This window comes from Leopardus geoffroyi, chromosome B2 (assembly GCF_018350155.1).
Source record: "Leopardus geoffroyi isolate Oge1 chromosome B2, O.geoffroyi_Oge1_pat1.0, whole genome shotgun sequence".
Classification (NCBI taxonomy): domain Eukaryota; kingdom Metazoa; phylum Chordata; class Mammalia; order Carnivora; family Felidae; genus Leopardus; species Leopardus geoffroyi.
In genome coordinates this window covers 28,671,815-28,815,993 of record NC_059332.1, presented here as the reverse complement: position 1 = coordinate 28,815,993, position 144,179 = coordinate 28,671,815, and the positions used below count along the sequence as shown (strand labels likewise).

Here is a 144,179-nt window from a genome sequence, read left to right as displayed (position 1 = left end):
GGGGCAGGCTTAGCTCACTTCTTCATAGGGGATCCACTTCAGGATGGGCCCTGTGGCAGCGGGAGTCAGACCCGCTGCCGGAGGGGTGGCTCCGCAGAAGCACCATGTTGGGTGTTTGCATGGAGCAAGCAAGTTCCCTGGCAGGGGCTGGTTCCCTTTGGGATTTTGGCTGGGGAATGGGTGAGGGAGATGGCGCTGGCGAGCACCTTTGTTCCCCGCCAAACTGAGCTCTGTCATCCCCAGGGCTCAGCAACTCTCCTTCCCTTTGTCCCCCAGGCTTCCCGCTTTCTGAGCAGAGCTGTTAACTTATTACCTCCCAGATGCTAAGCAAGTCCCACTTGCTGTTGGAACACACTTCGTCTGGCCCCTCCGCTTTTGCGAGCCAGTCTGGGGGTCTCTGCTTGGCCGGCGGGCCGCCCCTCTGCCCCAGCTCCCTCCAGCCAGTCCGTGGAGTGCACACCGCCTCTCCGCCCTTCCTACCCTCTTCCCTGGGCTTCTCATCTGCGCTTGACTCCAGAGACTCCGTTCTGCTAGTTTCTGGTGGTTTTCTGGGTTAGTTAGGCAGGTGTAGGTGGAATCTAAATGATCAGCAGGATGCACGATGAGTCCAGCGTCCTCCTAAGCCCCCATCTTCCCACCTAGTCTCTGAATGTTTCTTTTTTTAAACATGGAAGGATGTTGGATTTTGCCAAATGCCTTTTCTACATCAATCTAACTGATCATATGGGTTCTTTCACCCTAATTCCTTCTTTAAAGTAATCAATCTATTACATTGATCCATTTTCTTATTTTGAACCATCTTTGCAATTCCAGGCATAAATGCCACATGGTCATGGTATATTATATTTTTAATATGTCATAGGATTTTGTTTGCTATATCTTGTTAAGGATTTTTTCATCTATATTTATAAAGAGATGTTGGTTTGTAATTTTCTTTTCTTGTGATGTCTTCTGACTTTGATATCAGGGTAATGCTGGCTCTATAAGAATGAGTTAGGAAGTTTTCTCTCCTGGTTTTTTTTTTTTTTTTTTTTGGAAGAGTTTATGAAAGATTGTTGTTCACTTGTTGTTGTTTGGGAGAACTCAACAGTGAAGCCATCTGGTCCTGGACATTTCTTTGTTAGAAGGGTTTTTGATTACTGATTCAATCTCTTTACTTGTTACAGATCATTTTAGATTTTATATTTCTTTTTCTTTTAGTTTAATAATGTTTAATGTTTTCTTAGGAATTTGTCCACATCATTAGGTTATATAATTTGATGGTTATAATTATTCATAGTATTATCTTATAATCTTTTTATTTTTGTGAAATCTGCACCTTCTTTTTTCTTTGTCAGTATAGCTAAAATTTTGTGAATTTTGTTATCTTTTCAAAAAACTAACTTTTGGCTTTATTGATTTTCTATTTTTCTTTTTGATTTCACTCATCTCCATTCTAACTTTTATTATTTTCTTCCTTTAATTTTGCCTAAGGAAGTTTAGTTTTCTCTTTTTATAGATCATTCTGATGTAAAGTTAGGTTATTAAATTTGAATTCTTCCTTTTAAATGTAGCTATTTAAAGCTACATGTTTCCCTTTGAGCATTGTTCTTGCTACATCCCATGAGTTTTGGTATGTTGTTTTTTCTTTTATTCACCTCTAAATATTTTCTAATTTTCTTTGTGATTCTTCTTTGACCCATTGCTTAAGAGTATTTTAATTTCCACATATCTGATTTTTCTAGTTTTTCTTTCTTTCTTTCTTGTTTTTTCACTTGTTTCTAGTTTATTCCTTTGAGATTGGAGATGATACTCTGCATTATTTCAATTTTTAAAAATTTACTAAGACTTATTTTGTGGCCTAATATATAGTCCATCCTGGGAAATGTTCCATGTGCACTTGAGAAGAATGGAAATTCTAATGTTGGGTGGGGTGTTCTATATATGCGTATTAGATCTAGTTGGTTATAATGTTGTTTGAACTATCTATTTGTATTCATATTAATATTCTTTCTCTATGTTCTATCCATTATTTAAAATGGTATGTTGAAATATTCAACTATTATTATGGAACTACTTCTCCCTTCAATTCTGTCAATGTTTGCTCCAGTGCTGTTCCATTGCCTGATTTAATTATCGGACTCCATACATATTCTACACCTCCTTCTGTATTTTCCTTTCTCTCTCTCTGGATTAGCCATATAGTTTCTCTCTGGTCAATTTAATTTCCCCTTCTTTTTCCCTACCTCCTTCTTTACTTTCCTTATTCTCTCTCTGGATTAAGTTTTATAGTTTCTGTGTCTGGTCAATTTTACTTTCTTTTCTGTCTCCCCACCTACTTTGTTTTCTTTTCTCTCTTTCTGGATTAAGCCTTATAGTTGCTCTGTCTGGTCAATTTTTATTTTTTTATTTTTCCCCACCCCTGTCATTTCTCTCTTTGTATGTGCTCTTTCATCAGCACTACCTCCACCCTGGTGTTTACTTGTAGCTGGTGTTTATGTTTTTTTGTTTTTGCTTTTTGTTTTTGTTTGTTTGTGTGTTGCTTGTTTTCCTTTCCAGGGCTACTTCAACATACAAATCAATGCACACCTGGTAGAGGGTCTAAAACATTACTATGAGTAAGGAGATAAAGTAACCAAAGTCACAATAACAGAGAGCAAGTAACACTCCCCAAACCACCTCCTGAAGGGCCAGGCCCTGGACAATGTATGACCCTTCTTTAATACAGTAGTGCTCACAGGTACAGGCTACATAACAAGCTTTGAAAACACACAAGGGACAGAAAACTAGTCAAAATGATGAAACAGAAGAATTCTCAAAAGAAATTCCAGGAAGAAATAACAGCTAAATAATTGATTAAACAGATATAAACAATATAACTGAACAAGAATTTACAATCATAGTCATAAGATTAATCACTGGGCTTGAAAAAAGTATAGAAGACAGCAGAGAATCTATTGTTGCAGAGATCAAGGAACTAAAAAATAGTCATGATGAACTAAAAAAAATGCTATAATGAGGTGCAAAATAAACTAGAGGCAGTGACAGTGAGAATTGAGGCAGAGGGGAGAATAGGCGAAATACAAGATAAATTTATGGAAAAAGATGAAGCTGAGAAAAATAGAGATAAAAACATTCTGGATCATGAGGGAAGAATTAGAGAACTAAGTGATTCAATGAAAGGGAACAATATCCATATCATAGGAGTTCCAAAAGAAGAAGAAAGAGAAAGGGGCTGAAGATGTGTTTGAACAAATCATAGCTGATAACTTCCCTAATCTGGGGAAGGAAACAGACATTGAAATCCAAAAGGCAAAGAGAACTCCCTTCAGACATAACTTGAATAGGTCTTCTGCATGACATTTCAAACTGGCAAAATACAAAGATAAAGAGAGAATTCTGAAAGCAGCCAGGGGTAAACGGGCCTTAAACTACAAGGTAGACACATAATGATAGTAGCAGATCTATCTACTGAAACTTGGCAGGCCAGAAAAGAGTGGCAGGAAATTTTCAATGTGCTGGATAGGAAAAATATTCAGCCAATAATCCTTTATCCAGCAAGCCTGTAAGTCAGAATAGAAGGAGAGAGAAAGTTTTACCCAAACAAAAACTGAAAGAATTCATCACCACTAAACCAGCCCTACAAGAGATCCTAAGGGGAACTCTGTGAGTGGAATGTTGCAAAGTCCCCAAATGAATGGAGACATCACTACAAGCAGGAAACCTACAGATAACACAATGACTCTAAACCCATATCTTTCAATAATAATACTGAATGTAATGGACTAAATGTTCCAACCAAAAGACATAGGGTATCAGAATGGGTAAAAAACAAGACCCATCTATTTGCTGTCTACAAGACACTCATTTTGGACCTGAGGACACCTTCAGATTGAAAGTGAGGAGATGGAGAATCATCTCTCATGCTACTGGAAGTCAAAAGAAAGCTGGCATAGCCATATTCATATCAGACAAACTAGATTTTAAACTGAAGCCTGTAACAAGAAATGGAAAAGGACATTATATCATAATTATTGGGTCTATCCATCAAGAAGAGCTAATAATTATATGCATTTATGCACTGAATTCGGAAGCACCCAAATATATAAAACAATCACAAACATAAACAATCTTATTGGTAAGAATGTGATCATTCCAGGGGACTTTAATACTCCACTTACAACAATGGACAGATAATCTAGACAGAAAATAAAATAAACAGAAACATAGAAAATAAAGAAACAAGGACCCTAAATGATACACCGGACCAGGTGGACCTGACAGATATATTTAGAACTTTTCTCCCTAAAGCAGCAGAATACACATTCTTCTGAAATACATATGGGACATTCTCCAAGATAGATCACATACTGGGTCAGAAAACAGCCTGTAATAATATAAAATAATTGAGATCATACCATGAACACTTTCAGACCACAATGCTATGAAACTTGAAATCAACCACAGGAATAAGGCTGCAAAACCTCCAAAAGCATGGAGACTAAAGAACACCTACTAAGAAGCAAATGGGTCAAGCAGGTAATTAAAGAAGAAATTAAAACTTCTATGGAAATGAACAAAAATGAAAACACAAGAATTCAAACCCTTTGGGATACAACAAAGGCAATCCTAAGAGGAAAATAGATTGCAGTCCAGGCCTATCTGAAGAAACAAGAAAAATCCCAAATACAAAATCTAACAGCACACTGAAAGGAAGTAGAAGCAGAACGGCAAAGAAACCCCCAAACCCAGCAAAAGAAGAGACATAATAAAGATCAGAGCAGAAATGAACAATATAGAATCCAAAAAATCAATAGAATGGACAATTAAACTAAGAGTTGGTTTTTTGAAAAGATAAAATAAATGATAACCTCCTAGCCAGACTTCTCAAAAAGAAAAGAGAGAGGACCCAAATAGATAAAATCACAAATGAAAATGAATTTGTCACAACTAATCCTTCAGAAATACAAGCAATTATCAGAGAATACTATGAAAAATTATATGCCAAAAACTGGACAACCTGGAAGAAATGGAAAAATTCCTAGAAACATATAAACTACCAAAACTGAAACAGGAATAAATAGAAAATTTGAACGGACTGACAAGTAGTGAAGAAATTGAATCAGTTACCAAAAATCTCCCAACAAGTAAGTCATGGGACAGATGGCTTCCCAGGGGAATTCTACCAGACATTTAAAGCAGAGTTAATACCTATCCTTCTCAAGCTGTTTCAAAAAATAGAAATGGAAGGAAAACTTCCAGACTCATCCTATGAAGCCAGCATTACCTTGATTCCCAAACCAGAGACCCCACAAAAAAGAAGGATTACAGGCCAATATCCCTGATGAATATGGATGCAAAAGTTCTCAACAACATACTAGCAAACCAAATTCAACAATATATTGAAAAGATTATTTACCTGATTTGTTCGTTTTAGCTACTCTGACTGGTGTGAGGTGATGTCTGAGTGTCGTTTTGATTTGTATTTCCCTGATGAGAAGTGACATTGAGCATCTTTTCATGTGCCTGTTGGCCATCTGAATGTCTTCTTCAGAGAAGTGTCTATTCATGCTTTCTGCCAATTTCTTCACTGGATTATTTGTTTTTTGGGTGTGGAGTTTGGTGAGTTCTTTATAGATTTTGGATACTAGCCCTTTGTCTGATATGTCATTTGCAAATATCTTCTCCCATTCTGTCGGTTGCCTTTTAGTTTCACTCTTATGTGGATCCTGAGAAACTTAACAGAAGACCATGGGGGAGGGGAAGGAAAAAATTAGAGAGGGAGGGAGCCAAACCATAAGAGACTCTTAAAAACTGAGAATAAACTGAGGGTTGATGGGGGGGTGGGAGGGTGGGGAAAGTGGGTGATGAGCATTGAGGAGGGCACCTGTTGAGATGAGCAGTGAGTGTTGAAAGGAAACAAATTTGACAATAAATTTCATATTAAAAAAAAAGAAAAAAAAGAATTATTTACCATGATCAAGTAGGATTCATTCCTGGACTACAGGGCTGGTTCAATATCCACAAATCAATGTGACACATCACATTAATAACAGAAAGGATAAGAACCATATGATCTTGTCAATAGATGCAGAAAAAGCATTTGACAAAATACAGCATCCTTTCTTAATAAAAACTCTCAAAAAAGTCAGGATAGAAGGAACATACTTAAACATCATAAAAGCCATATATGAAAGGCCCATAGCTAATACCATCCTCAGTGGGGAAAAAATGAGACCTTCCCCCCTGAGATCAGGAACACAACAGGGATGTCCACCCTCACCACTGTTGTTTAACATAGTGTTGGAAGTCCTAGACTCAACAATCAGACAACAAAATGAAATAAAAGGCATCCAAATTGACAAAGAAGAAGTCAAACTTTCACTTTTTGCAGACAACCTGATACTTTACTTGGACAACCTGAAAGACTCCACCAAAAGGCTACTAGAAGTGATACATGAATTCGGGAAAATTGCAGGGTACAAAATCAGTGTACATAAATCAGTTGCATTTTTATCCATGAATAATGAAGCAACAGAAAGAGAAATCAAGAAACTGGTTCCATTTACAACTGCACCAAAACCATAAAATACCTAGGAACAAACCTAACCAAAGATGTAAAAGATCAGTATGCTGAAAAGTGTAGAAAGCTTATGAAGGAAATTGAAGAAGACACGAAGAAATGGAAAAATAGTCCATGCTTATGGATTGGAAAAATAAATACTGTTAAAATGTCAATACTACCCAAAGCAATCTACGCTTTCTATGTAGTCCCAATCAAAATTGTACTGGCATTCTTCTCAAAGCTAGAACAGATTATCGTAAAATTTGTATGGAACCACAAAACACCCAGAATAGCCAAAGTAATAATGAAGAAGAACACCAAAGCGGGAGTCATCATAATCCCAGACTTTAGACTTTATTACAAAGCTACAAATCATCAAGACAGTAAGGTATTGGCACAAAAACAGACACTCAGATCAATGGACTAGAATAGACAACCCAGAATTGAACCCGCAAATGTATGGCCAACCAATCTTTGACAAAGCAGGAAAGAATATCCAATGGAAAAAAGACAATCTCTTTAGCAAATGGTGCTAGAAGAGCTGGACAGCAACATGCAGAAGAATGAAACTAGACCACTTTCTTACACCATACACAAAAATAAACTCAAAATGGATGAAAGACATAAATGTGAGACAGGAAACCATCAAAACCCTAGAGGAGAAAGCAGGCAACAATCTCTTTGACCTCAGCTACAGCAATTTCTTTCTCAACACATCTCCAAAGGCAAGGGAATTAAAAGCAAAAATGAACTATTGGTACCTCATCAAGATAAAAAGCTCCTGCACTACAAAGGAAACAATCAACAAAACTAAAAGGCAACCGATGGAATGGGAAAAGATGTGCAAATGACATGTCTGATAAAAGGTTAGTATCCAAAATCTATGAAGAACTTCTCAAACTCAACACCCAAAAAACAAATAATCCAGTGAAGAAATGGGTGGAAGACATGAATAGACAAATTTTCAAAGAAGACATCCAGATGGCCAACAGACACATGAAAATATGCTCAATGTCACTCATCATGAGGGAAATACGAATCAAAACCACACTGAGATACCACCTCGCATCAGTCAGAGTGGCTAAAATGAACAAATCAGCTCTTGCACTGTTTGTGGGAATGCAAACTGGTGCAGCTGCTCTGCAAAACAGTGTGGAGTTTCCTCAAAAAATGGAACTACCCTACGACCCAGCAATAGAACTACTAGGAATTTGCCCAGGGGATACAGGAGTGCTAATGCATATGGGCACATGCACACCAATGTTTATAGCAGCACTTTCAACAATAGCCAAATTACGGAAAGAGCCTAAATGTCCATCAACTGATGAATGGATAAAGAAGATATATATATATATATATATATATATATATATATATATATATATGCTTATATATACAATGGAATACTACTTGGCAACCAGAAAGAATGAAATCATGCCATTTGCAGCAATGTGGATGGAACTGGAAGGTATTATGCTGAGTGAAATAAGTCAGTCAGAGGACAGATATATGTTTTCACTCATATATGCATTTTGAGAGACCTAACAGAAGACCATGGCGGAAGGGAAGGGGAAAAAATAGTTATAAACAGAGAGGGAGGGAGGCAAACCACAAAAGACTCTTAAATACAGAGAAAAAACAGGGTTGAGGGGGGGCGGGGGAGAGGGAGAGTGAAAATGGATGATGGGCATTGAGGATGGCACTTGCTGGGATGAACACTGGGTATTGTATTATAGATCAATTTGACAATAATTTATATTTAAAAAAGACTTGTATCTGGGATATATAAAGAATTCCCAAAGCCCAATAAAAAAGCAACACTTCCATTAAAATGGTCCATTTTTATAGATATTTCAACAATGAAAGTTATACTGATGACAAATAAGTGAAGAAAAATGTATTCAACATCATATGTCAGTAAGGAATGAAATCCCACTTTCCACCTACAAGAATATCTAAAATTATACAGACTGACCAGGCTTGGTGTTGGATTTGGAAAAATTGGCATTCATATACTTCTGGTGTGGACATAAGTTGAACATATTCAAAATGATCAAGCCATGTTCATACAAATACTTGTACATAAATATTTATGACAGTTTTATGTGTAATAGCCATAAAATAAAAACAACCCAAATATCCATTAACAGGTGAATAGAAAAACAAATTGCGCTATACCCACACAATTTAATACTATTCAATAATATAAAAGGAATCAATTATTGATATATGAATATTATGGATAAACCTCAAAATAACTATGCAGAGTGAAAGCAGACATACAAAAAAATGTGTACAAACTACATGACTTCATTGATGTAAAATTCTGTAAAATACAAACTAATCTTTAGTGATGGAAAGCAGGTTGACTCAGGATGGAAGAGGGGCAGAGTGGGGCAGAAGACAGAGGAATTATGAAAGGGGGAGTGAAAAAACTGAGGAATTATGGGTAAATTTATTCTTTATTAATCATTCTCCTAATTGTGGGATGGCTGTATAAGCACATACATACATATGTCAAAACAACAAATTGTACACCCAAACATGTGCAATTTATTACCCAATTACCCAATGTCAATTAACACCAATGTCAATAAAGTTGTAAAAATACATATATAAGTTGAGAATTGGTATTTGAGTCTGTATGTTATCAGGGGGACCACTGGAAGGTTTGAAGAGAAAGGTAATGTCCATGGTGCTACATATAATTATCATTCAATTCATGAAACTGATTTTTCTGAAAAAAAAAAAAATTCAAAGTCTTACCCCCTAAAATGAACTATATGGTATTAGGTTAGAGTCAGAGACATCAGAATGAGCTCCTGTTTAGCCTATTACAGATACCAGTTGATACAGAAATAATTATATATAAGTGAGAATACATGGGTTAGTATGTACATATGATATCCTAGTTCTGTCTACTAAGAGAAGCTAGAAGCAATGGTACCCCAGTAGCAACAAGCACACCTAGCACCCAGATCTTGATTTCTAATACCATTCTCCAATAAAAGGAACCAGGGCTCTTAGAGAAATGGCTGATTCTAAGGATTGTGACAAGGAAAATAGAAGGTGAGTCTGGAGCATTTAGCGGTGCCAACAAGAAAGGAAGTATCCAAGAAACATAATTATTAGAACATATTGAAGGGACATAATAGCTAATTTGAAAGAGCTTCCAATGTCCAAATTTGGAACAATTTGAGCAACAAAAACAATAACATAGTATTGGACTGTAACCCAAAGTGTAAAATAAAAATCCAGGAGTCCATACTGATACAAATAAGTGAATGAATGAATGAACTAATGAATGAATGAATAAATAAATAAATATTAACAAATGTTACATATAGAAGAATTTTAAATAATTTATGTAGAGTCTTTGCCCTCCAAGACATGTAGCTTAATTCTTCCTCCCTACCCCAGCCTCCTCCTGTGTAAGGGCTTTGCTTGATGATTTTGTTTGATGACTTTCTTCCAAAGAGAAGGGTATGGACATGGGAGGTGTAAATTTGTAGGTAGGGACACCCAGAAAACACTACTTCACTTATTTAATCAAGGCTATTATTACTATTAAGTCATGTTAATAGCATGTAGCCTTAATATGGTATGATGAGAATGGCACTTCAACTCTGTGGTCTTCCTCCCCAAAACTCATAACCACAGTCCAACCATGAGCAAACATCAGACAAGCCCAAACTGAGGAACATTTCTACAAAATACCTGACCAACACTGCTCAAAACTGTCAAGATTAACAAAAATGAAGAAATTCTGAAAAACTGCCTCAGACCAGAGGTAGATGACTAAATGTAATGGTGGTATCCTTGATGGGATTCTGGAACAGAAAAAAAAGAAAAAAGAAAAAAAAAGAAAAGACATTGGAAAAATCAGTGAAATCTAGATAAAATGCAAAGTTCAGTTAATAGTAATGTTCCAATATTGGTTTCCTAGTTTTGACAAATGTATTAGGATTATGTATGATGATAACAGTGGAGGCTAGATAGGGCAACTCTCGGTCTCGCCCCTACTCTTCCTCAACTCAATAAATATTTTGTATTAGTTTCTGTCCTAACATTACCACAAACTTAGTGACTTAAAACAACACAAATTTAATGGCTTACAGTTCTGTAGGTCAGAAGTCTGACATGGGTTTCACTGGGTTAAAATCAAGATGCCGAGAGGCTACATCCCTTTCTGTAAGTTGTAGGGAAAAATGTGTTTCCTTCTCACTTTGTTTGTTGATGGAATTTAGTTCTTTGTGGTTGTTGGACCTAGACTTGTGTTTTATTGCTGGCAGTAAGCTGAGGGCTACTCCCAGCTTCCAGGGGCCTCTGTATTTGGCTCATGGTGCCATTCCTCCATTTTTATTTATTTATTTATTTTTAAATTTTATTTTTTATTTTTTAAAATTTACATCCAAAATTAGCCATTCCTCCATTTTTAAGGAATTGGAAGGTTGAGTCTTTCTCACATTGTATCTTTCCAAAGCATTCTTCTTTTGTCATCTTCCACTTTTAAGGATTGGGCCAGAATAATCTTCCCATCTCAAGGTCCTTAACCTTAATCACATGTTCAAAGTCCCTTTTGCCATGTACGGTAATGTATTAACAGGCACTAAGGATGGGGGACACAACATTATTCTGCTTACCACACATTTATTGAATGAATGTTGAATGAAAGAATCAAAATTATAGGGTGAGAAGTTTTTTTTCTTTTTAATACACTATACACTACAGAAACTTTGTTTTGTTTTTACTTCTTTACTTTTAAAAAATTTGTTGTTACATCATTCCAGTAAGATTAATTTTGCTGTAATTGGCAGTGGCACCCTTAAAAACAAAAGAAGACAGTGTTCCACTATAGAAAATCAAATGATACAAAGCACTTACTAAGCACTAAGATGACCCAGAGACTTGGCTAAGAGTTTCAAATGCATCAATTTTATTTAATTATCACAAACCCTAGAAAATGAATATAAGTATAATGTCTTCATTTTGCAGATGAGGAAGCCAAGTTTTAAATATTTAATACATCTCTCAAGTTTGTGCAGCTAGTGACTATTGGAGGAACTAATATTAAAAAAAAATTCTGACAAAAGTCCATGGCAAAAATATCTACCCAAGGAGCAACCTTGACTGGCATTAACAATTAGCTGAGTTTAGGAACTAGTAATTCTAAGAGGTTGAATAGATGGTGTCTACAGAGGGGGGAAAAAGAGTCCTCAGTGGCCTTATTAAGAAAAAATTAGGAATAAGTGGGGCAAGGTTAAAACTGAGGGTAGATTAGAGGAGATGATCTGAGCCTGAGAAGGGATCCAGATACTGACCTCAGCCACTCTACTGACATTGTATATGGATATAAAATTTATTTTTGTCATTTTTAAACATTCCCAGCATTTTCCCCAACAGCATTATTGAATTATAATTCACATACCATGCTGATCCTTTTAAAGTGTACAATTCAATGGTTTTTAATATATTTACAGAATTATAAAATTATAGTAACAATCTAATTGCAGAATATTTTCATGACCTGAAAAGAAAGTACTCATCTGCAGCCACTCTCCATTCCCATCTCATGTCCCCTATGCTAAGGCAAACACTAATTTACTTTTGGTATGTACAGATTTGCCTATTCTGGACATTTCACATGAATTGAATCATAACAATATTTGTCCTTCTGTATGTGGCTTATTTCATTTAGTATATGGTCTTCGAGCTTCATCTATGTAGTAGTATATATAAGAATTTCATTTCATTTTAAGGTTAAATAACATTCCATTCTATGACATTTTGTTTATCATTCATCTTTTGATGACTGTTTGGATTGTTTCTACCATTTGGCTATTGTGAATAATGCTGCTATGAACAGGAGTGAACAAATATCTGTTCAAATCCCTTGACCAGTGGAATTGTTGGGCCATACAGTAATTCTGTGTTTAATTTTCTGAGGAACCACCACATTATTTTCCACAGTGTCTTTGTCATTTTATATTCCTACCAGCAATGCACAAAGTTCCAATTTCTCCACGTCCTCAACAAAACTTTTTTGTTTTGTTGTTGTTGTCATTGTTTTATAATAATAGTCATTCTAGTACTGTGACATTATACCTCATCTTTTTTTTATGTGCATTCCTCTAATACTTACTGACATTTAACTTCATGTGTTTATTGGTCACTTTATATCTTCTTTGAAGAAGTGTTTAATCACAACCTTTGCCCATTTTTCATTTGACTTGTTTCTTTTTTGGTGCTGTTGAGTTTTAGGAGTTCTTTATATGTTCTGTATATGAATCCCTTATGAGGTATGCGATTTGCAGATATTTTCTCCCATTCTATAAATTGCTTTTAACTTTGTTGATAGTTTTTGATGCAAATAGTTTTGTATGATAGAATCCAGTTTGTCTATTTTGTCCTGTGTTGTTTGTAATTTTAGTGTCATATCCAAGAAAGCTTTGCCAAATTCAATGTGATGAAACTTTACCCCTAATGTTTTCTTCTAAGTGTTTTATACTATTAGTTCTTATATCTAGGTCTTCGTACATTTTAGTTAATGTTGTATAAGGTATTAGGTAAGTCCATTGTTTTTATGTGAATATCCAGTTTTCCCAGCATCATTTGTTGAAAAGACTCTTTTTTCCCTTTGAATGTTTTAAGTACCCCTGCCAAAAATCATTTTAGTATTTATGTTATTTCTGGGCTTATTTATGGGGTCTCTGTCCTATCTATTAGTCTATATGTCTGTCTTTGTGCCAGTACCACAGTGTTTTGATTTCTGTAGCTTTGTGGTAAGATTTTAAATCAGGAAGTGTGAGCACTTCAAACATTTTCTTTTTCTTTTTCAGGATTTTTTTTTTCTTTTTTGGCTATTCAGAGTCTCTTAGGGTGGATTTTTATATTTATTAAAAAAAAACTACGGGGGCGCCTGGGTGGCGCAGTCGGTTAAGCGTCCGACTTCAGCCAGGTCACAATCTCGCGGTCCGTGAGTTCGAGCCCCGCGTCAGGCTCTGGGCTGATGGCTCAGAGCCTGGAGCCTGTTTCCGATTCTGTGTCTCCCTCTCTCTCTGCCCCTCCCCCGTTCATGCTGTGTCTCTCTCTGTCCCAAAAAAATAAATAAACGTTGAAAAAAAAATTTAAAATAAAATAAAAAAAAATTACGGAGATTTTTAAAGATAGAGAGTGGAGAAAAGGGACAGAGGGAGAGAGAGAGGGAAAAAAGGGGGGAGAGAGAATTTTAAGCAGGTTCCACACTCAGTGTGAAGCCTGACACAACACTTGATCCCACAACCCAGGAATCATGACCTGAGCCAAAATCAAGAGTCATATACTCAACCAACTGAGCCACCCAGGTGGTTGGAATTATTGGGATTTTCATAGGAATTGCATTGACTGTATAGATCCCTTTAAGTAGGACTGACATCTTTAAATATCACAATCAACGAAAACGGAACGTATTTTTATTTATCTTTAATTTCTTTCAACAATATTTCATAGTTTTCAGCAAAGTATTTTATCTCCTTGGTTAATTTATAGAGACTTTATTCCTTTCAATGCTACTATAAATGGAATTGTTTCTTATTTCCCTTTTCAGATTGTTTATTGTAAGTGTATATAAAAACAAATGATTTATGTTGATTTTGTATTCTGCAACTTTGTTGAAATTGTGTATTAGTTACAACAGCTTTGTGTGTGTGTGTGTGCGTGTGTGTGTGTAATCTATCTTTCTACATATAAAACCATGTCATCTGTGAATAAAGATAATTTTACTTCTTTCCAATGAATGCCTTTTATGCCTTTTTATTGCCTAACTGCAATACTGCTGTACTGTGGACTGATTGTCCCCCAAATTCGTATGTTAAAGTCCTAATCTTTGATGTGTTGGTATTTGGAGGTGGGGACTTTGGGAGGTAATTTGGTCATGAAAATAAAGCACTGTGAATGGGCTTAATGCCCTTTTAAGAAAAGACATAGGAGAGATGATATTTCTGTCTGCAATGTGAAGATACAGCAAGGAGGAAGTCATCTGCAGACCCGAAAGAGAACTTAATAGGAATCAAACTGTCTGAGACCTTGATCTTAGATTCCCAGCCTTCAGAACTGTGAGAAATAGACATCTGTTATTTAAGTCACCCAGTTTATGGTACTCTGTTATAGCAGGCTTACTGACCAAGACAATTTATAACTTCCAATATTCTGTTGAATAAAAATGGTAAAATTGAACATTCTGATCTTGTTTCTGCTTTTGGAGGGAAAGCTTTTTCAGTCTTTCACCTTCAAGTATTATGTTACTGTTTTTTTTTTCATATGTGGCCTTTATTTTGTTGAGTAGTTTACATTCATTCCTAGTTTTTTATTAGTGTTTTTATCCATGAAAGAGTGTTAAATTTAGTCAAATGCTTTTTCTGCCCCAATTGAGTGATTGTGTGAAAATTTCCCCTTCAGTCTATTAATTTGGTGTGTATTACATGATTGATTTTCATATGTTAAGTCATCTTTGCATTGCAGGAATAAATTCCACTTGGTCATGATGTATAATCCTTCTACTATGCTGATGAATTTTGTTTGGTAGTATTTACTGGAATATTTTTCCATCAATATTCATAAGGGATATTCATCTGTAGTTTTATTTTCTTATAAAGGTTTTGTCTGGTCTTGATATCAGGGCAATACTAGCCTCTTAAAAAGAGTTAAGAATTATTCTCTTCTCTTCAATTTTTTGTTTGATAAGGATTGGTGCTATTTTTTTTTTTAATGTTTGGTGGTATATACCAATGAAGCCAACTGCTCTGGGATTTTCTTTGTTTGGAGTTTTTTTTTCTTTTTTTTTTTTCTTAGTGATTCAGTCTCCTCACTAGTTATAAATATTTGTCAACTTTGTTGATCTCTTTGAAGAACCGACTTCTGGTTTCATTGATTTTTCTCTTATTTTTATATTCTCTATTTTACTTATCTTTGTTCTAATCTTTATTTTTTCCTTCTTTCTGCTAGCTTTGAGGTTAGTTTGTTCTCTTTCTAGTTCCTTAAAGTATAAATTAGATTGTTGATTTGAGATCTTTCTTCCTTTTAATGTAAGAAGTTGCAGTTATAAATTTTCCTCTTTACAGCATTTAGTGCATTCTATAAATTTTGGTATACTGCATTTGCATTTTCATTTACCTATAAGCATTTTCTAATTTCTTTTGTGATTTCTTCCTTGATGCATTGGTTGTTTCAGATTGTACTGTTTAACTTCCACATATTTGTGATTTGTTTTCTGTTTCCCCTGGTTATTGATTTCTAGCTGCATCTTACTGTGTTCAGAAGATACCTTGTATATCAGTCTCTTAAAATCTGTTGAGGCTAGTTTTGTGCCTAAACATATATGGTCGATCCTGGAGAATGTCCAATGTGTACTTGAGAAGAATACTTGAGAAGAATGTGTATGTTGTTTTTGCTGGGTGTTTCATATACATCTGTTAAATTTATTTGGTTTATTGTATTGTTCAAATCCTCTATTTCTTATTTATTCTCTGCTTGGTTGTTCTATCCACAACAGAATAGGGTACTAAAATTTCCTCCTATTATTGTATGACTGTCTATATCTCTTAATTCTGACAGCTTTTTCTTTATATGTACTTTGAAGGTCTGTTATTAGGGGTGTAAGTGTTTGTTATATCAACTTGCTATATTGAAATTTTATTATTATAGAATGTCCTTTTACTCTCTTATAGACTTTTCTGATTTGTCTATTTTGTATGATATTCATATACCCCTTCCCCTATTCTCTTGGTTACTTTTATATAGAGTATCTTTTTCCATTCTTTCATTCTAAATCTATTTGTATATTTGAATCTACAGTGAATCTTTTATAGACAACATATAGTTAAATCATTTTTAAAAATCCATTTTTCGGGGGAGGAGCCAAGATGGAGGAATAGCATGGAAGTTTTTTGTGTTTCAAACATCCATGAAATACAGCTAGACCAACACTAAAGCACCCTGCACATCTAGGAAACTGATCTGAGGATCAATACAACAATCTGCATAACTTGAACCACAGAATTCAGCAGGAATTCACCCCAAAAGAAAGAGCAGGAAGAAATGAGAGCCAGGGACTTAACCAACACAGATACAAGCAAGATGTCTGAATGAGAATTTAGAATCACAATAATAAGAATACTAGCTGGAGTCGAAAATAGATTAGAATCCCTTTCTGCGAGATAAAAGGAGTAAAAGCTAGTCAGGATGAAATTTAAAAATGCTATAAGTGAGCTGCAATCTCAAATTGAGACTATGGATGAGGCAGAACAGAGTCTCAAATTGAGACTATGGATGAGGCAGAACAGAGAGTCAGTGATACAGAGGACAAACTTATGGAGAATAATGAAGCAGGAAACAAGAGGGAGATTAAGGCAAAAGAGCACGATTTAAGAATTATAGAAATCAGTGACTCATTAAAAAGGTACAGCATCAGAATCATAGGGGTCACAAAAGAGGAAGAGAGAGAAATAAGGTAGAAGGGTTATGTGAGCAAATCATAGTGGAAAACTTTCCTAACCTGGGGAAAGACACAGACATCAAAATCCAGGAAGCACAAAGGATTCCCATTAGATTCAACAAAAAGTGACCATCAACGAGGCATATCATAGTCAAATTCACAAAATACTCAGGCAAGGAGAGAATCATGAAAGCACCAAGGGAAAAAAAGTCCCTAACCTACAAGGCAAAACAGATCAGGTTTGCAGCAGACCTATCCACAGAAACTTGGCAGGCCAGAAAGGAGTGGCAGGATATATTCAATGTACTGAATCACAAAAACATGCAGCCAAGAATTCTTTATTCAGCAAGGCTGTCATTCAAAATAGAAGGAGAGATAAAAAGTTTCCCAGATAAACAAAAATTAAAGGAGTTTGTGACCACTAAACCAGCCCTGCAAGAAATTTTAAGGGGAACTATCTGAGGGGAGAAAAGATGAAAAAAACAACAACAAATAAGTAAGGACCAAAAGCAACAAAGGCTAGAAAGGACCAGAGAACACCAACAGAAACTCCTACTTTACAAGCAACATAATGACAATAAATTCATATCTTTCAGTACTTACTAGAGTGATATAATATGTAATAAATGTTATAAATGTTCCATTCTAAAGACATAGGGTAACAGAATGGATAAGAAAACAGGATCCATCTATATGCTGTTTACAAGAGACTCACTTTAGGCCTAAAGACACCTTCAGATTGAAAGTAAGGGGATGGAGAACCATCTATCATGCTACTGGTCAACAAAAGAAAGCCGGAGTAGCCATACTTATATCAGAAAATCTAGACTTTAAAATAAAGACTGTATCACCATTATAACTAAATAACTTGTCTAGTCATTGTATATATTTATCTGTCATTTTTTGACAGATTGGGGCCAGCTTGATGTTTTGAATCTTTAGCCCAATATGAAACCTAAAGGCTCATTAAATTTTTTTACCATTTTATTGAAAATATTTACAATCTGTTTTTGCAGTTTTATTGGTAATCTGTACCATAAAATTTGAAGACCACCATAAATCAAGGGAAATTTTGTATTCAGTCCTTTTCTGGTGTAATGTTAAAATTGTAGATTATTAATGCATGTCCACTGAATATAACCCTGGTTTTGTGATATAACTGCTTACATTTTATTGGTGATATTAGATTATTGGTTGCATTAAATAACTAAATTCTCATCGTGATTAATTGAAATTTTGTCTTGTTGCAGAAAATTATTTGTGCATATAAACTTTGTGCTTAGAGAATGTATGTGTTTTTGTCAGTATGGGAGGATGTAAATTTTGCATCATTAGTGAATTTACTATATTTGCAATGCTTTGCAAAATATAATAGGTATTTGATAGAGCATTGAGTGTAGTGTGTGTGTGTGTGTGTGTGTGTGTGTGTGTGTGTGTGTGTTGGTGGGTTAGGTACTGTTTACCATCACTACCAATCAAGGTTTTGTAAAGTATTCTCTAAGTAACTTCTATACCCACCCTTTTAATTGAGGAACAAAAGGCTCACCAAATGTGGTAAGGGCCTTTGGATACATTCTCAATTTAAAATTTATTATGGTAAAATATGCATAACCAGATTTACAGTTTAAACCATTTTTATGGATACAAATCAATGGCATTAATTTAAGTACATTCAGTGTTGCGTACATCATCACTATCTAGTTCTAGAGCTTTCTCAGTATCCCAGAAACTCTGGACCCATTAAACAATAGCTCCCTATTCCTCTCCCCACCCTAACCCCCCAAGCCCCTGGTAACCTTTATTCTTCTTTCTTTTTTTGAATTTGACTATCCAAATCACCTTTTATAGGTGGAATCATATAATATTTGTCCTTTGTGTCTTATTTCATTTAGCATAATGTTTTCAAGGTTCATCCATGTTGTGTTGATGTATCATATTTTGTTTATCCATTTATCTGTTGACGGACACTTAGGTTGATGAACACTTTTTTGCTATTGTGAATAATGCTACTATCAACATTTTTATACAAGTATCTGAGTCCCTACTTTAAATTCTTTTGAGTGTATATCTAGAAGCAAAGTTGCTGGGACATAGAGTAATTCTATGTTTAATTTTTTGAAGAAACCCAGTTTTTCATAGGGGCTGCACCATTTTATATTCCCACCAGCAGTGTACAAGGATTCCAGTGTCTCTACATTTTTACCAACATTAGTTATTTTTGTTTTGTTTTTTGTTTGTTTTTAATACTATCCCAATGAATAAAAAGTGTTAATTTTATTGTGGTTTTGATTTACATTTCTCTAATGGCTTATGGTACTAACTAAGCATCTTTTCATATGCTTTTTGGCTGTTTGTATATCGTCTGTGGAAAAATATCTTTTCAAGTCTTGCTCATTTTTAATTGGGTTGTGTTTTCTTGTTGAATTGTAGGAGATTTTAAAATCTGTTCTGGATATTAATCTATTATCTGATATACAATTTACAAATAATTCTATCCCATTCTATGGGTTGCCTTTTTACTTTCTTCATAGTGTCCTTTGATACACAAAATTTTTTATTTTAATGAAATTTAGTTTGCCTATTTTTGTTATCATTGCCTATGCTTTTGGTGTCCTATCCAAGAAAGAATTGCCAAGTCCAGTGTTATGAAGATCCACCTGTATGTTTTGTTACTCCTAAGAGTTTTAAAGTTTTAGCTCTTAAATTTATATCTTTGATCCATTTTGAGTTTTGTGCATGGATTCAATTTTGTTTTGTGTTTGGATATCCAGTTTTCCCAGCACCATTTGTTGAAAAGACTGCTCTTTGTCCTTTGCATTGTCTTGGCAGTCTTAGTTGAAATTAATTGACCATATATATGAGGGTTTATTTCTAGTTAGCATAACTAAGGGGTCTATCCACCAAGAAGACCTAACAATTGTAAACATTTAGCACCAAATGTGATAGTACCCAAATATATAAATCAATTAATCACAAACATAAAGAAACTCATTGATAGTAATACCATAATAGTAGGAGACTTCAACACCCTACTCACAGCAATGGACAGATCATCTTATCAAAAAATCAACAAGGAAACAATGACTTTGAATGACACACTGGACCAGATGGACTTAAAATATATATTCAGAACATTTCATCCTAAAGCAGTGGAATATGAATTCTTCTCCAGCGCACATGGACTGTTCTCCAGAATAGACCACGTAGTGGGACACAAATCAGCCCTCAGCAAGTACAAAAAGATCTAGATCATACTGTGCATATTTTCAGACCACAAGGCTATGAAACTCAAAATGAACAACAAGAAAAAATTTGGAAAGGTAACAAATACTTGGAGACTGAAGAACATCCTACTAAAGAATGAATGGGCTAACCAAGAAGTTAAAGAGGAAATTAAAAAGTATATGGAAGTCAATGAAAACAATAACACCACAACCCAAAACCTCTGGGATGCAGGAAAGGTGGTCATAAGAGGAAAGTATATAGAAAACCAGGCCTTCCTAAAGAAGGAAGAAAGATCTCAGATACACAACCTAACCTTAAAGAGCTGGAAAAAGAACAGCAAATAAAACCCAAAACCAACAGGAGACAGGAAATAATAAAGATTAGAGCAGAAATTAATGCTATCAAAACCAAAAAAAAAAAAAAAAACACACAAAAAAAACCCCAAACAACAACAACAACAATAACAAAAAACAATAGAAAAGATCAATGAAACCAGAAGCTGGTTCTTTGAAAGAATTAACAAAATTGATAAACCACTAGCCACTTTGATGAAAAATGAAAAGGAAAAGACCCAAATAAATAAAATCAAGAATGAAAGAGGAGAGATCACAACCAACACAGCAGAAATAAAAACAATAATAAGAGAATATTATGAGCAATTATATGCCAATAAAATGAGCAATCTGGAAGAAATGGACAAATTCCTGGAAACATATACACTATCAAAATTGAAACAGGAAGAAATAGAAAAGTTGAACAGACCCACAACCAGTAAAGGAATTTAATTAATAATCAAAAATCTCCCAAAAAACTAGAGTCCAGGGCCAGGTGGCTCCTTGGGGGAATTCTACCAAACATTTAAGGAAGAGTTTACACCTATTCTCTTGAAGCTGTTCCAAAAAATAGAAATGGAAGGAAAACTTCCAAACTCTTTCTATGAAGCCAGCACTACCTTGATTCCAAAACCCAACAGAGACCCCACTAAAAAGGAGAACTATAGACCAATTTCCCTGATGAACATGGATGCAAAAATCATCAACAATATTTAAGCCAACCAGATCCAACAATACATTAAAAAAAGTATTCACCACGACCAAGTGGGATTTATACCTGGCATTCAGGGCTGCTTCAATATCTGCAAAACAATCAATGTGATTCATCACATCAATAAAGAAAGGACAAGAACCTCTCAATAGATGCAGAGAAAGCATTTGACAAAATACAACATCCTTTCTTGATAAAAACCCTGAATAAAGTAGGGATAGAAGGATTATACCTCAAGATTATAAAAGCCATATATGAAAGATCCAACGCTAATATCATCCTTAATGGGGAAAAACTGGGAGCTTTCCCCCTAAGGAAGGTCAGGAACAAGACAGGGATGTCCACTCTCACCACTATTATTCAACATAGTATTGGAAGTCTTAGCCTCTGTAACCAGACAACACAAAGAAATAAAAGGCATCCAAATCAGCCAAGAGGAGGTCACACTTTCACTCTTCGCAGATGACATGATACCCTATATGGAAAACCCAAAAGATTCCACCAAAAAACTGCTAGAACTGATTCATGAATTGAGCAAAGTGGCAGGATATAAAATCAATGCACAGAAATCGGTTGCATTCCTATACACCAACAATGAAGCAACAAAAAGAGAAATCAAGAAATTGATCCCATTTACAATTGCACCAAAAACCATAAAATACCTAGGAATAAATCTAACCAAAGAGGTGAAAAATGTATACACTGAAAACTATAGAAAGCTTATGAAAGAACTTGAAGAAGACACAAAAAAAAATGGAAAAATATTCTATGCTCCTGGATAGGAAGAACAAATGTTGTTAAAATGTTGATACTATCCAAAGCAATCTACATATTCAATGCAATCCCTATCAAAATAACACGAACGGTCTTCACAGAGCTAGAACAAATAATCCTAAAATTTGTGTGGAACCAGAAAGACCCTAAATAGCCAAAGTAATGTTGAAAAAGAAAACCAAAGCAGGAGGCATCACAATCCCAGACTTCAAGCTATACTACAAAGCTATAATCATTAAGACAGTATGGTACTGGCACAGAAACAGACACTCAGATCAATGGAACAGAATAGAGAACCCAGAAATGGACCTACAATCATATGGCCAACTAGTCTTTGACAAAGCAGGAAAGAATATCCATTGGAAAAAAGACAGTCTCTTCAGCAACTGGTGCTGGGGAAACTGGACAGCGACATGCAGAAGAATGAACCTGGACGACTTTCTACACCATACACAAAAATAAACTCAAAGTGGATGAAAGACCTCAATGTAAGACAGGAAGTCATCAAAATCCTTGAGGAGAAAGCAGGCAGAAACTTCTTTGATCTTGCCCGCAGCAACTTCTTACTCAACACATCTCTGGAGGCAAGGGAAACAAAAGCAAAAATGAACTACTGGGACCTCATCAAAATAAAAACTTCTGCACAGCGAAGGAAACAATCAGCAAAACTAAAAGGCAACCGACAGAATGGGAGAAGATATTTGCAAATGACATATCAGATAAAGGGATAGTATCAAAATCTATAAAGAACTTATCAAACTCAACACCCAAAAAACAAATAATCCAGTGAAGAAATGGGCAAAAGACATGAATAGACACTTCGCCAAGGAAGACGTCCAGATGGCCAACTGACATATGAAAAAATGCTCAACATCACTCATCATCAGGGAAATACAAATCAAAACCACAATAAGATATCACCTCACACCTGTCAGAATGACTAACATTAACAACTCAGGGAACAGTAGATGTTGGCGAGGATGCAGAGAAAGAGGATCTCTTTTGCATTGTTGGTGGGAATGCAAGCTGGTGCAGCCACTCTGGAAAACAGTATGGAGGTTCCTCAAAAAACTAAAAATAGAACTACCCTACAACCCAGCAATTGCAGTGATAGGCATTTTTCCATGGGATACAGGTGTGCTGTTTTGAAGGGACACATGCACCCCCATGTTTATAGCAGCACTATCAACAATAGCCAAAGTATGGAAAGAGCCCAAATGTCCACTGATGGATGAATGGATAAAGAAGATGTGAGATACACACACACACACACACACACACACACACACACACACACACGCACAATGGAGTATTACTTAGCAATCAAAAAGAATTAAATCTTGCCATTTGCAACTATGTGGATGGAACTAGAGGGTCCTATGGTAAGTGAAATTAGTCAGAGAAACACAAATATCATATAACTTCACTCACATGAGGACTTTAAGACACAGAGCAGATGAACGTAAGGGAAGGAAAGAAAAAATAATATAAAAACAGGGAGAGGGACAAAACATAAAAGACTCTTAAATATGGAGAACAAAGGGTTGCTGGAGGGGATGTGGGGGGGGGGGAATGGGCTAAATGGGTAAGGGGCATTAAGGAATCTTCTCCTGAAATCATATGCTAACTAATTTGGATGTAAATTAAAAAAATAAAATTTAAATTTAAAAATTCAATTTTTTCCAGTATACATTCATTTAAGAGTTTAATCTATTTTTATTTTTAAACTATTTATTAATAAGTAGAAATTTGTTTCTGCCATTTTGCTTTTGTTTTCTTTAGGGTAATAGCTGTTTTGTCACTCATTTCTTGCATTGCTGTATTATTGTACTGAAGATTACTGTATTGAATCATTATTATTCTTTTCTCATTTCCTTCTGTGTACATACTATAATTATTTTTTCTTTTTTAAAAGTTTATTTATTTATTTATTTATTTATTTATTTATTTAGTAAGTAATCTCTACACCCAACATACAGATCAGACTCCCAACCCCGGGATTAAGAGTCACCTAGTCTTCTGACTGAGTTAGTCAGGTGCCCTGTAGCTATTTTCTTTGTGGTTACCATGGGGATTACATTTAACATCCTAAAGTTATAACATTCTAATTTGAATTTATATTAGTTCGAGTTTAATAGCAAACAAATCTCTGCTCCTATGCAGCTCCATCCTCACCCTCTCTAGTTATTGATGGCAAAAAAGACATATTGATACATAGTGTGCCACAAACCATGACTAGAAATTATTTTTCTATGTATTTATCTTTTAAAATTCATGGAAAATAAAAAGTGGAGTTAAAAACCCAAATTACAATAATACTATGTATTACCATGCATTTACTTTCATTAAAGATTTCAATTTACTCATATGGCTTTGAGCTCCTGTCTATCATCCTTTCATTTCTACCAGAAGTATTTCCTTTAGTATTTCTTGCAGGGAGGTCTAGTGCTAACAAACTCCTTCTGCCTTTATCTGGGAATGTCTTAATTTTCCCCCCTTTTTCAAACAATTTTGCTAAATATACAATTCTCAGTTGACAGTTTTCTTCTTTTAGCACTTTGAAAATCTCAACTCAGTGCCTTCTGGCCTCCAGGTTTATGGTGAGAAACATGCTGAAATTTTAATGAGGGTCCCTTGTATGTGATGAATAAATTCTCTTTTACTAATTTCAAGATTCTCTGTTTAGCTTTCAACAGTTTGATTATAACATGTTTCAGTGAGGGTCTTTTTGACTTATCCTGCTTGGGGTTTGTTGGGCCTCTTGGATTTCTAGATTTATAGCATGCTTCAAATTTGGGAAGTTTTTAGCCATTATTTTTTCAAATATCTCTCTGTTTCATTCTCTCTCTCCACCTTTAGGGACTCCTAAAATGCTTATGTGGATCTTCTTGATGATATTCCCTAGTCATCAAAGCTGTATTTTTTTTCTTTAATCTTTTTTAAAAATTTTTGTGCCTCAGACTTGATCATTTCAATTGTTCTTTCTTCAAGTCCTCCTATTACTTCATCGTCCTGCCAAAATGTTTTTTTTACTTTTTTTTTTAACTATTTATTTTTGAGAGAGAGAGACAGCAAGCAGGGGAGGGGCAGAGAGAGAGGGAAAGATGGAATCCCAAGCAGGCTCCATACTGTCATCACAGGGCCCAAATCAGGGCTCAATCTCACAAACCATGAGATCATGACCTGAGCCAAAACCAAGAGACATACATTTAACTGACCGAGCCACCCAGGCGTCCCACAAAAAAAAGTCTGTTTCTAAATTGCTTAATGTATTTTTCATTTCATTTGTACTTTTCAAATTCAGAATTAAATTTTGGTCCTTTTATGTTTTCCATGCCTTTATCATCGATATTTCTATTTTGCTCACACATCGTTTTTCTGCCCTTGTCCATGTGTTCCTTTGCTCTTTCAGTATCTTTAAGGAGACTGTTTTAAAGTCTTGGTCTAGAGCTAAGATGGAGGCATACTAGGAGGACCTTAGGCTTGCCTTGTCCCTCAAACGTAGCTAGATAACTATCAATCATTCTGAATACCCAAGAAATTGACCTGAAGACTTGACCTCTCCCCACCACCTCTGCATAGGTGCAGAGACCTGCTGAGGGTGACTAACCAGAACAAACTGCGCAACAAGGGGGAGAGAAGACACCACATTGAGGAAGGTAGGGATTGTGGAGACACGATGTGCAGAGAAATGGATTGTGAGTGCTGCAGAAGGCAGGGATCCCTAGTCCCAGGGAAATACAAGAGAAAGTGGAGTGCATAGGGATACACACAAGGAGAACACTTCCCCAAAACTATTGACTGTGTAAACAAGAGAGGCTGATTTTTGTTTTTGCAACCATAGGAGCTCAAACACTGGAGTCTTAGAGGTCAGCAGGCTTGGTTGGGATACAGACCTGAGGGCACTTCCCTACTCCTGGAGAGAAAGCAGGCAAGTAACCCCATGGTAGACAAAGCAATCTGAGGACCATCTAAGTAGCATGGGGAGAAACTGTTCAATCTTCTTGGAGCACATCTGTGAGAGATGGTGTTTGTAAGACAGGTCTCCCAGACAAAAGAGCTGGTCAGCAGCATTTCTTCCCCCCACCCCCATCTCTGCATAGATGCAGAGACCTGCTGAGGGTGACTAACGCAGACACTGGCTGTTTAGCCTGCTTTGCTCCAAATCTCATGCCTCTGTGCTCTGGCATGACTGCCCTTCTGGGTCAAACCTGCATCCACACCAGCATGGCGACACCCTCCCCCAGAAGACCAGCTCAGGACCCTGCCACAGCATGTCCCTAAAGTCTCGATTCTTAAAATCCAGCAGGCATAACTGGTATAAGGCCAAAGTGCACTGTACTCCAGGCAGGCAAGGAACTGGAAGACAGACAACATGAAAACAGTTATCTGAAAAATGCCTGGGACACAGGAGGGGAAATTATTCGCTCTTCTGAGTGTGTTTCTCTGAAAGCAGCAAGCACAGAGACCCTCTGTGGACAAAGGAGCTGGCTGACACCATTTCCCTCTCCCACCGTTCATCATAAACCAACCTCAGTAAATAGTGCCAATACTGGCTTCCTAACTTACTTACGCTGAGTCCTGCCCCTTGCACTCCACTAGTGCTGACTTTCCTGAGTAAGTGTGCCTAAGGACTAGCACAGTGGGCCCCTTCCCAAGAAGACCAGCTAAAAATCCCAAATACACCACATCTACTGACCATAGAGTTCTACAAGGCTTCAGTTCTTGTGGAAGTAACATTAGGCCTCTTTTAACAAGCATACAAGAGCATATCTAGTAAAAACTTGTCGCACTCTGGACATCTCCAAGACTACCCAATGCAGGCAAAGAGAGCCTCTGCAGATGACTGACCTGAGGGACAGAACAGCCAAAACATAGCAGCAGAGTGCACACACACACACACACACACACACACACACACACAACAAGTGATACTCCCTGACATTATATGATCTCTTCTTCATGAAGCCATTACTCTCAGGAGTAGGAAACATAACAAGATTTCCTAACATGCATAAGAAGATAGAACTCTAGATAAAATGCCAAGACAGAGGACTTCATCCCAAAAGAAAGAACAAGAAAAGTTCATGGCCAGAGATTTAAGAGAAACAGACATAAATATTATACCCAATGGATAATTTAAAGCAACAATCATAAGGATACTCACTGGGCTTGAGAAAGGCATGGAAGACATCAGGAAGACCCACATCAAGCGATAAAATAGCTTAAAAAGTCAGCCAGAAATGAAAAATGAAATTACTGAGATTCAAAACTGACTGGAGGGGTGCCTGGTTTGCTCAGTCAATTGAGCATCCGACATGATCTCGTGGTCTGTGAGTTCGAGCCCTGCGTTGGGCTCTGTGCTGACAGCTCAGAGCCTGGAGCCTGGTTTGGATTCTGTGTCTCCCTCTCTCTCTACCTCTCCCTGCTTATGCTCTGTCTCTGTCTCTGTCTCTCTCTTTCTCTGTCAAAAATAAACATTAAAAAAAACTGGATATAACAAAAGCAGGCCACCACCAAGACATATTGTATTTAAAGTGGCAAAATACAATAATAAAGAAAAAATCATAAAAGCATCAAGACAAAAGAAGTCCCCAAATTACAAGGGAGGATGCACAAGGCTAGCTGCAGATCTCTTCACAGAAACTTGGCAAGCCAGATATACATGATATGTTCAACATGCTGAGTGGGAAAAATCTGCAAGAGATGAAGAAGGGCACTGTATCATAGTAAAGGGAACTATAAAACAAGAAGATCTAACAATTATAAATATTTATGTACCCAAAATGGGAGAACCCAAATATATAAAACAATTAATAACAGTCATAAAGGAACATGTTGATAATAATATAGTAATAGTATGGGACTTTCACACCCCACTTATGTCGATAGATCATCTAAGGAGAAAATCAACAAGGAAACAATGGCTTTAATTACACACTGGGCCAGATGGACCTAACAGATATATTCATAACATTTCATCTTAAAGTGAGAGAATACATATTCTTTTCAAGTGCACATGGGTCATCCTCTAGAATAGATCACATACTAGGTTACAAAGTCCTTAACAAGTACAAAAAGATTGAGATCACACCACTCATATTCAAGAAGCAATAAAAATATCAAATCAACAACCTAATCTTAAACCTAAAGAAGATAGAAAAAGAACAACAAATAAAGTCTAAAACCAGCAGAAAATGGGAATTAATAAAGTTTAGAGCAGAAATAAATGATATGGAAACAGACAAACAAACAACAACAAAGAACAGGCCAGTGAAGGGGAGCTGGTTCTTTGGGAAAAAAAAAGTCACAAAATTGATGAAACTCTAGCCAGACTTATCAAAAACAAAAGAGAAAGGACCCAAATATATAAAAATCACAAATGAGAAAGGGGAAATAACAACCAGCATCACAGAAATACTGTTATAACAATGTTATGAAAAAATATATTGCCAACAAATTGGACAACCCAGGAAGAAATGGATAAATTCCTAGAAACATATAAACTACCAAAACTGAAACAGGGAGAAATAGAAAACTTGAAGATAGAAATGACAAGCAAAGAAATTGAATCAGCAAACAAAAGTCTCCCAAAAAACAAAATACGGTGCCAGAAGGCTTCACATGTATATTTTACCAAATATTTAAAGAAGAGATAATATCTATTCTTCTCAAACTATCCAAAAAAATAGAAATGGAAGGGAGACTTTCAAATGTATTCTATGAGGTCAACATTACCCTGATATGAAAACCAGGCAAAGACTCCACTAAAAAAGAGAACTATAGGCCAATATCCCTGATGAACATGGATGCAAGAATTTTCAATAAAATACTAATAAATTATATCTAACAGTACATTAAAAGTTTCATTCAAAATAATAGAGTCGGATTTATTCCTGGGCTGCAAGGGTGGTTCAATATTCTGAAATCAATCAACATCATACATCACATTAAAAAAAGAAATGGTAAGAATCATATGATCCACTCAATTGATGCAGAAAAAGCACTTGACAAAGTATACTTGACAAAGTATAACTTCCACTCATGAGAAAAACTCTCAACGAGTAGGTTTAGAGGAAATAAATCTCAACATAATAAAGTTTATATATGAAAACTCCACACTAATATACTCAAAGGGGGGGGGGGGAAATGAGAGCTTCTCCTCTATAGTCAGGAATAAGACAGGGTGTCCACTCTCAGCACTGTTATTTAACAGAGTAATGAAAGTCCTAGATGCAGCAATCACAAAAGAAAAAGAAAACAAAAAGGCATCCAAACCAGCAAGGAAGAAGTCAAACTTTCATTCACTATTTGCAGATAACATGATACTTTATAGAGAAAAACCAAAGGACTCCAATGAAATATTGTTAGAACAGATACACAAATTCAGCAAAGTCGCAGGATACAAAATCAACATGCAGAAATTTCTTGTGTTACTATACACCAATAATGAAGCAGCAGAAAGAGAAATCAAGCAATTGATTCCATTTACAATTATCAAAACCATAAGATACATAGGAATAAATCTAACCAAAGAGGTAAAAGATCTGTACTCTGAAAACCATAAAACAGTGATGAAAGAAATTGAAGATGACACAAAGAAATGGAAAAACTTTTCATGCTCATGGATCTCAAGAACAAATATTGTTAAAATGCCATACTACTCATAGCAATCTACACATTTAATGCAATCCCTATCACAATGCCACCATTTTTCACAGAGCTAAAACAAATAATCTTATAATTTGTATGGAAACACAAAAGACCACAAATTCCAAAGCAATATTGAAAAAGAAAAGGCAAAGCTGGAGTCATCACAATTTCAGACTTTAAGTTACATTACAAAGTTGTAGTGATCAAAACAATATGGTACTGGCACCAAAACAGACACATAGGTCAATGGAACAGAATAGAAAACCCAGAAATGGACCCAAATCCATATGGTCAATTAGTCTTCAAAAAAGCAGGAAAAAATATCCAGTAGAAAAAAGACCATTTTATCAACAAATAGTGCTGGAAAAACTGGATAGCAACATGTAGAAGAATGAACCTGGACCACTTTCTTATACCATACACAAAAACAAATTTAAAATGGATGAAATACATAAATGTGAGACAGGAAACCATCAAAATACTAGAGGAGAACACAGGCAGTAACTTCTTGAACATTGACCATAGCTACTTCTTACTAGACTCACCAGTGGAGGCAAGGGAAACAAAAGCAAAAATGAACAATTGCAACCTCATCAAAATAAAAGTCTTCTGCACAGCAAAGGAAACAATCAACAAAACTAAAAAGCAACCTTCAAAATGAAAGAAGATATTTGCAAGTGACATAACTGACAAAGGGTTAGTCCCCAAAATATATAAAGAACTTATAAAAATGAACACCCCCCAAAAATAATCCAGTTAAAAATGGGCAGAAGACACAAATAGGCATTTTTCCAAAGAAGACGTACAGATGGCCACCAGATACATGAAAATATGCTCAACATTATTCATCATCAGGGAAATGAGATATCACCTCACACCTGTCAAAATGGCTAAACTTAACAACATGGGAATTACAGATATTGGCAAAGATGAGGAAAAGGGGGAACCTTCTTACACTGTTGATGGGAACTGTTGTAACCAGTCTGGAAAACAGTACAGAGGTTCCTCAAAATGTTAAAAATAGAACTACCCTACGATCCAGCAATTGCAGTAGTAGATATTTACCGAAAGGATACAAAAATACTGATTCAAAGTGATACATGCACTCTGATGTTTGTAGCAGCATATCACAATAGCCAAATTATGGAAAGAACGTAAATATCCACTCACTGATGAATGAATAAAGAACATGTGGCATACACACGCACACATACACACACGCATGTGTGTGTATGTGTGTGTGTGTGTAATGGAATATTACTCAGCCATAAAAGAGAATGACATCTTGGGATTTGCAATGAAGTAGATGGAGTTAGAGTGTTATGCTAAGCGAAATAAGTCAGTCAGGAAAGACAAATATATGATTTCGTTCATATGTGGAATTTAAGAAACAAAACAGATGAATGTAGGCAGAAAAAAAAAGAGAGGCAAACCATAATACAGACTCTTAACTACAGAGAAAAAACTGAGGGTTGCTGGATGGGAGGTGAGTGGGCGGATGCGTTCATTGGGTGATGGGTATTACAAAGGGCACTTGTTGAGATCAGTACTGCGTATTGTATGTAAGTGATGAATCACTAAATTCTATACCTGAAGAAAAAATAAAATAAAATATACTATTGTAGCTATCAAGCAAAAGGAATATTATGTTAAGCAAATAAATCAGAGAAAGATAAAGACCATATGATTTCACTCATGTTTGGAATTTAAGAAACAAAACAGATGAGAGAAAAAAAGAGAGGCAAACCAGGAAACAGACTCTTAACTATGAAGAGCAAACTGAGGGTTGCTGGAGAGGAGGTGAGCAGGGGGATGGGTTAAATGGGTGATGGGTATTAAGGAGGACACTTGTTGTGATGAGCACTGGGTGTGGTATGTAAGTATTGAATCACTAAATTCTACACCTGAAACTAATATTACATTATATGTTAACTAACTGGAATTTAAATAAGAACTTTTTAAAAAAGTCTTTGTCTAGTAAGTCTCTCATTTGGTCTTTCTCAGTAATCATTTCTGTCAATCATTTGTACCTTTGAATGAGTCAGACTTCCCTGGATTTTTTGTTTTTGTGTGCCTTATGATTTTTTGATTTTTGAAAACTGAACATTTATATCTTTTAATGTGGTAACTCTGGAAATCAGAGGCAAAAGAAAGAAAGGCAGACAGACAAACTTTTGAATTATTGGGTGCATTAGGGCATATGCCACACAGTCTGACACTTTTATGTGACTTTTTATTGCTCGAAACTATTTACAAAGTGGGATAAGACCCTTACCTTATGTTTAAAAAGTGCAATTGCATGATAGATTTCTGATGTTTGCTAGGATATTTTCTGAGACCTTTTCCATTTCCACAAACTTGCAAATATATTTGTATCATAGCAGTTGAGTTTATTCTGAGGCACTTTCACAAAGAACAAAATCAAGTCAGACACTTAATCGACTAAGCCACCCAGGTGCCCCTCCCAATGCTATAAAAACTTAATCTTTATAGGTTTGTTTTCTCTTTTCCCAAGATTTCTTCAGAACATCTTTGGCTGTACTGTGGTGTTTTGTGTAAATGGAAAAATATACCAAGAACTTCATTTTTGTGGCTGAATAATATTCTATTGTATATATATGGCACATCTTCTTTATCCATTTATTTATTGATGGACAGTTGGGCTGCTTCCATCATTTAGCTATTGTAAATAATGCTGCTATAAACATAAGGGTATATGTATCCTGTTGAATTAGTTTTTTTTTTGAATATTTTGGGGGTAAATACCCAGCAGTGTGATTAGTGGATCATATGGTAGTTTTATTTTTTTATAAGAGCAAATAAATTTGAGACCTAAATTGTTTTAAAATTTAAGTCCATGTTATTTAACATATAGCGTAGTAATGGTTTCAGGAGTGGAACTTAGTGATTCATCACTTACATGTAACACCCAGTGCTCATTCCAACAAGTGCCCTACTTAATGCCCATTACCCATTTAGCCCATCCTCCCACCCCTCCTGCAACCCTCAGTTTGTTCTCTGTATTTAAGAGTCTCTCCTGGTATGTCTCCGTCTCTCTTTTTATCTTATTTGTCCTTCCCTTCCCCCATGTTCTATTTTTAACTTTTTGAGGAACCTCCATACTTCCATTCCAGAATGGCTGCACCAGTTTGCATTCCCACCAACAGTGCAAGGGAGTTCATTTTCCTCCACATCCTTGCCAACACTTGTTTCTTGTGTTTTTGATTTTAGCCATTTTGACAGGTGTGAGATCTTACTATAGTTTTATTCAGCAATAATTGGAATGAAATCTTGCCATTTGAAATGACATGGGTAGAGCTAGAGGGTATAATGCTAAGTGAAATAAGTCAGGGAAAGATAAATACCATATGATTTCAGTCATCTGCAGAATCTAGGAAACAAAACAAATAAGCAAAGAAAAATAAAAGAAAGGGAGAAACAAACCATGATGTGGACTCTTTATTACAGAGAACAAACTGACGGTTACCAGAAGGGAAGTGGGTGGGGGGATGGGTAAAGTAGGTGATGGGGTTTAAGGAGTTCACTTGTCATGATGAGCACCGAGTGATGTTTGGAATTGTTGAATCACTATATTGTACACCTGAAACTAATATAGCACTGTATGCTAACTATACTGAAATTTAAATTAAATTAAATTTAAAAAAGAAGTTCATTTTTGTAAACAATTCTAATTTTTGTTTCCTATATTTACCAGCTCCCCTTCCATTTCTCTAATCCTTTTTTTCAGTTTTATTGAAATATAATTAACCCATAACATTATATTAGTTTCAGATGTACCAGATAATGATCTGATATATCTATATGTTGCAAAATGAGCACCATAAAAAGTTTAGCTAACATCTATCACCTCACATAAATACAAAAATGTTTTCTTGTGATAAGAACTTTTAAGATTTACTCTGTTGGCAACTTTCAAATATACAATACAGCATTATTAAATATAATCAACATGATGTATACTATATATATATATATATATGTGTTTTTATATACAGTATATATATATATATATATACTGTATATCAGAACATATTTATCTTACAACTAGAAGCCTGTACCTTTGACCAACTCTATTCATTTCCACCATCCCCACCACCTGGTATCCATCAATCTGTTTTCTGATTCTACAAGTTCTTTTTTGTGGGTTGTTTTTTTTTAGATTCCACATATAAATGAAATCATACAGTATTTATATTTTTCTGTCTGACTTATTTTATTTAGCACAATGCCCTCAAGGTCTATCCACGTAATCACAAATGGCATGAATTTTTATGACTAAATAGTATTCCATCATGTGTATGTGTGTGTATATGTAATATTTCTTTATCATTCATCCATCAATGAACACTTAGGCTGTTTCCATGTCTTGGCTATTTTAATACTACAGTGAACATGGGGGTGCAGCTATCTTTTTGAGATAGTGATTTTATTTTCTTCAGGAGGTGGAATTGCTGAATTATATACTAGTTCTATTTTTAACTTTTTGATGAGCCTCCATACTGTTTTCTACTGTTTGTAGCAATTTATATTCTCACCAATAGTGAACAAGGGCTCCTTTTCTTTACACCCTTGACAACATTTGTTATGTCTTGTCTTTTTGATAACACCATGTTATCATGTGTGAGATGATAGCTCATTGTGATTTTGATTTGCATTTCCCTGATGATTTAGTGATATTGAGCATCTTCTCATGTGTCTGTTGGTTATTTGTATATCTTCTTTGGAAAATGTCTAGTTCCCATCCCCAATTTTATTCAGATTTTTATGCTAGTTATGAGTTCATTATATGTATTTTAGGTATTAACTTCTTGTCAGACATATGATTTGCAAATGTTTTCTCCCATTTGAAAAGGGTGCCTTTTCATTTTGTTGATAATTTTCTTTGCTGCAAAGATGCTTTTTTAGCTTGATGTACTCCTACTTGTTTATTCTTGTTTTTATTGCCTTTTTAAAATAAAATTTAAAAAAATCATTGCTAAAACTGATGTCAAGCATCTTACTCCCAGTGTTTTCTTCCAGAAACTTTGTGATTTTAGGTCTTATGTTCATTCTTTAATCCATTTTGAGTTTATTTTTGTGGATGGTGTAAGATAAGCGTCCAGTTTTGCATATGGCTTGTTCGATTTTCCCAATACCACTTATTCAAGAGACTATCTTTTTCCTGTATATATTCTTAGCTCCTTTGTCACAAATTAACTGACCATGTATGTATGGATTTATTCCTGGGGTCTCTATTCTGTTTCTTTGATTTATATGTGTTTGTATGTCTTACCTATAGTGTATTGATTACTATAGCTTTGAGTTATAGTTTGAAATCAGGAAGTGTGATGCCTCTAGCTTTGTTCTTTCTCAAGATTGTCTTGGCTATTCAAGATCTTTTATGGTTCCATATAAATTTAAGATAATTAGTTTTGTTTCTGTGAAAATTGCCATTGAAATTTTGATACAAGTTGCATTAAATCTATGGATTGCTTTGTGTAGTAATAGACATTTTAACAATATTAATCCTTCCAATTCATGAATATAGTAAATATTTCCATTTATTTGTGTCTTCTTCAATTTCTTTTATCAACATCATATAGTTTTCAGTATACAGGACTTTTACCTCCTTCGTAAAATTTATTCATAAGTATTTTGTTCTTTTCAGGCACTATAAATGGAGTTGTTTTGCTAATTTCTATTTCTGATAACTCATTGTTAATGTATAAAAATGCAACTGCTTTTGGATATTGATTTTGTATCCTGCAACTTCACTTAATTTATTCTAACAGTATTTTTGGTGAAATCTTTAGGATCTTCTGTATATTATATCATGTCATCTGCAAATAGATGCCATTTTACTCCTTCCTTTCTAATTTGGATGTCTCTTTCTTTTCTTTCTTTCTTTCTTTCTTTCTTTCTTTCTTTCTTTCTTCTTTTCTAAAGAAAGGATGAAATAGGCATCCTTATCTTGTTGATCTTAGAAGATCTTAGAAGATCTTGATCTTAGAAGAAAAGCTTTTAGCTTTTCGCCATTGAGTGTGATGTTAACCATAGTTTTTATCATGTTGAGGTGCTATGCTTTGTAAGTGTTGAAGGGTGCTCTGTGCTGGGTATCAGCCTACAGTGTAAAATTAAGGTCTTCTCGGGTCTTTTCTGAACCTGCATCTTTTTCTGGGCATGTGGGGTAACTTTCTAAATTCTCCCATATAAGCAATGCTTTTGAATGTCCTAATTCTTAAAGTCAGTCAAGCCTTTCCCTGAAAGCTGCAAGCCTTCCAATAGACTTCCAGAGTCCCACAATCTGCCAGTAAAATTATTGTCTAGGTGGAGAAGAGAATTCCTGGAGTTTTCTACTCCATCATCTTTCCTGATCTGTCTACATTGAATTTCAGCATCTCCCTACATTGAATTTTAGAAGATATCATCAACAGTGTGTGTGTGTGTGTGTGTGTGTGTGTGTGTGTGTGTGTGTGTAGTTTAAAAAATTACCATATATTTCATATATTACTCTGAGTTTTATACAATTAAACAAATATTCATATTTTCTTAATATGAAATTTATTGTCAAATTGGTTTCCGTACAACACCCAGTGCTCATCCCAACAGGTGCCCTCCTCAATGCCCATTACCCACTTTCCCCTCTCTCTCACACCCATTCTCAGTTTATTCTCAGTTTATAAGAGAGGCTTATGGTTTGCCTCCTTTCCTCTCCGTAACTTTTTCCCCCTTCCCCTCCACCATGGTCTTCTGTTAAGTTTCTCAGGACCCACAGAAGAGGTATCTGTCTTTCTCTCTATGACTTATTTCACTTAGCATAACACTCTCCAGTTCCAAACACGTTGCTACAAAAGGCCATATTTCATTCTTTCTCATTGCCAAGTAGTGTTCCATTGTGTATATAAACCACAACTACTTTATCCATTCATCAGTTGATGGACATTTAGGCTCTTTCCATAATTTGGCTATTGTTGAAAGTGCTGCTATAAACATTGAGGTACAAGTGCCCCTATGCATCAGCACTCCTGTATCCCTTGGGTAAATTCCTAGCAGTGCTATTGCTGGGTCATAGGGTAGATTTTTTAAATTTTTTTGAGGAACCTCCACACTGTTTTCCAGAGCAGCTGCACCAGTGTGCATTCCCACCAACAGTGCAAGAGGGTTCCCGTTTCTCCACATCCTCACCAGCATCTATTGTCTCCTGATTTGTTCATTTTCACCACTCTGACTGATATGAGGTGATATTTCAGTGTGGTGTTGATTTGTATTTCCCTGATGAGGAGCGACGTTGAGCATCTTTTCATGTGTCTGTTGGCCATCCGGATGTCTTCATTAGAGAAGTGTCTATTCATGTCTTCTTCCCACTTCCTCACTGGATTATTTGTTTTTCAGGTGTGGAGTTTGGTGAGCTCTTTATAGATTTTGGATACTAGCCCTTTGTCCGATATGTCATTTGCAAATATCTTTTCCCATTCCGTTGGTTGCCTTTTAGTTTTGTTGCTTGTTTCCTTTGCTGTGCAGAAGATTTTTATCTTCATAAGGTCCCAGTAATTCATTTTTGCTTTTAATTCCCTTGCCTTTGGGGATGTTTCAAGTAAGAGATTGCTACGGCTGAGGTCAGAGAGGTCTTTTCCTGCTTTCTCCTTTAGGGTTTTGATGGTTTCCTGTGTCACATTCAGGTCCTTTATCCATTTTGAGTTTATTTTTGTGAATGGTGTGAGAAAGTGGTCTAGTTTCAACCTTCTGCATGTTGCTGTCCAGTTCTCCCAGCACCATTTGTTAAAGAGACTGTCTTTTTTCCAGTGGATGTTCTTTCCTGCTTTGTCAAAGATGAGTTGGCCATACGTTTGTGGGTCTAGTTCTGGGGTTTCACTTCTATTCCATTGGTCTATGTGTCTGTTTTTGTGCCAATACCATGCTGTCTTGATGATGACAGCTTTGTAGTAGAGGCTAAAGTCTGGGATTGTGATGCCTCCTGCTTTGGTCTTCTTCTTCAAAATTACTTTGGCTATTCAGGACCTTTTGTGGTTCCATACAAATTTTAGAATTGCTTGTTCTAGCTTCAAGAAGAATGCTGGTGCAATTTTGATTGGGATTGCATTGAATGTGTAGATAGCTTTGGGTACTACTGACATTTTGACAATATTTATTCTTCCAATCCATGAGCAGGGAATGTCTTTCCATTTCTTTAAATCTTCTTCAATTTCCTTCATAAGCTTTCTATAGTTTTCACCACACAGATCTTTTACATCTTTGGTTAGATTTATTCCTAGGTATTTTGTGCTTCTTGGTGCAATTGTGCATGGGATCAGTTTCTTTATTTGTCTTTCTGTTGCTTCATTAGTAGTGTATAAGAATGCAACTGATTTCTGTACATTGATTTTGTATCCTGCAACTTTGCTGAATTCATGGATCAGATCTAGCAGAATTTTGGTGGAGTTTATCGGATTTTCCATGTATAGTATCATGTCATCTGCAAAAAGCGAAAGCTTGACTTCATCTTTGCCAATTTTGATGCCTTTGATTTCCTTTTGTTGTCTGATTGCTGACGCTAGAACTTCCAACACTATGTTAAACAACAGCGGTGCAAGTAGGCATCCCTGTCGTTTTCCTGATCTCAGGGAAAAAGCTCTCAGTTTTTCCCCATTGAGGATGATGTTAGCTGTGGGCTTTTCATAAATGGCTTTTATGATGTTTAACTATGTTCCTTCTATCCCGACTTTCTCGAGGGTTTTTATTAAGAAAAGGTGCTGGATTTTGTCAAAGGCCTTTTCTGCATCGATTGACAGAATCATATGGTTCTTATCTTTTCTTTTATTAATGTGATGTATCACGTTGATTGATTTGCGAATGTTGAACCAGCCCTGCATCCCAGGAATGAATCCCACTTGATCATGGTGAATAATTCTTTTTATATGCTGTTGAATTCGATTTGCTAGTATCTTATTGAGAATTTTTGCATCCATCTTCATCAGGGATATTGGCCTGTAGTTCTCTTTTTTTACTATGTCTCTGTCTGGTTTAGGAATCAAAGTAATACTGGCTTCATAGAATGAGTCTGGAAGTTTTCCTTCCCTTTCTATTTCTTGGAATAGCTTGAGAAGGATAGGTATTATCTCTGCTTTAAATGTCTGGTAGAACTCCCCTGGGAAGCCATCTGGTCCTGGACTCTTATTGGTTGGGAAATTTTTGATAACCCATTCAATTGCTTCGCTGGTTATGGGTCTGTTCAAGCTTTCTATTTCCTCCTGATTGAGTTTTGGAAGAGTGTGGGTTTTAGGAATTTGTCCATTTCTTCCAGGTTGTCCAATTTCTTGGCATATAAGTTTTCATAGAATTCCCTGATAATTGTTTGTATCTCTGAGGGATTGGTTGTAATCATTCCATTTTCATTCATGATTTTATCTATTTGGGTCATCTCCCTTTTCTTTTTGAGAAGCCTGGCTAGAGGTTTGTCAATTTTGTTTATTTTTTCAAAAAACCAACTCTTGGTTTCGTTGATCTGCTCTACAGTTTTTTTAGATTCTATATTGTTTATTTCTGCTCTGATCTTTATTATTTCTCTTCTTCTGCTGGGTTTGAGGTGTCTTTGCTGTTCTGCTTCTATTTCCTTTAGGTGTGCTGTTAGATTTTGTATTTGGGATTTTTCTTGTTTCTTGAGATAGGCCTGGATTGCAATGTATTTTCCTCTCAGGACTGCCTTCACTGCATCCCAAAGCATTTGGATTGTTGTATTTTCATTTTCGTTTGTTTCCATATATTTTTTAATTTCTTCTCTAATTGCCTGGTTGACCCACTCCTTCTTTAGTAGGGTGTTCTTTAACCTCCATGCTTTTGGAGGTTTTCCAGACTTTTTCCTGTGGTTGATTTCAAGCTTCATGGCATCGTGGTCTGAAAGTATGCATGGTATAATTTCAATTCTTGTATACTTATGAAGGGCTGTTTTGTGACCCAGTCTGTGATCTATCTTGGAGAATGTTCCATGTGCACTCGAGAAGAAAGTATATTCTGTCGCTTTGGGATGCAGAGTTCTAAATATATCTGTCAAGTCCATCTGGTCCAATGTCTCATTCAGGGCCCTTGTTTCTTTATTGACCATATGTCTAGATGATCTATCCATTTCTGTAAGTGGGGTGTTAAAATCCCCTGCAATTACCACATTCTTATCAATAAGGTTGCTTATGTTTGTGAGTAATTGTTTTATATATTTGGGGGCTCTGGTATTCTGCACATAGACATTTATAATTGTTAGCTCTTCCTGGTGGATAGACCCTGTAATTATCATATAATGTCCTTCTTCATCTCTTGCTACAGCTTTAACTTAAGGTCTAGTTTGTCTGATATAAGTATGGCTACTCCAGCTTTCTTCTGGCTTCTAGTAGCTTGATAAATAGTTCTCATCCCCTCACTCTCAATCTAAAGGTGTCCTCAGATCTAAAATGAGTCTCTTGTAGACAGCAAATAGATGGGTCTTGTTTTTATCCATTTTGAAACCCTATGTCTTTTGGTTGGCGCATTTAATCCATTTACATTCAGTGTTATTATTGAAAGATATGGGTTTAGAGTCATTGTGATGTCTGTATGTTTTGTGCTTGTAGCAATGTCTCTGGTACTTTGTCTCACAGGATCCCCCTTAGGATCTCTTGTAGGGCTGGTTTAGTGGTGACAAATTCCTTCAGTTTTTGTTTGTTTGGGAAGACCTTTATCTCTCCTACTATTCTAAATGACAGACTTGCTGGATAAAGGATTCTCGGCTGCATATTTTTTTCTGTTCATCACATTGAAGATCTCCTGCCATTCCTTTCTGGCCTGCCAAGTTTCAGTAGAGAGATTGGTCACAAGTCTTATAGGTCTCCCTTTATATCCCTAGCTGCTTTCAGAATTTTCTCTTTATCCTTGTATTTTGCCAGTTTGACTATGATATGTCATGCAGAAGATCAATTCAAGTTACGTCTGAAGGGAGTTCTCTGTGCCTCTTGGGTTTCAATGCCTTTTTCCTTCCCCAGTTCAGGGAATTTCTCAGCTATTATTTCTTCAAGTACACCTTCAGCACCTTTCCCTCTCTCTTCCTCCTCTGGAATACCAATTATGCGTAGCTTATTTCTCTTTAGTGCATCACTTAGTTGTCTAATTTTCCCCTCATACTCCTGGATTTTTTTTTATCTCTTTTTTCTCAATTTCCTGTTTTTCCATAATTTTATCTTCTAGTTCATCTATTCTCTCCTCTGCCTCTTGAATCCGAGCCGTGGTCATCTCCATTTGATTTTGCAGCTCATTAATAGCATTTTTAAGCTCCTCCTGGCTGTTCCTTAGTCCCCTGATCTCTGTAGCAAGAGATTGTCTGCTGTCCTCTATACTGTTTTCAATCCCAGCGATTAATTTTATGACTATTATACTAAATTCACTTTCTGTTTATTTAAATCCTTTTTGATCAGTTCATTGGCTGTTGTTATTTTCTGGAGATTCTTCTGAGGGGAATTCTTTCGTTTGGTCATTTTGGATAGTCCCTGGAGTGGTGCGGACCTGCAGCCACTTCCCCTGTGCTGTGCTGTATAACTGGAGTTGGTGGGCGGAGTCGCAGTCAGACCTGATGTCTGCCCCCTGCCCACCGCTGGGGCCACAGTCAGACTGGCGTGTGCCTTCTCTTCCCCTCTCCTAGGGGCGGGATTCACTGTGGGGTGGCGTGGCCCATCTGGGCTACTTGCACACTGCCAGGCTTGTGGTGCTGGGGATCTGGCGTATTAGCTGGGGTGGGTAGGCAAGGTGCACGGGGGCAGGAGGGGCAGGCTTAGCTCGCTTCTCCTTAGGTGATCCACTTCAAGAGGGGCCCTGTGGCAGCGGGAGGGAGTCAGACCCGCTGCCAGAGGGGTGGCTCCGCAAAAGCACCATGTTGGGTTTTGCGTGGAGCAAGCAAGTTCTCTGGCAGGGGCTGGTTCCCTTTGGGATTTTGGCTGGGGGATGGGCGAGGGAGATGGCGCTGGCGAGTGCCTTTGTTCCCCGCCATGCTGCGCTCTGTCTTCCGGGGCTCAACAACTCTCCCTCCCGTTGTCCTCCAGCCCTCCCTTTCTCAGAGCAGAGCTGTTAGCTTATAACCTTCCAGATGTCAAGTCCCGCTTGCTGTGGGAACACACTCCCTCCGGCCCCTCCGCTTTTGCCAGCCAGACTCGGGGTCTCTGCTTGGCCGGCGGGTCGCCCCTCCGTCCCGGTTCCCTCCCACCAGTCCATGGAGCACCACCGCCTCTCTGCCCTTCCTAGTCTCTTCTGTGGGCCTCTTGTCTGCACTTGGCTCCGGAGACTCTGTTCTGCTAGTCTTCTGGTGGTTTTCTGGGTTAGTTAGGCAGGTGTAGGTGGAATCTAAGTGATCAGCATGATGCGCGGTGAGCCCAGCATCCTCCTACGCTGCCATCTTCCCTCCCTCCTCCCAACATCATTTTGAAAAACTTCTGCTACTACATTATGTTGGCCATTATTATCACATAATAAAATCATTACACAGCCTTATAGTCAGAATTTTAATTTTTAAGTGTCCTTTATCCATGTTTACTTTGTAAGTATAAGACATCTCTTGGTTAAAGGTCCATCTCATAATGACCATTTCTCTAAGAACAGTCCCCAAACGCAGACAGACTTCTAGGGTTAGGACTCATCTGCATAAATGCCCCTGACCTCAGAGCTATAGTTAATCAACCCAAAGGTGGGCATCTGACCTAACCTGAGTCAAATTGTTTCTCCCAGGGATTTAAAATCTGGAAGTAAGAATCCAGAGATGAGGAGTTGTTGGAGGAAAATCATGTAATTGCAGTATCCAGGGAGTGAAGCCTCATGAGTTCCTACTGATCAAATTTTGGAGACATGCTGGGTATTTCTCTTCTGACTCTTAGTTGCTTTACTTTTCCTTTGATTCTGTAAGATAACCCATTGTTCACTGCCTAGCCAAGAACTCTCCTTTGTTCTTCTTTGCCTAAAAACCCCAGATATTTCCCATGATAGTTTCATGAGATGACTTTCCAGGGTTCCCAGACAACATAGATTATCTTTGCCAGAAACTCTATTTTCATACTTCCTAGAAAAAAAAAGGGGCCATAAAATCCAGTTCTAAGCAAGGATGCATAAGAGAAGTTTGAAGGAAGGATTCTAGAATGGGTCTCCCTTTTCTTTCTGGTCTTCAACGCAGACATAGTGTCTAGAACTGCAGCAGCAGCAGCAACAACAGCAGCAGCAAACACATTAAAGATGGTGGAGTAGACAGGGTGTCTAGGTGGCTCAGTTGGTTAAGCCTCCGACTTTGGCTCAGGTCGTGATCTCATGGTTCGTGAGGTCAAGCCCTGCACTGGGCTGTGTGCTGACAGCTCAGAGCCTGGAGCCTGCTTCACATTTTGTGTCTCCCTCTCTTTCTGCCCCTCTCCCCATCTATGCTCTCTCTCTTTCAAAAATAAACATTAAAAAAAAAAAGATGGTGGAGTAGAAAGAGAAAAGAGAAAAGAAATAAAAGATCCCGATGGACAACCCAACTTTGATCTCACTGCCTCCAGATCTCATTTTATCACAGAAAAAATATATCCCTATTTCTTTAAGTCACTATAGCCAGGTTTTTTATTTGTAGCTGCAAACATTCTTCACCAATGCTTCATAGTAGCCAGAATAATAGTCCTTCAAAGATGCCCACATTCTAATCCCTGGTACTTGTAAATATGTTGCTTTACATGGCAAAAAAAATGACTTTGAAAATGTGATTAAGGTTAAGGACCTTGGAATAAAGAAATTACCCTTCCCCATTCTAAACATGTGAGTCCTTAAAAGTGGAAGATAATTAGGGGTGCCTGGGTGGCTCAGTCACTTGAACTTCCTACTGTAGCTCAGGTCATGATTTCATGGTTCTTGGGTTTGAACCCCACATCAGGCTTTGCGCTGGCAGTGAAGAGCCTGCTTCGGATTCTCTGTCTCCCTCTCTCTCTGCCCCTCCCCTCTTTGCTCTCTCTCTCTCAAAAGTAAATAAACATTAAATAAAAAGTGGAAGACAATTAAAGAAGAGCGAGTCAGAAAGATACAATATGAAAAGGATTCAAGCTGTCAATGCTTTGAAGACAGAAAAAGCACCTAGTGACCTCTAGAAGCTGTAAATGGCCCTCAGCTTACAGCCAGCAAGAAAACATGAACATAGGCCCTACAACTGCAGAAACTGAATTTTGCACACAAACCAATGAGAAGGTAACAGATTTCCCCCTACAATCTCCACCAGATTTTTGCCCTTTGAAACCCATGTCAGATCTCTCACCTACAGAACTGTAAGCTAATAAATGTGTGCTGTTTTAAGCCCCCATGGTTGTGGTAATTTGTTAAGGCAGGGATAGAAAACTGACACATACGTAGTATCAACTTAGTAAATTCAATTTATCTCCTCTAGAATGAAAAGAATCTTTAGTAATTCAATAATTTAGTCTTGTAAAATTAAATCCATATATTCTCTGAATTAAAAATAAAATATGCTCTTCCCAAACTCTCAGATATGTGCCTGGCTGTGCCCAGGATTATCTTTCGTTAGTCCCTACTCTAAGCAGACAAGGATACTTCTATATTGTTATGTGTTGTTCTTCAGAATTAGATTTGGAGTTGTGGTTCCTCTTTGTTGCTTCCTCCACCAACGTAGATGAACTCAGCCAAAAAAAGGCAAATATTTGGCAGATGTTCTCCTTTTAGCAGAATTAAAATCACAGTAGATGTCTAAAAATGTAAGTGCATGAAATTTAAAAAAAACCAAAAGGTTCTAAATCTGTGATTCTGTTAGTTCAACATATAAGAACTCTGTTAATATTATTAAAAATTTAAAATAAGTTTATTATTAAAAAATAGTTGTTAGAATTCCATATGGGATTGTATGTGATTATCTATAATGAAATACAAATAGTAGGTAAGTATCCGTACTGTAGAAAGAGTTCACATTAGAGTAATGGTCAAGTGCTATTGCTCTGAAGCCACACTGCCTGGATACAAATAACACTCTTTCCACTTACTCAGCACATGATGATGAAGATTTACCTTCTCTTAACTTCTCTTAGCTCTTAATTCCCAATTAAAATGGGCTTATGTACCAAAATCATAGAATCATAAGTATTAAATCATTTAATATATTTAAGGCACCTAGAAGAGTGCTGGCCTACAGCAAATAATTAACAAATATTCTTATTTGTTGAACATCTTATGAAGAATATATTATAAATGAATATTTCAAGTATCTTTAATGAGCTTTATCATCCTGAATTGGCAAGACTATTTTATTTTACATTTGGGCATCATTAAGAAATATTATTGCCAAAACAATTGCTTTCTTATTGGCTATGATGCTTTTAGCTGCAACAAATAAAACTCAACTAAATGTGCTTAAATCATAAAGAAATTTATTGCTTATCCAATAATTCTAGTTCCCTTGGCTTTTCATATAAATTTTAGAACCAGCTTATTGATTTTTACAAGTAATCTTTCAGGGACTATAAATGGGATTTATACTGAATCTATAGAAAAACTTTGGGGACATTTTACATTTAACAATGTTGAGTTTTTCAATTCTTGAACATGGTATACCCTTACATTTATTAGATATTCTTTAATTTCTCTCATCAGTGTTTTGTTAATTTTAAACACACAGACCTTACACATATTATATTTACATCGAAGTATTTCATGTTTATTGGTGCTATTATAAATGGTAGGTGCGTAGGGGGATGGTTTAAATAAGGTCATGGGGATTAAGAAGTGCACTTGTGATGAGTACCAACTGTTTTATGTTAGTGTTGAATTACTAAATTGTACATCTGAAACTAATATTACACTTGTATATTAACTAACGGAACTTAAAAAATATAAAAATAAAATACTTAAAAAAAGAAAATTAATGGCACTATTCTTTAAAATTTAAATATCCTGGGGCACCTGAGTGGTTCAGTCGGTTGAGTGTCCGACTTTGGCTCAGGTCATGACCTCACAGTTCGTGAGTTCAAGCCCCATGTCAGGCTCTGTGCTGAAAACTCAGAGCCTGGAGCCTGCTTCCTATTCTGTGTCTCCCTCTCTCACTACCCCTACCCCACTCTCTCTCTCTCTTTCAAAAATAAATAAACATTTTAAAAAATAAAACAAAATTTAAATATCCAAACTGAGGGTTGATGGGGGGTGGGAGGGAGGGGAAAGTGGGTGATGGGCATTGAGGAGGGCACCTGTTGGGATGAGCACTGGGTGTTGTATGGAAATCAATTTGACAATAAATTTCATGTTAAAAAATAAAATTAAAAAAATTTAAATATCCATTATTTCATTCCTATTTGTTTTAAAAAATGATATTTTTATATTGATCTTGTAAGCTGTGGATTTGTTAAATTCACTTACTAGCTCTAGTGACTTTTTTGTATATTTTTTTAAGATTCTCTATGTAATAATTATGTAATGTACAAACAGAAGCAGCTGTATTTCTTCCTTCTCAATCTCTATTCTTTCTGCCCCTGCCCTTCTTTAGTGCTTTGTCTAGGATCTCTAGTATGATGCTGAATAGGAGCAGTGAGAGTGGACATATCAGCATTGTTCTTGATTGTAAAGGGACATCATTTAGTTTTTCACCATTAAGTAAGTTTTTTTTTTTTTTTTTTTTTTTAACAGAAATACCCTTTCTCAGGTTGAGAAAGTTCCCTTGTATTCCACGTTTGCTGAGAGTTTTGTTGGGAATGGATGTGGGATTGTGTCATATGTTTTTGGTTTCTTTTTCCTTTCTTTTTTTTAAATCTATTCAAATGGTCATTTTTTTTCTGTAGTATATTGATATGGTGAATTACATTGTTTGATTTTCCGATATTGAATCAACATTGCATTCATAGAATAAGTCTCACTTGGTCATAATCTGTTATATTTTTATATATCAGTAGATTTGATTTGGTAACATTTTGTTTGGGATTTTCACACCTAAATTCCTGATAAATTTGGCCTGTGGTTTTCTTTTCTCATATTGTCTTTTCTGGTTGTGATGCCAAGGCAATACTGGCCTCACAGAATGTGTTGAGGAATATTCTTTCTCTATTTTCTGGAGGATTCTGTGTAAGATAGTACTGTTTATTCATTAAATGTTTGGGATATCTAACTGAGAGGCCACCTAAGCCTTGGAGTATTCTGAAGTTATTTATCAATTTTAAATTTTGTGGTAAAATATGCATAACATACAATATGTCATTTTAACCACATTTAAATGCACAATTTAGTTGTGTTAAGTATACTCATAATGTTGTGCAACCAAAACCACTGTCCATTTGCATAACACTGGCTTTTAAGGTTTTATTAAATTCCAGTTAAATTAACGTACTGTATAAACATTAGTTTCAGGTCTACAATATAGGGAGTAAACTGTTATATACAACACATGGTGCTTACCACAACAAGTGCCCTCCTTAATACCCACCGCCTATTTAGCCCATCCCCCCCTGCTCACATCCCTCTGATAACCATCAGTTTGTTCTCTATTAAGTTAAGAGTCTGTTTCTGGTTTTCCACTATTTTTAACCCTATATTCATTTGGTTTTGTTTCTTAAATTTCACATGAGAGAAATCATATGGTTTTGTCTTTCTCTGACTGAATTATTTTGCTTAGCATAATACTCTCTAGCTCCATCCATGTCCTTACAAGGGACAAGATCTCATTTTTATACAATTTTTTTTTAATTTTTTTTTCAACGTTTATTTATTTTTGGGACAGAGAGAGACAGAGCATGAACGCGGGAGGGGCAGAGAGAGAGGGAGACACAGAATCGGAAACAGGCTCCAGGCTCTGAGCCATTAGCCCAGAGCCCGACGCGGGGCTCGAACTCACGGACCGCGAGATCGTGACCTGGCTGAAGTCGGACGCTTAACCGACTGCGCCACCCAGGCGCCCCAAGATCTCATTTTTATAACTGAATTAATATTCTGTTTGTGTATATGGAATTATAACTGAATTAATATTCAATTTTGTGTATATGGAATTATAACTGAATATCCCATTTTGTGTATATATATATATCCCATTCCATTTTGTGTATATGTGTGTATATATATTCCATTCTACTAGTATATACATATATATATATATATATTCCATTTTGTGTATGTGTGTATACATATATATACATATATACATACATACACAAATATATATATACACACACACACACATATACACAAAATGGAATATACATATATATACACATATATATACTAGTGGAATGGAATATATATATACACATATATGTATACATATGTATATTATATATGTATATATTCCATTGTATACATTGTATACATTGAATATACATGTATACATTTGTATATGTATATATTCCATTCCACTAATATATATATGTATATATATACATATATATATTCCATTGTGAGTGTGTGCAGATATATATTTATATATTTGAATCATAGGATAGGTCTGTTTTTAGCTTTTTGAAGAACCTCTATACTATTTTCCAGAGTAGCTGCACCACTTTGCAGTGCAAGAGAGTTCTTCTTTCTCTATATCCTCACCAACACCTCTTGTTTCTTGTGTTGTTGATTTTATCCATTCTTATAGGTGTGAGGTAATATCTCATTGTAGTTTTGATTTGTATTTCCCTGATGATGAGTAGTATTGAGAATCTTTTCATGTGTCTGTTGGCCATTTATATGTCTTTGGAAAAAATGTCTATTCATGTCTTCTGCCATTTTATAATTGGATTATTTGGTTTTTTGAATGTTGAGTTTTATAAGTTCTTTATATATTTTGGATACTAACCCTTTATCAGGTATATCATTTGGAATTATCTTTTCCAATTCTGTAGATTGACTTTCTATTGTTGATTATTTCCTTCACTGGGCAGAAGCTTTTTCTTTTAATAAAGTCCTAGTAGTTTGTTTTTACTTTTGTTTCCCTTGCCTCAGGAGACATATCTAGAAAGAAATTGTTATGGACGGTGTCAAGATTACCACCTGTGTTCTCCTCTAGGACTTTTATGGTTTCAGATCTCATATTTAGGTCTTTAATCCATTTGGAATTTGGTTTTGTGTATGTTGTAAAAGGAACTCGTCGAATTTCATCATTTTGCATGTTGCTGCCAGTTTTCCCAACACCATTTGTTGAAGAGGCTGTCTTTTTCCCACTGGATATTATTTCTTGACTTGGTGAAGATTATTTGATTCATTTGTGGATTCATTTCTGGGTTTTTTATTCTGTTCCAGTGATCTCTGTGTCTATTTTTGCACCAGTACCATACTGTTTTGATCACTCTATCTTTGTAATATAACTTAAAGTCTGGAATTGTGATGCCACCAGCTTCGTTTTTCTTTTTCAAGGTTGTTTTGGGTTCTTGGGATCTTTTGTGGCTTCACACAAATTTTAGGATTGTTTGCTCTAGCACTGAGAAAACTCCTGTTGATATTTTGATAGGGACTTTTTTTTAATGTGTAGGTTGCTATGGGTAGTATAGACATTTTAACAATATTTGTTCTGCTCCATGAGCATGGAACATCTCTATTTCTTTGTGTTACCTTCAATTTCTTTTATCAGTAATTTATAGTTTTCAGAGTACATCTCTACCTCTTTGGTTAGGTTTATTCCCAGGCATCTTATGGTTTTTGGTGCAATTGTAAGTGGGATTGATCTCTTAATTTCTCTTTCTGTTGCTTTATTATTGGTGTATAAAAACGCCACAGAATTCTGTACATTGATTTTGAAGCTGGGGACATTACTGAATTTCTATATTGGTTCTAGCACTTTCTGGTGGAGTCTTTGGGTTTTCTCTATAGAGTATCATGTCATCTGCAAATAGTGAAAGTTTGATGTCTTTTATTGGATTTGATGTCTCTGATTTGGATGTCTTTGGTTTCTTTTTGTTGCATGATTGCTGTCAGTAGGACTTTCAGTACTCTGTCAAGTAACACTGGTGACAGTGGCATCTCTGTCTTATTCCTGACCATACAGGAAAAGCTGTTTTTCTCCATTGAGGATGATATTAGATGTGAGTTTTTGTATATGGCCTTTATTATATTGAGATATGTTTCCTCTAAATGTATTTTGTTGAGGGTTTTTATCATGAGTGGATGTTTTACTTTATCAAATGCTTTTTCTGCATCTATTGAAATGATCATATGGTTCTTATCCTTTCTTTTATTAATGTGCTGTATCACTTTGATTGATTGTGAATACTGAACCATTCTTGCAACTGTGGAATAAATCCCACTTGATTGTGATGAATAACTTTTTAAATCTACTGTTGGATTTGATTTGCTAGTATTTTATCGAGAATTCTCGCATCCATGTTCATCAGGGATATTGGCCCATAGTTGTTTTTTTGGTGGGGCCTTTATCTGGTTTTGGTGTCAGGATAATGGTGTCCTCATAGAATGAATTTGGAAGCTTTCCTTCCATTTCTATTTTTGGGTACAGTTTGAGAAAAATAGGTATTTTCTCTTCTTTAAATATTTGGTAGAATATATCTGTGATGCCATCTGGTCCTGGGCTTTTGTTTGTGGGAGTTTTTTGATCACTGATTCAATGTCATTGCAGGTTATTTACCAGTCTGTTAAAGTTTTCTATTTCTTTCTGTTTCAGTTTTGGTAGTTTATATTTTTTAGGAATTTTTCCATTTCTTCCAGACTGTCCAATTTGTTGAAATACAGTTTTAAATAATATTTTCTTATAATTGTTTGCATTTCTGTGGTGTTGGTTGCTATTTCCCCTCTCTCATTTGTGATTTTATTTACCTGGGTCCTTTTTCTTTTCTTTTTGTTAAGTCTGGTTTATCAGTTTTTTTTAAAGAATTAGTTTCTGGTTTGTTTCATTGATCTGTTGTGTGTATGTATTGGTTGGGGGGGGGTTGTTTGTGTGTGTGTGTGTGCGTGTGTGTGTGTGTGTGTGTGTGTGTGTGTGTGTGTGTGTATGTGTGTGTTTTAGTTTCTATATCATTTATTTCTGCTCTAATCTTTATTCATTCCCATTTTATGCTGACTTTAGGCTTTGTTTTTTGTTCTTTTTCTAGCTCTTTCAGTTGTAAGATCAGGTTGTTTATTTAAGGTTTTTCTTGCTTCTTGAGGTAGGCTCATATCATTACATACTTCCCTCTTGGGATTGCTTTTGCTGCATTCCCAAAGTTTTGGACCATTGTTTTTTATTATTGTCATTTGTTTCCATGTATTTTTTAAAATTTCTTCTTTGATGTCCTGGTTGACTCATTCATTGCTTAGGAACACGTTTAACTACCTTGTATTTGTGGTCTTTCCAGATTTTTTCCTAAGGTCATTTCTAGTTTCACAGCATTGTGGTCAGAAATGGTGCCTGGTATGATTTCAAATTTTTGTATTCACTGAGACCTGTTTTGTGACTTAATATGTGATCTATTCTGGAGAATATTCCATGTGCACATGAAAAGAATATGAATTCTGCTGATTTAAAGTGGAATGTTCTGAGTCTATCTGTTAACTCCATCTGATCCAGTGTGTCATTCAAAGCCATTGTTCCTTGTTCCATTGTTTCTGTTTAGATCATCTATCCACTGATGCCTATAGTAAGTCCCCTACTATTATTGTATTATCAGTTTGTTCCTTTATGTTTGTTATTAGTTGTTTTATATATTTGGGTGCTTTCAAGCTGGGTGGATAAATATTTACAATTGTTATATTTTCTTGTTGTATTGTCTCCTTTATGATTATATAGTGTCTTCCGTCTAGTGTTATTGTCTATGTTTTAAAGTCTAGTTTGTCTGATATAAGTATTGCTACTGGGGCATCCCTCACTTTCAATCTGCTGATGTCCTTAGGTCTAAAATGATTTTCTTGTAGGCAGCATATAGATGGGTGGGTTTTTTTAAGTCCATTCTATCACCCTATGTGTTTTGATTAGGGCATTTAGTCCTTTCACATTCAAAGTAATTATTGGTAGATATGTATTGCTATTGTATTATTTCTTTTCTTGTTTCTGGAGATTTCTCTGATCTTTTATTGTCTTTGTCACTTTTGGTCTTTCTACTCAAAGAATCCTCCTTAAAATTTCATGCAGAGCTGGTCCAGTGGTCACAATCTCCTTTAATTTTTCTTTTATTTTGTTGGGGAAAATCTACTTTGCAAATTTAATTACAATATATCTTGATGTTGGCCTGCTTTTGCTGATTTTGGTAGGAGTTCTCTGTGGCTCCTCGATCTGGATGTCTGTTTTCTTCCCCAGATTAGGGAAGTTTTCAACTATTATTTCTTCAAATAAATTTTCTGCCTCTTTTCTCTCTTCTTCTTCTTCTTCTTCTTCTGGGTCTTCTATCATATGAATGTTATTATGTTTGTTGGAGTCACTGAGTTCCCTAATTCTATTCTCGTGTTTCATAATTATTCTTTCTCTCTTCTGTTCAGCTTCATTACTTTCCATTATTTTGTCTTCTAGGTCACTAACTCATTCTTTTGCTCCTTTCATTTTTTTCTTTTCATTGCATCAAGACTGTTTCTAGTCTCATTTATTTCATTCTTCATCTCTGATTGATTCTTTTTCAATTCCTTTATCCCTGTGGTAATGGTCTCCCTGATGTCTTCTATACTTTTCTTAAGCCCAGTGAGTATTCTTATGATTGTTGTTTTAAATTCTCCATCAGGCTTGTTACTTATGTGTTTTGCTTAGATCTATGACTGTGGCCTTATCTCATTCTTTCATTTGGGATAAATGCCACATTGGGATAAATGTCATTGCATTTTGTCTAAGTCTCTACCTTCTTAGTGTTACAAAATTAGTTATGTCTCCTGATTCTGAGTATAATGGTCTTACAAAGACAATGCCATGTAGCACCCAGGGCTTGGTTCTTCAGGGAGTGTCTCTGGTATATGCTGTGTGCACTCTGTTGTTGGGTTTTTGCTGCTATATCCTTCAAGCCAGTCATATGCAGAGGTTCTCTTGCCTGCTATGAGCAATGTTTGGTCCTTGGCTGAATGTGATGAGTTTTAACCAGGTGTGCTCTGGTATGCTTGTGAAATGAGACCTGACACTACTTCCACCAGAACTGAGGCCCTGCAGAACTCTCTGGTTGGGAGACATGATGTGGGCTAGGGTTTGTGCTGGTCTTATGGGGAAGGAGCCCACCCTCCTGAGATTAAGGCTACCTTGACTGAGAAGAGCAACCCCACCAGGGCACAGGGGGTCGGGGCCTAGTGTATGCAAGTTAGGCATACAGTGTTGGTGTGTGCTGCTTCCCACAGGTGACACTATGTTTACGCTGAGGGGCATGGAAATAAAATGGCACCAGCCAGCTCTTTTTGTTCTCAGAGAGGCATCTTAGTGAACTCAGCTCTGAGAAGAGTGAATAATCTCCCCATTATGTGTCCAACGTGTTCTTCAGATCTCTATTTCCACACTGTCTGCCCCTGGGTTGTTTTCCTGCCTTCTCTCCAGTAGTAGCATAATGCCCTCTAGGCTCTATCCCAGTCAAGCTTTTTGACCTTTAAAACTCCTTGCTTTAAGACCCTCTGGTTGCAAGAACTCTCAGAATTCATCCTCTCTCATTTCCCAAGTCCATGGGTTTGGGGAAACATTATCTTTGTATATTCCCGTGTATTCCCCCCCCCCTCTCTCTCCCTACTCTTTGACCATGCCTCCCTCCCCTCCCTAGCACCTGTGACCCATTTCTCCCATAAATGACATCTCCACACTTCTTACCTTCTTCACTGTAGTCTCTACTCTCCCTTTAGCTGTGGAATTTGTTTTTTCAGTCTTCAGGTCTATTTCTGTGGTATATGATTGTTATCTAGTTGTGTTCATGGGACAAGGTGAGACTAGAGTTCTTCTACTCCACTGCCATCTTCCTCACCCAACCCATTTCCATAACTTTTTATCATTCCCTAACAGTAACTCCCTATTACTTCCTGCTCCCAGCCCTGGTAACCTCTATTATACTATCTCTATGAATTTGCCTATTCTAGATACCTTTTATACATGGAATCACACAGCATTTATACTTATTTTCTGGTTTATTTTACTTAGTATAATGTTTTTAAGGTTCATCCTTGTATGAAAATTGCCTTCCTTTTAAGGTTGAACAATATCCCATTGTATGTATAGACTACAGTTTGTCTCTCTATTCATCTTTGTTTTTCTACTTTTTTTAATGTTTATTTATTTTTGAGAGAGAGAGAGAGAGAGAGAGAGAGAGAGAGGTTGCAAGCTGGGAAGGAGCAGAGAGAGAGGGAGACACAGAATCTGAAGCAGGCTCCAGGTTCTGAGCTGTCAGCATAGAGCCTGATGCGGGGCATGAACTCACGACCCATGAGATCATGACCTGAGCTGAAGCTGGACGCTTAACCAACTGAGCCACCCAGGTGCCCAACTCTATTCATCTTTGATTTCATTTGAGTTGTTCTATGTTTGGGCTGTTGTGAATAATGCTGCAATAAACATTGGGGTACAAGTTTGAGTGCATACTTTCAATTCTTTTGTATATACACTCAGACATATAGTATCTATCCCTAGAAATGGGATGACTCTTCAAAGTATTTAATTCAGGAAGTTGAATCAATCTGGTCAGGAGTTGAGTTGAATTTGGGTTTTGGTTATCTTCAGTACACCACTGGCTTCAAATTCCTCTGGTATTACATTGTGCTTAGGGTGGAATCTCAGGTCCTAGAGAGTTTTCTTTAATGTTTCTGCTCCATCCTCAGCTTTTGGCATTCCCTGGGATCCCACACCACACACATATTCTCCATGCTTGCCACTTCCCAGTGGTAGACTAAGGCAGGCCTAAGTGTGAAAGCTGGCTTTAGCCATTTTTTAAATTTCTTTGAGCCTAATTTTCTTATCTATAAAAAGAGAAGAATAACACCAAACTTCCAGGATTGCTAGGAGGAACTAGAAACAGTAAATTTAAGAAATCTGGTGGTGAAAACAATAACTACAGTAACATATATCTATTACATGGGCCAACTAGAATTCTAATTGCTTTATTAATATTAACTCACTTGGTATTCCAGACTTAGTTTGAGTCACCTCCACTAGGTCACCTTTCTTGATTTCTCAAGACTTAATTAAATGTCTTTGCTGATTATTTCTATTTGTGTCTCCAGATCTTACCATTCTCTGTCTTACAAGTGCCCTGGGAGACTGTACATATGGAACACATCTCTTGGGCACCTTTTCTGGCTTCCATGAGGGTTTGACTTTTAAGTGAGATCAACTAGCAGTTGGAGAGCAAGGCCAGGATGTCTCTTCCCCATGGGCTTACTGATTGAGTTATGTTTCTAGCAATTGCTGTTTCCTTCTCTGTATTAGTTTGCTAGGGCTGCAGCTGTAACAAAGTACTACAGAATGGGCCAAAAACATCTCTTATTTCTTTAAACAACAGAAACTTATTGTCTCACAGTTCTGGAGGCTGAAAGTCCGAGACCAAAGTGTCAGCAAGTTCGGTTCTTTGTGAGGCCGCTGTCCTGCGCTTGTAGATGCCACCTTCTCCCTGTGTCCTTATAAGGTCTTCTGTGTGTCTGTATCCTAATATTCTCTTCTTTTAAGGACACCACTCAGATTAGGGCCACCTCAATGACCTCATTTTACCTTAATTACCTCTGTAAAGATCCTCTCTCCAAGTGCAGTCACATTCTGAGGTACTGGGGAGTTAGGCCATCAACATATGAATTTTGGAGAACACAATTTAACTCATAAAACTCCTCAACTACAGCTCCAGTCAAGGGGCCTTTGTCAACCTCCTTCCATGGCTTCAGCTTCTAGTAGGCTCCAATCAATCTAGTCTTCCTTTCCTTAATTCAGGCCTAGGGATTACAACAGCTTCCCACTGTACTGGTCTCCTGCTACCTTAGCAGTTATCTTGGGTTCTGTTAACCTTGAAACCTTTCACTAAGAAATTCTTCATTGCAGTTACTTGCACAATCTGACTGGATTCCATTTCTTGCTGAGATACTATTGTAGTGCCTTCCCTGTGGATCTCCTTATCAACTTGCCTCTCCTGCTCCCAATACCTAGCACATTATGTGGCAACTGTCCAATTCCTCGTCCATGTGCCCTATGGAACTGCAAATTCCTTGGGGGTAAAATATGTGTATTTTCATTTTTATATATTTAGGGCCTAGTCTGGTATATGGTGTATAGTGGGTGCTAAATGTTTGTTGTACAATTAGTCACTGAGTAATGACTCATTTCCCCCTCCCCCACCATCACTCTCTTTCCAGCATTACATTTATAGGACCCTAATACATCTCTAGACTATGAAAACAGCTTCCTAGTGGACCTCTGTTCCATCTTCAGAACTAATGACAGATTAATCTTCCTAATAAATTATTCTCAGAGAGATTAACTATTCATTTAAGGCATCCAACTCAACCTTAACCTACCTTCAATTTCTCATTCTCCTACTATGCCCCTAACTGCCACCCACTTTCCAGATGCCAGCCTTTGTGCTACTGCTCACACAAAGCAGTTGTTACTCTCTTTGTCTTCAGCTGGAATCTCATCAAGCCTCTAAGGGATGGATGTTCATAATATCCTTATATTGGTTAATAATATCCTATATGGTATTGTAGAAATTGCATAAGGAGCTCGGAGTAGGAGCAGGGTTTAAAGTCCTAAAGTCTTTAAGTTTAGGGTACCATGGGTAAATCTAGTTTCTAGGTAGTGGGAAGGTTAGGGTATCCCAGAGGAGGGGCCTGGGTAATGAGAGGGGAACCTGGAACAGCAAATAATTTCTGCTACTGCTTATCTGTGTAGCCCTAAGAAAATCATTTAATGTTTTGATACCTGAGTTGCCAAATGTCTTAGACTAGAATCTGATGATATTCAAAGGCCCTTTGAGTTCTACAATTCAATTTTCTTTAGTATATACCAAATATGATTTGCTGATGTGGCTCATTGTCAACCGTCTATCTCTTGAGGCCAGGTTTTCCTCAAAACATATAGGAAAAAAGGCTTCCCTTCACAAGGCTGAATATTTCCCAAACCTATATACCTGTATGTATGTATGTATGTATGTATGTATGTATGTATGTATGTAAATATATATCTATATCTATATGTGTATATATCTATATCTATATATATCTATAATTAAGCTGCTTTTATTTATTTGCAAATTCTATGAAGTTCAAAGTCTTCCCTTAAAGATGTTACCTGTAAGAATATGATAAAGGACAAGGTGAGAAGGTGGGAATTGGTGAGAGGTGGGAAGCCACTATAATCAGTTTGGCTTCGAAGGAAGAGCACATTTTGACACTGCCCTTATTATGTTTAGACATAAAGCATATGCATCACTTCCTATAATATCACACTTTTGGAAATGACACCTTATGAACCAAGAATTTCAGAATGTGGCATTAAGACAGGTCAATCTTATATTACTGGCTCTAAATAACCAAAATCATTGTGCTTGAAACACGCATGAATGTATGTATTTGTAAAGAACCTGCATACCAGAAATAAGGAAATGTAAGAGCCAGCTAAGACAGTGCCATCAGTCCTTTCTGTAAGGTCCCAAAGCAAATTTTACAAACTCAATTATACCACATTACATGGAAATTGTTTACATGTAAGACCTTTCCCATGGGCTTAGTAAATAAATGTGAGTTAAGCATGAGGGCAGTTTTGGGGTGCCTGGGTGGCTCAGTCAGTTAAGCATCCGACTTTGGCTCAGGTCATGAGTTCAAGCCCTTTGGCTCACAGCTCGTGAGTTCAAGCCCTGTGTCGGGTTCTGTGCTGACATCTCAGAGCCTGCAGCCTGCTTCCAATTCTGTGTCTCCCTCTCTCTCTGTCCCTTCCTTGCTCGTGCTCTCTGTCTCAAAATTAAATAAACACTAAAAAAACATTTAAGTGTGGGGAAGTTTTGTTTATATTTCTGTATCCTGAGCATCTAACACAATGCCTAGTATATAAGTTTTCAATAAATGTTGGTTGAATAAATAAGCCACCTCAATTCTTGGATGGGGAACGTGCATGAGGACATCCAAGACCATGTTACCTGGAGAGCATTAATTGGACTCAGGGACAGTAGGAAGTGAGGGGATTTAAGAAGTGGAAGAAGATGATTCATTAATAGATTTATGTACCGAAACCCTCCACTTTATGAAAATATAACCACTTTTAGAAGACTGTCTGTTTCCTTTGAAATAATTACTCATTCTTTCAAGCATTGTGATATCTTCAATTTAATATCATAAGGAAAATATATTAGGCTCTCATCGTTATTCTGAAATAGTTTCTAGGAAAATATTCAAACGGAACCTAACACAACTCTTGACTTATTTGGGGAAAAATAAAAATATATTTTTCTCCAGGGAGAAATACTAACATTGGCTTCTCTTCAGCCAATATTTCCCTCTGGAAAGTATCGATTGCCCATTACAAACCTTTAGGAAATCCCAGTTCTTGCCTTTGTGCAGCTTTCAGAGCTAAAACAGCCTGGCCCTGCTTAGTGATGGGAGGCAGCTGCTCCTTTTCAACATAAAACACATAGACTATTTTTAAATAAAGAAGAAGATGCTTAAATGATAAGTATTTGTTCTCATTTCAAATGAATTCATATTTCCCCGAAATACATCATAGCTGTAGGGTAACTGGCTGTTCTGGGTTGCCCAAGACTTAAAGGGCTTCTGGGGACACAAGACTTTCAGTCTTAAAAGCAGCAAAATCCTGGGGAAACTGGGACAAGCTGGTCACCTCACATGACAGATGCTTTATACCTACTCAGAGAACCAAATTTTCCCCTCTTTTTATGTGATGACTAAATATATTAGAAATAAGAAATTCTACAAATTTAAAAAGAACAGAAAGTGACTAATGCAAACAAAAACCATATATTTCTTTAGGAAATAGGTAAAGAGGGCTAAGGGATTATTATCTTAAGTCCATAAAACGAGTACATTTAATAACTGGAAGCAAGCATGGTCTGTTTCAAGGTAGTTCTGCAATCAGTTAATTAGACATTTTACCTCTGAAGCCCTAAGACAGACAGCTATGCAATTCTGGCAATTAGAATCAACACTTAGACTCATCCTGAAGTTCTAGAGTTGCTATTACTCAAGAAAAGAAAAACCCACAAACATACTTTTATCCAAAAAGAGGGTTCATACCATGATTTGAATAAAATAACCACAATGAGGAGAGCGTCCTCCCCATTTGCTTGGTTATTATGACTTGAACAAAAACAGATTTTAAAAGCAAAAGGTCATTTTAAATTGGCCATATCTTAAAAATTATTGCAGTGAGGATGTATTGAAAATATCCACATAACAATATTTATTCTTCCAATCCATGAGCACAAAATGTTTTTCCATTTCTCTGTATCTTCCTCAATTTCCTTCATAAGCTTTCTATACTTTCAACATACAGATCTTTTACATCTTTGGTTATGTTTATTCCTAGGTATTTCATGATTCTTGGTGCAATTGTGAATGGGATCAGTTTCTTTATTTGTCTTTCTGTTTCTTCATTATTAGTGTATAAGAATGCAACTGATTTCTGTACATTGATTTTGTATCCTGAGATTTTGCTGAATTCATGTATCAGTACTAGCAGACTTTTGGTGGAGTCTGTTGGGTTTCCATGTATAGTATCATGTCATCTGCAAAAAGTGAAAGTTTGACTTCATCTTTGCCAACTTGGATGCCTTTGATTTCCTTTTGTTGTCTGAATGCTGATGCTAGCACTTCCAACACTATGTTAAACAACATCGGTGAGAGTGGACATCCCTGTCGTGTTCCTGATCTCAGGGGGAAAGCTCTCAGTTTTTCCCCATTGAGGATGATAGTAGCTGTGGGCTTTTCATAAATGGCTGTTATGATGTTTAAGTATGTTACTTCTATCCCAACTTTCTTGAGGGTTTTAATTAAGAAAGGATGTTGAATTTTGTCAAATGCTTTTTCTGCATGGATTGACAGAATCATATGGATCTTATCTTTTATTAATGTGATGTATCACATTGATTGATTTGCAAATATTGAACCAGCCCTGCAGCCCAGGAATGAATCCCACTTGATCATGGTGAATAATTCTTTTTATATGCTGTTGAATTCGATTTGCTAGTATCTTGGTGAGAATTTTTGCATCCATATTCATCAGGGTATTGGCCTGTAGTTTTCTTTTTTTCTGAGTCTCTGTCTGGTTTGGGAATCAAAGTAATGTTGGCTTCACAGAATGGGTCTGGAAGTTTTCCTTTCCTTTCTATTTTTTGGAACAGCTTGAAAAAGATAGGTATTATCTCTGCTTTAAATATCTGGTAGAATTCCCCAGGGAAGCCATCTGTTCCTAGACTCTTATTTGTTGGGAGATTTTTGATAACTGATTCAATTTCTTCACTGGTTATGGGTCTGTTCAAATTTTGTATTTCTTCCTGTTTGAGTTTTGGAAGTGTGTGGGTGCTTAGGCAATCTACACATTCAATGCAATCCCAATCAAAATTGCACCAGCATTCTTCTTGAAACTAGAAAAAGCAATCCTAAAATTTGTATGGAACCAGAAAAGACCCCAAATAGCCAAAGCAATATTGAAGAAGAAAACCAAAGCAGGAGGCATCACAATCCCAGATGTTAGCCTCTACTACAAAGCTGTCATCATCAAGACAGCATGGTATTGGCACAAAAACAGACACATAGACCAATGGAATAGAATGGAGACTCCAGAATTGGACCCACAAAAGTATGGCCAACTAATATTTGACAAAGCAGGAAAGAATATCCAATGGAAAAAAAGACAGTCTCTTTAACAAATGGTGCTGGGAGAACTGGACAGCAACATGCAGAAGAATGGAACTAGACCACTTTCTTACACCATTCACAAAAATAAACTCAAAATGGATAAAGGACCTGAATGTGAGACAGGAAACCATTGAAACCCTAAAGGAGAAAGCAGGAAAAAAACTCTCTGACCTCAGCCACAGCAATTTCTTACTTGACACATCTCCAAAGGCAAGGGAATTAAAAGCAAAAATGAACTATTGGGACATCATGAAGATAAAAAGCTTCTGCACTGCAAAGGAGACAATCAACAAAACTAAAAGGCAACTGATGGAATGGGAAAAGATGTTTGCAAATGACATATCGGACAAAGGGCTAGTATCCAAAATCTATAAAGAACTCACCAAACTCCACACCTGAAAAACAAATAATCCAGTGAGGAAGTGGGAAGGAGACATGAATAGACACTTCTCTAAAGAAGACATCCAGAAGGCCAACAGGCACATGAAAAGATGCTCAATGTCACTCCTCATCAGGGAAATATAAATCAACACCACACTGAGATATAGCCTCATGCCAGTCAGAGTGGCTAAAATGAACAAATTAGGAGACTATGGATGCTGGAGAGGATGTGGAGAAATCAGAACCCTCCTGCACTGTTGGTGGGAATACACACTGGTGCAGCTGCTCTGGAAAACAGTGTGGAGGTTCCTCAAAAAATTAAAAAAATCTACCCTATGACCCAGCAATAGCACTGCTAGGAATTTACCCAAGGGATACAGGAGTGCTGATGCATAGGGGCACTTGTACCCCAATGTTTATAGCAGCACTTTCAACAATAGCCAAATTATGGAAAGAGCCTACATGTCCATCAACTGATGAATGGAGAAAGAAATTGTGGTTTATTTACACAATGGAATACTACTTGGCAATGAGAAAGAATGAAATATGGCCTTTTGTAGCAACACAGATGGAACTGGAAAGTGTTATGCTAAGTGAAATAAGTCATACAGAGAAAGACAGATACCATATGTTTTCACTCTTCTGTGGATCTTGAGAAACTTAACAGAAGATCATGGTGGAGGCGAAGGGGGAAAAAAAAAGTTACAGAGAGGGAAGGAGCCAAACCATAAGAGACTCTTAAAAACTCAGAATAAACTGAGGGTTGATGGGGGAGGTGGGAGGGAGGGGAAAGTGGGTGATGGGCATGGAGGAGGGCACCTGTTGGGATGAGCACTGGGTGTTGTATGGAAACCAATTTGACAATAAATTTCATATTAAACAAAGAAAATATCCACATATCACACTGTCTTATATATCAGTTATCTAGCTATCTTTCTACCCATCACTGTACTTGTCCACCTGTTAGGCTGCCCACAAAAACCTTACGAAGCAGAAAGAGGAACTGCCATTTAAAAGTCACAAAGTAGAGACCGATTTCATATCACCTTCGAGATGAACTATGCCTTTAATAGGGAAAAAGCACCATCACGGACCCTTTAATTACAAGAGAGGTAAAATAAACACTTCCTTAGATTTTGGAGCAGAATAGGGAATGAACTGATGTCATTATAAAGCCAAATATAAATGTTTTCAGATTGTGACCTTGTTCTAGTATGTACAGTATGCAAGTTGTGTATCAGTGAAGCAGGGGTCGCTTTGCCTTTGACTTTCTTGCCCTTTTTAGGGGTTACTGGATGTATGAGTAGTCAAAGAGAAATATACCTTAACTTCCTCTGAACTGAATGTTCCCCATGCTATGACAGCTTGAACTTCTCTGCAGCTGTGGTTCTTGTGTTAGTCATTTGCACAGATCTGAAGTTGAAACCCTGCATAGAAAAGGCACACAGGTGTGACCAGCACTTGAAAAGTAATGGTCTTTGAATAACACAATGTGGCTCTAGGTGAGATCTTCTTGGCTGGGGGTTGGGGGTAGTTTGGGTGGTGAAGAGGAAGGTAGTTTCCTGGAGAACAGGTTTTCAGTGAGAAAACAACCTCACTTTGGTGTGGATAAGAAAGAAGATAATCCTGGTCTGTAGTCTAGCCTGAGCAGCTCTTTATGTATGACGGTTTTCTCATAATTCATAGGGTTTTAATGATGAATGACTAATCAAAATAATGATCAATATTATCTAATGTAAAATCCAATAGAGTGTTAAATAATGACACCATTATGTCATATGAAATGGACTTCCCCTCTCATGATAAGTGAAATTTCTTTTGGGACATTCCATTCTCTGAGGAAACCCCCTCCTCTCTCCAGCCCCCTACCCAGACATTTTAAGTATCTTCAGATATAGTTCAATTTCTGTTTCACACAAAAGGGTAAAAAACAAACAAAACTTACCAACACACAGCTTTTCACTGGAGAAAAACTCTAAAGGAACATTTAGCAGATGGATGTTATGTTTGCTAAGGAGGGCTGCTCTTGCCCAATCATTCCTCAGAGCTGGGGCTTCCCTTGCCATCTTCCTTTATATCTTCACTTCCGGGCTGCCCTAGGGCCCTGCAGGCATATTAAGAAGCAGAAGTGTGCCTTTAAGAGGGTGGCTGCCCATGCAGGTGTCATAAATGTGGACAGATGGGAACTCTGACCAGCGACATTTAGGGACCATCCCACTCCCCACTAGATATAAGGGTATGTGGTCATTTTGAATCAGGTTTTATGAAGATTTAGAATCCATTAACATAGTACTACATAGAAGGTAACTGGTCAGAGCTCCTGGTGTATCTCTTCATGCCCAGGTGAGTTAGGGTAAGAAAGCAAGGCCCAAGCTATATTTTATACCAGTACCGTCAGGCAAATTAAAAAGATGAATATTCTAGTGAATCTAAAAAGACATTAGTAGTTCAGATTTTAGTAGCTTTGGGCTTGGATCATCAACCATGAAAAAGCTTTCTTTTTTAAATCATGCAAATTATTTTTTAATGTTTATTTATTTTGAGAGAGAAAGAGGCACAAAGAGAGGGAGAGAGAGAATCCCAAGTAAGCTCCATGTTGTTAGCACAGAGCCTGATATGCGGGGCTTAATCTCATGAACCGTGAGGCCATGGCCTTAGCTGAAATCAAGAGTTGGATTAACTGACTGAGACACCCAGGATCCCCTAGACCATGGAAGATTTTAAATAACCTGTTTGTTGTCTCAGATAGACCTTTCTTGGCAGATATAGGGAAGAACATAGGTCAATTGCACACAAGGAAAATAACCATAGCCAACCTGAAAGATGGATATTCGTAAACCAGGAATGGTTTCTTAATCAAAGCTCAAAGAACAACATGATATCAAGGGCAAAACTACAGAAAGTACTGGGCTCCACCAACTACAGCTATGTCTGCAACTCAAGCGACAGAGTACAAGAGTACAGAGTACAAAGAGCTATCCCACATGGAAACTATTCTAAAAAAGGAAAAACAGGTAGATGAGGTATTGATAGAGTATCTAGCACATAAAAGAATGAATTATTCTTGAACCTCACATGACAAATGCAAAAACGTCCCAGCTGTTTTCTCTCTTTAGTTAAAAAACAATCTGACAGTTTCCCCACATACTAGGAGCTATTATAGGTACTAGATACAAAGATTGATGACAACAAGTCCCTGCCCTCATGAAGCTTAGAATTTTGGAAGTTAGGTGTACTCACAATACACATGCATCCATGTTATGACTTGTAAGCTGACAATAGTGTCACCTTCTACTTGATTTTTAGGAACCAGGGCTCGGGCTCTTATTTCCTCCTTTGCCTGATAGTCCACTCTATAAACTCCTTGATAACCCCATTCCTCCAACACTGGCCTTACCTCTGCCACCCCTCCCAAGAACTCTACATGTAGCAGACTTTATTGGCTCCCAACTATGTCTGATAGCATCTCTCCACTGGCCTCCTCCCATATTCTCCAACCCCATCTCTCTGCCCTGCTTACCTACCTGCACGCCCATTCCTCTAACTATTCTTCCCTGATCTCACCAAATGCTTGTGCTCTGAGCTCTGGGCTCTCCGAACCTCATAAGGGGAAGGAGGACACCAAGTTCATAATCAGAAGACTACTTGGAGGGCTGGAAATTGGTGGCCTTTTAAAGGTTGAAGTCATTGAGGAGCCTACCCTTATGGTCAGGATGAGGTTGACCCCAAACAGTCAACTGGGTACCCTCTTTCTGGACAGTTTTGGAGAAACAAAGAAAATGTTTTGTGCTCTTGCTTAGTAGTCCTAGGCTCCATCTTTCTTCTCTCCACAATTTCTTAGCTTGCTTTTACTTTCAGTAATGCTTTGGTTATATTAGTTCTTCATCTCAACTTCTTGTTCTTAGATTGTTCTTGTTTTACAGCATAGCCTAAGAATTCTGTGGAGGATTAACATTATCTAATAGTATAGATTTAACTTGTTATAAAGTGAGAGAGAGGAAGAGTGACAGAAAGAAAGAGATTTCATCTCTAAAAGATCTCGTCCTTGTGGCCCCATCATTCAGATGATAATGGCAGAAAGTGCCTTTTGCTCTCCAAGGACTAGAGATATTTCTGATTGTCACAACTGAGGGAATGCTACTGACATATAGTAATAGAGACCAGGGGTATTCCTAAATAGCCTACAATGCACAGGATAGCCCCACAAGCAAAAAAAAAAAAAAAAAAAAAAAAAAGAAATCCAACCCCAAATATCAGCAGTGCTGAGGTTGAGAAAGTCTGGACCAAGGAAGACCAAGGAAGATTACATAATTCCTTTTCACTTGGGCAGAGGTTTATCTCAATTCTCTGAAAATATCAGTAACACTCTTAATGATTTGGTTGACTATAATGATTGAGCTTCTGCTTGTGGGCTTTTGCATACTACTACCTTAATGTTCAGTTATTACTCACTAAATAACACCATTAACTGGTTGTCCTTCACCACATGTGTACAGACTCAGCTTAATAGACTACTCCTCTCTTGTGCACATGTGAAGGCTTTACTTATTTGGAGTCATTACCAAAATTTGTGGTTTTGAGTGTGTTGAGAGACAGGAAAATGACAAGAAGGAAAGTGGAAGTAAAAATCTTACATGGAATGAAATTCCTCTAGGCTTATGATGACTTAAAAATTTTATGAGAGAGAATGTAAATGAATAGTTTCTACTTTAGATGTGAAACTTGCCAGCTTCATCTAGGAGTCTTCTATCTTCCCTTCTTTCTATAATCAGGAACTATAAAGAATAAAAGAAGACAGGAAGGCACTTGGAAATGGGAAGGTCACCTGTTCAGCATGAAAACTGAACCTGAAAATCTCTGAAGTGTTGCTACGAAAATGAAAAGAGAGAAAACCAGGATGTGTGGCCAAATTGGATAAGACTTTCCCTTTTCCATTTCTTTAGCCCCAAACTTGCAAGATATGACAAACTGTTAATTATTGTGTGCTGATGAAGAGAAATAGGGTTAGGTTCTATGGTAGGATGGGGGAGTGCAGGCAGATAGTCTCCCCTCCCCCCTCACAAATGCACAAGAATATATTTTAAAAATCTGATTCTTCTGATTTCTGATGTTAATGGCCTCCTCTTTTCTCATTTAACCAAAAATAAAAACTTGCAATTGTGAAATGAGTTCTGGGCATGTGGATCTTGTGGGGCCACACTGAATACAGGGCAGTGCACCCTTTTTGACTGTTAGGAGATAATCATTGCAGGTTCTGAGCCTAGGAGAGGTTGTAAGAAAGGAAATATTCCAAATAGATTATAGAAGAAGAATTGGGTATGGATCTGCCATTTATGGGAAAATACCAACTTATGAACTGGTTGTGTTCTTCAAAGTTCATCTGACTCCCGGAACAACAACATCAGTAAAGTAGAGGGAAAAAGAAGTAGTTCATTTATTGCTAGATAGTATCTTCAAAAATTCAGTCAAATGCTCTCATTTTAAGGAGAAATAAAATGTTCAGAAAAGTTGATTATCTTGCCCAAGATCACTCTGAGATTTAGGAACAAAGGTTGTTCTTGGGATTCCCCAGGCAGTCCGTTAACCATGCTTTGTTATTGATGAGCAGGAAGTCAGTAAAAATAGCGATTGTGAGGAGCAGAGGGTAGGAGTGACTTCCAAGTGACTAGAAGGTGGAGAGGAGAGGTGAAGGTGGTAGAGAAGGAAAACTCCAGAAGCAAGGGTTAGAAAGGATGATGCCTGATTTGGGTTCTATCCAACCTATGGGAGCCAGTTTGGGTGTACACTGAGTGGGGGTTTCCTACATGTGGGGTTCTGGTCCCTGCTATTGCCCAGAAGATATGGAATATAAGGAGAGAAATGGCTCAGATGGAATCTGGAAGTTCTTTTCAAAGTATCAGCATCCCTCAGAATATAACTGCTGTCTTCTCAGTTCCCTAGAATTCATTAATTTATTCAGCAAATATCTATGGAATCCCTATTTCGTGCCAGGTATTGTCTCAGGCCACATGACTATAGTAATGAATGACACCAAGTCCTTTTCATCTGGAAGCTGCTTTCTAATGAGACAGATAAAATGTAAGAAAACAAATATGATAATGTCCAATTATGTTAAGTGCTGTGAAGAAAATAATATAAGGTAATATGACAGTGACTTGAAAGATCTACCTTAGATTGGGTGGTCAGGAAAAGCCTCTTTGAGAAGGTGACACTTAGGCTGAGACCAGAGCCAGCTTTGCAAAGAGCTAGGTCTGTGTAGGGGGCACAGTCCATATAGAGTGCAAGGTTCAGCCTGGCAAGTTCAACAGGCACACAGAAAGCCAGTGTGGCTGTAACTTTGTGAGCAAGGAGCAGCTTAAATGAGGTCATCAGGGGTGAGCCTGGCCATATTAGATTGATGCATATGTTCATTTAACAAACATTTAAGCACCTATTGTGTGCAGAGCATTGCTGAAGATATACCAATAAAACTGAGAAACCTCTACCTCAAGGATTTCATCCCCAGGGAAGAAAATTAAGAGTTTAGTAGGGGTGACAGAATTCTCAAAACAATTCTGCTACAGTTTAGAAAGTGTTCCACTCTAGACAGAATCATAATGCAGACATTACTACGTTGCATAGCAAGGACAGGGGCTTTCCAGAAGCAATTATATTAACACAACTATGCACCTACTACAGTCAGTTTACAATCTGAAGATGGGCACACACTAGTCGTCCAAAGCCACGGTAAGAGGTCTGAGATCCCGCCATCTGCTCCCCCAGGGTAGGGAGGTTAAGTCATCCCAGAGATGAGTCATTGAGCCCACCTTTTCCCACCGGGTGAGCCTTCTCGGTCTCCGTGGGTGGGGCAGGGCCATAGGAATCCCCCAACCCGGGCCTAAATCTGTCGCACTCAGAAAACCCAGGCAGGGGAGCCGCGAAGACCAAGGTTAGCACCTGATTCACCGAGGGAGTCGAGGCAGGGTGGTGACTACTGGTAACAGGCCCCCCGAGTCGCCCCAGGGGAAAAGGTCTGCGGGAGTTTTGGTGACCCCGATCTCGGGGGACCTGGCCTAGAGACGCGCTGCGGCCGGGTAGAGGCGGTGCCAGCGTGACCACCAGACCCCGCCCCCGCCCCCGCCCTTCAGTCTACCTCCCGGAACGCGCGCCGCAGCAGCCCCCGAGGCTTGCGCTGCGCGTGCGCTTTGGGTTTCGGCTCCCGCCGCCCATGAGCTGTGGGCCGCGCGGGGCGGAGCGAGCGGTTGCAGCTGCCGGGAGCCAGACTACAAGTCCCAGGGAGCCGGTCCGGCCAGGGAGGGGCGCTGGGGTGCACAAGGGGCGTGCACTGGCAAAGCAAGACCATTTCCCGGCAAGGGCGCCAGTGCCTCTGCTCTGTTCGTCCGGGAAGTCCGGGTCGGACGAGCGGAAAGCCTTAGAGTCCAGGCCGGCTCCCTGGAGCAAACCCAGTGGCCTGGATGTCCCTGATTATTATTATTGTTGTTTATGCTGCGAGCACGAAATTCTTCCCCAAGGCCTCCTCCCCCGCCCGCCCCACCTGCTCCTTCCTCCTCGTGTTGTAATATGCCTTTAGTGAGCCTGCGACCTCATTTCCAAGGGTGCTAGAGTTCGCATTCAGCCACCATGGGGAATGGGATGAACAAGGTAACGTGTCTTTCTTTCATTTGTTCTGGTTTTGCTTACACTTTTCAGCCTTCCCCGAGGCTGGTGTTTGCTGGGCAAGGAGAGAGCCCTCGACGAGTGCCCTGCTCTCGCTCCGACCTGTCTGGCCAGGTTCCGTTCCACAGCGACTTTGACACCGGGTGCGCTTTCCCCTGGTGGGAGCGGGAGGGCGGGGCGGCGCGCCTGTCGTGGTGCTCGCGATGTTTTTGTTTTTGAGGTGCCCCGGTCTCCAGCTTCCTGCGGGCTTCTGGGTAAGCAGTCTTCCGCACCTACCCTGCCATCCTGTGTGCTCTGCGACTGAGAGCAAGCCGTGCTCTTTAAAAGCGTTGACACTTGTTCGGTGGAGACCTCAGCTGAGCTCAGAGGGGTTGTGGTTTCTTTTTCTCCCTTCCCCTTCTCTCCCAGAGTCGACTCTTGAAGCATCACCACCCACATTATTAGTAAACTAGAGTAGCTATTTAATTCCTGTTTCTCCCATATTCTTCTTCTTCTTCTTTTTTTCTTCATGTGGACAAAGAAGTTGACAGAGACCTAAGTCCTGAGGTGTTACCTGGCAGGGGAGGGAGTTGTTGAGAAAACAGATTCAGATTTGGTTTATCCTGGATTAATATGGCTTCTGCAGCAAGGGCAACCTGTTTGGCTGTTTGTGCTGATTTTGCCTCACAGAAAATCCGTATTGGTCTCTTCTTTTTGTCTCTGTTTTGCCCCCCACCCTCTACTCTCCAGTTTCCCCAACCCCCTTCTCAGGTTGTGTTTTTCCTGACAATGGAAGATACCAGGTTTTAGCCCTGTAGTTGAGAGTTGCCTGGGGTTCATGTCACCCACATGGTTAAGGATTTTGTGATCTGGTACTACTGGTTTAAAGGAGAGACTTAGAAAACTTTTAAAAGTCCTCACCAAAGATAAGTACCTCTTCATAGGCCTTTAAATGATCTGCCTCCATTGTATTCCACACACCCACATCTCCACACAGACTCAGCTTTCATAGTTGGTGGGTATAACAATGTGGCTTTCTTTTCTTTTTTTCTTTGTGCACTGGGGTCAGCAGTGGTTTGGTTCTTTCAGCTAGAGTGTGAAGTGGGATGGGGGAGTATTAGAACTCAAGGTTGGGAAGAAGAGTTCAGTCAGGCATAATCCTGTGTACCCAGTTAAGTTTTTTCACCTGCCTGTTTCATGTTTATTGTGTTCTGCAGACACAGTTTATGGAAGAACTACTGTATGATTTAGGCCTGCATATCTGAGGCTTTTGGTAACCAGAATTGTATTCCTTGTGTGTATGTATGTGTGTGTGTGTGTGTGTGTGTGTGTGTGTGTGTGTGTTGGGGGAGGGGGGCAGTGATCAAGATTGGAAACAGACTATTTCTCTCTTGGGTAAATACTTGCATTATGTCCCCATTAGCACTGAAATCCATCAGCACCATGAGCCTTCTGCTTGTTAAATGAAAACAACAATAAAGGTGCTTCCTTAAATTTGTGGTCTCTTTTTGCCTTCCCACTAGTTGTAGTCATACCTTAGCTTTTCTTTAGTTCTTTCTAGTTTTTTTCCACTTGACTTCTTCACTCTCCACCTTTTTCAGCATTTAATTTGTAGTATTTTAATATTATAAGTCAAAGAACATAATACCAATGATTGCCTGAATGTTCAAAATTAATTTAAGACTTTTCAGCAAAAACAGTCATAGTCATGATTTTTATCTTTTGAAGAAGTAATACATTTCTTGTTGTTATTATCTTAACCATCTTGTATTGTAAACAGAGCCATTATATCTAACGTGCTGTGCTGTGCTAGTTGTAAGGGCAGAGGGAGAGTATAATGGTAAATGACACAAAGGTTTTTCATAGAACCTTTGGTATAGACCAGCAATTGAACCAACGGAGGTGTTTGCCTCCATTGTCACAAGTGAGTTTCCTATGAAATCCATGGACAGCTTGATTTCCACAAGGTAGGATGCTTTTGGAGGACACAGAGCAGTGAGGAAAAAAGAGGCAGTCAGCTTGGGCAGCTGGGTTCTGAATGAAGTAAACCAACCCTGGCAGTCAGTCAGGGGTTAAGGTGTCAGAACCAGAGCGTCCTCACATCCTACCTATAATGGTAGTGCTTTCTTTATCCCACGTTTAGGTGAGTAATTCAGGTTGACCGAGATAAAAACATGCACTTGGAGAAGCATTTAGAGTGGATTTCTCTGACATACTGCTCAGTTAGAGAGACTAGATTTTTGTTTGTAATGGGACATTATAGTACTTAAAATTAATAAGACAGTATAGGAGTTTCCATTATAGGTCCTCACCCAAAAGAGTAGGAGGTTCAGACCCTTGAAAGAGCTTTGCATCAACTGGGAATTTTCAAAGACTCTACAGAAACATGACATTTTCATGCAACAGGCTATTTAGTTTAACTCTAATCTCACTATAGATGTTTACTAGATTGAGCTTTAGCATCTTAGGCACTCTGCATTGTAGCTATGAGCCAGACACCTGGCTTTGAGTCCAGGCTCTTCCACTTACCAGCTGGGTGACTTTGGGTAGGTGATTTATCCTCTGTGTACCTCATCTATAAAACAGGGATGAAAACAATAGCACTTCATGGGATTATGGTGAAGATCAGATGAGTTGCTCTGTATGGTAAAGTCTCGAAATAGGGCCTGACACACCATAAACTCATTAGTGATTACAGTTTTGGCCAATTCAGAGAATCTATTTGGGAATCGTTTTAGTTGCCTGCCTTTCTCTCCTCCTTTTATGAATCTCAAACATGAAGGAAAAGAAAAGATGGCTTTTCCTATTTTGCAATTAATTTGGAGCTCTGGGGAGCTTTATCAAGTTATTTTTCAGAGTCTTTAGAATTCACTCGGGATAAACTGCCATCCTAGCACAAAGAAAAGACCTCCACTAACTACCTTCACAATCAATGGAAACTAGGTTCCAAACCTAGCATTAGGAATTTAGTCATGTTACTTAATCTCTCTGATGGTCCATTTCCCACAAAGAGGAAAAGACAGACCTCCTGGGGTTATAGTCAGGGTTAGATTTTATATGCTATAGGCACATGACATGAGGCTCAAAACTAATAGATCACAAATGCTGTGTTCTCTTTCTCTACATCCTCACATCTTTGGCCAGAACACAGAAGCCTCATTCCCTTAAATTGCCTGTGTAATATGCTGTGTCCACCTAACTGAGACATGATGTTTACCACACAAGAGACAGGAATGTATTGATGAGAACATCTTCCATGAGGACATGGAATATAAATAAAAACTGCTATTCTTGGAGCAGTCGTAAGAAAATCTACATTGTTTAGTTCCTAAGTTTTCTTTTGCTTTGCTCTCAGCACAGAGCCTGCTTGGATCCTCTGTCTCCCTCTTTCTCTGTCCCTCCTCCCGCTTGCATGCATGCACTCTCTCTTTCTCTCTCTCTCTCTCAAAATAAATAGATAAATATATTTTTAAAATATTTTAAAAAATAAAATGTGGCTAACTGCAAATGAGATGTGATTTAAGTTTAAAATACACACCAGACAGTACAAAAATTGTAAACCATTCTATGAATAATTTTACATATTGGTTACAGAAATAAGTTTGTATGTTGTATATTATAAATATTATGAATATATATTCTGAATATATTTCAGTTAAGTAAAATATATTATTAAAATTGATTTCATCTGCTTTTTACTTTTTATGTGACTGCTAGAAAATTTTAAATAACGTGTGGCTCACATTGTATTTCCATTGGGCCACCACCGTGGTAAAAGACAGAGGGGTAGGGCTATCACAAAGCCTGATTTGGGGTATCTCTACCACTCTGCTGCTTCATGAGTGTGATCTTGAACAAGTCACTTACTGTTTCTGAGCTTCCATTTTTTTACCTCCTTCAATTCATAGAGACGGTGGTTAGCTTATCTAGTTTTATTTGCTCTAAAACAAATATGATGATACCTCCCCCAGATACTACCAAGATTCTTGAGAGAAGCAAATGAGAATTTATTAGAAGACATTCCTGCAAACTGTAAAGTACAAATATGCACTGCTATCAGTGTTCTTAGATTTGTTCCATTAATCGTTATAGTGATAACATTGGTTTAGGATAGCTGTGTTCTGCTTAGGAAGATAAGGGAGTATAGTTGAGAAAGGAGTTTAGTTCAAGGGGAAAAGATCAAAGACATGAATATGCCTCCTTAAGCATATGGCAGGGTTCCTCAACTTCTACACTATTAACATTTTGGACAGGATCAATTTTTGTTGTGGGGGCTGTCCTATGCATTGTAGGAGGTTTACCAACATTCCAGGCCTTCTACCCACTTGGTGCCAGTTGCCCCATTCCCCCATTGTGACAACCAAAAATGTCTTCAGGTATTTCCAGGTGTCTCCTGGAGGGCAAAATCATCCCCCATTGAGAGCCACTGGCCTAGGCTTCTCCATTCAGAGGAGAAGGTGTGTGTGACTTAGGACTAGATTGTTATCAAAAGGTGTAATAGGGCCTTAAAAGTTGAGAAGCTCTGTTTTTGTATAGTAAGGGGCTGGAAGGTTAGACATCCTTGTGCTATGAATGCCACTGTTTCCATGTGACAGCACCTGACTTGGCCACCTTCATAATTTATTCATCTGTTCATCCCCCTGTTCATCATATTATATTATTGAACACCTGCTGTTGTCAAAGCACTGTGCTAGAGCCTGTACTGGGCTTCTTGTCAAAGACAAGAAGACCCTGCCACCTGGCCCCAGGCAGCTTACAAGAGGAGTACCTCTGCAGGAGGTGAATATACCATGTACACAGCTGTATAGATAAAAACTGCTCTATGCTGGTAATCTCTGTTTTTGGTCCTCTGTACTACCTTCTGGATATTTTTTCTTTTCAACATTATATTTTTATTTTGTATTGAAGGAAAGATGCTGAAGGCAATGTTCTAAGTGCATACGAGAGTATTCTCAGTTTCTTCCTTTTGTAAATGCAAACTGGTTAAGTCCATGGCCAAATGGCATTAAGAAAGTGTGTGAAATTTAACCCTTCTGAGAATCCACCAGAACTCTCCCACTTACTCCTGGCTTTGAAACCCAGAAATTTCTGACTTGGGAAGAATTAAGATTCTCCTACCCCCCACGACCTTGTACTGCTGCCTGATCGGGAATTTTATCTCTTAAATCTGTTTGGGTGGTGTTCTTAGACTCCATGGCATCCTGAAGCACTAAGAGAAATGTTTAAAAAATAAACTCAAAATATTTACTGCCTTAGAAGTAGTATTTTGTTCATAAGTGCTTTTTTTGTGGCTAAGGATTTGGTTTTATGTATTTCTGTATGGCCAGTGTTAGTATAGTGTGGGTGTGAACAATATTGATGAAGAGGATCCATTAACCATGGAAAATATTTAGCATGGTCTCAAAGTATTTCTGCAAGAGTCTGCCTTCATTTTCTATTTGCAGACAGTCTTTTATCAGAAAACAAGAATCTTTTTTGACTAGTGTAGTGCCAGAGAGCATCTTCTCTTGCAGTTCATGCTATGCTCCATCACCTTTTATTATCTCTTCATGTGCCAGACTCTGTGGCAGGCTTTTGAGACAGAGTAGGGAACACAATAGAGACCTCCTTCAAGGTCAATCAAAAAAGCAAGCAAATAGGGGCGCCTGGGTGGCGCAGTTGGTTAAGCGTCCGACTTCAGCCAGGTCACGATCTCGCGGTCCGTGAGTTCGAGCCCCGCGTCAGGCTCTGGGCTGATGGCTCAGAGCCTGGAGCCTGTTTCCGATTCTGTGTCTCCCTCTCTCTCTGCCCCTCCCCCGTTCACGCTCTGTCTCTCTCTGTCCCAAAAATAAATAAACGTTGAAAAAAAAAATATTAAAAAAAAAAAAAGCAAGCAAATAATAAAATAATTTTAAGTTCTGATAAATAAGATGAAGAAAATAACAGAGTGGTGTGATGAAGGGTGTCAGGGAGTTTAGTGGTCAGGAAAGCTGACCATCTCAGGAGCTGTCATCTCATGGATTATCTAAATGACAAGGAGCCACCCAGGTGAACAATGGAGGAAGACCATTCTCAGAAGAGGGAAAGAACAATTATTTTCCAGGAGGCCCAAAAATGATTAGGACCAATCTAGTTCTTATTATTTTAGAGTCATAGAACATTCCCAAACTGCATATACACACTTCTTTCCTTGGTCTATGCTTTTCTTTCCTTCCAGGTGGTAATGATTTTCATGTGCTTTGCATTCTTGCTTCTGGCTTGAGCTCAGACTTCATGAATTGACTGATTGATCAGCCACTTTGTCCCAGATGAACATTCTGCTCCTCCATGATCTCCTCTACAAGTCATCTTTATGCTGGAAAATGATTGTATTTCATTTTTCTCTTTCTCTGTACTTAAGGATTACCAGCAACAAGTGGATGGGTCAAATGTTTTGAGTTTCAAGTTTGAATTACGAAGCTGACTGGAGTAAAAGTTTAAATATTCATGGGGTTTTTATTTTTCTTGAAAACAAAACTGTAATTTCTCTTTCTGCCAATGGCCAGTCGTGTAGCCTTCCTTTATCTTGTTGTGTAATTCTATATAGAAGAAACTAAAGAAACTGGGATTGAGCTATTCACTTTCTATTTACAGCCCTTGAAACACTAGTTTACTCTCTTGGTCTTGAAAATGGAGTTAAAAGTTGACTGAAATAGCTCTGTCACCTCTTTGCATATGTGGAATTTAAGAAACAAAACAGATGAACATGGAGGGGGGTGGGAAAGGAGGCAGACCAGCAAACGGACTCTTAACTCTAGTGAACAAACTGAGGATTGCTGGAAAGGAGGTGGGCAGGGGGATGGGTTAAACAGGTGATGGATATTAAGGAGAGCACTTATTGTGATGAGTACCAGGAGTTGTATATAAGTGATGAATCACTAAATTCTACACCTGAAACTAATATTATGCTGTATGTTAACTGAAATTTAAATAAAAACTTGAAAAAATTAAATCATAAAAGTTTAAATGCATGCAAAAAAAAGTGCATCTTAAATTATTTTTAGTAAATTGGCTGTTTGATTTTGGTAAATTTAAGCCTTCCTCTGCCAGTACTCTGCTCTGGCATCCCAAAGGGATGCCACTCTCCTCCAACACTGGCCCCTGTGCTTCTCCCTCCCAATATTTAAGGTGGGTTTTTTTTTATATAGTTGATAACAGTTGAAAATTGGGCTGTTTCCCTTAAAACCTGGATGCTGGAATTGGGGGTCCCACTCTGCATCTTTGTGTCGTCACAAAGCTATGGGGAAGTTTGGGTAAAAAGCAGGCATGGGGCTGTGGCTGAAGATATAGCAACCTGAGTTCGTGAAGGTCTCTCTTGAAGTGCCAGATTTAGGTTTCATGGTGATAGATACTTGGAACCCTGAGAAGGTTTTAATCTGAAGAGTTACATACTCAACTTTGCACCTTAGAGGGGAGTTTGAGGATTCCTTTTGAGGGACAAGTCCAGAGGTAGGGAGATCTTTAGGTGGCTGTTACAATAAGCTAGAGGAAGCTGAACAAATGTACTAAACAGAAGTTTCAAGAGGAGCAAATAAATTGGGGAGCTATTAAGGAGTAGAAGTAAGTATTTAATGGGGTGCTAATAGAGTCCAGAGAAGGGAGGAATCTCTTGTCAGAGTGATCTCTAACTGATTCTGGGACTGCCAATGGTGCTGCTGTTTACAGGGTGGATAGGACTTTGCTAGTCTGTGACTTGCCTGAAGGTCTGTGCAGCTCATTTGCATTTGTGCATTTTGTCTGGGTTGAAAGGCGTACATCAGGGGCTGTGGTTGTAAGCAACACAAGCCAAATGTGGTTGCTTTGGGTATAATAGGTAGGATGGCCAGGAAGGCTGGAGAACCAAATTAAGGCTACCCTGCCAGAAGCAGATCCTAGAACTTGTCTGGGGAGAGCATTTCTGGGGCTACCCAAAGATACTGCTGCTGCTATTGTTAGGCTCCAGATGTGCTACCAGCCCTGCTGCCCCTAGTGTAGGAGAGAATGCTCTGGGTTATCTCTGGTTTCCAGTCTGGAGCAGATGTGGAGACCTCTTGCACTTAGGTCACATTTCCATGTCACAGCAGCAAAGACAAATGAAAGTAGATATCTGGGTATTTGCAGCTTCTGTAGTAAAAGCTAGGCTGTGCTTCCCACCACTCTAAAGTGGGTGGTGGGGGGGATTCCTCAAACATAAGAAAGGGCTTCCATGGCTAAGAAACCAATAAAATAAAATAATTGTCCATTACAGTGTTTATATATTTTTTAGTATAGCTAAGGGGGATGAGGGACCCCAAATAGTGGGGACTATTTCTCTGTTTAAAGAGAATATTGAGAACAAAGAAATGTGACATTGCAAGGCAGGACCAGTAAGGGGTAATAGGAAAATGGGGGTTACTTGACTTGGCTGCATATTAGAGAGAAATAGGGAAAATCCTTCAAGGGTAAGTTGGAACCATCCTGTGGAAGCCAAGTTGAAATTTTCAGTTAAAATTCAGTTTTGGAATAGAAATACCACATGAGCCAAGAACTCTCCTATTGGGTATTTACCCAAAGAAAATGAAGACACTAATTTGAAAAGATATATGCACTCCTATGTTTACTGAAGTATTAGTCACAGTAGCCAAGATATGGAAGCAACCCGAGTCATAATAGACAAGTGGATAAAGATGATGTGAGATCTATCTATCTATCTCGTGGAATATTACTCAGCCATAAAAAGGGACAAGATCTTGCCATTTGCAACAGCATGGATGGACTTAGAGGGTATTTTGCCAGTTAAAATAAGTCAGAGAAAGACAAATACCATACGATTTCACTTATATGTGGAATCTAAAAAGCAAAACAAGTGAATAAGCAAACCAAAAGCAGAATCACACCTATAAATACAGAGAAAACACTGGTGGATGTCAGAGGGGAGGTGGTGGGGGGGATGGGCAAAATGGGTGAAGGGGGGTGGGGAGTACAGGTTTCCAGTTATGGAATGTGTAAGTCATGGGGATGAAAGGTACAGCATAGGCAGTATAGTCAAGGGTATTGTAATGGTGTCATATAGTGACAGATGTTAGTTACACTTGTGAGTGTAGTATAATGTATAGAATTGCCAAATCACTATTTATAAAATAGTGAAACTATTTTAAACGTGAAATGTGAAACTAATGATACAGTGTGTATCAACTATAATCAAATAGACATATTTTAAAAAATAAAAATAGGGGCGCCTGGGTGGCGCAGTCGGTTAAGCGTCCAACTTCAGCCAGGTCACGATCTTGCGGTCCGTGAGTTCGAGCCCCGCATCAGGCTCTGGGCTGATGGCTCAGAGCCTGGAGCCTGTTTCCGATTCTGTGTCTCCCTCTCTCTCTGCTCCTCCCCCGTTCATGCTCTGTCTCTCTCTGTCCCAAAAATAAATAAACGTTGAAAAAAAAAATTAAAAAAAAATAAAATAAAATTCAGTTTTGGCTTTCTTTTTCTAGAAAATAAAGGGTTTGCTATGAAACATCTAGAAAATGACCCAGTAAGAATATGACATTTAAAAATTAATTTGATGGGACAGAGAAGTTAGTTCAATGGATACTACTCTAGCCCATATATGAACTGAGGCTCTGATCTGGGGTGGTGGCTTTGGGCCAAGGAGCCAGGACTGTTCTGGGAATTTGTAACTCACTGGGGAGAGAGAGGCATTAAGGAAGAGAGAGGGAGGTACTGTGGTGGGAGTAGCCTCCAGGTTTTCACTCTGGGTGACTGGGAGAAAGTGACATCATCAGGAGACTTGAATTGGTAATGTGGGTGGGAAGATAATGTTTGGTTTTAGATAGCCTTGCAGGGAGTGGAAGCCAGACTGGCGTTGGCTTCTAAAGGATGGATTTAGGAATCATAAAACTGGGGCACTTGGGTGGCCCAGTCAGTTAAGAATCTGACTCTTGATTTCGGCTCAGAGCGTGATCTTGCAGTTTGTGGGTTCGAGCTCCACATTGGGCTCTGTGCTGACAGTGCAGAGCCAGCTTGGGATTCTTTCTCTGCCTCTCTCTCTGCCCTCTCCTGAAAAACTGGGCCATAATCTTTTCCCCAAATAACCCCTCTTGACTTAAAAAAGTAGGGGCACCTGGGTGGCTCAGTCAGTTAAGTGTCCAACTCTTGATTTTGGCTCAGGTCGTGATCTCATGGTTCATGGGATGGAACCCCATGTTTGGGTTGTGCTGTTAGCACAGAGCCTGCTTGGGATTCTCTGCCTCTCTCTCTGCTCCTCCTCTGCACATGCTCATGTGCGCTCTCTCTCTCTCTCACTCTCTCTCAAAATAAATACACTTGAAAAGTAAATTGAAGTAATGCTCGCATGAAGTTAGACCATCCAAACCATATAGAAAAGTGCAAACAGCAATAGAAAGTGGCCCTACCTGGACCCTCCCCACAGCCCCCAGTGTTCCCTTTACAGAGGTAAACATGATAATGAATACATTGACTACATATACAACTTTACCTTTCCTGTATTTTTATCATGACATTTCCAAGATATGTTAAATAAAAATATATGAAAAGATATTGCTAATGGCTACACACATCTTAATCATTTTAGTGGTACTTAATCTAGAGCCCTGAAAGCTTTCCATGGCTGTGTCTGCTGCATGCAGCCTGGTCCACAATCTGGACCACAGCCTCCTGTTCTTCCTTCTGTGTCTCTGCCTCCCTCATGTTCTCTCCTGGTGGATATTGGCCTTCTTTCTCTCTACTGGCAGTTTCCGTTGCTCCCCTGCCTGTCCTTCCCTCTCTCCTGGCCCACTACCCTTGAACTGCAGGTCTCCTAAGTGTTGCTGCCTCCTGGAAATCTTTGGCGATCCCAGAGTGGTCAAGTCACCTCCTCTTTCTCTAGGCAAGGAGTTCCACAAGGGAAGTAGGCCTTTGGCAGTGCCATGTCTCTCTCCATCACCCCTATATCCTGAGTGCCAAGCATGCTGCCCACGTGTGACCAGAAATCAGTAAACCATTCATCTGCTGTTATATGTTCTGTGATTTTTGGCAAATACACATGCTTATATTATAGTTCATTATAATTGTCCATTTTATGAATCTGGAGCCATTTGTGGTCAATGTTATAAAAGAAAAATTATTCTGACACTTATTAAAAGTGGTAAAGAAGACCTTATTTGATGCTATTGAAATAGGGGGAGGTACTATTGCAAGTAACAGAACTCAACTCCCAATACAACAGGAAAAAGTGGGGATTTCTAGCCAATAGGCAAGTTGAGGGAAGGATGGAAAATTACTGAAAAGAACTTGATTAGGTGTAAAAGGTATGAAATGAGCTTGACTGGATATCAAGAGTGGGAGGATTCTTACTAAACAGGCTTAGCAGGATTCTTTGCCAAAACTGGCAGGCCACAGATGAGGCCTAGTCAAGAGGAAGGCTCAAAAGAGCCTAACTGAAGTTTGGTCAAGGAGGAAGTGATTGGTACTATCAGCCAAGAGAGCCATGTGATGATTATACCCTTTAGTATCTAATGTTACCTCCTAATAAAGATAGGAGAGACCCTGTACAACAGGAGATTGCATATGAAAAAGCTCTATGCAGCCAAGAGCTGCCAGGCACTATCAGTTTGATCTATCTCTAAGATGAACTTGTATTGTTCTTATATTTTAAAATAGGAATAATGCAGTATTTTCTCCACCCTTCCTCCCAGGAGAATCCCAAAGACTGATTATGTTTCAAGAAAGACCTGTCAAATGTTTTAGCTCCTTGGCAATGGATGCTGGTGTTTTCCCCTGAGATACTGTTTCACATGTTCCTGGTTACAGCTCTAACCTGGCTTGCCTCAGTGCTGTGACTTCGGTCATGAATATAACTGACCTCTCAGTCCCCAAGGGAACTCTCCAAACTCAGTGAGCCATGGTGATCACACATCCCCATGCCCTGCTCACTTCTGGGTCTTGCCTGTTGTCCTGGAGTACTGTTGATCCTTGAACAACACAAGTTTGAAATACAAGGGTCAACTTGCACAAGGATTTTTTTTTTTACAGTACTGTAAATTTATTTCCTCTTGCTTATTATTTTCTCAACATTTTCTTTCCTTTAGCTTACTTTATTGTAAGAATACAGTTTAATATACGTATAACATGCAAAATATGCATTTATAGGCTATTGGTCAGGCTCCCAGTCAAAAGTAGGCTAAATTAGTAGTTAAGTTTTGGATAAGTCAAAAATTATTCATGGATTTTCAACTTTGTGGATGGGGTTGATGCCCAATATCTTCATTGTTCAAGGGTCAGCTATAGTAATAAATTCTTTTTTCCTTCTCACAAGTATCCCTATTTGGTCGCTATGTTCTGTGGCCCCTCAGCTTGGCAACCTCTGTACCCCAGCACAGAAGCTAACCCTAGACCTGTATTGCTGTGTTCAGCAGGCTGCCTTGACAGTGACACAGTACCTTCTGCCTGCAGTGACTTGCACAGATGCTATCAATTTTTAGCAAGGTAGCTGGTTGTCAGGAAGATGCTCAAAGAAGTCCATGCATGTGAAGAATATTACTACATGCTGCTTTCAGCTTTCTTGGTGGGAGTGGATAAAAATAGGGAGTGTGAAGCAAATGGAGCTGAGGGGTGGTGGAGCGAATGGAGCTAGGGTGTGGGGTGGTAGTACTGACAGGAGGGTGTCACCAGGGCACCAAGGGTCTGCAGTGGCCAGTATTCTGTATGCATTTGAAAATCATGTCAGCTTCCAAAAGCAGTGTCTGCATTTGGATTTCAAACTCTTCATACAAAGTAATGCCAGATAAGAATTAGCTTTGTATTTTGCAAAGTGGGGAGTTGCGTGTGAAAAACCTTGCCCTGGTTCTTATCTCAGATTTACTGAATCATTCTATATGGCAGCTGGGGCTGGGGCTTGTTCATAAATCTGAATTTTTAACACCTTCTGGTGATTCTGATGGATTGTCTTGTTTGAGAACCACTGCCTTAGGAGAAGTAGACATTTTGGAGCAAACATATGCTTTTATTAACCTGTGCATTTATTTCTAAATGCACGGTTGATTCATTCATTTAGTAATTCTTTATTGAATAGTAATCATGAACCAAGCCCTGGGCCAGAAGCTAGATATACAGCAGTGAGTGAGAGGATGTGTTTGCTGTCCAAAGAGCTTTCTAGCCTAGCGGAGGAGACAGACCTTCATCTAGCAATACCCTGTGACATCATCACTATAAGGGGAATACCAAGGACTGTGGGTGCTGAAACTGGGGCCTACCCCAGACTCTGGACTCAGGAAAGGCCTCCCCAAGGTGTGAGTCAGAGCTGAGACCTGAGGGATGAGGAGAGTAGGAGTATAGCTTCCAGACTTGGAAAGAGCATGCACCAAGATCTTAGCAAAGGGAGGTTTTCTGGAGCTATGAGATAAGGGGGGGGGGGGGTATTTACGGTGTTATGAGAAAAGGAGGAGTAGAGGGGGAAGGGTAGGGAGGAGTGGTAGACGGCTTGGATTTGGGCCCCTTTGGGTTGGGGCTGTACTCTCAGAATGCTAAGGAGCATTGCAGGGCTTAAGTGAGGGAGAATATGCGGCTCTCTGTGAGGATCTGTGGGGGGATCCTGGTCTTTAAAGTCCCATGAGCTGATGGGTACCAACATGCAGCTATTCACAAGCTATTTGAGCAGGCTTTCTAGTGGCTGTGGGCAGGGCCAGAGCCCTGGAAACAAGGATGCCCAGTCATCTATGCTGTCCATATAGGAAGGTGCCGGGAAGTGGGCATGGGAGGCAACAGGCCTGGGCTGTGCTCCCACTGCTGTGGTGAGGGCCCAGCCTCTGTGTGCTTCAAGTCTGTAACACTCACATTTGATCTGTGTCTCTCTCTTAGATCCTGCCTGGCCTATACATTGGCAACTTCAAAGGTGAGTTATCTTTTATTATTGTGGTAACATGCACATAATATAAAATGTGCCGTTTAAACCATTTTTAAGTATAGACTTCAGGTGACATTAAGTACATTCATATTTGCTCTGCAACCATCCATCTCCAGAACTCTTTTCATCTTCCCAAACTGAAACTCTGTGTGCCCATTAGGCACTATTTCCCCCACCCTCAGCCCCGTAGAAACCACCATTCTACTTTTTGTCTCTTTGAATTGTACTGCTTTAGTGTTTGCAGTGTTTGTCCTTTTGTGTCTGGTTTATTTCACTGATCATAATGTTGATTCATATGGTAATATGTGTCAGAATTTATTTCCTCTTTAAGGCTACATATACCTATATAGCCTTAAATATATATATATATATGTATATATATATATATGTATACATACGTATATATATTTTTTATGTATACATATATGTCTACATATGTATATATGCATACATATATATACATATATACATATGTGTATATATATGTGTATGTGTATGTATATATGTGTGTGTGTGTGTGTGTATATATATATATACATATATATACATATATATATATATTTATTACCTTTCATCTATTGATGGACATTTTGGGCTGCTTCCACCAAAGGTGAGTTTATTTCTTAAAAGATCAGCTTGAAGCTTCTCAAGCATGATTGAGTGAAGGTGTCGACTCAGTTTATACAAAATCTGATCTGCACATAGCCACCACTTTTGTCCAGGCCCCTTGCTGGGACCTCATACTTGTGCTCAACCCCTTAACCAATGGCTGACAGAGTGGTACGGGGCCACATAGGTTCCAACTTACCTTTGATCTTCATTTTAATTCTGCATGCTTGCTGGAACATTATTATCAAAAGAAGATGGCTAAAAGGCACATTTAGCAGCCATGTAACTTATCTATAATCTTTTATCACTTTTGTTTTCTGGTTATTGTTAATACATTTTCGGAAACCTGGGAAAAATAAGTGGTAATTTTATCTCTGGTAGATTATCCTCTTCTTGTGTTGACTTTTCTTCTTACATATTTCTCTGCATCTTGTTCTATGTGTATTGATTCACTGTTAGCTACTGACTTTTTTTATTTGTAGCTCACCTGTCTCAAAATGCTCTTCAGCAGTAGAAGGGTGAACAGGCTTTTGTTAGTTTCCAGGGAGGGGCCTAGTTCCCCTTCCATGTGATGTTCTGAGTGTGTTTAAGTGAAGACATTGGTTCCTTACCACTGGAGATATGTATACTTAATAGAATGGAGTAGACCTAGGAAACTTGCAAAAACAAGCCTGCCTGTTGGAGAGAGCCTAACCTCCTCAGAGGGCTCTGCATTTCCTCCCTCCTGGAGCAAACCAGAATACATTCCTGTCTGTTTTGAAGTTGTTGCTTAAATTTGAGTTCAAGTTCAAAATGACTGTAAAAACAATCTTTTTTTCCCCCAATATATTTTAAATTACTTTAATGTCATTGGAAATTAACCATTAAGATAATTACTGAAAATATGCATAAAGGAACACCTATCTTCCATAGCCATATGATGACTATATCCACAAATCACTTAACTGTGAGATCCCATTACTGTATATCTATTTCCCTGTGAATCTGTATCAGGTTTTCTCCCCCCAAACAATTCTGCACTAGTAAAAAAAATGCTATAGCATGTTATATTTACTCACCAAAACCATCAAAAAAGACTTAGCTCTGTAAAGTAAATCTTGCTAAAGTGGTATATGAGAAACCAATAAAACACACATAGGGACAGCCCAGAAAATTTTAGGTTCTGTACCCACTGATTAATAAAAATGCCTCAGGAGAAACCACATTGAATGAAAAAATGCATAATGCTGCTCTTTTTTAATTCTCTGCATAATGTTTATTTCCTTCTCTTCTCCTGCCAACCACCCCTTTTGGCTCCTAGTGCTGTTAATTGACCTCAAAGAGAATTGAGCATAGGGAGCTGACAGCTGCTAATTGCTACTAGAACATTTTAAAAATAGTACTGGAGTTCCTAAATTAGTAAGCTTTGTAGTTCTGAAAAAGCAGCAAGTACTTTGTGGTAGGTAGGCGGTAGTACTGGAATACATTAAGAAGCAACTATCTTTTGGGGTTACTTAGGGAGTTATTAACTACTTTCATAAAGAGAGGGGAATGTCTTTGTGTTTGAGAACAGAGTTTAGGATAAATTCTTAGAAGTAGAATTGCTATGTGAAAGTGTTTACAAATTACAAATTGTAATGAATACCAACCCAATTAAGTATGTCTGCCAACAGTTTATGATATTTTTATCCTTATTCATAGTAGGTTACTTTCTTCTAGAAGGTCATGGGCGCATAATTACAGGGAACATTTAAAACTCTTTGTACTATGGGGTGCCTGGGTGGCTCAGTCGTTTGAGCATAAGACTTCGGCTCAGGTCATGATCTCATGGTCCCTGAGTTTGGGCCCCACCTTGGGCTCTGCACTGACAGCTTGGAGCCTGGACCCTGCTTCAGATTCTGTGTCTCCCTCTCTCTCTGCCCCTCCCCCATTCATGCTCACGCTCTCTCTCTCTCTCTCTCTCTCTCTCTCTCTCTGTTAAAAATAAATAAACATTAAAAAAAATTTAAGCTCTTTGTACTAAAATATATACCTATTTTGTAAGTATTCAGTGTCACGGGAATCCCTCACAGTTCCTGGATTCTTGCTGTGGGTTTTACCCATTAGAGATGTCTACACCAGCCCATACCTCTCCTGTTCAGATGGTTGATATTTTTTCATTGTCTTCATTTATTCTGACATTAGTATGTGGCCGTTTTTTATTCACTCATTAATTCACCAAACATTTATTTAACACTTACCAAGTGTAAGGCTTATCTAAAACAAAGGAATAATGATATAGTGAATGGACAAGAGGCTGGAAGGAAGTGTTGCTCTCCATACAGTTGCCTGTGAATTAATTCATTAATTTCATAAACATTTTGCAAGTACCTAATGTGTGTGGCACTGTGCTGGGAGTCTGACGTGAATGTACATTTTGGTCCTCAGTGGTTCAAAGTCAAGAGGAGCAGGTACAGAACAGGGGAGCAGGTCCTACCATGGAGAGAAGCTGTGAGGCAGTCTGCCTTGGAATCTGGTTACCCCCCACCACGCACGAGCCAGATGTTACCCTAAGACACATTACACAGCCTAGACACCAAGGGGGCTGTGATAAGGATGAACTAGACAGTGCAGCTGATACACTCCATTCAGTGTCTGGCACATAACTGGTCAGCAAGTGTCAGGCTGTTCTTGCCCTCTCTATCTGTGGAATAGGAACCATAGACTTATTTCAGGATGTTGTGGAAAGGAGATAGAGCTCATACAGCACTGATGCCATGGTAGGTGCACAGTAGGCATTGATCATTGTTAGCTAGTAAGGGTGGAAGACCAAGGTGAAAGGATCATGTCTGCTCCTGGAAAGTGAATCCAGCTGTCATAGGTGCTTTAGCATGATGTCTCATTTGTCATTTTCTTCTCTTTTTAAACTACAGATAACACATGCCTACTGTAACACAACAACCAATACAAAAATGTATAAAGAAAAATTAATGGAATTTTTTTTTTTTTTTTTTTTTTTTTTTTTTTTTTGCCTTTCTGAGAGATCTTCATTGTTTTACAGCATGGATTGGCACTGCTACTCAGGCCTTGGTTCTAATGGCTGTGGTCTCTTCAATCCAATCATTGAATGGTCTCCTGTCCTGGCTCCTTCCTCCCCTCCTTCACTCCCCCATGTCTTTTGCCTCTCTTCCTTTCCTTTCCTTTTCCTTTCCTTTCCTTTCCTTTCCTTTCCTTTCCTTTCCTTTCCTTTCCCTTTCTTTCTTTCTTCCTTCCTTCCTTCCTTCCTTCCTTCCTTCCTTCCTTTCCTTTCCTTTCCTTTCCTTTCCTTTCCTTTCCTTTCCTTTCCTTCCTTCCTTCCTTCCAGTGTGATCCTTTACATGTCACCCAGAAACTTCCTCCTTTTTCTTTTTTAACTTTGCAATGAATCACAAATGGTTTTCCAACACCTGGTGATTTTTCTACCTAGAGAAAAACCCACAAACCAACCCAGCTTCTGGAGTCTGGTCTTTGATGAGGTTCTCTCAGTTGAGGTGTCTTTGCTGAAAGCTGGCTCTGCCTAGAAGCTAAGAGGGAAGGCAGGAGTGGAAGCTTGACGAGGAGCTCCAGGACAAGAGGCTAGGGTTATCTGCTGCTTCACAATTTGGCAGATCCCAAAGTGGATGTGAACTGACAGAGGACATGTCCTTGTTTGAAGGTGTCCACAAACTTCTAGAAATGTGGGAAATAAGCTCACACCTTATGTGTGTGCTGGTTATGTACATAGAGACATGCTTGAGGTCTCAGAGCCTTTGTTCTGCGTCTGCCAGTGAGAGTGGCCATGGTTCCCAGTGGTAGTTCCCCAGTTGTTCAGATAAGGCTGACCTGGTGAACACTGATCTTTGGTAATCTGCTGTTAACTGAGCCTAAGAGAATCAGATGGTGAGTGATGAGCATCAGGTGGTAGAGCAAGAGCTAGAATTCAGATGTCTTCGAAATAAGCATGTATTTGGAAACATTCAGTGGTAATGGAGATTGAAGCCCATACTGCAGCCTTGAAACTTAATCTGGTCCTAATGATAATAATAATGATGGCAATGATGACATTTACTACATGTCAGCCAAACACTATTCTAAGCATATCATTTAGTATTTCCAGCAGCCTTTGAGGTGGTACTCTAACCATTTTCCCACTTTAAAGATGACAAAAGTGAGGCATAGAAAAACTTGCCCAAGGTCAACACCAATAAATGTTAGAGTCCACATTTAGTAAAGAAGGGAATAGGTAGGAACTGCCCCATTTTGGCCCTCAGCCCAGGTTGGAAATGTATCCACTTAAAAGTTGAACTCACTAACAGCTAATTTATAACTCTAGAAGTTATTGTGACATACAATAATTTGTAACCCTAGAATTCATTAAATTTCACAGTGGGAAGTAGAACTACAAAACAGATCAGAATCACTTACCCACCACTGAGCAGATTCTCAACTTGGAAGGCAAAAGTTGTTTGGGAAATGACTCAGAACATGGCTTGGGGATCGGGGTCAGAGCAGAGGGAATTGGGCCCTTTTAAAACAGAGACCTTCGCTCTCCTCTTCGCTCACTCATCCTGCATGGCCATGCTTTTGAGTCCACAAATCAGTGTAGCAGGTACTCTGAGTATTGGAAAGGCATTATCAAAGAAGTTCTTTCCTGCCAAATATCTGTTTCTCTAGAGTGCTTGTGATAATGGTGTTATTTTCTAGTGCTTCTTCCAATATATTTTTGTTAATTTTTAAATAAAATCAAAGACAATTAGAGACAATTCTGCTTGACTTTGATGGACTAGCTTATTTCCCATGGCCACTCTGGCATTTTTCACATCTTAGGACTGGTTACCCCTGTTCATCTTCTGTATCAGTATAAGATCTGGAGCACTAATTCCCCTTCCTTAAGGAAGCACGTGGCTGCCACTTTACCTTTTGAAGACAGCATCTTTCAGGAATCCACATGTTCCCTTAGCAAGGTCTTACCAGTGATAGATGGGATCTTCTGCTGAGGGAATGTGTAACAGCAAAGGAGAAAGATCAGGTAGGTGTTTCTATTTCAGTGCTCCCACTATGTAAAGATGACATTTGCTTCTTCTGAAGTCCACATGAAGCCTCAGGGGGGTAAACAGAAGCAGGTAGCAAGAGTGGGCAAGAGTCCAGGGGTCAGGGGAGATGTTGAGAGAGAGAGAGAGGAAAAGAACATAGTTAGCTGTTTTACCAATGAAGGATTGACTGTTTTACTTATTAATGTAATTTATGTTGAATTTTGTGAGTAGTGTTTTTTTTAAGTTTTCTTTTCCTGATTATAAAAGTAATGTAGGCTCATCAGTCAAAATAAAATAAAAACTTTAAAAATCCAAATGTGATAGAAATATGTTAAATAGAGTGAAAACTTCCCCAAACTCTACATCCCAGGGTAACCATGGTCAGTGTATATTCTTCTAGATTTTTTTCCATGGGAATTCTAACTTGTAATCATCCAGTTGGCATTATTAATGCTATTGCATTAATAATGTTACATTTGTGATTGCAAGCGGCTGTGAGTTGTTTTCTGGCTTAGAAATGGCATTAAAATGGCATGCTACAGTGGGGAAGGGACATCATTGGCACCAAGTCATAGCTCACTCCCTGGAGGCCCTGCAAAGCTCCATATGTACAGGGCACAGAGTCTTCTGGGGTTCTTATTCAGATGCATGTTCTGATCATGTAGTTAGGTAGTGGGCCTGGGAGTCTGCATTTCCAGCAGGTTCCCAGGTGATGCCATGCTGCTGCTTGACAGACTCTGGTTTGAGCAGCAAAGGACTAAGTTCCACTCTTTTGATTTTGTGCCCAAGGAGAGCTGGTGTGAAACTTCATATGCATGTGAGTGGGCTGATAACCCCATGGTCATGTCTTACAGCTGCATTCACAGCTTGTTACCACAGTGCCTATGGTTGTAAGTAGTCATCCAGAACCATCAATAATTTGTAGTCCTAAAGAGTAAGAGTTCCGATGTCATCATCCAAAAGTATTGGTTAGGCACTTTATGTACTCTCAAATAGTTAGAGCATGTGCTTATGGAATAAGGTAATCCCAGAGTGGTGTATCAGTACAGACGGCACTATAATAAAACAGAAAGGAGCACAAAACAAAAGGAACATTATTGTCTAAGAGTTGCTTCTCCTTTCTTTAGAGCCCAACAATCTGTTGTCTCATATGTGGTATCAAGTGGTTCTCTGTATTCAAAACAGCATACTTTTATTACCAAACCACATTTTTTGTTTATTTTAATTTGTGTTATAAAAGTATATTTATGAGGTAATGAAAATTTAAAGTTAGATTGCAGAGGCACCTGGGTGGCTTAGTTGGTTAAGTGTCCGACTCTTGATTTTGGCTCGGGTCATGACCTCACAGCTTATGAGTTTGAGCCCTGCATCAGGCTGTGTGTCGTCAGTGAGGAGCCTGCTTGGGATTCTCTCTCTCCCTCTTTGCCCCTCCCCTGCTCTTATTCACTTTCTCTCAAAACAAAGAAATAAACTTTAAAAAAATGTCTAAAAAAAGTTAGATTGCAGTGATGGTTCAAAAACTCTGAATATACTAAAAACCATTGAATCATATACTTTAAAAGGGTGAATTTGTAGCATGTAAATTATCTCAAGGAAAGCTATTTTTTAAAAAAGGAAAAAGTATATTTAAACAAATATTTAAAATTCAAATTCTGGGCAGAATCAGAATCCAGAAGATCCTGCCCTGGAGTGTCAGGAGGCTGCTTTGAAGCACTCCACCAGCTGCTCTGTATTGTCCCACCCGGTATTGTCCCACCTTGTCTGGGCTCTTCTGTGAGCACCCAAAGCTCTAGCTTGATCTTGCTTTACCACTTGGCTAAAACATACATACTGGTGGTGATTGGAAAAATTGCATGTTGGTGAGAATGTGGAAGCTGACTGCCAGTGAGATCCTAAATGATTCTAGTTCATATTTAATTCAAACTCACTGATGCCAAAACTTGCGATAGTTGGGGGCAGAGTGGGGGATGGTGTTTGGAATTGAATCCCCCTATGTTTGGTGTAGATGGCTGCTGTGTAAATCTGAATTTGAAACTGGAGATGGTTGATTGATGAAGAAAACCTTAAAACCAGCATTTTAGTATTACTTTTAAAGATTTCTTTTCTGACTTTATAAAGTGGTGCATGTTTATGAAAGTGCAAAATGTTTATGAAAGTGTTTCAGTCTCTACATAATCATCAAGGCTTATGAAAACTGCAGATTCCTCAGCCTTGCCATAGACCTTGAACTAAATTGGAGCCCCGAACAAGCCCCCCAGATAGTTCATAGACGTGTTAAGTTTTCAGAACCAGTTATGTTGAGTATACCAAAAAAACCCAAAAAAACAAAAAATATATAAAATAATATTAAAACACAGTAATTCCATCTTTTCAAGATTATCAGTATTAGAGCTAATTCCTTGTAGCAATTTTTCCATATATGTGTTTGTCTTTATCATGCTTTTATAAATTGAGCTCATATTCTACTTATTGTTTGGTACCTGCATTTACACTTTGCTTAATATTATATCCAAAGCATTTTCCCATATCATTAATATTTTCCAGAAACATGAAAAACATTTGACTTTCAGTCTTTTTTAACTTTCTATCATTTTACCCTGTGTCATTTAAAAAAGCTTGTCCCAGGTCAGGACATGGGCATAGGGGGAGCTGTTTCTTGGTGGACCCGTTTTGTAGGTTAGCAGAAGGGTTCCAACTTGAGGATATTCATTCAGTCTTTCTTCTACAGCATTAGATAGGAGCATTAGAAGAGAATGTAATTTGGTGTTTCCCTAGTTTCATACGCAAATAATTTAATAACCAACTGGTAACTTATGGACAATTCTGTTTGAGATTTCCAGAAAATGTTCCATTTTTACTTTGGCCCTGAAGTGAATTGTAGGTGTAAAACACAGTCTTATCTGCATTTAAACCCATCCCTGCCTTTAACATCAGGGTAAAGTCATCCCTAGCAGATTCCTATATGTTAAATAGTGAGTGGCTCTTTTGTATTTGATTGTAACTTAGATTATTAATTATTAAGAGGTAATTTTTTAACATTAATACATATTAAACAATTTTATAGTTAATATTTCATATAAGACTAACCTGAGGGTCTACAATTTAACAAATGGCAACTATGAAATGACCTCATAGTTTCACTTCCCTTAAACAGAAACAATCATGATTACATGATTCTAAATATAAATATAAATCTACATAAATCTAAATATATTTCAAGTTTTAGGTGACCACTTTGTATCAAAAAAATCTGCCAATCACAAATAAGTTTAGTTATCTGCAAAATACATTAAAGCAATTCCTAAATTTTCCTAGATATAGATTATTCTAGATTGGGTATGGCCAATTATGAAGTTTCAAGAAAGAAATATGCAGGTCATATTGTATTTTTTCCTGGCTAAACTTTAGGATTAATTCATTTGCAGAGAAGAATAAAATGCTCATGTTCTTTCTTCTATGACAGATGCCAGAGATGCAGAGCAATTGAGCAAGAACAAGGTGACACATATTCTGTCTGTCCACGATAGTGCCAGGCCTATGTTGGAGGTAAGGGAGAGCTACGTGCATTTATCTTTATTTGTGTTTCCTGGGAGTGCATAGGACATTAGTGAAGGCAACTACCTTCTCTCTGACTCCATGTGCCCCTATTCATGTTGTGTACCTGTGGGCATATTAATTTTGTTTCCAGGCCATATTTGTGTCTATGCCCTGTCTGTGGCATGGCTGAAGAATGTATTCTTTTTCTGATTATACTCCTGCTACATTGCTAGCTTGGCTTTCTTCGCTAAATACCAAAGAATAAGTTGATGCCGCATTTACCTCTAGATGTTAAAGACATTTAAAACTCATTTGCATTCTTTAAAAAAATTTTTTTTAAATGTTTATTTATTTTTGAGAGAGAGAGCATGTGTGCGCAAGCAAGCAGGGGAGGGGCAGAGAGAGAGAGACACAGAATCTGAAGCAGGCTCCAGACTCTGAGCTGTCAGCACAGAGCCTGAAGTGGGGCTCAAACTCACGAACCGTGAGATCATGACCTGAGCTGAAGTCAGACGCTCAACCGACTGAGCCACCCAGGCGCCCATTTGCTTTGTTTTCAATATTATCCTTAGCTTTAGAATCCAAAAAAATTCAGCCTGCTCATTGCCTGATTTTTTTTTTTTTTTTTTTTCCCCATTTGAGCTCAATTATCTACCATTTACATTTAAGGACAAAAGACGATGGAAGATAAATTGTCACTGGAGATTTTCCAGGGCTTCTTGTACGGGGACTATCAGTGTAGAAGCTCTTGTTATGGCTTAGGTTTTCGAGTAAACAGGGTGTGTCTGCCTGTACACTAATTCCAAAAGCACCTTCACATCTTCAATTTTACCCTAATGGATGGTTTGAGCTGTTGGCCAGGAGTAAAATCTACTTCTATTTTTTAGCCTTGACAGAGCCCAAGTTAGCTTTTTTTTTTTTTTTTTTTTTTTTTTTTTAGAAAATAATACATGTGTGGTTGTGACCCATAGGTGTTCTTCTATTTTAGGATGGGGTATTGGAAGGGGAGGGGTTACTTGCTCTGGAAGAAATAATCCTAGTTCAAGCTGTTTTCATTTAAATTCACATTATGCAAGAGCAGGTAACATACCTTTTATTTTAAATTTATTTTCCTTATCAATTAGAGCTGCCAGATTTCAGTTAGTGTAAAGACATGAGAACATGGTATAATAAGTAATTCTATTAAATGTTATAGTACCAGAGAACCATTGATGGTGAACAAACCTCTGTTCACTTCTCCAGATCTGTGACTTCATACTTCCTTCTGTTGTTTCAGCTCTGGTTTTTTGTTAAGGTGCTATAATTTGTGTTGCAGCATGATTTTATTGAAAACAAAACAACAGCACATCATTTTTTGGAGATTAACAGTTCCTTTGAAAATAGCTACTCTGTTTCTTCATCTGTCAACAATAGTTTTATATTTAAAATATAGCCAAGCTATGGTCAAGATAATAAGTTAAACACAAACTGGTCATGATTGACTTCCTCTTAAATCACAAGATGAGGCTTGAGGTTTCCTTTATTTTAATAAATTACATAGATGTTCTTTCCACTCTCATCCTCCGGGCCTGCCTCACTACTTTATACTCCATATAATGGAACACATTGCCATGTGTGAACACGGCCCTTAAATCTGTTCACATTGTAACTTCTGTCCAGAACCAAGACCCGCACGTTAGAAATAAAAAAGCTCTGGACCTTTTTTGTCCAATCTCCCCCACATTACATGTGGGAAACAAAGGGCTAGAAAGTAAAACAGGTTGGATTATAACCCAATATAAAGAGACACTCTTTGTGTAAAAACCTCAGAGCTGTGGGAAAACTGTGTTTCCCCATCAGTATTCTTTTTCATTCCCTTACCTCAGTCTATAAGGACTGGCTTGGGGAAAAAAAAAAAAAAAAAAGAGAAATTCTGTGCCTTTTCTTTAGAGGTGGCTTGTATTTAGCGACATCCTATTGTAGTCTTTGAATGCTGTTATTTACCTCAGCTTGATAATAAGTACTTTCCTGTGATTTAATATTCATTAAGAGTTAGACCATCATTTTATAGCATAATATACTTTAATGTTTCTCCTCTTATTTTGTTCAGTTTTAACTTCACAGGTAATTAATAAATACATTCCTATAAAAAAATTAAAACAGTAGTCTCTCTGTACAAGTGGGAAGACTCAGTCACCAAAAGTTATTTCAACTCATGTGCTCACATTAAGTTACTGGGATACAGGAGATTCACTAGGGTCCCAGAAGTTGCAGAACTTTGTTTAGCTCTCTGCCTGGTGCATAAAGGGACTCTTGTGTCTTAAATTGTAAATTCAGGGGCGCCTGGGTGGCGCAGTCGGTTGAGCGTCCGGCTTCAGCCAGGTCACGATCTCGCGGTCCGTGAGTTCGAGCCCCGCGTCGGGCTCTGGGCTGATGGCTCAGAGCCTGGAGCTTGTTTCCGATTCTGTGTCTCCCTCTCTCTCTGCCCCTCCCCCGTTCATGCTCTGTCTCTCTCTGTCCCAAAAATAAATAAACGTTGAAAAAAAAAATTTAAAAAAAAAAAATTGTAAATTCAGTTCCAGAAGCCATGATCTTACCCAGCCTGAGATGAATCAGGGAAATTGTTTGGAGTTGGTAAATTGAGGGATGGATTTTATTCTTCAGCAGCTCTGTGTTATGCTAGCCTTGATCATTGGAGAGAAGTAGAGCAGGGATGAAAGTGAGAGGGCAGGTTGTATGCAGAGCCAAGCAACTGCAATAAGTTGAACCCCAAACTGGTAAGAAGCCCTAATATAAGGTGAAGGGATAAGGCATAGGAGACGAGACAGCTGGGACCTCCTTTGTGATCTGAAATCTTCAAAGCCATGCATGATTATTGAATGGCCCCTAACTTACTCTGGGCAACACTAGTCTGGAGCTGGTCTGGGAGTGGCAAGGTTGTTATTATTGAAAATCGGAAGGGTTTCAGTGCTACTAATTCCATGCAGGAGTTTCCAAGCCCTGCTGCCATGTAGCCACTACACTGTAAATACTTCTTTCGTTCATTTCCAACAAATATTTGAATGGGTTTAAAAGCAATTGGTGCTTAGCATCAAGTATCAAAGGCTTTTATAATCTTTACGTATGCTCTTATTGTAATGGAAGCTAAGTGAAAGAGGGTAGTCATATTGTGCAATATGGTTTCTAGTACAGAGCTCATAGGTCAAGGGCTTTGTGAAGATTCTAAAAGGGTAGATTGTTGAACAATAGCCCTGGGATGTGATACTTTGCAAAAAATAAAGAAGTTTAGGGAATTTAGCACACTATTGGCTCCTCTGGAAGATCCACATATTTATTAAAAGCTCTCAAGTTCTGCATTGAAGATACACACTTATCAATCTTTCTAAACAGGGAACCAGTGTGTGTGTGTGTGTGTGTGTGTGCGCGCGCGCGTGCGCCTGCTTATGTAACACACTATCTAATAACATCCCATGGCACTATTTTCTGCTGTATAGAGTCATGGACATTTAGATTAAGGAGGACTCAGGAAAGGGGTCTGCTGGCCATTAGAGTCCAGGGTGAGCTTTCTGGGTGAGCACTTGTTCAGAGGGATGCTTACACAGCTAGTAAGCTAAGGTGACTGTGATCAGGGAAAGGGTGCTAAACCCGATCTTATTACCAAATGGGGCTGCCTTAATATAGATTGTTGTGAGAACCTAATATTGGTAGGGTGGAAGATTGCATAGTTTTAGTGCTTGTTACATCTTCCGTGGTCATAATGATTTGTAACCTGTTGTAACACCTGACCAGTGACCATTCTGGTGCATCTGCCATGAAAAGCCTCATGAATATGCTAAAGACATCTTTAGTTATGCATTTATTGATTTTACTTGAAGTCAAGCTTTCGCTTTTTGCAGATGACATGATATTATACATGGAAAATCCGATAGACTCCACCAAAAGTCTGCTAGAACTGATACATGAATTCAGCAAAGTTGCAGGATACAAAATCAATGTACAGAAATCAGTTGCATTCTTATACACTAACAATGAAGCAACAGAAAGACAAATAAAGAAACTGATCCCATGCACAATTGCACCAAGAAGCACAAAATACCTAGGAATAAATCTAACCAAAGATGTGAAAGATCTGTATGCTGAAAACTGTAGAAAGCTTATGAAGGTAACTGAAGAAGATTTAAAGAAATGGAAAGATATTCCCTGCTCATGGATTGGAAGAATAAATATTGTCAAAATGTCAATACTTTAGGAAGGACTTTTAAGGAACTTGTGATTTGGTTGATTTCAGTTAAATTAGATGTGATTCTCTATTATTTAGGTACTTTTTAGAAGGGTTTCCCAATATAATGTTAGGGTGTTGTACTCTTTGTAACAATCCAAAGTCAGAAAAGAAATGAAAGAATAAAAGGTGCTGTTCTTAGGGTGGAGGGGCTGGGCCTCACCTCACCTCTGGTCATCTAGTAAAACCAGGTGGTCTTTGGTGCTTCATCGGTGGATGAGACAAGGTTTATTTATCTTTTGAACCACGAGGCAAGGTGGTCAGCCAAGATAAAGAGGTCCAAAGCCCCAATTTCTTTTTCTCCAGAAGAGTATCTGAGGAGTAGATTTTCTGGGATGATGATTCTAAGAAACAGTAGAAACTTGGGGGCCTATATATTCACTTGAGTCAGCCCTAAATTAACATCTACAATTCTGAAGAGCTCTGACTCCATTTCTATGCCTACTTTTTTTGTGTTTGACATAGGAATCCCAGATGAACAGGGTCCCAGAGATCACTTACTTTGATTCTACATTGTGTACACAAAGAAGCTAAAGTTCGGAGACATGAAGGGACTTGCCCACAATCCCATAGTTGGTCTGTGTAGCTTAATAGGAACCTGGATCTTCTTTCCCAAGCCAGAGATTTCCCCAGAGTGCCTTACTGCCTTGGTCCTCTCCTTGCAGGACTGATGCTTCTGAATCTGCAAGCAATATTAGTAGATATTGCCACATATGCTTTGGAAAGGGTTATACCATTTGTGCTTTTACTGGCAATGTATGAAAGTTCCTGTTTTCCAATACTGCCACCAGCACAGAGTTCTATTCTTCATTACTGTTAATTGGCAATTTTTTTTTGTTTTATTTGCTGTGAATGCTGTCCTCACACTGTTGAGTTTCCTTTCCAAACCGTTCTTGCCTTTGAAGGCAGGGAGTGATTGATTGATTGACTGATTGATTCAACTCCTGCTACATGCCAGGCCCTGGGACAGATGCTGGAGATAACAGAAGGAATTAATCCCAGTATTTTCCCCAATGAAGCCCTTAGAGTGTAAACAAGATATATATTATGGGTATTTTACAAATACCAGTAATAATTAAGTCCAGTGGAGGAAGAGCTCTGGCTCAGGGTAGGCCCTTAGTACTAGGAATCAAGTAGGAACAGAGACCAATGAAGATCAGAGAATGAGGTTTTTCCTCTGCCACATGAATCTGGAGACATTTGCAGTTGACCAGGCATTTGACTGGGTTTTTGGAGATGATAAGAATTTGAAAAATCTGGTCTGTTGCATTCCAGCCAGGAGGAAGCTGGTAGTCCCAAGACATGACTTTTGGTAGAGATCTGATTCCATGACAGTCATACCAATCTCTTTCAATCCTCCAAAAAGACTGAGAGCCCAGCAAGGTGGATGGCAGTGTTCTGGTTCCTTCATAGCATAATCAGACCTGCTGACTTGCTCACATCACCTGTTAGCAAGTGGCAGGGCCAGGGGGAAAATCATTGCCACATTCATTAATTTCAAACAGAAGTTAAGTCCAGACCTGTAATTTAAATATTGAAGGCGGAAAAACCCCTTTGTCTATTTCTCTATGTAGGACTTGGTTGGGGAGTTGATTGCTTTTTCTGGAGTGTTTCCTTATCAGTGAGCTGTGTCTTCAGTGTCTACTTGATTGCTCTAGATTTGAGGGGTAGTCAAAACTCCTGTCACAAAGATGGTGTTTTTTTCATATCAGGAACCCCATATTGTTTGTAGGTGCTAAGGAAGTAATATTGAGCAATGAAAGATTTCTCCCTTCCCCTGAAAAAAGAAACAGAACTCTATCTTTCTAATGTAAAAATTTCAGAGGTTGTTTCATTTTTCATTCTGTGTACTTAACCAGAGCACCTGCAGGAAACAAAACTATTTTTTGCTATTAACAAAAATGCTTTAAAAAGTGTTCTCATTCCTTTGCTGAACTAATCCTCCAAATTTTAATTTTTAAATGGTTTATATTTTAGGATTAACTAGAAAAAAAAAACAGTAGTTTATATGCATATAGTCAAACCAGGGTATTTTATGTATACCAGGTAGGTTTTTTGAGCTTGAGTTCAGCATGGATATGTATTCTTTCTATTTTAAGTTTTGGCTTTTATACTTTGAACCACTTAAGGTTTTTTTTTGTTTTTTTTTTTAAGAATAAGATGTTTTCATAAAAGACAATTATTCTTGGTGGTTCTGTTTTATATTTCCTTTAACACTAAAGACATTTTTTGAGGTGCCCGTGCTCACAATTTCATTTTGTTAGTTTTGTTTATAGTTGGCCACATCTTCTGGTTCTGATACTTATTGTTATCTATATGTCTGTACTGCTGTCTTCATTACCCACTTACTTTGAGGAAACTCTCACCAAGGTGAGATATTCAGTCTACTTGGACAGTGGTGTTGGTAGACTGAGGGGTTCCTTGATGTACCTTGGTTGTCTGCTACATGTCTGTCTGGTGACCCTCCTCATTTCACTACCTCAAAAGTTAAGTTGGTTTCCCAAGTGTAAATCAAACCAGAAACAAGGTGTTAAGTGGCATTTAAAGTTTAAGAAACTTCTATGTGCTCTTCTTTCTTCTACGCTATTGCCTGCTCAAGCCTTACCCTTCCTCACAGCTTGGCCCCAGCTCTCCTTCTGAGAAGGACACTCCCAGTTTCCTCCAACCTCAGGACTTCTTCCCTTTTTTCTGTAATATTTGTAGTTTGTACTCTGAGCTGGGTTGTGAATTGTATACACTCTGTGACAGCCTCTGTAGTCTATCAAATGGCTATTTAATCTCTGTTTGATATCTAACTCTTTACTGTGTCCAGGCTCCTCAGCTGGCTTCAGGCCTACTGCAGACAAGTACTACACTGAGATTTCTTTGGTGTCTCCAGTACTCAACCTGGGTCTGGTACACAGGAGTCCCTATGCAGACTCTTACTGATGAACTGAGAGCCACATGCATTTTCAACTCCATTCCAAAGTGGGAAATCAGGTCTTTGATCATTTGTAGTTCATTGAGAGGTGTGAAAGAAGAGCTGTGCCAAGAATGATTTATTAACCATGAGTTATAAGTGAAGCCAGAGGATCTGTTTAATGCAGTGTAGCCTCATTTATGTGGTTTGTTTGTTGTGTTCCTCACTTGTCAGTAAGTGATAGCAAAAGTAGATGTACTGTTTTATGGAGTTCTTATGGACTCTAGTTCAGAATTATCTTTTGCTAAGTTATTATAACCAAGAATTCCCTGTGATACTTCTATGATGTTCTGATTGATCTCTTAAGGATCCTTTAGCCACCTTTGGTTTGCATTAGAAGCTTTGTCCTACAAGGAGGAAAGTACATTTTAAGACACAGACAGTGAATGATCAATTAGAAGGTTTGCCATACCCAAGGCAGTATGCTTGAAGTACAGGCAGAGTTGGTTGAGGCATTGTCTCAGACTTCAAGGACTTAATAGCCAGATCATGAAAAGCTGAGAGAACATTCAAGCATAGGGGCTTGTGTTCTGGCTCAAGAGGAAGATCCTCGTTGCCCGTGGTCTTCCTTTGGCAGCCACATAAGCACACTTGCAGGGTGTCACCCCCAGCTCTGCCTTTCTACCTGGTATCCATGTTAGTCCTCAGTTTTCAGGACCCAAGGGCCCACCCTGCCCATGACCTTCAAGTCACAGGAGCTATAGGACACATTTCCCCTAGGAGGATAGGTAATTAATGAAAGCCACATGTTTTGTCTTATACTCACAGAGGTATGGGCAACGATGTTCACTGCAGCTCTGTTTGTAATGGCAAAAAATTGGAGCCAACCCACACATTCAGCAGAAGGATAGTAATCAATTATGATACAACCATGTTAAGAAATACTCTGCAGCAATTCAAAAAGAGAAAGGTTTATAGGTATATACAGGAAAAAGTTAATTGTTAAGCAAAATAAGCAAGTTGTAAAATAATATCTACAATATAATCCCATTTATATAAAATTAAATATCAATTATATATTTCTGTGTGTACATTTATATGCATGTAAATGTACAGGTAAGGGTGTGGAAGGACCGTGCCAGATTCTTCAGAATGGTAAGTGGGGTAGGATGGGAAAAGAGGGTAGGAAGGATGAATTTCACTTTTGTGTCTAGTTTTATTTTTTTCACAGTGGGAGTCTCTTCATAGTTTCTTTTTGAATGAAGAAATGTAGGGAAGGGAGGCAGGCAGGTGGGTGGCCATACCCCTGGTCTCTGTAGTAGTGACAAGTGGATATTGAGGCTTGGCCAGAATGGGTTCTGTGGTAAAAGTGTTCCCTATGGATTCATGTGTGCATGTTGGACATTAGACACATTACATCCTTGTTGTCCATGATCAGGGGATATAAACCATTCATTTCAGTTATCTTAATCTTGAAAGGAGAAGGTAGCCCGAGACAAACCTTTCAACTGTCTAGATTTTATTTTTGGTACCAATTAACTTCTATTTGATTGTTTCAGTTAAATGAATTTATGTCCTTTCTTAAGATTCACAAATCCCCTAGTGCAGCTTGAAGCATTGGGTGAGATTTCCTATGTAGATTGGCCAGTGTATCCAATGTGGATGATTTTAGTTAGTTTGTTGGCATTGCAGAACCTTCACACTATCAAATTGCTAATGAGGTCCTGGGCCTTTGAAAACAAATCATTGTTTGACCATGGTTTTCAGATTGACAGTTGTTTCCAGTGAACCCCCATTGTTTTCACCTCTCTAGGAAAGTCTTTGATGCCACCCAAGTATCAGTGGCACCTACCATACCAAAGGCTTGCAACAGCTTTCATGTGTTGAGGTAAATTTGTTTGAAGCCAACCCCAGACTTAAATAGAAATGACTCAAATAGAAATGATTATGGTAGGTATCGAAAACTGTCTAGTAATCGCTCTTTCTTGAATCAAGCTGTATCTGAGTTCCGTGTGTGTGGGCAGTCAAGTGCGTAAGAAAGTTCCATCTGGCTGCTGACCCCTCTGTGACAAGCTCACTTGCAAATGGAGTTATAAAACCAGAATTCCAGCATGAATGGACTAAAAGGGGCTTGAAATCTTTATTTCTTCTAGAGAGGAAACGGTGCTTTTTTGTCCTTAAGTGAAACAGATCTATGTTAACCTTTTCTCTGGCTTTCTAGAGCACCCTGCATTTCAGATGTAAACCTTCTCTTTAGTACTCATATATATTGTCCAGCCTCTCCACATAACTGAAGACTTTTACAAAGCACTCTTCCTAAACTTTTCTCTAAATCAAGTCCCAGTTTTTTTAGTATTTCTTGCTGAGTGCCCTTTTTTGTCCTTCCTGTCCTGACTCCTCTGTGTGTTCAAGTACTGAGCACACTGTGTGTTGAGTGTTTCTGAAGTGGGCTTGCCTTGTTTGCATCCCTCCTTTTCTTCAATGGGGAATATATCCCATTGATCTGTCAATATCTCCAAACCACGGTCTCAGGAGAAGTATGTAACTTGTGGTCTCCCCTGTGTGCTTCAGCTGGAGTGATAGTATGCATTGATACAACTACATAAATTGCCTATAAATGCTGAAGCACATGGTAGAAATTCTATTTATGCAAAATATTCAGACTCATGGGCTGGGAAGTTTGGGGAAGACTTTGTAAAGAGGGGTGTTGAGGCAACCTTGTAGAACCAGTATGGTTTGGTTCAGTGGGGAGGTATGTCTCGACTAGGAGCAGCCCTTCGCAGCCCTTCCGGACTGGTCAGGAAGGGGGAAATAAGCCCTGGAGCCATGAGAGATGTGTGGAGATTGGCTGATTATAGAGTGGAGAAGGTGGTCAACATGGTGGGGTAAGGGTGGGGCCATACTCAGTTCTCCTTTTGGCTAAATTAGGAGTTATTCCCTCAGATTCAGCAGATGTTTACTTACCTTGTAACAAGGATTGGGGATAAAATACAAAGAAGTAAGATGGGGCCCAGCATTAAGAAGAGACAGGCACAGAAATCCTTGTAACAGTGCAAAGTTGTGAATGCATAACAGAGGTGAGGGGCTCTGGGGAACTTGAGAAAATGGCTAACCCAGCCAGGTCAGCTATGATTTGCCAAGGAGTTGACAATTTGGTGTGGTCTCAAGAGATAACAAAAGTTTTTTAGGTACTGATGGTGAACACAGACAGGGTGGGGGAATGAGATTTCTCTAGGCATGCAGAGGCACCAGATGTGCAAAGGCAAGGCATGTTCTGTGACTTGTGAAAGGCTCATCAGGGCAGAGTGGCCAGGCTGCAGAGGCAGGCTCAGAGCAGATTGGAAAGTTTTTATTTGTCAAGTTGAGGAGCCTGAGCTTTATCTGTGAAGCAGAGACTCAGCAAAGATTTATGAACCAAGTCAGGTGACACATTCAGATTCCTTTTCCAGGGTATTGACTAGGGAATGGGATGAATGAGGGTGATGGATATCAAGGAAACTTTAGGAAGCTCTTACAGTAATCCTGGTCAGAAATGGTGACGGTTTGAACTGGGATGCTGAGAGTGGATTTTTCTGTAGAAGTGGAAGAGTCATTTCCACAATGTGACACAGCAAGGTTAAAAATCAAAGGATGAGCAAAGATTTTTCAGTGTAAATGAACCAAAAGAAATGTGGCATAGCAATATTTTTATCAGACAAAATAGAATTGAAAGCAAAAGAATAAAATTGGATTAAGGAGGAGCTATATAAATGAAAAAAAGGAACAATCTGTCAAGAAATTTTAACAGCCATGAACTTGTAGGTACTTCATAAAACGGCTTCAAAATACAGAAAGCCATTTCTAAGAATTGTTTATAATTAGATATGGGGAGTGAAGCAAGGGAGAAGCTAGGGATGTCTGAGGCCACAGCATGATGGGCTAAAAGACAGATGTACGACCAATGGATGGATGTGAGCATTCGGGGAGGCAGAGCTGGAATTGAAGAAGCAGCAAGATAAGTTCTGGGTGAAATGCTCATGTGATATTCCCAAATGAATAGAAATATATGTCCAGGGCTCAGGAGAGAGATCTAGGCTGGAGATGAAGGTTTAGCATCATCATTGTAGACTTGTAGCTAAGCCATTGAGATGGAATAAAACCATGCAAGAAAATGCTTCAACAGGATGAATAGGAGGCTAGAGAATGAACAGAATCCTGGGAGCATGGAAGCGTCTGACTTTTATGTGGTGTTAATAACATTGAAAGCATATAAACACATGCTCCCATCAGTCACATGTCAGGTGAGGTAGATGAATCTTGATTATTATTCCTAAATTCACACCCCTTGATGGGTGCTAGTTAGTCTCAACTTTTTTGAGTACAGTCCTTGAGGTACTCTTTAGGGGCACCCCAGAGCACAGAGGGGTTAGAGAGAAAAGAAGCTCTGGTGCAGATATAATGCAGTTCTGCAGTTCTTTGGCCATCAACCCTTAACAAGAAATTCTTGTGCATGGTTGTGCTGGATGCTAGCACTAGAAGGCAGGAGAACAAGTGACATAGGAGCAAACTCTGGAAAGCTTTTAATAGGGGCCCAATTTTACTAAGGAGTTTAAAAGGGAAGAGCAGCTTAATTTGGAAGATACAACCAAAGTAAGTATCCTCATAAGGAAATATGTTTTTGGTTCCAGGTTAGGACAGCACAGCATGCAGCTGGCAGACCTTCAGGAAATCTGAGCATCGTAGTGGTAATGGCAGAGGATGTCTAGCCCAAGGGAATTGGGCAAATTGCAGGCTCCTTGGGTGAGGGGACTTTGAGTCTGTAGTCAGAAATTGGAATGAGAAGTTAAAGGTTATATTGGTTGGTTGGTTGGTTGGTTGATTAAGACCCAAAGCAGGGTATAATGGCTCTGTAGGCACTATTGTTTTCAGCCATAAGATAAAAAATATTTAAATGTAGTCTGGTTTACTGAAGACTGGTTTAAGCAAATTTGCCATTTTTAGGTGCTCCTAGTAATTCATTGCTGGTAGGCACTGCAGGTGGACCTTGTGCCTGCCACAGCTGCAAGGGAAGTGATCCAAACTGACTTTAAAAGTCCAAGAGTAAACCAATGGCACCTAGCTAAGAGTCATCATCTCAGTTCAGGCTAAGTGGACAGGTCATGCCCATACTACTCTTTGAACTGTTTCCCCCTCTGTGTGGTCTGACTCCTGAGATGTTTTACAGACCTTTATGTGTATGCTGGGGCAGAGAATTGTGTCAAACCCTGGGTTTGAATTGAGAAATTATTTCTCCTTTCAGTTATCACCACAACTAGTACAGATGTTGAGTTTCAACATGCATTACTTAGAAGCATCTTCAACTAGCTCTTATCTGCTTTTCTAATGGGAAAGCAAATGAAATACATGGTGAAAGTTTGAGCTAGTCAAGCCATACCTGCTTATAGCACTGGTGAGGGAAAAGTAGTAGATGCATCCAAGATCTGAATTAGAGCCTTCTTCTCTTGAGGGCCAATATGGACATACTTATTTGCTTCTCAGATTTTTCCCAACTAAAAGGAAATGATCCATAAGATTCCTTTGGTGAGAACCATAGCCAGCTTCCAGAGAATGGAGAGGACATGGGAAAGCTGCCATCAGGCTATGCCTTTACCCTTTAAATGGCTGCAAAGAGACAGCTTTTCTGATATTGTGTGAGCATGGGGTAAGGCATCACAGACAAACAGAGCTGATCCCAGACCTCAAATTGAACCATGGAAACTATTCCTAAGCAGAGTAGTTTAGAAATCATCTCAGAATTTACAGATCTTTAAAGCAGTTGGGGCTTCAAAATGGTGGAACTGGTCCAACTTGACTTTACCTATTTAGTGAAATACCTTGTCAAGGAGACCATCCCCACAGCTACCCAAGCAGAAGGTAATTTCAAAGCTACTATAAATGATTAATTTAAGCTGCATTATAGAATGCTCTGATACTGTGCCCTAAAGAACAAAAATTATCAGGGCACCTGATCGGGGCATCAGTCAGTTAAGTGTCTGACTCTTGATTTCAGCTCAGGTCATGATCTCACAGTAATGAGATGGAGTCCCACATCTCTCCCTCTCTCTGCTCCAGCCCCGCTCATGCATGCATGCACACACATGTTCATATTCTCTCTCTCTCTCTCTCTCTCTCCCTTTCTCCCTCTCCCAAAATAAATAAACTTCTTTTAAAAAATAACAAAAATTATGTCATAGCTAACAAAGAATAACATTTCTAAGTATTTGTTTTTTTTAAATGTTCCTTTACACTGAGGCTAGCCAGCTTTTCCAATGGAAACCTCTCTTGCTGTTGCTCCTGTATGTGTGGTGGCATTGTGGTTGAATAGTCCCAAACAGTAATCCTGAGGTACTGCTGACCCCAATGAAGGAGGGACCTTTAACCTCCTTGGTGGCCAGTGCTCGATCTCTCCTTGTGAGTCCTATGTGGGCTCTAACAAAAGTGGTCTGGGACTTCCTTCTGTGCCTAGTGCAAGAGGATGCAGCTGTCAAAATAAAAATAGCCCATCAGATTGCTTTCAATGGCAGCAGTGGGGGAGGGAAGATTTGGTAAAATGCTGCCCTTTCAAAGGAAGGCCATGGAACATTGACCAGCCAATCCTTAAAACAGAGCAAGGAAAACGCACTCCCCCATTATGTTTGGGTAATAGGACACCCCTTATCTGTTGTACATGAATGTTCCATGAAACAGAAATTTAATGCAGTCTCTAATCCACATTTACCTTCATTGTAGAGGGATACTCTTCCTTATATTCAGGAGAAATGGGACAGGTTCTGTTCTCTGCCCTACTCCTCTCTACCCTTCCAGCCCATAGCTCTTTCTCACTGTTCTGAGTTCCATGGCCCTTCTTGTGTGGCTCGTGCACTGGCCTTTACCACCTGTAGCCTTTGCATGTCATAAACATTAGCCCTACCCACGTACGACTGGACAGCTCATAGGGTCAGTTTTGTTTCAAGAATGAAACCTGCTTGTTTTCATTCTTGAAACAAACGACTTTGAGGTCTGATCCCACATAGAGGAGGTGATGTTAGGCCCAAGAGATTGAGTGCTCTTTAGAAAAAGCTTCTTAGCTTTTTCAAAGCTGCAGATTGTATCCAAGACTGAAGACAAGTGGCAATCTACAAAGTCAGTAACTCAGTCTTCAGTGAATTTATTATTCTATCATAAGTGAGAGAGTCTGAGAACTCATTTGTTTAGTAATCTCCAAAATAGGACACAAATAATGTTTGAAACAATGCTATGTTCCTCCCTGAGTAGAGAGATGTATTTAAGAAGGGAAACAGTCACCTTCTTGCTGAAAAGGTGAGGATGACTCAGGCAGGTGTGCTCATCCAGGCCTAGTAGACAAACAAGAGTGAATGTGGCTCTTCCCACTGGTTCTAGTGAGCTGTCTGCTAACAGCATTCTGAAGCCTGGTCTGTGTGACACTGAATTTGCTGGTAACCTGAGGCTGCAATCAAGATAGAGATGACTGACAACAAACTTGCCTTTCCAGTTATTGAGCACCTACTAGCAGCACTTAGTGTGTTTCACATATTGCATCTAATTTCTTTGTTAAAAATGTCCTATATTAGAGGAAGATTCCTCTGTCCCCCTCTTTTGAAGAGAAAGAAGAGAACTGAGCACAACTAATGATTTAGAATATTGCAATTCTAAGAAGGTGCTGTGCTGTATCAGGAGCACCTGGGTGGCTCAGTTGGTTAAGCATCCAACTTCAGCTCAGGTCATGATCTCGCAGTTCATGAATTCAAGCTTGCATTGGGCTCTCTGCTGTCAGTGCAAGCCTGCTTTGGATCCTCTGCCTCCCTCTCTCTGTCCCTGCCACATTCACTCGCCACCTCTCAAAATTAAATAAACATTTTTTTTTTTAAATAAGGTGCTATTCTGTATCGGATATCATTTAAATATAGAAGAAAAATTTGACATGCGAGATGAACTTGAAACCATGAAAATGACTGTGAAATGTCATTGACTAGACCAGGGCTCGGCACACATTTTTATCAAGGGCCAGATAGTAAATATTTTGAGCTCTGTGGGCTCTAAGTTTCCTGTTACAGGACAGTACTGTCTCCTGTACCATGAAAGGAGCTATTGACAATGTATAGATGAACAGGCATGACTGTGTCCCAATAAACACAGGCCTGTTTGCAAATCCTGCCAGCATCATCCAGGAGCCTGTGTTGGGTCTAAAGCCTGGGGCCATTTATTCCCCAATTTAATGCAGTCCTGAAGATATCTGAGCATTTTGCCTGCCCTCACCTTAGTTATTATTTCCCATTGTTAGTGAGACTGTCCACAAGATTCTGCTGAGACCATTTAGAGCATGTAGTAAACTAAATAGGAGACCTAGACCTTAAAGACCATTTGTGCCTGGCCTGTCTGCACTGGGTCATGACTTTGGAGCCAACTGCAAGTGCCTCTGGCCAGCCTAGGGCAGTGCTCAAGGACATATATGGGCCATTCTAGTAATTTTTTAAATATAATTTATTGTCAAATTGGCTTACATACAACACCCAGTACTCATCCCAACAAGTGCCCTCCTCAATGCCCATCACCCACTTTCCCCTCTCCCCCACCACCCATCAACCCTCAGTTTGTTCTCTGTATTTAAGAGTCTATTATGGTTTGCTTCCCTCCCTCTCTGTTTGTAACTAATTTTTTTCCCCTTCCCTTCCCCATGGTCTTCTGTTAAGTTTCTCAAGATCCACATATGAGTGAAAACATATGATATCTGTCTTTCTCTGACTGACTTATTTTAGAATTAAAATTGTAAAAATGGATCTTCTGTCCCATGCATTTCTTCCTTCACTTAGCAACCATTATTGATGGTCTTTGAAGAGAAGGGTACTGGGATACCGAAAGAAAGATGACTAAGATAGGATTAGGCATTTAAAGAATTTAGGGTCTATTGGGAGAGACCATTCATAAGACAGTTATGGTCCTCTATTCTGTGGTCTTGATGCCTGTGTGCCAGCCATGTTGTGTGTTGTCGGGGCACTTGGAACAGGGAGGTGGAGTCAGCCTGAGGTGGAGGGAGATGATGTCAGGGAAGGTTCTGGGCATGCGGCTGGTAGGTTACATCAGGGGAGGTTCCACTAAGGAAGTACCCCTGGGAGGAGTCCTGAAAGAGAAGGGTATTCCAGATATGAAAAAAAAAAAAAAATACTGGAGAGAAGAAGGAAGCCTGGGGAGAAGTGGGCAGGAAAGTACAGAACATTTGGAGAGACTCTCAAGCAGCCCAGATACCTGGAGTTTGGTGAGCTGGGGGAGGTGAGCTTAGGAGGTAAGTTGTAGAGAAGTACTGAAGGATTTTGAAGTGGATCTTCTTTACTTTGCAGATATAATAAGGAGCCACTGAATGTGTTTTAGCAGCTGAGGCATATGACCGGATAAAAATTTATCTTTGTATCTTTTACAAGTGGTATTAGAGAATGCTCCTAAAATATCTACTGCCGATTTCTCCTGATTTACAAGCATCCATTTTCAGTCATGGTAATTTTTTGATATGGTCATTTATCATTAACATTCGTTAAGTAACACTGCAGAATTACTTGGTTTGGAGAGTTTTCATGAGTCACACTGGGTACATCAGCAGTGCTCAGACACAACTGAAATCACAGAAAACGGCTTTCAGTGGTGGGTTAGAGCTGGCATGAATCTCCCTCACTACCTTCCCATAACCCACCCATGTTGGCTCACTATGTGTGATGTGCTGACTATGCCCACTTTAGCCTTCATTGAAATAGCTCGAGCAAAAATAAGCATTTGGGTCCTCATCGGTTGATCTGACGAGTCAGATGTATGTCGTTTTTTGACTAACCTGAAAGAAGCCAACAGGTGTTGGAGGTTTCTCATTTGCATTTTTTCTCACAAAATCAAACCAAGGGCTAAATCTTGTTTCTCCACTCTGACCTTCCCACCCCTCCCCACCCCATCAAGTACCACAGAGTTCTTGGAAGTTGTTATTTGTAGTAGTGTTTCCTAAATTTAGCTGGTGCAGGAAGAATCAGTGGCAAATGGGTGCCTGAAGAAAATGCATCTTCAGTTTAGAATCTAGACTCAAAACATTTATTATATAGCACAACAAAAGGATTGCATTTATTTTCTGTGGTGATTTTCTACAGTAATTCCTATGAGATTTTGGTTATGGTACAAACAAAAAGAGAGATGGCTGAGAATCTCATCCCCGGACCTTATCTGTTCATGTTTTTTTATGCCTACTTCCAGTTCTTAGTCCACAGACATACATAAGTTTTTCCATATGTAATCTTTCTGTGGATATAATTTTGTATTCTACTTTTTGCCCTTAAAATGCTATTGGCCATGTGAAAATTATTAAATTGAGGAGAAATAATATTCAAAATGTGTGTGCCAGCTACTGGGTTTGGCATCCACGTACACAAACTAGATGAAAATCTTCATATGCTTTCTCTCGAGTGAGACACTCTATGAAGAGGTGGCTTTATAAAGGAGAATAAGGTTGTCAAACCTGTGTACATCTGAAAACAATTTCAAGTCAGCAATTGCCATCTCTTGGGTCTGTGACCTTCCTAGTGTGGCTAGACTAATTTTTTCAGAGTTTACTTTAGGTTTATATGAAAGTGCAGAAGCAGTCAAATTCATAGAGACGGAAAGAGAGTGGGAGTTACCAAGGACTGGGGAAGGGTTAATGGGGAGTTAGTGTTTAATAGACATAGAGTTTCCATTTGGGAAGATAAAAAGTTCTAGAGATGGATGGTGGTGATGAGTATGTGAATATACATGATGCCACTGAACCATTTAAAATGGTAAATTTTATGTATATTTTACTACAATAAAAAAAAAAGCAGAATGTGACTTTCTCGAGTGGGAGAGACCTTTGTTTTTCACAGTGGTGTACAAACTGTGCTCTTCTGATCAGGTGTGGTACAATCTAAACTTAAATCTTTTAAAATTTTGTTTCCTTTTTGGAGTCAAATTTTTTGATAATTGGGTGAAATTAGGTCTTAATAGGGCCCCCAACTTATTTTGCTCAATTCAGTCATGGGTGTTAGATGATCAGTGTTAGTAGAGTTCTGTGTGTAAGAATTACAGAGTCCGATATCAGTGTGCCACCCTGATATCTTGTAAATGTGATTGTCAAAGAAAAAACTGTCATCTCGTTCAGAGGACAACTCCATATTGCTACTAGTATTTGGATGGGATAAGATAAGAAACCAGGGTTTCTAATAAGGTCATTTTTATTAGCAGCTAAAATAACTTTTCCATCACATGGATTTCCTGATTCTGGCCCCTTAGTGAACTTCATTTCCTATTATGTTTCCTCTTAGTTTGTGAATAAGTCCTTACAGAAAATAGTTATATTCTATAACTGGTTTTTATTAGTTTTCCTGGGAAAGAGAGAACAGATTCTGAAGGCCTTGATCTTTCTTTAGAAAAGTAGAATGTCAGCTAGGTTCTTCAAAAGCCTCATATGTTTCAGAAACAAAAGAACAGTGAATTTTAGAAATTGTACTTGAAACAAGCGAGAGTTTGATCTCTTACTAGTCCTGAAATCAGAATCTTGGCCCTGCTTTCCAAGTACTTGTCTATGTATCGTTTTAAGTGTAATCTTTAGTTTCAGCCCCAAAGAAAGGCAAAAACCCTACTTTTGGTGGTTACTATGCTTGTTGAAACAGAAAACAGAAAAATATTAGAACTTTTGAGAATATGGACTTAGAAAGCTTTAAACTTTGCTCAAAAAGAATATTCTGGAATACTTTCTAAACTTTCTTTTCAGTCAGTTGATGTCTACGGTGTCTTTCAAAACCTAACACAAAAGCTTTACCCAAAAAGCTTTCTTTGGATGATCCCATTGAAATGTAACCTCTTTCCTGTATTTTCCTAATTTTTTTTTCCATACTATGTAATATTAATTGATGTGTTGCTTGTTATGAATATTCAGTATGTATGTGGTCAGTGTAAATATGAGGATTTTTCTTAATTCTTTGCATTCTTCCTCCCTCTAGTCCCCATCTTATCAGTATTAATAGTGTTCGCAGGATGTGTTAAGCCATTCAAAATGCCATGTAGTCAAAAGAAATTATCTGCTCTTTCTTTGTACCTCCTAGAAATCATGACAGTCTTAAAGCATATACTGAGCCCCTTTCCCTTAACTGAACTGTTTTTGTATTCTTGGGCCAGGTACCTAACTTGAAAATCTGCAACTTGATGCTTAGTAACTCCATAAAAGTTTAATGGTAATTGGCTTTCCACCAATCACTTTTTTTTTTTTCAACGTTTATTTATTTTTGGGACAGAGAGAGACAGAGCATGAATGGGGGAGGGGCAGAGAGAGAGGGAGACACAGAATTGGAAACAGGCTCCAGGCTCTGAGCCATCAACCCAGAGCCTGACGCGGGGCTCGAACTCACGGACCGCGAGATCGTGACCTGGCTGAAGTCGGACGCTTAACCGACTGCGCCACCCAGGCGCCCCTCCACCAATCACTTTTTTAAAACATTATGGAAAATACTGAATTTTTATTTATTTAATAATAATTTTATTTCAAAGATAATAAACTTTAGTTTTATTTATTTTTCTTTTAGCTTTAGAGGTAATATGTAGGAGTAGGAGTAAATATCACACAGTAAGTGCTATACTAATGAAAACATTACTGTTATTTTTTTTATTCCTTTATAGTTAACATACAGTGTCATATTAGTTTTAGGTATATAATATAGTGATTCAAGAATTCTATACACATTACTCAGTGCTCATCATAAATGTACTTTTAATCCACTTCTCCTATTTTACCTATCCTCCCACCCACGTCCCCTCTGTGTTATTTTTATTACTTATGAATTTTTCAGATTGTTCTAGAATTTTGTTCTAGAATAAGATTTTTATTACTTTGTTTTGTTTGCTATGCTTTCCATAATTTATCTAAACACATCGTGCCCCTTTTCTCTGTCTGACCTCAACATTAGAGAATGGTCTTTCGCGGGGGTTCTATTAATACTAGGATAATTTTAAGTCTATCCAGCCTTCTTGTAGCACTGAGTTCCTTAATGGTGTCAGCACTCTTGCTGCTTTCTGAATTAGTAATTAACTGCCATGAATTGTACACATGTGCAGGCATCTGAAGGCTTTTTTCAGGTACTTCATGTTCTGCAGTCTGTGGCCTCCAAGAGAGACACTTTTCGTGCTTTGTTAATGACTAAGCCAAGATAAATAGATGTTCTTGTGTGGTGAGCAGCTGAACCTTTTTGACAGTTTTGACTCCTTTCTTTATAGTATTTGCATAGTTTGTTCACTGTGTGGACAGGCAGGAGACTGATATCTGGAGCTTGTGCAGGGAGCATGCCCTTCCATGGCATAGCTAAAAGTTCAGCTCCCTTGTTTTAGTGGTCACCAGGTTAAGGCACGGTCATTTTACAATATTTTTCTCACTTGTAGTATTCTTATAGTATGATCTTCATGTTAATTGATTTTCACCTTGTTCAACAGATATTTAGTGAGTGTTTACTATGTGCCAAGGTAGGTTATTGTTCTGTTTTTGAGAGAATATGATCTTGTGTTTTATATTTTTTCTGTCCTTCCTTAAGAGTAGGGGATCCCCAAACTTGTGGCCGAGAGCTACTTTGTTCCTCCTTAGAGCTTCACAGATGGGAAGCTGTAGCTGCCACATGCCCATCCCAGTTAGTGAAGGTGAGGGGCCTAGCATGGCTGAAAGTCACCTCCTCATCATCTGTGGGCATGGAGGGAAGGATATCCTTTGCCATCTTCGTGCAGTTTTCTCCTGCTTTATAGGGCCAGTATCCTTTTCTTTTTTGCATTAGGCACCAAAAAGGGGAATGTGACCCCACTCACGGAACACCTAAAGGAAGTGAAGTACTTTCCAGTCACACTGATGTTGGCATTTATAGTAAATGCTTTTAATAAGCTAAGACCTATTTAACCTCCTCTTCTGTCCATTCTCTTTATTTATTTTTTTTTTCTTACCTCCCGTCATATGGGCTGGGCTGATTTTAGATTCTGTTAGAATTAAGTGGCTGTCAGCATGTGTAACAGGCATTTTTATATCTTATGTTAGAAGGAATCCACCTCAGCATCCTTGATTGATTGAAGGTACTCAGGCTATGACAATCACAGTGGAAGGGAGCATGGAAACCTGAAAATCCTTCACATCCCTCTGGAAGTATTGGTCTGAAAGAGGTTGGAGGAAGTGTGTGGGAGGAAAGAATTTCATAAGCTTCTGGGCCCGATCCATGGCCAACTCTCACTTAAGAGTAAAAGAAAAAAGTAAATGAGTCATTTCAATGACGGGTGTATGAAATGACCAGCATGTGTATCTATACTAATAAGCTTGTTTGACCTTGATGGAGGGAAGGAGTGAAATCACTTATTTTTACAGTATCATTTCCTTTTCCATTTTTTCCTTTTAAAACACTTCTTTAATACCTCTTTGGGTTTGGAGGTGCTTTAGAACCTCAAACAACTGCCTTAATATTTCCAGCAGAGCACAGTGCCCAGAGTCCAGGGAAAAATGAGGATAGAGACAAAAGGAGGCAATTAGGGATAACAAAGCAAAAGTTAAATGAGGGAGAAACTGCTGCTTCACTATCTTCTAGCGCTGATCCTTAAACTTTACCCTTGACATGTTTGAGTGTGTTTGGTCTCATGCTGAAGTGTTCTCATATGTATTAACAGTGGTAAAACTCATCTTCTTTAAGAGTCTTTGTTGGAAGATGTAATGATTGACTCAAAGCTGGAAAAACATGAATGTGTATATGAATTAAACAGGAAAAAAAGGTTTTTCTGACTTCTCATAATAGTGGGAGACAGGGAGGGGAATTTTAGGGCTCAGGTCTTAGTTACAGACAGCTGATTCTACTCTGAGCCAGTTTAAGCAGGAAGGGGTTTATTAAGAAGTTGTTGAGAGCTTATGGTCTCCTCAGAAGAGCTGGAGAAACAGGCTTTCAGCTGAAGTTAAAGGAACAACACTCAGACCACATCACACAACTGGCCCAGTAAGATCTGCTGCCACGTCTCCCCACCCACCCCCAGTACCACCTGCCTCTGCTGCCACCTGCACCTGCCAAGCAGGTGCTCTTTACCCATCTAATTCTTCCCATGTCCTGTTTCCAAATCCACTTCAAGTAGGTGTGTCAGGTGATGCAACTAAATCCAGAGTCTACACCCTAATAGCAAAGGAGATTGAGAAACATAATTTATGTGGATTCTGTATTAGAATAGTGGGATTCACAATGTTGGGAAGTATTGAAATATGGAAGTCTGGAAGGGTTTGGGGCGGCCGCAAATTTAGACGTTCCTTATAAGACTACATTAGCAAATACGACACAGAAATGCCTCATAATATGAATTAACAGTAAAATTTTATGATCAACTGCAAAAAAAAATGCAACTCTGGAAGACAAGTTCCTTTATGGCTTTATTTGCTGAGGGACTTTTGGTAGTCTATATCATGATTCTACATATTTCTCCTTCATTTACTCTCTTAGGTTGGTTATTTTTCTAGTGTTTGATGTGTTTCTTCTCCTATTTATTATCCTTGACATGGCAAGATCCCATCAGATTAGGCTATCAAAGGAGGAAAGGGTTTACAAATCATTCATTTAAGTCCTCACAGAGCCATATTCTTTTGAAGAAGTTGCTGAGATTTCTAGATTTTGTACTTTTACTTGACATTGAAGACCTTTGGAACTATACTTTAAATCCCCCTGAAGAAGAAACAACTAGGTTTTTAATAAAACAAATTTGGCTTGAGTTTTTGTAGCATGAATTTACACAGACATTTTTTTTACTCATATAATCCATTTCAGATCTTTATTTCACACTAAAGATAGACTTTCCCTCTTCCTCATTATTTTTTATTTTTTTTAATATATGAAATTTATTGTCAAATTAGTTTCCATACAACACCCAGTGCTCATCCCAAAAGATGCCCTCTTCAATGCCCATCACCTACCCTCCCCTCCCTCCCACCACCCATCAACCTTCAGATTGTTCTCAGTTTTTAGGAGTCTCTTATGCTTTGGCTCTCTCTCCAACTCTAACCTCCTTTTTTTTTTTTTCCTTCCCTTCCCCTATGGGTTTCTGTTAAGTTTCTCAGGATCCACATAACAGTGAAAACATATGGTATCTGTCTTTCTCTGTATGGCTTATTTCACTTAGCATCACACTCTCTAGTTCCATCCAGGTTGCTACAAAGGGACATATTTCATTCTTTCTCACTGCCATGTAGTACTCCATTGTGTATATAAACCACAATTTCTTTATCCATTCATCAGTTGATGGACATTTAGGCTCTTTCCATAATTTGGCTATTGTTGAGAGTGCTTCTATAAACATTGGGGTAAAAGTGCCCCTATGCATCAGTATTCCTGTATCCCTTGGGTAAATTACTAGCAGTGCTACTGCTGGGTCATAGGGTAGGTCCACTTTTAATTTTTTGAGGAACCTCCACACTGTTTTCCAGAGTGGCTGCACCAGTTTGCATTCCCATCAACAGTGCAAGAGGGTTCCTGTTTCTCCACATCCTCTCCAGCATCTATAGTCTCCTGATTTGTTCATTTTGGCCACTCTGAATGGCATGAAGTGATATCTGAGTGTGGTTTTGATTTGTATTTCCCTGATGAGGAGTAATGTTGAGCATCTTTTCATGTGCCTGTTGGCCATCTGGATGTCTTCTTTAGAGAAGTGTCTATTCATGTTTTCTGCCCATTTCTTCACTGGATTATTTTTTGGGTCACACAGACATTTTTAATAGATTTTTATGGAGACCTATGTGAAGTTTTTGTTTTGTTTTTTTTTTTCAAATTGGGCCATTTTCTTTTTAAAAATATTTTTTTTTAACATTTATTCATTTTTGAGAGACAGAGCCAGATAGAGCACGAGTGGGGGAGGGGCAGAGAGAGGTGGGGACACAGAATCCAAAGCAGTCTCCAGACTCTGAGCTGTCAGCACAGAGCCCAATGTGGGGCTCAAACTCACAGACTGCAAGATCATGACCTGAGCCAAAGTTGGACATTTACAACTGAGCCACCCAAGCACCCCAGGGGTCATTCTTTTTAAAAAATGTATTAGTTTGGTACATAAACTTTTACTCTTTTGTAAAGCAAGCAAAATATATCAAAATATTTTGCATGTGTAAAGTTCCTACTAATGCATCAGTGAAATTGTAACTCTCTGATTACTAAAATATGATATAGAAAACTCTGTAACATAACATTACAATTTTTGCTTAGCATGTTAAAGTTTTTACTAACAGTGCTTCTTTTTTGGCCACTCAAGATCTTAAACGAAATAGATTTTAAAAATGCTAAATATGTAAACAAGCATTTGAAATCATAATTTTGAAACTTGTTGACACTTACTGGGAAGCCCTCAATTATTTCACTTTTTTGATAAACCCTGTCTAAACCTACAAGCTGTTTGCAAACTAGAGCATAAATATCTGTATGTATGGTCACGGAAAATAACCAGGAACCTTAATTAAAGAGTTTTTCCCTGGTTCCTTGGCAACAAAAGATGAGTGAAAAACTTCTCCTTTTTACTTTTTATTTTTTGACCTGAGTAAATAGTTCCTTTAAATATTTTTCTCCACTAAGTATCGTCTTTTTACTTAAATTTTTTATATCATTCTACAGGGAGTTAAATACCTGTGCATTCCAGCAGCGGATTCGCCATCTCAAAACCTGTAAGTTGGTTTTTTCCTATATTTTTTGGAGATATTAAAAACAAATAAAGGACAGTAAAGTAAAGGACTGTGAAATCGTTGGAGCCAATGGGATGCTTCATGCCTTGCGCAGCTGCTGCCCTGCAGGGGAGGTAACAAGGCCCATAGGAGGTCTGTGCTGCCAAGTTAGGCAGAGCTGCAGCTGGAGGCACGCTTCTTGTTTGCCAGTCCTTCAACTACACAACACTGATGGGATGTCTATAAGAGCCTAATTTTTAAAAAGGATGCCTTAAACCAAATCTTGAGCATGTTCATCTCTTCTCTGGAAGTAAACCCTTAAGGAAGCTATTGGGTTTTGTCTAAAAGCAGCACTGTCCAATAGAAATAGAATGTGGACCACAAATGTAAGCTGTGCAGGTAATGTTAAATTTTCTAGGAGTCAAATTAAAAAGAGTAAAAAAGAGGGGCACCTGGGTGGCTCAGTCAGTTAAGCATCTGACTCTTGGTTTTGGCTCAGGTCATTGTCTCATGGTTTGTGAGATTGAGTCCCGAGCAGAGCCTGCTTGGGATTCTCATGCTCCCTCTCTCTCTCTATGCCCCGTCTCCCTCCCTCCCTCTCTCCCTCCCTCTCTCTCTCTCTCTCTCTCTCTCTCTTTCTCTCTCTCTTTCTCTCTCTCTTTCTCACTCTCAAAATAAATAAATAAACTTAAAGAAGTCCATGATATGGAGTAAAATTTTACTGAAGCATGGATTTGAACCTTGCAGGCTCAGACACTGGGGCAGAAATAAAGTACTTAACCACTCATTGCCTCCAGTAGGTACCAGCCCCTGCTTCCAAGGCTGGCCTTGTGCTTACATTGCAGGTCAAACGCAACCATGCTAGAATTACAGGTTACTGCATCTTATCTGGAAAGTTACAAGCTATGGTGATGTTTGTGAATTTGGGAGCCCACAGGCTTGTTGGGATTCATCCTTCGTGATTCTTAAGCTCTATTGCCTACAAATCCTGCATATTGGAATTACAGACCATATAATCTTATGTTTAGTATCCCAATTGTTCATCTTCTCTGAAAGCTATCAAATACTGGAACATTCACAAATCTTGATTTTTGATTGCTAGAGAGCAGTGAAATCCCAGGTTACACAATAATTTTGTGAGATCTACCTGTTTGAAAAAAAAAATGGGGCTAGAGTCAGATGGATTGATGTAGGGAAGGGTGGGGGGTGGTATAGGACAGGGGATAGGTGGCATATGATTAGATGAGAAAAGGGCAAGGGTAGATTTGAAGCAGGGACAAATATGTTCTGCATAAGGCCTTTTTTTTACACTAACTCTCCATATTTCACAGAAAAAGTCAGTCTTTAAGGCTGAGGATGACGGAGGAAAGATTTTACTAGGATCACTAGGAAAACAGTAGTAGCTTGGGTCTAGGAGGAGAAGAAGCACCAGAGAACTTCCTTGGTTACTAGTCGTGTCAAGAAACAGAAGTGGTTGGAAGGGCATGGTGTATACGGAAGGAAGTGAGCCACTGCCTTTCTCTGGAGACCACAGCAATCTTCTGCCCATGTTTTGGTGGCTATTTTTAAAATGGTTGCTTTGTTCTTATCTCAAACTGAGATTCTAATATACTGCTGAACTTGTCAATACCTGATTGGCAATATGACTCTTTGGAGGAATCAGATTATAACACATCCTGGGCATTTGTTGTGAGGTAAGGTGGCCACCTGTACTTGATTGCCCTCAGGACATTTCAGCTTTGCTAGGAGCCAAGCATTGTGCTTGATGTCCAGGACAGTAACTGACTTACCAAACTAAGATTGAGCATTGAGCAGTCCTGCACTATATAGACAAGTAAGCAGTAGACCTTGATGTTAGATATCTTAAATTTAAAACTAGTTGTATCTACCTTGGGCAAGTCATTTAAACCCATCTGAACTTCAGTTCCCTCATGTAAAAAATACCTGCCTTGAGGATTTTTGGAGATCAGATCACATGTATGAAAGTGTTCTCTATGAACTCTAAGCACTTTTGAGAATAAGAATACACTTTTACTCTCTTAAAAGTGTATTCATATATCTTGAGAGTTATAAAAGAAGATAGTTGAAATAACAAGTTTTGGTGTTCAGGAGACCCACTTTAGTGGGAGATTTGGAAGATACGCTTACATGGAAAGACCAGAGTGACAGAACATGTAGCAGCAGCTTCTCCAAGTTCCAGGGTCTCATGGGTCAGTTCAGGTCTTCTGGCAAAACCAGCCCAAACACAGTTACCTTGGGTCCAAAGGACTAACCTGTAAGATTTGAATTTGTTCTCTCCTGTCCCAAATATGTGCAGAGGTCTTGTTAAGCTGTGTGATTTGCCTTTTTAACTCTTTCCTTACATCTTGGTGAAAGTGTAGGGTGGGACACCAGGTTTCAATAGGTAGTTACCATAGCATCCATGCATTTGGGGCTAATGACAGAATAACTTCAAGAGGACCTGCCATTGCTGCTATGTTGAGGGAAGTCCTACAGCTGTACAACCTCTGTTTCAATTGGAAAAGAAAGTTAAGGCCATAACTCATCGAAAGGCAGAAAAGCTGGCACTCGCCTGTTAAAAGTTATGTTCATAGGCATTTATGTGATTCTTTGGGAAAACTTTTATTTTTAATCCATTAGTAATTGCAAATCTTATGCATAAGTAAGACTTTGGGTACATCAGTGTCCATGAGTTTATAAATATTTCTTGCTCTACTGAAGTTACATGGAAATTGTGGAGTTAAGTTTGTAATTTGAGTTTACTGTGTATGTTAAGAGACAGCCTATGAAATAGCTGGAGTTTCTCTTTCCGTGTTACAAATGTTTCTTTGGAAGCATAACATACGTTTTAACAGCAAGCATGCTTTCATGATATAATTAGACTATTAACCATTGGCAAATGGAATACTTGACTTTTTATGTGGCCTGTTCACTTCAGGTAGCCTGTGGTCACCAAATATTAGGAACATATAGCTGACAGTGAACCTTCACTTTCTGTACCCTCAACCAATGCAGATAGGAGATAAATACTCTGGTTAACAAAAGCAAGAGAAATCATGTCCATTACTTGGAAAATATGCTCTGGCTAACTCAGACAATTATAACTAGTAGTTCTTTAGTCTAGCCACTTTTAATTACTGATGCCTGAAAAGTCCTATATTTAATGACAAAATAAATTCTAGAAAACTGTATCGCTTACTGTTTTGAACCTACAGATTTTTTAAATTGTTTAACTTTAGATGTAATTTAAAGTTTTATATCCTAAATATTACCCCACAAACCCCTATACCAACAGGAATTCTTCTTGCTAATTATGCTTAGTAAGAGGTTTGTGACCTTTTGAAACTAACTGCTTTCACTTGGCATTCAGTGGTTGTAAGCTGCCCAGAAAGGTCAATTTTCTGTCTTGGCTTTAATCCTCACAAACTCCCCCTCTGATCTTCCAGGAACTTAAAATGCAGAAACCTGGTTAAGATAACATTAACACATTAAATTTTACCTCAGTTCCCTAACCACCTTGCCTTTCAAAGTCAGGAAATGTGAAAGTTCAAGTTCTCATAGTTGTAATACCCCCACAGACCCAGGCTGGGGTGTTTTGCATGATTTGTCACAATTAGAGGCATCCTAGAGCTTATATCACATGCATACACTACATGATCTCTGAGTGGCTGATGTGGGGTGGGTGGTGAATTGAGGCTTTTAGAAATACTTGCTTTTGCTTTCTCTGTGTACTTTCTTATGCAAGTCACTTTAACCTCACTTCTCATCTGTAAAATACCTATTTCACACAATTCTTGTAGTATTAGGTTAGATAAGTGAAAGCATTTTTTATGAACTGTAAGCAATTCCAGAAATAAGATTATATTTGCTATCCAAGTAAGGAGTATTAATGTATTTCGAGAGTGAATTATTGGATATATGGTAGATCATTTATTCATTCTTATTTTAATATTTATTAAATTGGTATTTTTAATTTAGATATTGTTAAGGGAATACTTTTTTTAAATCTTCTAATGTCAAGTACAGGAGAGTTTGGTCTGTGCTGTGGAGTTGGTGGCATTGCATCATTGCAGTAGAACTTTTGTGACATTCAGTGGTTTGAGTATCGAGCAGGTCTCTAACTTTCTTGAGGTTTTTGTGGGGAGAAGAGGTAATTAGCAATACAGAAAGCTTATATTTAAAGTACCAGTAAAACTTCCTTGCCTTATTCTACCTCCCTTTTTGTGTATGTTTTCTTTAATTTAGCTGATGTCTTCTGTACATCCAACTCTTTCGTCCTCTTATAGTTTTTCTTTGTTTTAATTATTAAAAAGAAGTTTTGCAAAATCAAAGCTAGGTGGGCCCTTGGAGTGCTGTGGTTCTGTTTCCAGACAGATGCATACATACTTGAGCATACATGTGCACACACACATACACACACACACATGCTCACACATGACTCCTGAGGACTTTGCAGCCCATAGGAATGAGAAATACACAGAAAATGGATATTGAGTTTTTTTATAAGACTTCACTTATTGAACTTAACTGTATTTTAGTCTTAAACTTTCTTCTCCTAGTTTTTCTAGTGTTCAATCATTCTTTGTGAAATGATGTTATAGTAGATGGTAGAGAGGTTTTTGTTTTGTTTTTAAAATGACCTTATGTAGCAAAATGAAAAGCTTGATAAAAATCCCCCCCCCAATTAAAAACATGTTTAAGTGCAGGAAATATAAAAGTTGGGGAATCATTGATGTAAATATGAGTTAGTTGTATGTGTTAAATGCTGTGCACTGATAGAGCAGCTCTGCCAGTGTCTGTTCTGGTGGAGAATGTTCCTTCCTGCTTGCTTCTGGGTGGGGTGAGAGTGTTCCAGCTGAGGGGGCCTACATGGATTCTGCCCCAGGAGGAAACAGCTCTCCTATCTGAGCTCACCTTCCAGAACACAGGCTCACTCAGAAAGAACATTCCACCCATTTACTTTTTGCTTTATCTTTTTAAGTATTCCTTTTCCAGGAAAAAAAAAAAATCTAAGAGTGCTTGCCTTTCCTGTTTTTTTTTTTTCCTCTTTTGCTTTCATATACAACATATATGTACAGACGTGTACACGTGTCTGTGTGTACACACACATATACATGTGTGGGAAGGAGAAGTGTCCTCAGTCGCATGGCTTTGCTGTCAATACAGCCTAGTCTGATACTGCTGGCTTTGGAGTGAGCCCAGCTCCCTTGAGCTCCTGCTCATATAAGCAGAGTCTTCAGCAGGACAGAGCTGCCTCAGATCCCACAATGGGGATCACAGCCTTAAAATCTTGCAGTGTTGGAGTGAGCACACATTGTTCAGCCTCAAAAGATGATCATCATGTGGTGTAGTTTTGCTAGATCCCATCCACCAGTCTTTTTGTGTACTCTCTGAAGGTCAGGAAAACCTGGCTGATCCTGGCTTTTGGCCTCTGGACAGAGAGAGAGAGGAGGCTGTTCAAGAAGGACAGCCAGCACAGACTGAGGAAGTGGAGGAAGGGCAACAGTGGCTGCTGCAGGGCTGTTTGCTGAGTGCTCATGGAGGACATGTCTCCCTGAGGGCCTACCAAAGGCCTGTCCCTCTGCCCTACCCAAGGTGTTCTCTTCAGATTATTGGCAGCAGCAACCACTGTTACATGAGTTTGTGACACACATGTAGGTCAGTGAGCCTCACTGGCTTTCCTCCAACAGACCTTACTCCATGTGTGGGTATGCAAATGAAGGTACAAAATGAAGAGCAGGAATAGGGAACCTGTGTTCATTGAAACAGTCTGTGTTGGGATGGTGCTTGAGATATGTGCTTCTGCTTCACACCAGAGAATTGGGCAACAAGGGCCAGAGTCGCGGGTATTTCCCGCTGTGGAGGAGGGAGTTTAATGACCAGTGCTAGAGCTTATGTCATCAGCTTCCCTGGAAATAACCCCCACTCCTGCAACACACCAAAGCAGTAGTGAATGCGCATGCCTCCTGGCTTTACTTGGAAAAGGCATTTCTAGGAATGTCTGCTTGGCGTGGCCTCCTGCCTAATTGTGTTTATGAGTCAAGTTTTGTGGTGGGGCTTTAAGCCATCCCTTCACTAGCATCATTACACTCCCAGGCTGGGCTATGAGCCACCCTCTCTCTCACAGATGCCTGCTGTGGGGTTCCTCAGCCCTTGCCCCAACTCAGTGGTGGACAGGTGCTGTTTGTGGGTTTGTCTTAGGCTTAAGATTGATGCAGTTAGAACTAAGAGAAAAGGGCTGGCAGGGAACAGAGTAGGAGCACCTCCTCATGACTTCCTTGCCCCCACAGCTCTTTCATGTGCTCTCTCTGGGCTCTGACAGGTCTGCATGTTACCCTGCTGACCCCACTCCACCCCACACTCTTATTCTGAGAAGAGGCAAAACTGACTTTAGAACCCAGATACACCCCACAATATTTAAGACCCAGGTTTCGTCATGCATGTGGTTTGGGACATGCAGGTATAAAAGCCAGATATAAGCAGTTGTTTCAGGTTTCAGTAAAGGGATTCATTTGTTGTCACTTGAATTTTGCAAGTTCTTGATGAGCTCCATAGCACTGACCGTGTTCTCGTAAAACACTAAGTCCTACCCACTTAGAGTGGCATAGTTAACTTTCATGGCACTCAGGCTTTGCAGTGTGTTCTGGGGCAGTCTGTGACTTCTTCACTAAACTGGCAACTGTCATTCATTTCTAGATTTATTTTTCCTTTTCTGGTTACTGTATTCTCTGCCTCTCTTATCTCAGATGCAGCTCTGCACGATTAGAAAGAGACCCATAAACAGGCATGAGCATGGGCTGCAGGCATGGAGAGGACTCTCAGAACTCTTGGATATCCCAGCATGGCTACCTAGTGGACAAATATGTGTGCCCTCTAGCCACACCCCTCAACTGCCAGGCTGCAGTCAGGGGTGAGCCTTGGGTTCTGCGCAGCCTGTCCTGGTCCTGGGATCTATAGTCAGACCCACCCCACCCTCTGGCGTGTCTGCCACATGCAGTGACCTACAGAGGAGGACAGGCTGCACTGCGCAAACCATGAAGCAGATGGCAGAAGGGCAGCCTGTAGCCGCTCCTAGGCCAGATGAGTTGGCTCAGTGTTGTTGAAACTATTGAATTGGTTGCTGATACCGGGTAGATTGTATTTGGCTGTAAGTAGCACAGTGTCTGATTGATAATGTTTTAAGTTATAAAGAAATTTAGTTCAAGCCTTGACCAAGAAACCTGGTGATGGTTGCTCCCAGGCCAGGGCATCCCCTGAGGTCCCTCTTTGTATCCTTGCTGCCTTTCCACCCAGGGGCTTATCACCAGTGGTTACAGAGCAGCTGATGTAGCTGTAAGCATGACACTCACTTCTAGTTTCCTAACAGAAATCTGAGGCAGAGATAGATAGCTTCCCTTTCATCAGGAAGGGAAAACTTTTCCAGAAGTCCCCACCTCACCCCACAACCTTTTCTTTAGTTCTCCATGGCTGGAGTCAGAGGTAGGATGGACTATTCTGACAAACTAGTGCCCCAAACAAAATCAGAGTGATTCAAGATGTCTGCCACAGTTTTAATACTTCAAAATCAGAAAACTTCACTGCAGACTGTTTTTGCTTGAGAGATGGGAAGCTCTAACAGCACCGAGCCTTCACTCTTGCCTACAGTGCCTTGCCCTTGGGCCAGGATTCTGCCAGTCACATCACAGTGCCCGCATCCCTTCATCCTTCTGTGTACTCTGCTACACTGCCTGGCTTCCATGGGCTTCTGCTTTACGGTCCTGTCTGAGGTCTGTTTCAGTGTTGACACTTCAAATTTCAGGAATTACAGCAGGAATCTTTTTTTGCCTGCTTTATACCAAGCAGTGTTTGCAAGTAGAGTTGCAATGTCTTGAGTCATTTTATAAGTTTATGTCTGGGAGCATTTGTGCCTGGGAATGTTAGCAAAAGCATGTCTTTCAATATTCTGGTAATTAGAAATTTTAGGTAAGAATATGGAGCCCTTGGGTTAGACACCTAGGACCTTCCATGTTTAGTGACATCATGCCTTATGGTGGGTTGTGGAATATGTACAAGTATGCATGCGCATTGAGTTTCCTCTATTGCTTCTCTGTCTTAATCTAGCTGGGCAGCTACACTTAGGTTGCTAAGTTTCTTCTGCATTTGATACCTGGCTGAGTTTGTTATGCCACACCTGAATTTGCCAATCGTTTTACATTCATTTGTCTTGTCATCCTTCATAGAACAATGGACCTAGCTTATGTGGTTAGAAACTACATCTCATTCTTCTCTGAATCTCCTGCAGCACAGTTCCTGGGAAATAGTCAGCACTCAGTTGGTGTTTAAAAGAAGATGAATTTATTCCATGGGCAACTTCAGGTGTTTTACTGCTTTACAAGTCATTCAAATGTAGAAGACCTCAAAAGCATGTGCTCTGTAGGTTCCCTTGGAATATTTATAGTTAACCCACTAGGCAGTCCAGAATGTGCTCTAAGTGGTTGGTGCTGCCACACATATGTAGGAGAAAGGGTTTCTAAAAAGCTAAGGATCAGAAGAAATAAGGATCATGGTTTCATCATTATATAGGACTTTATGGTTTGCAAAGCATATTGGCATATATTGCCTCATTCCACCCTGTAAGACATTATTTCCACTTTTTAAGTGAGGTTGAGGGAAACTAAGTGACTCTCCCAAGGTCACACAGCCAGTAAGCCACTGAGCAGGGATGGAAGCTGCACTTACCATTTTCCCACAGCTCTCTGGTGACATGCTGACAGGACCTACCAAAGTCAAGGGAGACCAATATGGGAGAATATGATTAACTTTTTCAAATCATCAGAAGTAAACTACTTTTTTTTAATGTTCATTTTTATTTTTGAGACAGAGATACAGAGCATGAGTGAGGGAGGGGCAGAGAGAGAGGGAGATAGAGTCCAAAGCAGGCTCCAGGCTTTGAGCTGTCAGCATGGAGCCCGACTTGGGGCTTGAACTCACAAACTATGAGATCATGACCTGAGCCAAAGTCAGACGCTCAACTGACTGAGCCACCCAGGTACCCCAGAAGTAAACTACCTTTTATTTATTTATTTATTTATTTATTTATTTATTTATTTATTATTATTTTTTTAACGTTTATTTATTTTTGAGACAGAGAGAGACAGAGCGTGAGCGGGGGAGGGTCAGAGAGAGAGGGTGACACAGAATTCGAAACAGGCCCCAGGCTCTGAGCTGTCAGCATGGAGCCCGACGCGGGGCTCGAACTCACCGACCGTGAGATCATGACCTGAGCGGAAGTCGGACGCTTAACCCACCAAGCCACCCAGGCGCCCCTATTTATTTATTTTTTTAATGTTTATTTATTTTTGAGACAGAGACAGAGCATGAATGGGGGAGGGTCAGAGAGAGGGAGACACAGAATCTGAAATAGGCTCCAGGCTCTGAGCTGTCAGCACAGAGCCCGACGCGGGGCTGGAACTCACGGACCGCAAGATCATGACCTGAGCCGAAGTCGGCCGCTTAACCGACTGAGCCACCCAGGCGCCCCGTAAACTACCTTTTAAAACTGGGAAGCCTGTATGATAAGGACACCTTCTTCACCTGAACATCTGTGAATGTGCACAACTGGTGTGCAGATCATCAGTGTGGTGTCACTGCTATGGTCCTGAGCATTCAGGGGCACCAATGACCAATGGGATAGGCAGAAGCCTGCCCCCCCCCCGCCACACACACACACACACACACACACACACACACACACACACACACTGGTGAGCGGCAACTGTGTGTTTCAGGGATTCCTTGCAGAGAAATTCTGAAAATCCCAGAAGATGGGCAGCCCTTCCCAAGCCTCAGCATTGTGTATGAAAGGTTCTAAAGCTGAGGCAGCTCCAGACCCAGACAATGTGACCACGGTTTTGAAGCTGTGGGACTCTGAGACCTTTTCAAGAAACCTCAGATGGATTTTTTCTTTTCATCATATGTTGAGTAAAGTAGAGAGATGTCACTTCTCTCTTTTTTTCTCCCCCTACAGGACAAGACATTTCAAAGAAAGTATTAAATTCATTCACGAGTGCCGACTCAGGGGTGAGGGTTGTCTTGTACACTGGTATGTATGCCTCTACCTAATTAATAATAGCTTAGCATTTCTTCTCAACCTGATTTCTGTCAAGTGTTTTTTCTGTGTGTGATTAATTATTTCAGCTCTTAATAGTTCGTCTACCATCTGAATCTTGAACATACACCCCATCTGACCCCTGCCATTTGTTAGTCATCATTAGTTTTTGATGACAGAGAACCCTATGTTTTTTTTTATTTTCATTTTCACAGTAGGATTTCTGTAGTGACTGTCAAGGTTACTGGACAACAGAAAACTCTTTTCTAGCCTATGTCTATCATTCCCTCAAAACAGCCTCCTGTGGAGGGTACAGATTTTGTGGGCTCATCCCTGAAACTTCAATGACCTTCCAAAACACCGTTTCTTTCTGGAGAGTTTTGATCACATATGTGGGTGTTTAGCATTGTATTAGTGTAACACCAAAATAACCATTTCTTCTACATATGCAGATTGGGGCTTTTATGTATGTTTAGCTTAGTACTTTGAAAAGATCTGAATAGATTCTTAGAAATAAATAGTTTATATATAGCTCTCTACCGCATTCAGCTATACTTTGTGTGGATATGTATATACATACACGAGTATGTACACACTGCAGAGAAAGCTGTTAAAACGCACATAATCCAAGGACAATGTACATAAAGTTCTTAGCACTGTACCTGGCACATGGTAAGCTCTCAGTGAGTGTTGGCTCTCATATTTTATTTTTTTATTTTTAATTTAAATATAGTTGACATTAGTGTCAGGTGTACAATGTAGTGATTTGACAATTATATATATTATGAAATGCTTGTTACCACTAGTATTCATACTAATCACATAACTAATATGTCAAAGGAACCAGTAGCCAACATCCTATAGCTGGAACTCTGCTGTTCATTAAAGTGCAGGCTGAGCATTTCCCTCTTTATATTGAATGAGGCTCCATATTGAATACTCTTCAGCCACAGAAAAAGATAAGATCTTGCTATTTACAGCAACATGGATAGATCTAGAGGGTATTATGCTAAGTGAAATATGTCAGAGGAAGCAAATACCATAAGATTTCACTTATATGTGGAATCTAAAAAGCAAAACACATGAATGAACAAACAAAAAACAAACAAAAGGCAGAACCAGACCTGTAAATACAGAGAACAAACTGATGGTTGCTGGAGGGGAGGAGGTAGGAGGATGGGCAAAATGGGTGAAGGGGAGTAGGAGATACAAGCTTCCAGTTTTGGAATGAATAAGTCATGGGTATAAAAGGTACAGCGTAGGGAATATAGTCAATGGTATTAGCATTGAATGGTGACAGATGGGAGCTACACTTGTGGTGAGCACGGCATAATGTAAAACTTGTAGAATCACCTGGAATTAATGTAACATTGTATGTCAACTATACACAGTTTTTTTTTTTTTTTTAATTTTTTTTTTTTCAACGTTTATTTATTTTTGGGACAGAGAGAGACAGAGCATGAACGGGGGAGGGGCAGAGAGAGAGGGAGACACAGAATCGGAAACAGGCTCCAGGCTCCGAGCCATCAGCCCAGAGCCCGACGCGGGGCTCGAACTCACGGACCGCGAGATCGTGACCTGAGCTGAAGTCGGACGTTTAACCGACTGAGCCACCCAGGCGCCCCTATACACAGTTTTTTAAAAAAGAGACAATATTGGGGCGCCTGGGTGGCGCAGTCGGTTAAGCGTCCGACTTCAGCCAGGTCACGATCTCGCGGTCCGGGAGTTCGAGCCCCGCGTCGGGCTCTGGGCTGATGGCTCGGAGCCTGGAGCCTGTTTCCGATTCTGTGTCTCCCTCTCTCTCTGCCCCTCCCCCGTTCATGCTCTGTCTCTCTCTGTCCCAAAAATAAATACACGTTGAAAAAAAAAAATTAAAAAAAAAAAAAAAAAAAAAAAGAGACAATATTGTAAAATATAGATATTTTTAAAAAGCTTAACAGTCCTTTGAGTTTCCCCAAAGAAGTTGCAGTTGCAGTGAAAGCTCTTTGGAAATGTGAAGTGATGTCTCCTGGGCTGCGTTGCTGCTGAGATCGGTGATAAACTTGTCTTGACCAAGGAGATCCATTGCTTGATATCCAGGAGAGCCATCAATGAAAACTAAACTGTACAAAGGACCTGTAACCCATAATAGGAGAGCAGGGATAGTAGATCATTTGATTGCTTTAGAAAAAGACAGCATTCTGCAGTTTTATGCAGTTCTGGAAATAGTGTGATTTACTTTTTTTACTTTTAAAAAGAGTAGGACATGTAACACATTGTGGGTTTTGTAATGGTAATCTACATTTGATTAAAAGCACTTTGAGGAGTGCAGTTGGGACCATATAAGGGGAGTTCTGAAATCTTGTGCCTGTGCTTCTATGGCTCCTGGTGAATTAGAATCTCTAGGTTTGTACCCCAAGAGGATGTATTTTTTTTAAAAGCTCTCAGTATTTCTGAAATAAAACCCTAAGAAAGAGCCACTACTTGAGAGTCATTGTTTTATTATTATTATTATTATCATCATCATCATCATCATCATTTGAATATGTGTAGATATGATATTCTAGGAATTTGTATTTCATATGGTTGTATAAATCTGAAGATAGGCTTTTCTAAAAATGAGAAATTTTCTAAACTTCCCCATATTAAACCGTTGCTAGAACACTCTAAATCTGATGCAGCACAGCCTTCTGTGACCACCTTAATTTGCATATGCATTTAAAATTGGTCCCTTACTCAGCCTGCCTGATATAATTAACCGTTCTTGACCCATACATCCCAGAGCACATGGAATGTGTCCTCTCTTGTACTCTGCTTAGTTATGTCAAGAAGAATAAATATTTCCTAAGAGCTTCTGTATTTAATGGGTTTTTCGGTTATAGATTTAGTTTTCATTTATCTAAGAAAACCAGACTTAAAAAAAAATGAAGTCTTCTAAACCGCTGCAGTTTATGAATAGATTTATTGCATAGATCCAAGACCCTTCAAGTTCCTTTGATGTGCTTTGGTTAGTTTTTTTTTTTTTTTCTGTCCTGGGAAATGGGGAATATGTGAAGAGGGGCTAGGAAACATAGAAAATCATAAAACTGAAGTGTCCAAAGCCATAGCCAGTAGGAAATCTACAAAAAAATGAGGCTAACACAGATACTGAATGCCTGAGATTCTAGTGTATAATAAAGTAGAAGTGTATAATAAAGTAGAAGCTTATATGTTTCTGAATAATTTCATACTGGCTTGGTGTCCACTCATAATCCAAGGCAGGACGACTTTCTCAAACGAGATCCACAGAATCTCCTGCTCTCAGTGAATCATAGGATAGACTTCTGGACTGAAACCCTTTGCCCATGTGAGTTCTTTTGGCCCTACAGCCTGGCTGGCGTCTCCAGGAGCGTGACTCTGGTGATCGCATACATCATGACTGTCACTGACTTTGGCTGGGAGGATGCCCTGCACACTGTGCGTGCAGGGAGGTCCTGTGCCAACCCCAACCTGGGCTTCCAGAGACAGCTCCAGGAGTTTGAGAAGCATGAAGTCCACCAGGTAACCATGTTCAGGAGACTTTGGTGATGTAAACAGCAGCCCCTGGGAAGATGCCACAATCTTTCTGTACATCATGGAGGTTGGAGTTAGAAAGGCCCACAGAAGACATCTAGTCCAAGAATGCCCCACCTGCATCCCCATTAAAGTCATCAGCTTAGAACATATCTTTTACCATCAGACCCAATATTAGCTTCTGTTTATCTCCCTTTGGGTAAAGTACCATTTTCTTGGTTTGGCTTGCTTTCATGTCCTCAGGCCACAATCTGGGAGAAGCAGTTATTTCTCTTGCTTGACACTGGCTGGCCAACCACAGACCCATGATTACCCAATGCCTATTTATTCCTTGTTTATATGTGACAAAATCTGTACCGTTAAGTAATGGGTAAAATCTATGTGAATGCAGGTGTGTGTGTGACATTTTGGTTTTTTTTAACTTCTCCAGTACCGACAGTGGCTGAAGGAAGAATATGGAGAGAGCCCTTTGCGGGATGCAGAAGAAGCCAAAAACATTCTGGGTAAATATAAAGAGCAAGGGCGTGTGGAGTCCCAGCCTGGTACGAGGCGGTGGAGCAGCTTTCAGACCCTGCCTCCTCTGGCCTACAGCAACTATACGACGGAGACCTAATAACAGAGTGATCTGGTGCCTGCCTTTCCATCCCTTGTCTTCACTGCATTTCTGCTGGGTGCCCTGGAATACTGACTGCCCCCATGGAGGACAGGAGAGGGAGGGTGGTGAAGGTGGATCCAGGCTTCTTGTCCATGAACCCACCCCAGGCCCCTTCACTCAGCCAACTTCTGCCCTGCCTGAGCTTGGGGAGTCTGCTTGACTGCCCCGTACCAACTCATGTGTGCACCTGTGTGCAGGCAAGTGTGCATGTGTGTCCGTGAGTGTGAATGTTCATATTGCAGCAACAGTAACAAAATCCATGCTGACAGCCTTGGTATCACCACCCTTCCTTTTTCCAAGACTCCACATGGAAGTCATTTGAAGTTAACATTTTAAAAGCTTCTCAGCCGGAAGCAGCCTGTGGCTGTGAGCAAACAGAATCCAGGGTGGTCATGGTGAGAGCAGCAGGAGTCCAGACTCCCTCCTGAGTGTTGTTCCAGGGGCCCTGGAAGACAGAGAAGGGGTGCTCTGAGCATTGCCTCAATCTTTCAGTGAAAGTGTCCCAGGCTGTGGCTCCTACCACCTCAAGTCAAGACCCCCTTCTCAGCCCATCATATCCCTGAGTTCTACTTAGTGTTTGTTCTTGGTGGCACTGACTATATTTAAGTTCCATGGGGAGACCAACCACTTCAACCCAGGCTGTATGCCCAGAGCGCCCTTCCTTTCTACTCCTGTCCAGCTTCACTTGCTCTCAACCTCTTGTTCTCTTGCTGTTAGCACTCTGCAAGGGCCTCTTTGCAACATTTGCATGCATCTTCAGGAATTGGGAAGAGCATTTATTAGGCACTGTAGCAAGTTTGCATTTAAAAATACATTTTAAAATGCCTGAGCACTTATTAAGCACTTTTGTGTATGCTGTGGATTTGATATTCGACCTCAGCTACCTCATTAAATGTTTTTTGAAAAGGTGTTTTCGTTACTGTAATCAACTCATAGTTGAAAATGTTTGGTCATGATTGCTTTTGAAGCCAAAGTACAAAAGCATCAGTATCAATGGGCTATTTAAAATTTTTGACTGGAGCTCCAATGATGCTTTCTAGTGGGTAAAATTTCACATTCAGGCCGAGGCCAGCAGGCCTGGTGAATGTCTGCAGTTTGCAGCGTGGGGCAGCAGGAATCTTGGAATGCTGCGAGCAATCTCGTGGTTCAGTCTTTTATACCACCTCAAATTGTTTAAACACACAAAGCCACAAGAATGAAAAAGTATTGCTTGGCCTCTCCCAGAAAAGATGTTGCAACCCAGTTTCTCCAAATTCCACCAACAAAAGAGCCCCTGAATAAGAAGAGCAGTTTTCCTGTGCATATAGAAGGTATGTCACAGGTGAGCTCTTTGGGGACCAGAGAAAACTCTACACACCCACATAGGCCCCTAATATACACTGGGAAAGGGAAGCGTGGCCATGGACTTTTCCATCTACAGCTGAAATAATTTGTCTATAAGGTACATTTTTTTTCTTAAACCAAAAAGAAATGTGAATATGTTCACAGAAATAATATTTAGGATATCAGCTGGAATCCTTAAATATGTGTGTACATTTATGAACATCTAAATGTATTCTTATAGGTCTTAAAATGTTGCTGTAATATTTGTTGCCAGTAATATTCTTTCTCCACAGCCACTCCAAGAATTCTGAAGTACTGGGCCTTTCTCAGAAGACTGTAATGTACCTGAAGTTTCTGAAATATTGCAAAGCCACAGAGCTTAAGGCTGGTGCTGCCAAAAAGAAAAGCAACCTAGAGTTTATTTTTAAGTATCCAGAAGTGATTTGTAAACTTGTTTTTCATTTTAAATTGACTACATGTGCGATGGTGGTGATATATGTTGAGAACCTAAGGGTACTCTTTTAGCAAGAGAAAATATTTTTACCTTAATTCCACTGCTGCATCAATTTCTTTAACCTTAACTTTGATGTTTAAGCAATTTTTTTAAATGTTTATTTATTTTTGATAGAGATGGAGACAGAATGCTAGTGGGTTAGGGGCAGAGAGAGAGGGAGACACAGAATCTGAAGCAGGCTCCTGTCAGCACAGAGCCTGATGCGGGGCTCAAACTCATGAGCTGTGAGATCATGACCTGAGCAAAGTTGGACACTCAACCGACTGAGCCACCCAGGCGCCCCATGTTTAAGCAATCTGAAGAGCCCTGCTGCACTGCTTTGGTTACTATTTAGTAATCATGATTGCTTCTCATGAGAATTACACTGTGTAAACTCTGCCCATATGTTCTTCAATTCCCCAGCTTGGGACATATCTCTTGGTGTGTGTTTCACCCATGGTTTGCATTCTCCATGGTGGAATTTACCAAGAGCTACACATTTTTGTTAACAAAAGGCAACCTAACATTTAACTTCATGGGCAATGCATTCTTCCTGAGGTGAGGGGTGGACACTGTATGTGTTTCTGCCTATGAGGGTCATGATACAGGATTGGAGCCTGCTCTCATAGCAGTAATGCTGGTTTAATTGCAGAGGCAATGAAAAGTAAATTAATTTCACCATGAGAGAAAAATTGATCTTCAATGTGAACAGAAAGAAATTCATAAATTGGACTTATAGTTTGTTTGCACACGTGTGAGAACTGAATATTTGGCACCCCTGGAACTATTGCACTTATCTTAGGGGTGTGCAGCCCAGGTACTCCATGATCATTTGCTGCACATTGTTGAATGCAGTTTATTCTGATTCCGTATTCAGCTTTTAATTTGAAGAAACACACACTAGCCTAAAGAGCAATTTAAGTCAGTTTCCTAAATTTTCCATTTCTAAATCCAGGGGAGAAGGAAGGAAATTTGACTTTTTAGTCTAAGGATAGGGTTGGCTTGAACTAAGGGCAGGTGAACACAGGAGCTGATGTACCTGGACCCTTTAACTGTAGGTGGCAGGCTTGATCTGTGTTCTGAGTTTCTGCTTCAACCAGGGAGGGGCTCAGGGAAGGGGCTGGGAGCTGTGTGTTGGGATGAAGAGGACCCTCTGTACTGGCAACAGCCCCTGAATGGTGTGAGATGATACACAGTGATCAGTTTGGGTCATTAAAATGCTTATTCTGACTCAGCAGGCCTGCCTGAATGTAGTACAGGTAATCTAGTTGTAGGAACCTTTGAGTACTCCCATGCGTCATACTTAAAAGCCCCAAGATGTTTCCACTTCCCACTTGTGAGGATATGCCAGAGCCTTGTCTCTGGAAAACTCAGGGAAAATGGCCAAGGCTGAACACAGAGCCTCAGGAAGACCTCTGTTCTGTGTGTAGGACATGAGGCGGCAGAATTAGGAAAACAGGTTTGCTGGCAATGGCCCCAATCCAGTAGGGTCACCCACCCCTTGCAGCCTGACATCCTTTCCTGTCCACTTCTTCTTGCTATAGGATGAGATCTGGCACCAACAATAATCATCTAATAATTGGTGTTCTGTGGGTTACAAACTATCACTGCAAAGCTTTATAAACCCACAGACAGGGTTATTCATTTGAGTCTCAAAGAGGCTAAGAAATACACTGGAAAGTGAAAATGTTAGTGCTTCTTTGCCTGAATCTGGATCTTTTGATCCCAAATCAGTGGGTAAAGTGAGAGGGAGGGGCTGAGCCACCTCTGGGCTTTGCACTTAGAAGTTTGTGAGCCTCTAATGAGGGCTAAGGGAGAACAAGCACCCCTGTAGCAAAGCTGTATGGCTACTGAAGCCAGAACCTCTATTTGCTTCTCCCCTTTTCTCCCTGGAGAGTTTGTTTTGATCCCCATTAATGGTGTTGACAGGAAAATTGACAATTACAGAGTAAGTCCTAAGGACTAGTATAGGTGCTCCCAAAATGTGTGGGAAAGGGAAAGAGAAACACCATTCCAGTTTTGGGGTGAGTTAGGCAGTGTTCAGGGAAGGTATCTTGGAAAAAGTGATACCTAATTTGAGACTTGAAGCTTAAGTGCTAGAATTAGCTGGGCATAGTGGGAGGAAAGGGAGTCCAGGCCCAGGCTCAGCATGCATGTTAAGTTGGTGGCATGAGGGAACACAGTGCACTGGGGTGACCCCAAGTCATTGTGTAAACTAAAGCAAGAACCAAGGGGTGGGCATTGGTGGTAAGTGGTACAGACAAAGCTGCACACACAAACAAAGACTCAGCTGGCCAAGGTGATACCATTGCTTAGTGTCTGTTGTATAATAACTGGTTTACTTCTTATACCAGCCCTGGGAACTGATCAAGCTCAGAGGTCAGGTGCCCTGCCAGCTTTCCGCAGGCTGATTCTTGAGCTTGGAACCTCATGAGCAGCATGAGTACCATTATGCAGATATAATGGATATAATGGGTGGGGGCTCATTGAATGTGCTGGAGCAAGCAGGAGCCATGGTTGGTGTGTAGGTGGAGAATTAAGGCGGGAGGTGGCAGTCGGGGCAGCTGTTATGTCATCCAGGTGATTGAAACTAGTGCCCTGAACAGGGTCATGGTGGTAGAGATGAAAAGGGACAAAGGAGGCAAATAGATTTGGGATTGAGGGGGGTTGGGGAGGGAGAAGCAAATGCTCTTAGTATTGGGATGAACTTGGGGGACTATGGGTTTTGTGGCCTTGCCACTCTGGAATCTTCCAACACAGTGGTTCTTTGTACCAGTATCCTCCTTCCCCATGATGATTGTTTGTAGGCTCTGAAATGTCAAGATTAGATTTAAGGGGGCTGCCAGACCTAGGACCTCCAAAGGCAGTCATCCCAGCTTTGCAGATTAGGGCCTCAAGTTTATCCGTGTACACAGGACAAACTCCCTGGAATAGACTCATGACAATTAATGTGGAATTCAAATGTCCAGTTTCATAATTTATCATGAAAAATAAAAGAAAGTAGCTTTATGAAAACCAATTTTATTCACTAGACTATCTCTTTCATTATCAAGATTTGTGGGGGAAGCCAAATTAGTCATTAGGCATTGTCTTGTGAGATGGACATGGAGCTAAGAGCCTTAGTGGTGTGCAGGGAGTAATCCTGATCTGGCATCCCCCATGATTGGAGTGCTTTTCCCATAACATGCTTGAGTGGTGTTTCTGCAAGGCTCCTGCTTTGCTTCCTGAAGTCACTTTTCCAGGGTCTAGCAGACTACCCAGTTTATATACTTTTTTTTTTCCCAAGGTGATCTTTGGTTTAAATCATGTTTTTTAGAGCACCTTCATTAACCTTGGGTATTCTTGTGTGTCTTCAAAAGCATTTATGCTTTTCCGTGAAGATGAGTTCCCACTAGTGGCTTTTTTATTTATTAGGTGCTTGTTCTTTCTAGTTTCTGTCTCAGCAGGGAACCCCATTTCCAACTTCTGGGGCTTCTTTGTGTTACTCATGCACAGAGACAGCCTATAAATTCTGGTGATTTGTGTGCATATGTGTGTGCACATACACCTGTGTTTTTTTTTGGTTTTTAGTTTTTAGAGAAATCTTTAACTTTCAGGAGAGTCATGCGTACAACAACAAAGGTACCTTGAACTCAGGTACCCTAGATGGCAGGTACCTGGAACACCCAGGGAAATGTCAGAGCTCATGTTGCACAACCAGAGCTGGTCACGAAGGGCTGCTCTTTGCACAAGTATCTAGTCATAAAAATAGGGAACACACTAAAATTCAAAACCCTGTGATCCCACACTAGATGACTCCTCCCATCCTTGCCCTAAGTTATTAATAATTTTATTAAGAATGTGCTTTCAACATGCTTATATTTATATATGTACTTAACAAGAAATCACCAAGACTTCAGAGGGAAGTTCCTCTTCCCTTTCCTTTTTATTGCCCAGAGAAAGGGAGAAACTGAGAAGCAAAAAAAAAAAAAAAAGCTGCTTTGATTTGTAACTGAAGGCTTGAGTATGTCAGTCATTCCCTTAGGATTTAGTAGGGTCTCCTTAAACCTTGGGCTCATCAAGACTGTCATGGACTTGGATTCATATAACACAATGGCCACATTTCATCATGCAGAGAGATCTTGACACTTTGCTCTTATTTTCCTACCCCTGCTATAGATCTTGAGACCTGTCACTGCAATAACAGTACATAATTAGTTCAGCCAGTACCAAAATTAGTAATCAAAATTAGTATCTATTTTGCAGCTTAGGCTTAACCACCTAATAAGCATCTGACTAAAGGTTGCAAGTGCTGGGTCTGTGTCTCTTTCCATCTGGGGAAAGAATTGCCAGTACGTTTTTGAACATCTGCAAGTTTGGGTTTATTTTGACTCTGGATATCTTATGCAAACTGTTGATCAAGAGTTAGTAATTTGCAGTTAATTTTCCTGAAGCTTCTAGTTCAGTTATTAGAGTCTGGTGTCAAAAGAGCTATTTTAGCAGGTGACTGAAATTACTAGGCAGTTCAACATTCTGAGTGTGGTGTTCACTGTTTATTTAGAAGTAGGGTTAAGAGAAGATGTTTTAGATAGGATTATACCTGATCACAGCCTTTACACAAAGGCCTATTTAAGAAAACTGGAGAGAGGGGGAAAAATAAAACTGATTTTTACAGGGTTAACAATTCCTTCTAGGAATAATGTCACTTGCAACAATTTTGGGAAACAACACCAATCATGCCATTTCACCATTTGTCCAACTTGACCCAAGGAGACCCCATTACAGGGGCCTTTCCACTCAGCTGCTCAGTCCTCCAGGGCCCACATCAGTGACAAGTGAAAATATAAATAAAAAGTTGCCATCGACATTATGTTGGCCTCTCTCTCCCCTCAGAGTCCATTTATCATCAAGTGTTTTGCCCTCAGTTTCTTGTGCCCTTCCCAGAAGTGGCCAAACCAGCACAAACAGGAACCATACTTTATAGTGAGCACGTTTGCCTTTTGTTGGTTGGCTGTGGGATTCCCCAAGGCACTGATATGGAGCCTTTTGGGAAAATAAAAATCAAAAGGCCTCTACATTGTGCACTAAAGAAATGTCACCTTCTGCTTTGCAAAGGGTGTGCCCTTCAAGGCAAGAGACCCAAGTGGCACTGAGCTTCCTCAGAATGGGAGTCCCTAGAGAAACTTGTCATGTGCCAGGAGTCAAATGTTTGGATGCTCCTTGGTTTGTGTTAAGCCACACTGATGTGACAGACAGAAAGTCAAGAAGGTGTGAGAGGAGAGGACCATTTCTTGACTGTTTGCAGAGGCCTTCATGGATCTCCCCAAATCAGGTGCATCCCAGAGGTGTATTGCAGGTGTGGGCTAAAACCCACATTTCATGCCTTGATATTCACTGCCCCACAGCACACAGCCCTGTTCTCTGCTTTGCCAGAGCTCCTTCCTATTATCTTCCACCTTCCAGGAGGAGGAAGGCACAGGTCCTCATTAAGCAGGTTGGGGGATAGAGGTGGTACTTAGTAAATGAGAGGCCAGGGCCCTGGACTGGTGACCAGGAAGCCAAGATAGTCACATGTCAGGCAGGCCTGACTCAGGTCCAGTTTCATCCTGGTTCTCTGGAATACCTTGGGGAAGTCCCAGAGGAGGCAGCCCACTCATGTGGGGAACTTCTTCTAAGACAGGAGTGAAAGAAGCTCCCCAAGAGGGATGAGCAGTGCTAGAGGGTACCCTGTGTCATGGCACAGTGATGTGGCCAGAGGCAGCCTCACAGCTTTCCTGGGTGGCATTTTATGTGTCTATTAAAGGCCCTTCTAATCCTGAAGAGCTCACATCTGGATAACAAGACAATCAATCTTGTGATAGTCAACAATTATTGAGTACATAATGTGGGAGAGAAGTTGGCATTGAGATTTTTCCTTGAAATCACCTCTGGCAACAATCCTGTTGGATAGATTTTACTATTATCACCATTTTTCAGATGAAGAAACCAAGTTCTAGAGAACTTGAGCATTTCCCAGTCTCAGGGCCAGAAAGTGGCCAAGTGAGAATTAGAATCCAAGCAATCTGACTGAGGTGTGCATAAATGTCACCACTCCTTTCAAAATGCCACTACCTCTCAGAGGCTAAGCTAATGAAATACTAACAGTCATGTGCTTTCATGTTCAAGTTTTTTTCTGAAGGTGGGTTTACATTAGATCACAGGAATAGTGGGGAGATTAAGGTGGAAGATAGGTAGATATATGTAAGTAGGCACATGAGAAAGACTTTTTTTTTCTTTTCATCAAAGCCTGCCCATTGTGCATACACTATGGCTACCACACATACTTCTGACTGGGCATTTCTGACTTAGCCTAGAGTAGCAGGCAGAGTACTGAGATGTCCTGGGGCTCCAGGAAGTGCTTTGCAAGAATACAGAATGGCCCATGTGTGTATGGGAAGGGGGACGGGGCTAATGCCTGGTACTTTAAGCAGATGGTATTCTGTACTTAATGTACCATCATTACATAAATGGAGGAACTTCTGTGAGGGTTTTGCAAGAAGCTTAGGGATTTGCTGTCATTCAAGTCAAATAACTCAAATGAAGATACTCATTGAGGACAGAGACATGGGAAGCAACAGTGGATGTCAAAGCAACAAGAGACTGACAGGACCTCCTTCCAACCCCTGGGGCTGAGGGCCAGGGCTGGGAGATGGAGTTACTATAGCCAAGTAAGAAGTGGGCTGTGCAGGGCTGTCCAGAAGGACCTGGGCAAGGAAGGTCTTTAAAAAGTATGGGAGGTTGGGAGGGAGCAGAGTAGAAATTTCCCATCTGATGTCCTCCTGTCCTATCTCCCTGAACCTAATGGGAAGATGGCCAGCAGAGGATTCTGTATGCTGTGATCTTGGGGGACAGAACAGGATGATTGCCATACAACAGGCAGACCTGGAACTCAGCCTTGGGTAGGGCGGAGATTCAGTGATAGGATGGAGGAAGTGCCACAAGCTTCCAAGAAGTATCTGAGTGTCAGCAAGCTGATACTAAAAGTGGGTCTGAGTGGGGAGTCTGGTTCTCCTACACACTTTGTCCTGAAGTGTGCTATCTGGAGCTTGGCCTGTGACTCACTGCTTTCATCTGTAGAGAGCATTTAGAATCATCCATGCCTGCCAATGTGCCCTCACTGATCTGTGCTTTCCTATGGCCTAGCTGGTGAAATGGCATCCCCTGAGAGAAGACCACCAGGGTCAGGTGGCATCTGAGCATCTGCTACAAACTTTGCCCTTGTGAGAGTCCCCCCTCCTCTGGACCACAGCCCATGAAGAGCAGGGGAGGATATTCTGCAGTGCCTCAATCATGCTACAGTGCCCACAGCTCACCGGGAGAACCACTTCATAAGATGTTTATAGAGCTAGCACCGTTCAGACTGCCATGAGGGAAAGGAAAATGAGGCAGGGCAGCCTTGTCTTCAGATTTTGAGTTGGGGATAGAAGAGAGTCACTCCCAAATGTTCTGTGAACAAATGCTGAGCATAGAAGCTGAATGCAGGCCAAGTGGACCACGGATGCTTCACAGAGAGTGTCCTGCTAGGAAAACTTGGAAGAAGAATCAAGTGCATCCAGGGAAGAGGGTGATACGCAGGTAAAGGCACAGGCAAGAGTGAACATGGTGTACTTGAAAGTCCAAGACCTTAGAGAAGGTGATTGTGAGGGAGGTGAGGGTTGGAAAGTAGAGTGCTTAATCCCGTCCTGTCGTATAAACTGTAGGCAGCTGTAGGAGGGCCTTGGATTGATTTGGGTCCACCAGGATGGGCTAGAGTCAGGAAGTTCAAGCAGTTAGGAGACAGACAGGCTCACTGGATGCCCCCATGGGACCTCTCCAATGACAAATCTACCAAGTGAGGCAACATATATAGTTACCACCTTGAAGTAATTATAGGCAGTGCTGGTTTGCTTTCTCCAGAAGCAGAAACAGAATTAGGGGTACAAAGGATTATTGGCAGATAGCATCTGTGACAGGAGGCAGTGGGGCTGTCAGGAAGACAGTCCCATCTCCCCATCAGAGGAGCCTAGGGGCAGGCATGGCTGGTTGCCTCAGAAGAATGGCCTGAGCTGCCAGAGAAGGCACCCCTGAGAGGTCAGAGCTCAGGGATACTTACCATTCTCACACAGTAGGACAGCCTGATGCTCTCCAGTGACACCTGGTACTAAAGTGCAGCCTTGCAGAGATTTGTCTCCACAGTGTCTCATACAGCAGGACTTCCCAAAATGCTTCGCCCAAACTCCAGTGCTGTATTCTTCAATGTGGCTTGGTCATTTGGGTGCCTCTGGCAACTGAAAGCCCTCTCCCCTCTTCTCTCCTTCTCCCCTTGTCCTCCCTCTATCCTCCTGCTCCCTCTCCCTCCTCCCTCCTACCTCCTACCTCCTTCTTCACTCCCCCTCCTCCCCTCTTCCCCCCAGTTCTCAGATTAGAACTGGGTGTAGAGAAGGTTGAAAACAATGCCAGGGTTTAGCGGATTCCAACCATTCTCCTTACAATAATTGCAGCCTCAGCTGCCACCAGGGATGCAGCAGGACCTCTCCACTCCTGGGGCAGGAGATGTACAGACACACTGTTTATATAGCATTTATTAAAAACAAGCTTTAGTAACAAGTAAAAGAGAATCTTTTATTACCATCCAGAGCCACAATCCTAAACCATTCCAGCGATAAAATATGTCTCCCCTCAAAACTTACTTTGTTGATCTAAGTTTAAACAATGGCTGTCTAGAGTTTTAATAAGATATACATAAGCTTAAAATGTACATGTTTTTATTATATCCTTTAATTAACAATATGTTCTACATGGAAGTGAGTGTGGAGAACTCCCAGTTAATGGGCATGACTGGGACATAGGAAATCAACAACTGGTCGGTTGTGTTGTTTTGTTTTTCTTTTCTTTTCCAGTAAATTCAGAGTGATTTGGAATCCAAGCTCCATGGGGCAAGTTTGGTCTCCAGTCTCTGCGAGATTACATTTCTGCACTTGCAGAGTAGATTTGAAATAACCAAGGGTTTTATACTCAGTTCCTTTAATCTGGCATTCTGAGTGACCACTTGAATGTTTGTCTAAATATTTTTGGCTGCAGACATATTAGAAAACCACAAGAATTGGTCCCAAAGAAACCTAGACATGCTATTTATAGAATTTGATGTGGAATGGGATTTTTATGCATCTTGCCCTATCTTATCTTTTTAGTTAACACTGTTTCTACCTACTTGTGTATCTGTTGTTCAACATGAAATAAATTTTTCAAAATAAACTTAAGTGTTCTATGACCAATGACGAGTGAAGATCAACTGACAAATCTCACATAAAGAGAAGTTGAGTTTTAACAAAATCATTGACAAATTCATAGAAGTTATGGCTTAAAAATTGTAATTATTCATTAATGTGGCAGACCAACATCTAGGTATATGTTCCTCCCATTTTTCAACATATGCATTACTATAATTAAAGAGTATTCATACATGACTTTTTCCTTTTTACTGTGATTTTTTTTATTATGATAATACAAAATTCAATAAAAGAACATTTTTACAGCATGTGTAAAATGGCCCCTATTATTCTTTACTTCATGACCATTACTGATTGTCACATAGAGGATCCAGGTGTGAAATGCACAGGTATGATTCTGGGTTCACAAGGTCCTTCAGTGAAAAACAAAACACATTTTTATGTGCTTCACTTTCTTCTTTCTGTATCAGTCCTCTTTCCTTAGGCAATATTGGAGGCCCTGAAAGCCTGTCTGATTTCACTGTAGCCTGCATTAGTGGGTGCCCTGTGCCCCTATTCTAATTTGGTTTTATCACATTTCCTAACATGTAAGATTTGGCTGTTTCCATTCTCTATAGAGACAACAGTGAAAAGATAATGAAAATTCTCCAGCTTTTCACATGTTTCTTTCATTTTTTCTGGTTCTTTCTTCAAAGATAATTAAAGATTACTTTGGTTATTTTTGAGGACGGTGGGTGGGAAAGCTGCTTTATTTTCCCTGTGCTGTGTTCTCCTGTGGGTATACCTTCCATTAAGAAGCTCATTATAAGAGGGGCGCCTGGGTGGCTCAGTTGGTTGAACGTGAGACTCCTGATTTCAGCTCAGGTCATGATCCCAGGGTCATGGGATCAAACCCCATGTCAGATTCCATGCTGAGCATGGAGCCTGCTTAAGACTCTCTCTCTCTCCCTCTGCAACTCTCACTCTATCTCTAAAATTAAAAAAAAATTTTAAATAAAAGAGGCTCATTATATAAAATTCTGCATTTCATAAGAGGTCAATGGAGGCTGAAGTTTCCCTTTTCTCTTTGTTAAAGAATTCCCATTAGTGTGTCTTTAAATTACCATCTCCCTTAATATATTTCATAGAGTCAGATATAAAATTACTCCATGTATATATAACTTATTAAGACTACTTCTTCTATTGAAAACATCACAGTACACCTCTCGTGATGGGACCTAATTAAAATATTTGTGCAGTTTTGATGACTCCCAGTCATAAAACATATCCTTCCTCTGTGCCAAAAATCACCAAGTCCTTTGGTCTAACAGAAGTATAGGCTTCTACCAGTAGACCATTAGCTTCTTGAAAACAGGACCTGGTGCACAATAGGTGCTTACATTCTTTTCTACCATGAACTCTTGTCCTGTGGTTTTCTTTGCTCCTGCCAGCCTTTCCTGCTGTCAGAACCTCTTATGGTCTTGCTCTGTTTAGGTGGTCGCTGCACCCTTTGGGCCAGCAAGCATGGATGCAGGACCCCCTAGTAATTAACACTTTTTTAACACCAGGTGCCTTGGTTCCCCTCTCTGCCCTCCAGCACCAGAACTCCAGGGCACAAAATCTGTGCTTTTACTACTACAACTTCTCTCCTGTTTCCTTGCCAATGTGAGTGCTTGGAGCCACATGTTTTCTATCTCTTGTGTGCTGGCCAAACAATCTACCAATGAAGAAAAAGCCCCTCTTGTTCACTGACTTCTTCCTGCCCACCAGTTAGCACTTTGGGAATTGTAGAAACACGAGCACCGTGGAATGGGTAGGACCTGGTTTAGCACCTGGAGCTTCATTATCTTCCTTATATGCTGACGTCATTTGTTTCTGAGCCTTTCTTTAAAAAAATAGTCAAATGTTTGAGAATTCAATTTTAGCCTCTTAAACTTTCTTATCAAGGCCTTCCTACTAGCATCCTAATCTTGTTTTATTTTGCTTTTTGAGCAAATAAGAGGCTAATGTGTTCATTTCCTTTTTGTGTGTTTGAGACAACCCAAATTATTGGCAACCCCACCATGCATTCAGCAATGGGCTAGACCCCTGCCCAGCTGAGCCCACATGTCCACTCAAGAGGGTTGAGGACTGCATTTAGGTGCAGAGGAAAGGCCTTTACCAGAGTCTCCTGTGAATTGCTTCTGCAGCCCCAACCAGAGCCCATCCACCCTCTTCTGGCTTCACATATCTTCTTGTGGCTTTGATTTTTAAACCATTATATATTTCTTACAATATCATTGACCTTGTCACCTTTCACTCAAATCCATGCAGTTACTATCTGATAGCCTTGTTCTGTTTCCTGGATTTCTTCATTCACTGCCTTTCTCACAATTTACACTCATTTCTCAGAAGAGTTTGATGCTGATTGTTTGCTGTGAAATTAGCTCTGAACAAAGTTCATGGTACCAGTTGAAATAGCTGTTTAAAGCAACTTTTCTTTTAGAGATACACAGCGTCTGTTACTGGAATCCCACACCTCTCTAGAAAAGAACTGAGCTAACATCAAGCAACGTGAGCAATAAGCCCT

The 144,179-nt window shown here is 39.3% G+C and overlaps 1 protein-coding gene and 1 long non-coding RNA gene across 11 annotated transcripts; one reads left to right on the top strand and one right to left on the bottom strand.

Annotated features, from left to right (window-relative positions):
- Positions 1–56,773: 56,773 nt before the first annotated feature.
- Positions 56,774–67,907, bottom strand: LOC123609708. 3 transcript variants are annotated; one of them, XR_006717918.1, is made up of 4 exons: positions 67,607–67,907; positions 62,746–62,904; positions 62,124–62,227; positions 56,774–56,841 (listed from the first exon to the last, which is right to left on the bottom strand). It is a non-coding gene; the product is annotated as an uncharacterized LOC123609708 (long non-coding RNA). The 3 variants fall into 3 exon arrangements; XR_006717917.1 differs by lacking the exon at positions 56,774–56,841 and adding an exon at positions 59,782–59,823; XR_006717916.1 differs by lacking the exon at positions 56,774–56,841 and having other exon boundaries at positions 61,641–62,227; positions 67,737–67,907.
- Positions 67,908–68,056: 149 nt separating this feature from the next.
- Positions 68,057–141,868, top strand: DUSP22 (dual specificity phosphatase 22). Of its 8 annotated transcripts, none has more exons than XM_045497625.1 (8): positions 68,057–68,441; positions 82,266–82,299; positions 91,393–91,475; positions 116,269–116,318; positions 126,322–126,396; positions 129,750–129,921; positions 130,364–130,436; positions 139,566–141,868. In XM_045497625.1, the coding sequence occupies exons 1-8, from the start codon at positions 68,421–68,423 to the stop codon at positions 139,616–139,618; spliced, it is 561 nt and encodes a 186-aa protein (XP_045353581.1). In that variant the 5' UTR covers positions 68,057–68,420; the 3' UTR covers positions 139,619–141,868. The 8 variants fall into 8 exon arrangements, 4 of the variants coding, with proteins under 4 accessions (XP_045353581.1, XP_045353582.1, XP_045353578.1 ...); XM_045497626.1 differs by having other exon boundaries at positions 68,059–68,441; positions 132,205–141,868; XR_006717113.1 differs by having other exon boundaries at positions 68,063–68,441; positions 130,364–132,029.
- The last annotated feature ends 2,311 nt before the right edge of the window (positions 141,869–144,179 follow it).

What these genes read in the sequence shown, in the direction of transcription:
- DUSP22 (XM_045497622.1), top strand. Translation starts at nt 68,660, where the DNA reads ATGTTTTTGTTTTTGAGGTGCCCCGGTCTCCAGCTTCCTGCGGGCTTC. An exon ending in ATACATTGGCAACTTCAAAG is followed by an intron (nt 82,300 to 91,392) that starts GTGAGTTATCTT and finishes CTTCTATGACAG; the next exon opens with ATGCCAGAGATGCAGAGCAA. An exon ending in AGAAGCATGAAGTCCACCAG is followed by an intron (nt 129,922 to 130,363) that starts GTAACCATGTTC and finishes TAACTTCTCCAG; the next exon opens with TACCGACAGTGGCTGAAGGA.